Below are 121896 nucleotides of genomic sequence, written 5' to 3'. Positions count from 1 at the left end.
AGAAGAAGAAGAAGAAGAAGAAGAAGAAGAAGAAGAAGAAGAAGAAGAAGAAGAAGAAGAAGAAGAAGGAGTTGGATCTTAGATGCTGCTTTTCTCTACCCAAAGGAGACTCAAAGTGGCTTCCATTCGCCTTCCCTTTCCTCTCCCCACAACAGACACGTAAGGGAGGTGAGGCTGAGAGAGTCCTGATATTCAGTCAGAACAGCTTTCTCCATGCAGAGATGAGCCCAAGGTCACCCAGCCAGCTAACTGCCTATGGAGTGGGGAATCAAACCCAACTTGTCAGACTACTCCTAACCACAACACCAAGCTGGAAGAAAGCTCGCCCTCACAACCACAAGGAGAGCTTTCAGGAGGATCATATAATTTCATGGAGGGGGGTGGCCAAGGGCTGAAGTCAGTCAAAATAGCTACATGGAACTCCCTGGGACAGGGACTATGAGGGGATAGTCCTGGCTGTCAACCATGTGTGTGAGGTGGAGGCATCCTGAATGCTTGTATGTGGAAAGTGGGCAAGAAGGATCTTGGGACTGATCCAGCAAGGCACAGAAACAGAAAGAGCGGACCAATAGCTCCTCCAGACCAGCCTCCTGTCTCACCCAGTGGCCAGCCAGTACCTCTAGAGCAGGGGTAGTCAAACTGTGGCCCTCCAGATGTCCATGGACTTCAATTCCCATGAGCCCCTACCAGCATTCGACTACAATGGGAATTGTAGTCCATGGACATCTGGAGGGCCGTAGTTCGACTACCCTTGTGTCTAATCACTCCACCCTAACGAAGTTCGAGTCCAGCACCTCCTGCAAGAGGCCAACATGCATGTTGGGAGAGTTTAAATACGCAATGGAGCTGCTTATAAATGAATAAATTCAGAAGAGATGTTAGTATCTCATAGTTTTAATGGTGGTTTTAATTGGTTTTAATGGGGCTGAGATTATTGTTACCCCGCCTTGATCATATAGGGAGAGGCGGGAAATAAATATAAATATAAATATAGATATAGATATAGATATAGATATAGATATAGATATAGATATAGATATAGATATAGATATAGATATAGATATTGATAATGATAATGATAATGATAATGATAATGATAATGATAATGATAAACTTTGTAGACAAAGAAGGGGGCAGGGAGAGAGAGTGAGAGAGAGAGAGAGAGAGAGAGAGAGAGAGAGAGAGAGAGAGAGAGAGAGAGAGAGAGAGAGAGAGAGAGAGAGAGAGAGAGTCCTAAGTGTTGTTTTGCATTCATACTGAGGACCAGCTTGGTGCTCTGGTTAAGAGCAGCACCCTCTAATTTGGTCTGAAGAATCTGGTTCCCTGTAAGGTAGGTGGAGCTGATAGAGCTCTAAGAGAACTGCTTTGTGAGAACAGCCCTGAGAGAACTGTGACTGGCCGAGGTCCCCCAGCTGGCTGCATGGGAAGAAGGAGTGGGGAATCCATCTTGGCTCTCCAGGTTAGAGTCTGCTGCTCTTCACCACTACACGACACTGGCCCTGATGAACTAGGGTTTAAAACAACATTGGCTGACTGTGCTAATTTTGGGGATTGGACGAGGCTTTACGATACCATTCAAAGCCAGCTTGTTGTAGCGGGTAAGAGTGGCCTCTAATCTGGGTTCCATTCTCTACACCTCTTCCACCTGCAGCTAGCTGGGTGACCTTGGGCCAGTCACAGTTCTCTTAGGGCTCTCTCAGCCCCACCTACCTCACCGAGTGTCCACTGGGGAGAGAGGACGAGAAGGTGATTGGAAGCCGCTTTGAGCCTTCTTCAGGCTGTGAAAAGTGGGGTACAGTGTCATGGTTAAGAGTCGGGGCCTCTAATCTGGAGAACGTGTTGGATTCCCCATTCTTCCACATGCAGCCATCTGGGTGACCTTGGGCCAGTCCCAGTTCTTGCAGAGCAGTTCTCACAGAGCAGTTCTCTCAGAGCTCCCTCAACCACCTTCACATAGGATGTTTGTAAGCTGCTTTGGGATGCATTCAGCTAGTGAATAGCAGGGTACACAAAAGTCCTCCCTCCCTCCCTCCCTCCCCTCCCTCCCTCCCTCCCTCCTTCCTTCCTTCCTTCCTTCCTTCCTTCCTTCCTTCCTTCCTTCCTTCCTTCCTTCCTTCCTTCCTTCCTTCCTTCCTTCCTTCCTTCCTTCCTCTTCTTCTTCTCTGTCCAAGACAGGACGGCATGGCCCAGCAGAGACTCCCCCAGCCCTGCTTTTAGGCCTGCTCCTTCTGGCCTTCAGCCTCCAGCCCTCAGTGCAGAATGGCTCCCCTCCCCAGGAGCGCATGGGGGAGAACCCACCCCAGCCCTTTCCACGGCCAGCCAAGAGGCAGCCAAGCAACCCAGCCTACAGTTTCCTTCCTCCGCCGGCTGGGTCCGAAGGAAAGGAGAGAAAACTGGGTCAGGAGCAGCGCTGATGGTGCCATGCAGAGCCGTGTGCCACCTCCCCCCCCCCGCCCCAGCAATGCAGAGCTAATAGAAAAACCGGGGAGCATCGCCGTGGTGATCAAAGCTGTGTGGGCGGGGCCGGCCCCTGCGCTCCGTGGTGGCAGCCTGGCATCAGCTCTGCGGCTGTGGCAGCATCGGCTGGGAAGGCGCTTCAGGCGGAAAGGGAGAGGGAGAGAGGGGGAGAGACACAGAAAGAGCTGGATGACGAACCCGAGGACTGCAGAAACTGCCCAAGCGCTGCTGGAGCAGCAGAGAGAAAGCGCTTTGCAGGCAGGCTCCAAAAGTGCCGCTCTTGCAGGGCCCGGGGAAGCTGTCCCCCCCCCCCCCCTTCTCCTCTCTCATGGAAGAGTAAAACTCGGGGCCAGCCAGGGAAGCTAAGCGGCACTCGGTTCAGGAGAGACAACAGGGAGACCTGTTCTCATTTGGGAGGGGGCTGTGGCACAGCGGAAGAGCCTCTGCTTGGCAGGCGGAAGGTCCCCGGTTCAATTCCCATCATCTCCAGGTCAGGGGTGGGGAGACGGGAAAGGCCTCCCGCCCGGAAAGCTGCTGCCAGTTTGAGTAGACATCTCCAGTTCAAAGTGGGGTATAAAAAAAAAAACATCTTCTTCCTCCTCTTCCTCCTGCATCCTGGGGAGGGTGCCGAAGAACCTTAGGCCTGATCCAGCAACAGGTGTGCCTGCAATTATCCCCAAAGCCCTCATTCGGAAGAGTCCACAAACCCCAAGGCAGGATACTCATTAAATCCCGAAAGAAGAAGAGTTGGTTCTTACATGCCGCTTTTCTCTGCCAGAAGTCTCAAAGCGGCTTATACTCCCCAGTTTCTCTGCAGAGCTTTCCTCAATGGTCTCCCATCCAAGGACCGACGCTGCTTGGCTTCCCCCAGCTTTCCCTGCCTGGCCATTTTTCACACAGTACTACACCTCTGTTGAAGAGACAGGACGTGGTGGCGGCTAGAAGCTTTGACAGCTTCAGGAGGGGATGGGAGAAACCTCTGCAGCAGAGGTCCATCTGTGGCTCCTAGGCACAAGGTTCGCTCTCTGTCTGGGCCAGGGATCTTCTGCCTCCTTGGTGCTCAAGGGCAGTGGTCCCCAACCCCTGGTCCGGAGACCGGTACCGGTCCATAGATCAGTCAGTACCAGTCCACAGCTCCTCCTTGTCCTCCTCCCTGGGGGCTGCCCTGCCACTCTGCTACCGGCTCAAATTTGGTGCTCTCCAGTGGCCACCATGGCTGGGGCTCCCCCTCGGCATGGCACTGTGCAGCTGCTGCTGGCAGCACCCCCCAGTGGGGTGGCGAAGGGGCGGATCAGGGGCGCCAGCGGGAAAGCAGGGGGCTCAGGCAGCGGCGACGTCCTTCGGCAAAACACTACCCAGCCAGGCCTCAGTAAAATTGTCAAGCATTGACCTGTCCCTGATGATAAAAAGGTTGGGGACCAGTGCTCAAGGGGAAAGATTGGGAGGGCTTCTGGAGTTCTTGCCCCACTGGTGGACCTCCTGGTGGCATCCGGGTTTTGGCCATTGTGTGACACAGAATGTTGAACTAGATGGGCCATGGGCCTGATCCAACATGGCTTCTCTTGCGTTCTTATGTCTAGGGCAGTGATGCTCTGTCTTCTGGGTGCTTGGAAGGGGGCCACAGTGGGAGGGCTTCTGGAGTTCTGGCCCCACTGCTGATGGACCTCCTGAGGCCACATAGATTTGCCTAAGAAATGCAACAGTGCTGGTTCCCTTTTTTGGGAGCTAACCGAGGGGTTGAGCCAATGACCCCAAATTCAGCAGGGCAGAAGGTCACACTTGAATCTCTCAAGGTGGAATAACTTGTGAATAAGTGCTGAAGCAACCAAGGACCAAATGACTGGAAGATTTCATTAAAACAAACAAAAATAAAGCAACACACCACCGCTTTGAAAAAACCACCCCAGCCTCAAAAATGCCGGTGCTGATCCGAGGATTTCCGAGCCGGAGGATGGCCTCCTCTTCTTCACGGACATGTTAAAAACAGGGAAGCCGGAAGCGTCACAGATCACGAATCAGAGGGCCGAGGTTTCAATTGTCAGCGTGGAAAATCGGGACCGGCGCACCGCGCATCAAAGTGCGCTTATAATTGTAACACGCTAGGAACGAGAGGGGAGACGTGCGCGGATTATTCCGGAAGCCCCAGCCGGCCTTTCGGGAGGAGGTAACTCTTGATTAGGTTCTATGAAAAATCCACACTTCTAATGTGCAATTAAAGGCAGGTGCCCAAATCAATTAACTCTGTCAAGGCTGGTTTAAAGAGAGACAAGGAGGGCCAGAGATGGGAGGGGTTGCGAAGATGTGCTCCTGGCCTTTGCCTGCCTACATCATGTTTTATTAGGAACTATTTCGGTTACCAACATGCCTGAAAAGATTTTTGCTAGCTCTGTGGCGGCACGCATCGGGGCAGGGGGTGGGTGGGAGGGGGGGGGGAAAGAGCCATTATATCACACCAGAAGGAAAAATTCCATCTGGAAAAATTGAGGACGAAGGGGGTGGGGGAGAGAGGAGGGCATCTGGCGGTTTATAAGTGAGCATCGCGGTAGAGGCGAACAGGAGGACTCAGAAGAGAACTGGAACCCTGCCCTGTCTTTTCCTCGGCACTGGGCTTCCCAATTATTCGAGAGACAGAAATGGGATTAAAGCAATTTACTTGTGGCAGAGGATTAAAAAAGACTCTCTCTCTCTCTCTCTCTCTCTGCTACCCCCCCCCCAACCTGCTTTTGTGAGATCTTCATCAGAGAGCGAGAGAGACAAGGCGGACCTCCAGATCTCGCCCCACTTCTCCTCTGTCCAACGATGGATGGAGAGAATTAAAATGATTCAGTGGTTCTCTGGCAGTTTCATTAACAGCCACAAAGAGCGGAGAGGTTGGATGCCTTCCAGAATTGGCTGCCAGGGGCGGGTGGTTACCCAGAGAAGTTGGCTTTTATACCCCTTTTTGCTACCCGAAGGGATCTCAAAGCAGCTGACAATCGCCTTCCCTTCTTCTTCTCCCCACAACAGAAGCCTTGCTGCAGAGGTGGGGCGGAGAGGGCACTGAGAGAACTGCTCTGCAAAAACAGTTCTACAAGAATCGGGACTGGCCCAAGGTCAGCCAGCTGGCTGCATGTGGAGGCGGAGTGGGGACTCAAGCCCAGTTCTCCAGATTAGATGGGGAGGGGCCCTGGGTGGGCGTGTCCACAGCTGTGCTTCCCAACCATATTCTGCACGATCGTGCCACTTCTGGGGTTTCTTGAACAGTTTCAGGGGTTTCTGAACAGTAAAAAATTTGAGAGACTGCTCTAATCACTACACCACCATAACACCCCTCCCCTTTCCACTTGGTACTTTCCACAATGCTTTTATTCTTTTCATTTTCTCAGCCTAGCCTACCTTACAGGATCATTGTGAGGGTACAATGCGGCCTTTGGAAACCTTCTAACCGTGGATGTACCGCTGAATATTTTTCAGGCTTCGAGGTACTAGGAAGTGGTGTCAGCTGGCCATGCCGCCTTGCCACAATCCCTGGACAGCAAAGGTTTAAACCAGGGGTAGTCAAACTGCGGCCCTCCAGATGTCCATGGACTACAATTCCCAGGACCCCCCTGCCAGCATTCGCTGGCAGGGGCTCCTGGGAATTGTAGTCCATGGACATCTGGAGGGCCGCAGTTTGACTACCCCTGGTTTAAACGGTTGAGGCCCCTCCCCTTCTCACCCCCTCCAGGTCCCTTGTGGGGGGGGGGCAGGCCAACTTCCCCAAATAAGTGCAGGTTAAAAAACAAACCGACAAAACCTTTTGCTTTTTTCCTTGCTCAGAGCCGGAAATGAAAGGCACAGGTTTGGGAGGGCGCTTCCCAGCCGCCAATTTGGAAACTCTTAAATCGTAGTACCATTGAGGGGCCTTCATCCCACCGCTGGGAAACCCTGATATAATGACAAGACACCCTTGTGCACCGCGCTGAGCTCCTTGGCCTTGGAGTGGGGCAGAATGATCTTACAATAGGACTAACGTTTACTATGGTATAGTGCATATTATGTTTTTTTTTTAAGAAGAAGAGTTGGTTCTTATATGCCGCTTTTCCCTACCCGAAGGAAGCTCAAAGCGGCTTACAGTCTCCTTCCCTTTTCTCTCCCCACAACAGACACCCTGTGGGGTGGGTGAGGCTGAAAGAGCCCTGATATCACTGCCCGGTCAGAACAGTTTTATCAGTGCCGTGGCGAGCCCAAGGTCACCCAGCTGGCTGCATGTGGGGGAGCGCGGAATCGAACCCGGCATGCCAGATTAGAAGTCCGCACTCATGGGCTCTGTGTACATTTTATGATGTTTAAGTGGCACGCAATAAACGTTTACACAATTGTATTATTATTCTTTCTTCAATTTATTACCCGCTACTCCCGAGCCGGCTCGTGGCGGGTTACAGACGTCCAATAAAACCCCCAGTAAGAACCCCATTAAATCAGACAGCAAACACAACAAAACCCAAACAACCCGGCAGTAAAAGTCCAGAAAACTTCTCCACTCCTCCCCTTACCTCCATCTACGGGGAAATGGAAAGAGGGTCAGATTGTGAGAATATCTGCTGGCTGGCTGACCGGGGGAGGGGGAGGGCTATCTTCCGCACTACCCCGGCCTCAACCGTGGACCTATGGAACTGTATTGTACAGGCGTCCAACCGTTTTAGAGCTTTAACATTTTTTCAGTTTCCTTTTTTGCTCTTAATCTTCAAACACGCCCGATTGCTTCTGAGAGTATGGCAGGTATGATCCACCTGCCCACATGTTGTTAAGGGCTGGGCGCTTCCTTGTTAAAAAAACACGGAGGTTCTCGGAAAATACAGCACACAATTATTCCGCACTCACTCCTGCACAGACGCTGCACGCAAACTGTTCTGTTGTCGGGTTTTTTTTTTTGGCCGAGACTTTCCCTTCTCGCTTGAAACCTGAAAATACCACTCCCACAGATGGCGGGGATGGATTTACCCTAAATATGAAAATTACAGGGAGGAGGAGGGGTTGGCACTGCGTTTATTACAGTTCATCCCCCTTCCCAGCTGGTCCAGCCGAGGGGGGAAGCCAAGAAAGCCCGTCTCTTCCTCGTTAGAGATCCTGCCCTCCTTTCCAAGGGCTCCTGAAAAGATACAGTCCAGTATGGACCATTCCAGTATAACTGGTGGAGACCAAAAATGTTTTAAGGGATTATGGCACAGACAAAACATTCCAATGCCCTCACCCTATAGCCCTGGGAGGGCAGGAGAAACTTTAGAGGAAAACGGTCAATACAAAAGAAGAGTCCCCACCCGAGAATGTTTCCATCCCGCTCCATGGGGAAAATTGGCTCATGATGCCAAGGGAAGAGAAGGCACTAGACATTTTCAAAAAACCTCAAAATGTTTATTTTTCATATGGCATGTGTTTAGGATGGGCCAGATCCGAGGATTGTCCTGCAGCCGAGCAAGGGACAGGAGGTGGTTTCCCATCGCCTGCCTCTGCGCCGTGACCTCTGGTGTTCCCTGAAGGACCAACCACCCAGATTCTTGAAGGTCTCTCACCCAAATACCATCCAGGAATCTTGGGAGGTAGTTGGCCATTTCCTGCCTCCATGCCATGAGTGTCCCTTGGAATACCTAGCACCCAAACTCAACATTAGTGTCCCTTGGAATACCTAGCACCCAAACTCTTGAAGGTCTCCCGTGCGAATACTAGCTAGGATCTGGCCTGCTTAGTTTCCGAGATCCGACAAGACTGTGCTCCCTCTCCCTCTCCATATATATACGGGATATGCATGGGGGTGCAGGAAGGGACCATTCAGAATGACCCAGGCAAATTCTGGCTCTGGTAGTCCAACAGAAGCACCCTGGCCCATGGCCACACGAGTCCTTTTTACTTGGCAAGAGGCCGAGTCCTTCCCTCCTGGGGGTTCACAGTTCGATGGTGGAGAGAAAGTCTTCCCCTTCCTTGTCCTGGAGTGGGCACGTGGCGGTCGGCGACTCCGGGGGCAAGTGCAGGCTCTGCCCCAGGGCCACGTCAGACGGGGAGAGGGCCTCGCCCTTCCGCATGACGTACAGGAAGTAGTGGAAGCTGCTGCCGTATGCGACGTGGTGCGTGGACCAGCCGTAGGCAGGCTGGGCATAGTGGCGCTTGCGGAAGTGCGGCTGGGCAAACGTGATGGAGATGAAGCGCCCCCGGGGCCGCAGGACTCGGCTGACCTGGAAGGGAAAACAAAAGGGGCAAAGTCAAGAGACAACCTTGTAGGGGCGGGTGGGCGTCTGGGGCTCTCAGGAGAGGAGAGGGCATCTCGCCTGCGCCCCTCGCTAAAAACAGCACCGGGAAGGCACGAGAATGGTATTCCTAGTCCTCGTGGTGAGAGAGCAGCCCACACACCTTCTGCTTTCACCCACTGCCTGCAGACATGCCTTTGGGGAAGGGCATCAGGGTTAGGGCTCTTGCGGGAAGGGCCCCGAAGCTCTTGTGATCCCCTTCTGAGGATGGCCTCTCCAGCTGCACCCTCTTGACATCCCAGAAAAGCAGCTGAGGCTTTTTTCTTCCTCATCTTATTCCAAATAAATTTCTGGTAAAGCTCTGCACATATTTTTTGATTCCAATGAATCCACAATCAGATCGTAGGTTCTGTGAGGTTAAGGGGGGCACCCTAATCCCGAAGTCAGCGTTGTGTCGAGGTCCTTGTGGAATCGTTGGAATGAAATGCACATGGAGAGCTTTTACGAGAAATTTATTTATTTGAAATAAGATGACCGCTACTGAGGAAAATGGCTGAAAACGGGTGTAAATCGAGACCTCGTTCTAGTTCCTTGGCTTTTACAACTGAATAATAAAGATTTGTGTTACATGTTCCACTATTTAAAGGTAAAGGTAAAGGTATCCCCTGTGCAAGCACCGGGTCATGTCTGACCCTTGGGGTGATGCCCTCCAGCGTTTTCTTGGCAGACTCAATACGGGGTGGTTTGCCAGTGCCTTCCCCAGTCATTACCGTTCACCCCCCAGCAAGCTGGGTTCCACTATTTACGTCAGCCTATTTTTTTTTTGGGGGGGGGGGTTGCCACTTTCTGAGATTGACAGGTCTTCATCAGGGCACGTTTTGCTCTGCTCTCTAAATGCAAGGAAATTTGGCCGTGTATTTATCCCATCAATATGCGCTGGTTGTCTTCCATGCTTCCGGATCTGGGACCCACTCAACTGCCTTCTGTTGAGTCAGACCACTTTTCTCCACATGTAGCCAGCTGGGTGACCTCGGGCTAGTCATAGCCCTGATAGTGCTGTTCTCACAGAGCAGGCCTGTCGGGGCTCTCTCAGCCTCACATCCCTCACAGGGTGTTTGTTGTGGGGAGAGGAAGAGAAGGCGACTGGAAGCCGCCTTGAGACTTCTTCGGGTGGTGAAAAGGTAGGGCAAAAAACCAACCCTTCTTCTTTTTCTTCTTCTTCTCCTTGGGGTCACACCTCTCAGAGGTCATTTCCTGGCACTGGCACCCAAAACCATCTCTGTCTGGGATGGCACCAAATTTGGAACATGGGCTGTCCAGTGAGCAAAGCATGTGTTCAGCCACAGAGCTGGAGTCCCTCGCTAAATGTTATTTTAAGAAATCATCTCTGTTTGTTTCGAGGGGGGACATACACCCCCCCCAGGCCCCTGGAGAGCAGAAGGCCATTCCCCACATCTCCCTGGCTTGCATGGCGGCCTAACGTCTAGCGCTGCTTCCTGTCCTCTGCCCGGCAGGCCGTTCCCGAGCCAAGATCTCAAAGAGACGCTGTGTCCAAGGTACGGCTTGTTTGAAGACAAGAGGACTTGACCCTTTTAATCATCATTTTCTCCTCTCTGGAACTAAGCTGCCGCTAATAGGATGGAAAAGAACATCAATTTTCTTGCTTGGTTTTATCCAAAGTCAAAGGCATTTACGGCCAGGGCTGGGCGTGCTTGGCATGCTAACCCGGCTTGCCAGGGCCGGCGGCCAGCACCTGGCGGGCTCGGATCTCCCCCCCCCCTCCGCACCTCTACCCTCGGCTGCACCGTGGTGTGTGTGGCCCGCCCAGGAGAGCTGGGAAACACCCCCGCATTCGGAGCCCCCCCCCACCGGTGACAGGTGGGGATTGAACGCCCTTCCTTTCTTGTGACTCATCGGTTCACCAGAATAGTCTGTAGCAGCGGAAGGCTGGAACAGGCCTCTTTGAATGGGGGCTCAGGGAAGAAAGGAGTCTGCGGATGCCTACCGCTGGGGAACAGGAATTGGGGGTGGAGGGAGGTGCGCCAGCCAAGCAGAAGGACCAGCCCTTCCAGCACCCAAGTGCTTGGGCCACGCCATCTCTTAAGGGTCGTAAAATCAGGGTTAGGGGTCCCTTCCGGACCAAACCCCGGGGAACCCTACGAAACATATTCCGTCATGCTGCAACGCATCCTACTGCATTCTCTTAGGGGCATCTTACGGTTGAGGGGGAAAGGAGGAGTGGTCCTCTGAGCCTGGGGGCACCTTTGGAATTTTGACACAGTGTGGTGAGCACAGCTGCAAAATGGCTACCACAGGATGCAGAGCCAGCTACAAAATGGCTACCGCAGGAGGTGGAGCCAGTCACAAAATGGCTACCACAAGAGGCGGAGCCAGCCTTAAAATGGCTACTGCAGGAGGTGGAGCCAGTCACAAAATGGCTACCACAGGTGGCAGAGCCAGCCTCAAAATGGCTACCACAGGAGGTGGAGCTAACCTCCAAATGGTTGCTGCAGCTTATTTTACTTTACACAGTGAAGGTCCCTTGGCTATGGAGGCAGCTGTTGCCAAAGCAACGTTTGCTTTAAAATCTGCACCAACAATCAAATGTCCGGTGGCCAATCAGAAGCCTTCTCGTGTCAAAGCCCACCAGCTTCCTAAAAAGACTTGGTGGTCGCGGGGAAAGGTGTTGGTGGACCCATCCTGGACAGAGTAGATTAGACAGGAAACAATGTCAAATCCCTGCCAATTTATGGCATTTTGCCATTGTCTGCTTCTCCCTACCAACCTAGAACTCTCTCAGTGGCCTTTGGGCCAGCCAGTCCCTCATATGCAGTCTAACCTACCTTGCAGGGTTGTTGTGAGGGTAAAAAGGAGCAAAGGAAAACTGTTTTGGGCCCCCCCTGAGGAGGAAGGAAGGGCATAAACAAAGTCATTTACAAAATTGGCATCCCACTGTCCTGCCCTTACAGGGTCCACCAAGGCAGCTACCAGTCTAAAACGTGTATGAACTAAACATGTATGTAAAGGCAGGACAGGGGGATGCCATTGCATGAAATAAACAAAGAGTTTGGCATTCTGTTTTGAGCATCCAGGCAGATGATGCGGAGCAGGGGTGGCCAAGCTTTTCGATCCTGCGGGTCCATTTGGAATTCTGGCACAGCATGGAGGGCGCTGCAGCAAAATGGCCGCCCTGGGAGGCGGAGCCAGCCACAAACTGCTTTCCGCAGCCAGCTTTTTGTACTGAGAGGCGTCTTGCTCCTGGACATGGAGGCTCGTTTAGCCTTCCAAACACCCGTCTTCAGTTTACTTCCCAGCACCTCAAAGAGAAACTACTCCCTGGGATCAAGTGAGGATAAGAGGCCATAAAAGCCAAAAACAGGGGGAGGGAGCATGTCAAGCTTCGCCAGTGGCCAGGCAATCTTGCCGCCAAGTTAGGTTTCCCTAATCCACACATCTGGGAGAAGCCAAATGACATCTTTTGCTCCACAGCAACTACCGAAATGAGCCCCAGCAGGAGACAGAAGACAAAGGTCGGGAGGGAGTGGGGAGAAGGGTTGGGAGACGAGCAAAAGGCGAACCGGGAACCTGGTGGCGTTCAGCCCGCAGGGTGATGGGGACCAGCAGAGGTGGGAATAAGATCAGAGCTGGCCCGTGGTGGAGGGGACGCGGTGGGAGGTGGGGAAAGCATGATGGCACAGAACGGAGGCGAGAAACCCATATCTGCATTTGACCTTTAAGCTCTGCCCCTCCTTCCTGCCTGAGTGACAGCTTGTGGGGGATGGAGTGATGGACGGTGTCCTTGGCTCCTTCCTCTCTTAATTACCTTTCCCAGAAACAAAAGCTTGCTAGAAAGGTTCCGTGAAACAGAGAGAAGGGGACAGGCAAATGCCCCCCACCCCCCATGTCCAGAACAGAAGAGACCAGCGGGAACATCCTGAGAAAATCCACTGCTGTTTTAGCAAGGGCTCTGGGGGTTTATCTAGGAAATGGCCCCGAAACCAGTTTCAATGCAGGAAGGCAGCACAGGAGTGGCAGCATAGTGTTAGTGAGCAGTGGGCTCTAATCTGCCAAACTGGGTCTGATTCCCGCTCCTCCCCCTGCAGCCATCTCTTGGTTCTTTTAGAGCTGTTCTCACAGAACAGTTCACTCAGAGCTCTCTCAGCCCCACCGACCTCACAGGGTGTCTGTCTGCTGTGGGGAGAGGAAGGGAAAGGATTTTGTAAGCCACTATGTGACTCTTTGGGGCAGTGAAGAGGGGGTTATAAAAAACCAGCTCTTCTTCCATGGAACATTAAAAAGAGAAATCAGAGGGCCTTGATCAAATCAAAGCTGAATTCTCCCTAGAAATATAAAGCTGCCTCAACGATCATCCAGTCCAATCCCCAGCCAATGCAGGAAATTCACATCTCCCCCGCCCTCACTCCCCCTATGATCCCTGATCTATGTCCAGAGGAAGGTAAAAAACATACAACATTTTAAAACAGAGGCTGGATTGCCATGTGACGGAGAGGCTGATTCTGTGAAGGCTCAAGGGGGTGGCAGGTGACAGTGGATGAGCGATAGGGTTGTGAGTGTCTTTCATAGTGCAGTGGGTTGGACTAGATGACCCATGAGGTCCCTTCCAACTCTATGGTCCTATGATTAAATGAAAAGAGTAATGGGTATAAACTTGTGTGTGCATGCACTGGCCTCAAATTTTGTGACCAGATGAGCAACGATCCGATGCGCCAAATCAAAAAACTGCATCCTCATATTCCTGAGACGGTCGTCCTTTCTTTAGAATCCTGATCTTAAAATAGTTTTATTGTGTGGAGTATTTTGAGTCCCCCAATGCTCTCTTCTAGCAGCATGGAGCTTGGATCGCTTGTTCCAGTCACTGTGAGTTCCACTGTCCCCAGCAGCTCTCTAACCAAGGCCTCATATGGGTCAGATATTTGTGGTTCCCCTTTTCCTTGGGAGCTCAAGGAAAAGCAGAAGGGATGGTCATGGCTCCTCGATCTTCTCTGCAGCAGGGGTCAGCCTGAGACTGATTGATTTACTTCCTTTACATCCTGTGTTTCTCCCAAAGTGACCTAGCACGGCAAAATGGGGATCTGAACCCGGGTCTCCCAGATTTGAGTCTATCACCTGACCTACTGCCCTGCAGCAGGCATAGGACAGGAACTCCTTCTTTGTGACAGAGGCACATCCAAGGATTCCCCCAGGCGAGGCAGCAGGGAATCTGTGTGTGTTGGGGGGGGGATCCATGTAAACCTGCCGAAAGCAAGCAAGCAAGCAGGGAAACTCCAGGGCAGACGTCTCCCTGAGGGTGGCCAGACCCAGATTGAGGATGGAGCCTGGAGCGGACAAAGGCCTCAGGAGAGTATATTGCTATGGAGTCCCCCCTCCAAGGCAGCCATTTTCTCCAGGGGAACTGATCTCTGTATCCTGGAGAGGAGCTCTAATGCCTGGAGATCCCCAGGCCCCACCTGGAGGCTGGCATCCCCAGTCCCTTTGTGCAAGGATCCCATTTCTCCAAGCAGCTGAAACCACTGGAGTGTCAGCCAAACCCTGTATCCCCTCCAAAATAAAGAGGGACAAGGGACACACACCCAGGGAGCAAGGCAGAATAGCAGTGGGGAGGCAGAGAGGCCCCTCCTCCGACTGACACCATGAAGCTCAATACGGATCCTGCTGGGATGGGCATCTCACACCAATTAATAGCTGCCTAGAGGCATTACCTGTCCCTATGGCAACGCCTGGGCCTGGTCGGGCCTAGTCGATTCGGATGAGCGTTGCCACGGAAACTGGGAGGACTAGCTGGTCAAATCCGGGAGGAGGGGTGCATGTGGGCAGGGGGGATCACCGGCTAATAAGATGGAACGGGGGGGGGGGGGGCTGGAGATGCCCAAAAAAGGGGGGGGGGTTCCATGCGGTATAGCCCTTCCCGGGAAAGCTCTCCGGAGTCCTGCCCTTAACCGGGCTGTGTCAAAGGGGATCTTCCTAGCCTAGATGCTCGGATGCTTCACGGATGGCAATTTTGGGCAGGGAGGCGTCGCCATGGCAACCAGGGGTGAGATTCAGGATTGGGGTTTTTTTTTGGCCAACGGGAGGAGGAAAGAGAGGAATTTCAGCACTTAAAAGCGCAGGCTGCTCCAAATAGCTTCTTCATAGGGAGGGGAGGGGAGCGGGGGGTGGGGGTGGGCATGCTCCGCCAGTTCCTCCTGCATCCTTTCTGTGCTCAGTGCTTTATTTTCGTGAGTATGCGCCAAAGGGAGGCTGCAGGGGTGAGGCTGCACCCCAAGGCCCGGCCCCTTCCTCTCTCCCAACATCTTCATTGCCTGGGCATCTTCCCCACGCCTCTCCAGCTGCTAACTTCTGGCCGCAGAGGCCCTGGCCCTGTCCAAAGCGCTGCGGAAGAACTCCCACCTCCACTGGGGAGGGAACGGATTTGCACCCAGCCGTGACTGCCAGGGATTCAACCTGGCGGAGATCACAGCCCCCTGCAGAGGGGCATGGAATTCAGCCTGGCACTGATTAAAACCAGCAGGGTCTGTGAAGCAAGAGGGTTTCTGAGCACACACAGAGAGCCATTAGTCACCCGCTGAGGGACTAGGGGAGAGAGAGAGGGAGGGAGAGAGGGGGAAAGAGAGAGCGGGAGAGGAAGGGAGAAAGAGGAAGGGAGACAGAGGGAGGGAGGGAGAGAGAAAAGAGAGAGAGGAAGGGAGGGACAGAAAAAGGAAGACAAAGGGAGAGAAAGGGAGGGAGAGAGAGAGAAAGGGAGACAGAGGGAGAGAGGGGGAAAGAGAGAGCGGGAGAGAAAAGGAGACAAAGGGAGGGAGGGAGGGAGAGAGAAAAGAGAGAGAGGAAGGGAGGGACAGAAAAAGGAAGACAAAGGGAGAGAAAGGGAGAGAGAGAGAGAGAAAGGGAGACAGAGGGAGAGAGGGGGAAAGAGAGAGCGGGAGAGAAAGGGAGAAAGAAGGAGGGAGACAGAGGGAGAGAGGGGAAGAGAGAGGGAGAGGGAGGGAAGGAGGGAGAGCACACTATCCCAATCTCCAAAGGTCTTGGAAACGAAGCCAAATCAGCCCCGGTTAACACTTATATGGGAGACCCCCAAGGAAGCCGGGGGCCGCTACGCAGGGGCAGGAAGGGCAATTAAGTTGAGAAAAGCACCTTTTAAAAAGCTTCAGTTTTCCAGACAGATAGTGCAGCTCAGCATCAATTCTAATGTGAAAGGGGGAGGAAAAACAACACCAGCTGTGCAATGGAGGAAACCACCCGAGATTTGGGGAGCCACACGCAGCCACGGTCGGTGACCCCCTCCTCCGATCTACCTAACCCCCGCCAGCCTCTTGCCACTTACCTCCGCCAACACCTGGTCCAGGAGGGTCCTGGCCTCCCGAGACACGCACCACGGGTCCGTTTCTTCCACCATCATGGAATCCAGCGTGCCCTTCTCCAAGACGACGTCGAAGCTCCCGTCCCGGAAGGCCAACGCCCGGGCGTCCATGACTACCCACCGAAGTCCTGGGCAGTGGGCGTAATAATCCCCCATGCTGGCGATGCATGCTGATGAGTAGTCAATGCTGGTGATGTCCGTGTAGCCCAACTGGTAGAGGTTGCAACTCAAAGCGCTGTTCCCACAGCCTGCAAAGAGACTCGGCGTCAGGCGATGCCGGCAACCCAAAGAGCCATATAACGCAGACGTGGGGAGGGAAGACACACGTGAAGCGGTCTTGCACGAAGCAGACTCCTGGTCTGGCAAGGTCAGTATTGTCTACTCAGGCCGGCAGCCGCTCTCCAGGGTTTCAAGCTGCTGTCTTTCACATCACCCAGGTCTTTTGAACTAGAGATGCCGGGGATTGAACCGGGGACCTTCTGCGTGCCTAGCAGATGCTCTGCCGCTGAGCACATGTCCACAGGAAGCTGCCTTACACCGAATCAGACCCTTGGTCCGTCAAGGTCAGTGTTGCCTGCTCAGAGGGGCAGCCGCCCTCCAGAGTCTCAGGCCGAGGTCTTTCACATCGCCTCCCACCTAAACCCTATGCCAGCACCAACGCCTAGGAGCCACCTGGCTAAGGCAGGCACTGTTTCTGAGACCCAGAGTGAACCAGATGAGGATCTGAGAGAAGCAGGTTCAAATCCCCTTCTGCCCTGAGCCAGATCTCCAAACCACTGAAAAGTCCTTTATCCTATTCCAATGTAGCCAGTGTGCGCTCGTGGTTAAGAGTGTCAGACGAGGCTCTGAGAGAACCAGGTTCGAATCTTCACAATGCCCTGGAAGCTCGCTGGGTGACTTTGGGCTAGTCACTCCTTCAAGCTCGCCTACCTTTCTGGGCTGTTGTGAAGATTACATGCAGGAGAGAAGAAGGATGGACACTGCTTTGTGTTCCTACTGGAGAGAGAGGTGGGGCATGAAGAAGAGCTGGTTTTTATACCCTGCTTTTTACTACCCGAAGCCTCAAAGCGACTTACAATTGCCTTCTCTTCCTCTCCCTGCAACCGACACCCTGAGAAGGGTGGTGGGGCTGTGGGCTTGGAGAGAACTGGGGAAACATCCCCAAGAGGACAGCCCAAGATCACCCAGGAGGCTGCATGTGGAGGAACGGGGAATCCAACCACTACGCCATGTTGGCTCTCAAGGTGTGGGAAAATGCGAGATCTAACGTGCGTATGATACAACAACATAGGAAGAATATCTTACATGTGGGCATTGGGAGATATGTGTATTTAGATTAGGAACTTCCTGAGGTTTTCAAATAATTCCCTCCTGATTGGCTCAACGGGAGACTTCCTGCTCCTATGAGGACCTCTTTCTGCCCGATTCCCTTCACAGCCGTTAGTCAGTTAGATTGTTAGGACTATCTCTCTCCCCTCGTCTCTACCGAGTCGTTTCACTTCTCAAGATAACTATTTTATTCTTTAAGCAGCTGGTTCTGCCGCACCTCCGTTGCCAAGAAAGAGAAATAAAATATAATAAGGCAGTACTGCTACTCTCATCGATTTTTGAAATCTGAATGCAGAGGCAACGGCCTCTGATATTATAAGAAGCACTGGCTGGGTTTCTGCTGCGGTACACAGTGCCTCTGAGCATGCACAGTGTGGTTTTCTTTTGCCATGTAAAGATGGGGGGGGGGGCTAGCAGGTCTTTTCCAAACAAGCAGAGACACAGCCTCTTCCCTATGCAAGGACTGGGCAGTCCCAGGCACCTGAGAGCAAAGAGGGTAGAAATATTACATGGAACAGAAAATAAAAAACCTCACTGGATTGAACATCTGTACAACTTAGACAATAAGTTATAAAATTGTATAAATATTTATCGTGCAGTTGTTTCCGTTTTAAATTAATCCCTATTAGGGTTTGTCTTTGTTTTGTTTTGTGCTCCGTTCCAGGAACCTGCCTTCCACATCTGCTCTGTAGTTTTCTGAATCCGGAAGATCGAGGCCGAGGGAAGGGAGCAAAAGGGGCCGAGAGAGTGCTGCGGATCCCAATTAAGTTAATTAAAAGTTGTAGCAGCACTTAATGAGCGGGTTGCAAAAGGCACGTTAATTACTTCCACATCAGGCGTGGCGTTTTGTGTGCCTGGCAGCGGAACGGAGGCTCTACGGAGCCTCCAGAACAGGACGTCTTGGTGGGATACAACCTCCCTCCCTGGAATTTTAAGCCAACTCCTCCCCCCACCCCAGCACCCTAAACCAGGGGTAGTCAACCTGTGGTCCTCCAGATGTCCATGGACTACAATTCCCACGAGCCCCTGCCAGCATTTGCTGGCAGGGGCTCGTGGGAATTGTAGTCCATGGACATCTGGAGGACCACAGGTTGACTACCCCTGCCCTAAACCACAGCATGAAATTGCTTGCAGGGAGATCAGTTAATAATACCCCGTCTTCAGATGGGATGAAAGAACTTCTCATCCCAAGCAGCCATCTCTAACCACTTTGCAAGTTTCTAGCCCTCATGAAGGCAAGGGTCACAACACCGAGGCAGAAAGCAGCAAATCTTTCTCTCTTGCCTTGAAAACTTCACAGCTCTTCCCACCATGAGAAGATAGGGCTGAGTGGGGAAGCCCGGGCATATGTGGGAAAAGAGCCACGGACCACGAACACATGGGCCTTTCTATGATACAGCAGATGGGGATCCTGTCATCCCTGTCCCTCCAGGAGGCAAGTTTTGAATCTTTCCTCCCATAAGGGACCCATTAAGCGGCTATATACTGAATCAGACCCTGGAACCACCAAAGTCAGAATTGCCTACTCAGACTGGCAGCAGCTCTCCAGGGTCTCAGGCATCATCTCCTGCCTGGCTCTTTTTAACTGGGGATGCCGGGGATTGAACCCAGGACTTTCTGCGTACCAAGCCTCTGAGACACGGTTTCTCCCCTCTTGGGGTGGCCTTGAGATCCACGGAAACCCCAGCCTCTCCCCTTCCCGCTGGCCGGCAAAGCAGGAAGATGGCCGCCGTTAATCACATCCCAGGCAGACGGATCCCTCTAACAGGATCAGGCGATTAAAGCCGGTTAATCCCAACCTGCTGGGGGACGCTGAGGCCCTCCCCCCCCCCCATCAGATTAAGGAGCTACCGGGTTAAAAGCTACCCCGGCGGCCAGAGCTGGAGTGGCAGGTGGGATTAACGCTGCCTTAGAGGTCCTCTTTTCTCCTGGCCGGCGAATCCCCCAGCCTGCGAACCATGGAAGCTTGCTGGCCAACCTTGGGCCGGTGACCTTGCTGAGCCTAGGTGACCTCACATGCAGCCATCCTGAGGAACGTAGAGGAAGGGGAGACCAGAACGCATATAGCTCTCAATGGCTTTTACGGGGATTTGTGGAGGAGGAATCGATCCAAGAGCCAGCAAGGCTGAGCGGTTAAAGAACGCCAGCCTCTAATCTGGAGAATCGGGTTTGATTCTCCACACTTCTGCACGCAGCCAGCCGGGTGACCTTGGGCCAGTCACAGTTCTCTCAGAGCTCACCCAGCCCCACCTGCCTCACAGGTTGTCTGTTTGCTGTGGGGAGAGGAAGGGAAGGAGATGGTAAGCCCCACTGAGACTCCTTTGTTTAGTAAAAAAAATAAACAACAAAAAAACACAGGGTATAGAACCAAACTCTTTTCTTTAATGGGCTACCAGCCATGGTGACTAAAGGGAATAGCGGGGTAAGGCCTCAGCCTCTCTGCTGTGTTGCTGACCCCGAGTCCGGAGCAAGTGGCTGGCTGTTGTGTGAGGCAGGGGGTTGGATCAGACGGATCCCTAGTCTGATCCAGCAAGGCTCTTCTGAGGTTCTTATTATGCAAACGCTCCAGCCTCTATGGCTTGTTGGCTGGAGGAACTGGCTGGCCACTGTGTGAGACTACTTGGTCTCTCACTGGTCTGACTCAGCAGGGTTCTTCCGATGTCCTTATGAAGGCCTCGGCCTCTCTGCCCTGTTCCTGGCCCTCCAGAGGAACTGGTTGGCCATCATGTGAGAGGGGCCCTGGACTAGATGGACCCCTGGTCTGATCCAGCAGGGCTCTTTGGATGTTCTTAGGAAAGCCTTGGCCTCTTTGCCCTGCTGTTGCTCCTCCAGAGGAACTGGCTGACCACTGGGTGAGACAGGAGGCTGGACGACATGGACTGCTGGTCAGATCCAGCACGGACCTTCTCATTTTCTTATGACAGTCTGGGCTTCTCAGGTCTACTGCTGGCCCTCCAGAGGAACAGGTTGGGCATCTACAATAGACGGGGCCTTGTCGGTGGTGGCACCTGTACTACGGAACTTCCTTTCCCCAAGGGAGGTTTGTGTGGCTCCCTCCTATCATCAGGCACTGGACAGCCAGTCATGTGATCAGCTGATGTCCCGGATGCTTCCGCCTGCTTTCAACGGGGCCTTTTGCAGCTCGGTGTTTTCAGCGGCTTTTACGGCACGGTCTATTCAGTACGGATTTTCCACTGCTTGTCTCTGCGCTGCTGGAAGCCGCCCTGCAAATTCCCGAACGCAGGCTAGAAGCGGTTTAAGTAAGTCCCTGGCCCTGCTGCAAGAAAGCTTCCCCCCCCCCGCCCCAACCTCCCCTCTCCCCCAACAGATTCTCTGTTTTTAATTTTTTTGCCGTCAAGTCCCAGCAGATTTACAGCGAACCAGTGGGGGTTTCAAGGGAAGAGACGTTGTTCAGGGTCGCCTGCCGTGCCCAGCGTCTCCCTAGCCACCTCGGGCTTCCTTGGTGGTGTCCCATGTCAGCGTTAACCAGGGCCCTCCTGACTGAGCTTCCAATATCTGCCGAGACTGGGCTGGCCTGCTTTATCCAGGTCAGGGCTCAAACAGATTGGCCGGCGCTAATCCTGACCGCCGCACGCCCAAAACGGAGAGGCAATGATGGGCAGTTAGCTCCAGACGGTGTGGAATTATCGAGCCTGGTGCCGTTTCTGGACTCGTCCAGGGAAGCTGGAGGGTGGCCAGGAGAAAGAGCGGGGCAGCCCCCAACAGCTTAAAAATTCACGCTGCCAGGCCTGGGGCGGCTCGTGCCTGCAGAGGCGTTTTGCTCTGCCAGCTTCCCCGATGCTCCAGATCATCCTTTGTGGACGTCCGAAACCCAGAGAACTAGAAACCTGGTTTTATTTTTTTGCAAAAGGACACTGAGATCCCGTGCAAAGAATCCATTCTTACAAGAAACAGTCTGCGAATGCTCTCCCCCATCCTGCACCCAGACGCCATGGAAATGCCTCCCCCAATCTGGCAAACGCTGAGCTTCCCGCCCAGGAGAGAAGAAAGCAACACAGTAGTGCTCTTCGGCTACCTGGGACAGGTGGGCAAGCCCAGGTTTGCAGTAATACAATGTGCCAAAATCCAGACACCCACTGCTGCCGTTCAAAGTCAGCTTTGCACAATGCGAAGGCAGCCTAAAATGGCAACCACTTTCCCAAATTTCAAGAGCTCCCCCCCCCCCCCGGTACGGAGACCACGGGAGGGGAAAGGGCACTCACTGGACAGTAATTCTGTTGTAAAGCCATTTTCCAAGAAGGAAGGGCTTGGCTTTGCCCGTTTATGGTTCGGCCGTCAGGGAAGATGCAAGCTGGCAGATACTGTAGATGCCCCCCCTCCCCCCAGAAAAGAAACCAGGGGGTGCTACATCAAATTAAGCCCGAACTCTCCCTAGGTGCCCCCAAGAACTATACCGAGGCTATCGCAGAAGGCCCAACTCCCTGGAAAAGACAATAACGCTAGGATAAGTTGAAAGCCGCAGGAAAAGAGGAAGAGCCCAGATGCGATGGATCGGCTCAACGGCCCTGCAGTTGACTGGACTGAAGCAGGGCTGTTATTGATGGGACATTTTGAAGGACGTGAATTCAGAGGGGCGCCAGACACCAGAAGCAACTTGATGGCACTAAACACACATGCATAAGCCAGGCGGGGGGAGGGGAGAGGAGAAATAAGTAAATATTGAAACAGGGGCTCATTTGGAGACGTGAATTAAGAGAGATATAAAAATATACCTGAGCCAGACGCAGCCCAAGCAAACTTGCATATTTAAGGCACAGGCAATTAACAATCTGCATATCATTTCCACGGCAGACGCCAAATCAAGAGTTGGCGGACAAGTCTCTTTTGAGCTCCCGAAATTCTTACTGCGAAACGCCAACGGAGAATGCCTGAGTCAGCCTTGGAAAAATCCTCAACAGATGGGGGTCTGATCACAAGAGATGAAAAGCAATGACAACTGGGAGCTTCTTGGCTCCGCCCACCTCGCGTCTGCCCAGGGTTATGTTTTCGGCTTCAAACCCTTGGAATGGTAAAGAGACAGAAACTTTAGGGCATTTTTCACATGTGCTGAACAATGCACTTTCTGTTCCCTTCCTGGGCACAAAGGCATTGGATTTTACTGCCCAAAGCTGTAAAAGTCACGAGCAAACAATCCTTAAAGTGCGTTGGAAATGGACTGAAAGTGCATTTATTCAGCATGTGGGAAAGTGCTTTCACTGCTGAAAGGCAACTGATTATGACACTCAAGACAATGCATCCTCCTGGACTGAATCGAGACCTAGGTTTCCTGGCACATTACCAATGCTGGTTTCTCCACACCTGCTCTCTCTCCGCACATCACGCCAAATCCAACCATTCCTGCTATTGCCATTAGCCTGCTAGTGTCATTTGACCTCTCAAATCACTCTGCTCTCCAAGATGTAAGGACAGATGGACTCGCAGTCCCATTGTATCTGAAGAAGTGAGCAGAGACTCACAAAAGCTCTCCCCCCACCAGAAATTTTAGAAAACAGCACTGTAAACATCAAAAGGAGCATTTGTGAGTCACTGCTCACTTCTGTAGACACGGCGAGAATGTGAATCCACCTGTCCATATACGGTCATATCACTTGATAAATGTTTAACAAACGATTAAAAAATCTATTAAAAATTAATTAACTCCCACCCATTTTTGTTCACGAAACCCTGGTGGAGAAAGGCGGGGCTAGGGTGTCAAACTAGGTCAGCAGTCCCCAAACATTTCGAGTGAGTGGGCACCCTTGGAATTCTGGCGTGGCAAGATGGAAGCTGCCACCAAATTGTCTATCGCAAAATGGCTTCCAAAGGAGGTGGAGCCAGTCACAAAATGGCGGTCACCGCCTACCATCATTCAGGCAGTGAAGGGCCTTCCGCAGTTGCTGCCAAAGCAGTTTTCAAACGTTTGTGCCGCTCATCAAACAATGTCCAGTAAGAAGCAAATGCTTTATCGTGCCCCAATCGCTTAACATTCGGTGGGCACCAGGAAAGGCGTTGGTAGACACCGTGGTGCCCACAGGCAGAATGTTGGGGATCCCTGAAGAAGGATCTAGGAAAAGGGGGTTCAAATTGTCACTCAGCCATGTTAACTTGCTGGGTGACCTCGGGCTAGTCACCCACTCTTGGCCGCACCTACCCCGCAGGGTTGTTGTGGTGAGAATCAGGCAAGCTACCTTGGGTCCCCGTAGGGGTACAAAGGAAGCAAACAGGTGGCTCAAATAGGTCCTAGGCCTATTCTCAGGCTCGTAAAATAGAGATTCCAACAGCTGCGCCAGGAAAACGGGACTCTCTAGACATCCCAGATGTATGCTGAAGACTTATAAGGACAAGCTCACTGGCAGGTCGGCTCGATAATTCGGCATTTACAAGAGATGTGCCTCTGTCGGGGGCAGCTCTCAAAAGGGGGTGAATCACAGACCTGTTTTCAATAATTGAAACCAATAAACCAGGTGGCCATTTTGAGGGGGTGCCACACTGCCCTCTGGTGGCCGCCCAAAGGAATCCTGTCCTGCGTGATTACAAAATGTCACCCGAGCGGCAGGAAAAAATGCTCTCTGTCCCCCGTCCCCCCCGCAATGGGCATCCCCTGGGCATTGCAGGAAAGGAAGCGATCCAAGATGGCCCCTCCTCTCTGCATAGAGGCAAAAACAGGGAGCGGAAGGAGACAGGAGTCATTCCTCTGGAAAGCAATCAGGTAGACCAGGACTCTCCCCAGAGCCTGTTCTGGTGGTCGCCAAGGGTTTTTAGGTGGGCGAGGCCAGGTGGGCCTTTTGGTCAAGCAAGGCTTCTGATTGGCTGTACAGACATCTACCCCCCCACCCCCGTTGCTTTGACAACCACAGCACAAAGATCTGATCCTGCTTTGAGCAGGGGGTTGGACTAGATGGCCTGTATGGCCCCTTCCCACTCTATGATTCTATGATCGTTTTGTGGCTGGCTCCGCCTCCTGTGGCAGCCATCTTGTTTGTGCTGTATCAAATTCTGAAAGCTCCAAAAAGTTGGGCGGCTCTGCTGTGGGCTAAGAGATCTGCATTTCCCAGGCAAGCTTCTTCCCCTGTTTCTAGTCCTCACTAGAACTTCTGTGCATGCATGAGCCAGCCTGGTGTCATGTTTAAGAGCGGCAGCCTCTAATCTGAGGAACTGGGTTGGACTCCCTATTCCTCCACAGGCAGCCAACTGGACGGCCCGGGGCTCATCCCAGTTCTCTCAGAGCTCTCTCAGCCCCCCTCCCTCACAGGGTGTCTGTGGTGGGGAGAGGAAGGGAAGGTGATTGTAAGTTGCTTTGAGATCTCTTTGGCAGTGAAAAGCAGGGTACAAAAACCCAGCTTTTCTTCTTCTTCAGAGCTGTGAAGAAAGCATGGCACCGGCTTCATATTTTCTCCCCCCCCCCCCCAAATAATAAGTCAGCTCACAGAAGGCAACATGATGAACAGGTAATAAGGTGTGTTCCCTGCATGCGCTCCCTCCTGTTTGTGCCATTCTTCCATATGGAAGGAGATGTGTTTTATAGCCACAGATCACATGTGGTGCGCCTCTGAGCCACCTGCCTTTGCAAGGCGAAGAGATAGCCACCTGCCAAAGCTCAGCTGCCCAACTGGTCCAGGATCTCACCAGAACATCTGCCTCTCGGGACAGTGACTCTACCCTCCCATACTTCCCCCTTTTACCCTGCAGCTGCCTTAACAGCACTGACTATTTAGCCCCCTGTTCTGACTGAGCAGTAATCTCAGGGCTCTCTCAGCCTCCCCTCCCTCACAGGGTGTCTGTTGTGGGGAGAGGAAAGGGAAGGTGACTGTCAGCCGCTCGGAGATTCCTTCGGATAGAGAAAAGTGACATCTAAGAACCAACTCTTCTTCTTCTTCTTATCCCCCTAAACACCCTTCCCATTTGCTGAGAAAGCATGCCAAGACATGAACGATTGCAACCAAGCTCACAACTGGCATTAGAGCAAGAAAGAAAACAGCAGCAAATTGGGATTCAAACCATGGAGATCTGTCTGTTGGCAGAAAGAGAATTCCCCCTCCCAGACGGTCTCCCTTGTAGCACAAGCCTCACTTGCCCCATTAGGACTGGCATCCCTGGGCAGGGATGCTCTCCCTCCCCAGTAACCAGAGAGGTCAACCCCCCCCTCCCCTGTCTTCAAACTGACAGCCGTGTGCCGCTCCTGCCCCCTAGTGGCTGAAAGCCGCAGCACAGTATTTGTAGGATGAAGGCATGCCATTCCACCGACCTTTGCAGGTCTCAAGATCTTGCTGAGGCTACTCAGGAGGGCTTACTCCCAGGGAAGCATGGTTAGGATTGCACAGTTTGTCTGGCTCCAAGCATGCAGATCAGACTGGTTTGATAACACAGGAAGGGCTCTAAGAGATTTCTGACTAGGGCAAGGTCACTCTATTGGCTGCATGTGGATGCTACAATAAAATTCTAAACACCACAGTGACCCAGCACCTGGGATTTCGGAAGAAATGGTTTAGATAAGCCCTTCAAAACATTTGACTTCCGGACACCCTGTGGCAAGAAGTTCCGTAGGTTGTTCAAGTACTGTGCAAGACACCTCTGGCCCATTATATATTGCTCTCCACAGCCACCAGTCCAACGGGCCAGTTCACACCCACTCGTCCCCTTTCCCATGTAGAAGGGTTATTCACTTGGGACAGCCGCTGACCCCTCTCCATTTCTTCCGGACTTGCGTGCAATTCTGAAGTCCTGCCTGCAGACAGCTGGGTGGGGATCCTCAACACAAATTGGCAGTTCACAGCACTGGCAGGGCCTCATGGGAACTGTAGTCCATGGACCTCTGGAGAACCACAGTTTGGCCACCCCTGCTCTAAAGTTATTCACAGACAGGCAAGGGAGAGCAATGTTTGAGTGCAATGGCACCCCAAAAATATACAATCCTGGGCATAAGCTTGTTATTGTGCTAAAAACGTATCTGAAGAAGGGGGCACACAATTGGAAACTTATCACCAGCATTAAACTTCGCCGGTCCTATTTATTTATTTAGATTATAGATTTTTATACCACCCATCCATATGGCTCTGGGTGGTTTAAATTAAATTTAAAAGATAATGCCAGACTCAAGACCAACACCGCGACCCACGTGCAGAAAAAAGGCAGCAACGAATAAGTCTTGTTGTCTTACATCTTCTTTGCTGAGAGACTCACTTACATGTCAGCAAGAGTCTCTGTGTTGTTTTATTTATATCCCACTTTCCCCCTCCCTGACAAGGACTTCCCTTCACAACCACCGCCTGCCCTGTAAAGTCCAGGGGAAGGGATCGCTGTAGTCTGGAGATGAGCTGTCATCTCGGGGGATCTCCAGGTCCCTCCTGGAGGCTGGCATGCAAGGGGGATGGGGGAGTAGTGGGTGCCAGATCCAGGCTGGGAAACTCCTGGGGATTTGGGGGTGGTGCCTGGGGAGGATGGAGACCTCAATGGGGTGCAACGACACAGGGTCCCCCTTCCAAAGCATCCACTTTCTCCAAGGGGAGTGATCTCTGTAATCTATCATTCCTGGCGATCCCCGGGCCCCACCTGGAGGTTGGCACGGCTAGCCTCGTCCTTATCCCCCACCCCACCCTGGCGGAGGCGGCCCGGCGGGGCGCCCACTCACCCAGCACCAGGTTGCGGTCTGTCGGGCTCAGCTCGGCCTCCAGCTGTCCGCGGAAAGCCTCCAAGCCCCCGAACCACTCGGCCGGGGCGGCCCCTTCCTCCCGGTAGCGCGCCTCCCAGAAGCCGCGCTCCCCGTAGCCGGAATTACGCTCCGGCAGCGCCCGTCGCCGCGGCTCCCCCATGTGCGCCGCCAGACCACGTGGAGCTTCCGGCCCGGAGGCTGGTGCCGCGCGAAAGCCGCTCCCCCCGGCCACAAAAACCCGCGTCCTCCGTTCCGCCCGCGCCGGCTGAGCGGAGGGCCGTGGCGGTGACTGTCCTGGGCTCGCCTTCCAGGGCCCGCGCGGGGATGGGACTCGGCCGCGGCAGACCAGCAGGGGGCGCGCTTTGCGACCCCCCTTCTCAATCCCGCTTCTCCATTGCCCTGCATCCTATGCCGACACCCTCGTCAATGGAGCGCCCGGGTGGGCAACCGGCGGCCCCCCAGATGTCCATGGACTACAATCCCCATGAGCCCCTGCCAACAGTCCAAGGACATCTGCTGGCAAGGGCACATGGGAATTGTAGTCCAGGGACATCTGGAGGGCCGCCGGTGGGTCATCAAGCCGCCCGCCGTTCCCGGGCGCCCGGTGGGCGGTGGGGGCGTGGCGGGCGCCGGAAGGGGCGGGGCGGGGCGTGGCGAGCGGCGGCCGGGCGCGATGGCCGCGGGGCAGGCGGGGCCGCGTCGTCGGGGCGGCTCGGGGCCGGGGGGGTCGCCGTCGGGGCGGCCGAGCCTGCGGCGGGCGTGGCAGGAGAAGCGGCAGGTGCTGCTGGAGCCGCGCTACACGCCGCTGGTGGCCGCCTGCCTGTGCCTGGCCGAGGCGGGGGTCAGCCAGTGGGTCATCCAGCGGGTGGCCTGTGAGTGGGGCGCGGCGGTGCCACCTCCCGCCGGGGGAGGGGCGGGGGGCAGCCGGGGGGCGGCCGCACCAGCCCGGGATGGGAGCCGGAGGTGGGGTCCTCTCCCTAGATGCGTGGGGGTGGCCATGGACTACATTTCCCATGAGCCCCTGCCTAGGGGTTGCCCGTCGCCTGATCGCCCCGATGGCCCAAGAGAGCCTCCCCGAGCAGAAGCAGACCCAAAGCATGGCTCTGTCAAGTATCAGGAAGCCTCTGTTGCCTTAAGCTGCCTTCGTTCTTGCTCAGATTCATAGAATAAGCGGAGAATCCTAGAGTTGGAAGGGACCTCCTGGGTCATCTAGTCCAACCCCCTGCACTCGGCAGGACACTCACCACCGTGATTGAAACCACAACAGATGTGAATGTTCCTTGCTTTCTGACAGCCGGCTTGCTGTGGCGGCCTCTAGTTTGGAAAATTGGTTTGGGTTCCCCACTCCTCCTCCCAACAGGCAGCCAGCTGGGTGACCTTGGGCCCGGCCCAGTTCTCTCAGAGCTCTCTCAGCGTCACCTCTTTCACAGGGTGTCTATTGCAGGGAGAGGAAGGAAAGGTGACTGTAAGCCACATTGAGACTCTTTCTGGTAGTGAATAGCAGGGTACAAAACCTCAGTGCTGCTTCTTGCTTAGCCTCAAGGTGGATTGCAAAATGTTTTTAAAATTGCAATGGGTTGGCAAGGGCACCTGGGAATTGTAGTCCATGGGCCTCTGGAAAGCTGCAGTTTGGCTCCCCCCTCCCATAGGGGCACAGCAAGGTACACAATAAAGTGAGGCAATACGATTGTAGTAAGGAAATTAGAAAATAACGCAGCAAGAACAAGATAATGCAGGGGTCCCCAAACTTTATGAGCCTGCAGGCACCTTTGGGATCCAGACGCAGGGTGGTGGGTACAGACACCAAGGGGCAGCAGGAGGGGGCACCAGATACACAGAGGGAGTTCACGGGCAGGGCAGAAGAGGGGCAATTAAAATAATAATAAACTGGGAGAGAGAACACCCAGCCAGAATCAAACATAAGTGATCGTGGCAGCTGCTGCTGAATGTCTTTATTAGACTGTCTGGGTGGCAGCAAGACTGGGGAGGAGCTGTATCCGTGACCGAGGGGAGAACTTGGCACGGGAAGAGGGGTGCTCAGGTGGGGACCCCGCAGTTTGTTTAATTGCTTTTCTTTTAGGACAGAACCTTCCCGGAAGTGGAGTCTGTGTGACGTCTCCTGTGCTCTCCCTCTAGATACGGAGATCGACTGGAAAGCTTACATGGATGAGGTGGAGGGAGTCGTCAATGGGACCCTGGATTACACCCAGCTGAAGGGGGACACTGGCCCTCTTGTGTGAGTACCAGGCCTTCCTGAGGCTGGAGACTGAACCTGCAAAGCTGCCTTATTTTGAATCAGGCCCTCGGTCCTCCGGAGTCAGTATCGTCTACTCAGGCTGGCAGCGGTTCTCCAGGGTCACAGGCGTAGATCTTCCCCATCACCTCCTGCCTGGTCCTTTTAGCTGCAGATGTCAGGGATTGAACCTGGGACCTTCTGCGTGCCAAGCAGGTGCTCTGCCTCGGAGCCACAGCCCCTCCCCTGAGTACTGCCTAGTCAAAGTGGCTTCCAGGGTCTCAGGCAGAGGTCTTTCCCGTCTCCTGCTGCCTGATCTTTTTAACTGACGATGCCGAGGCTGAATGTGGGACCTTCTGCGATCCTAGGAGATGCTCTGCCTCAGAGCTCCACCTCCTTCTCCTGGGTGGGCCTGGGACGGGAGTATCTCCTCCAGCACCTTCTGCAGGGTGTGAGGAGAAGCAGCTTTCCCCGTCCTCTTGAGCACTCCCATTTTCTCTCTCTTTGCAGTTACCCAGCAGGCTTCGTTTACATCTTCCTGGGCTTGTACTACGCCACCAGCGGCGGCACCAACATCCGCCTGGCCCAGTACCTCTTTGCCGGCCTGTACCTCACCACGCTGCTACTTGTGTTCCGCATCTACAGCCGAACCAATAAGGTCAGTAGGCGAGCGAGATGTCGGAAGGAGCGTGAAGGACAATTCCTTCTCTGGTCTCAGGTGGGGGGTCCCAGTGAAGCACGTCCTGAAGGGGAAGGCTAAAGCCGAGAGAGAGCAAGGGGAGGTGGGAGGGCGAGGGTGGAGGGGTAGAGATTCTGGGAGCGTTCATGGCGGAGGTTTCGATTTCTCGTTTTCACCCGGTCTGTTGATGCAGAAGGCTTCTTGCAAGGTAACTTTAGAAAGAAGAAATGAAAACCAAAACTCAATCTGAAAAAGAAGCCGGGAACCCAAGTGTTGAGCAAATAAAAAAATTAAATCAAACACGCTTATTTGTTGTCCAGCGCGCATGAGGATTAAAAACTACATTCAAAGATACCATGAAAAATATGTTTATAGCAACCTACGAAATGTTGCATGTAATAGCCCCAAGAATATGTACAATATTTTATGAAGGCCCAGGAGGTGGTGTATGACTCCTGAAATGGGTAAAAAATATTGATGTAAGAACATCCAAAACATACTGAATTTTCTCAAGTAGTGCTGTTGGTAAGGAAGTTACTAGTAGTTGCTAGTAATAAGAGATTGCGTGTTGGGATAGGTTACGTATGTGTAACAATAACTAGACCACTGAAGTCGGCCCTCTGACTTGGAATACATTTGGTCTTAGCACTTGTCATCGTAAATGTTATTCTTGGGGGTTTGTAGGTACGGCGTTTCATAGGTTACTGCAAATGTGGATTTGTGTTTTTAATAATACCTTCGTATGTCGTTTTTCATCCTAATTCTGCACGCACGACATAACAAATTGTATTTGTATAACAAATTGTATTTGTTTCTCATTTTACCTGCTAACCTCAAAATCGGAGTCAGGGTTAAGCCCAAAGGAGCTTCCAGTTGTAACGGATGCTGAAATTGTGTTTCAGGAGATTTCACTGTGTTGATGGCGGTAGTAATAATAATAAACAACTTTATTTTTGTCGCCTGCTCTTCCTGGGAAGCTCAAGGCGGGTAACGACATAGAATCAGAGAGTTGGGAGGGGACTCCAGGGTCATCTAGTCCAACCCTTGCAGAATGCAGGAAATTCACAACTACCTGCCTACCCACAGTGACCCCAATTCTATGCCCAGATGATGCCTCTCCCCAAAATCCAGAATTGCTGGCCAGTGTGGCCTGGAGGAAATTTGCTTCCTGATCCTGAAGTGGTGATTGGCATTTCCCTGGGCAAGCAAGAAAGGGCCACAAGAGCGAAGCTCAGACACAATCTCCTCTGCCCAGCCACTCACCATCTGCCTAAGTTCCCAGAATCAGCATTTCTGTCAGATGGCTCTCTAGCCTCTGCTTAAAAACTTCCAAAGAAGGAGAACCCACCACCTCCCGAGGAAGCCTGTTCTACTGAGGAACCGCTCTTACTGTCGAGAACTTTTTCCGGATATTTAGCCGAAAATTCTTTTGAATTAATTTCATCCCATTGGTGCACCTGTAAGACAGGTATCAAGTCACTATGGTAGGTGGCGTTTCCCTGGAGACGGGTCTGGGGACTCAACGGCGCCCTCTTCCCACAGGTGCCTCCTTATGTGTTCTTCTTCATGTGCTGCGCCTCCTACCGGATCCACTCTATCTTCGTCCTGCGCCTCTTCAACGACCCCGTTGCCATGGCGATCCTCTTTCTGGCAGTCAACCTTTTCCTGGAGGACCGGTGGTCTTGGGGATGCTTCTGCTACAGGTGAGACCCCTGGGTGGGTTGGGAGCTGGTTGATCCATTGAAGGCAAATGCATGAAGCTGCTTCATACTGAGTCAGGCCTTCAGTCCATCAAAGTCAGCATTGTCTACTCAGGCCGGCAGCCTGATTTTAATTGATGCCATTGTAATAATATTAATAACAATAAAAATTATTTCTACCCCCCTTCCCTGAAGGCTCTCAGGATGGGTAACAATACATACAAAATAATAGCAATTGATGTTTTAAAACCTTGGATATCCAAAGTAGTGAAAGCTGCCTCTGATTTTCCAGTGGGAGCAGGGCTGATGTCAAATGGTGACTATTTGACTGGTGTCACAGGCAGGGAAGCCAGGATTTTGATGAAAATCAAGATAACAAAATGGAAATGCAAGCTGGGAGAAAAACCGCACTGCTCAATAAATCTTGCAGTTAACAGAAAGATTCCTACTAGATTCCTACTAGAGGTTCCTACTAGAGGTTAACATTAAACACAGGGAGACATTCTTGTCTTCAGCGACTTTAAATATCCTCAGACCAACACTAGACTCCTCGGTAACGTCTAGTTTCACTGTGAGACTTCTTCAGCTTTGTTATAATAACAGCATACGGCCTGTATTCTGTTCCCAAGAGCCCTTGTGCCCTGCTTGAATATTGGGGGTGCGGGCCAGTCCCAGAGCTTCCAGGATCCCAGTTCAATCCCCGGCATCTCCAGTCCAAAAAGGCCTGGGCAGCAGCTGATGTGGAAGACCTCTGGGTCTTCCGCTGCCAGTCTGAGTCGGCCATACTGAATCCGATGGCCCCGATTCAGAAGACGGCAGCCTCACGCGTTGACGTGTCTCTCCTCCTCCAGCCTGGCTGTGTCTGTGAAAATGAACATCCTGCTCTTCGCACCGGGCCTCCTCTTCCTCCTGCTGCTGCGCTTCGGCCTTCCGGGCACCCTTCGCAAGCTTGCCATATGCGCCCTCCTGCAGGTAAGAGGGGGGGCGGGGCGCAGGGCTCTACGTAGGAGCCGGTCAGAAGGGCCGAGCAGGCTGCAGCCCCCGCCTGGCCTGGTCCAAAGGGATTCACGCGGCTTGATTAGAAGAGGACTCTCGTTGTGGTTCTGAAGGCCCCGTCCAGTCGGCGTGTATAGTGGCACACTAGGGTGGGGTCTGCAACGTGGCGCTCATGGGTGCTGTATTACCTGCCAGCGCCTTTTTTGGTGCTGTTGATTTTGGGGAGTGGGTGGAGCCAGGTAGGGACTCTTGGTTGGCTGTGAAGATTTTGTTTAAATGTTGTTTTGGCAAAGGCTGCCTCCACAATCCAAGGATCCGCACTGCATTACGTAAGTGAAGCGGCGGCAGCCAGCTGGCTCCGCCCCCTGTGGCAGCCATTTTGTGGCAGCTGTTTTGGGAGCTGTGTCCGAATTCAAAGGCTGGCTCAAAAAGGTTGCCCTTTATAGATCGGGGCCATAGCGTAACGTAGACAGGGGGACTCAGGTGGTCAGACTCTGTTGTGGGGCTGAGGGCGAGGCTCCAAGGGACCGGTTCTTGCACGTGGGGGTGGTTGCTAGTCAGGGGGTTGAGCCCTGTCCATGCCAGGAGCAGGTCAGGCGTCAATGACACCTTCCCCGGATCAGAGAGGTGCACAGCCTAAACTTAACCCACCTCACAGGGTTGTTGTGAGGGTAAAGTAGAGGAGAGAATGACACAAGCTGTTCAGGTCAGTTTGGTGTAGTAGTTAGGAGTGTGGACTTCTAATCTGGCAAGCCGGGTTCGATTCTGCACTCCCCCACATGCAGCCAGCTGGGTGACCTTGGGCTAGTCACAGCACTGATGAAACTGCTCTGACTGGGCAGTGATTTCAGGGCTCTCTCAGCCTCACCCACCCCACAGGGTGTCTCTTGTGGGGAGAGGAAAGGGAAGGCATATGTAAGCCCCTTTGAGACTCCTTCAGGTAGAGAAAAGTGGCATATAAGAACCAACTCTTCTTCTCTTCTTCTTCTTCTTCTCTTCTTCTCCTTCTTCTTCTTCTTTTTCTTCTTTTTCTTTTTCTTCTTCTTCCTCTTCCTCTTCCTCTTCCTCTTCTTCTTCTCTTCTTCTCTTCTTCTTCTTCTTCTCTTCTTCTTCTTCTTCTTCCTCTTCTTCCTCTTCTTCTTCTTCTTCTTCTTCTTCTTCTTCCTCTTCTTCCTCTTCTTCCTCTTCTTCTTCTTCTTCTTCTTCTTCCAGAGGCAGCTCTGAAAGCGAATTCTCGTAGGTTTCCGAGGCATTTCTTTACAGTAGGCATTGCCCTGGACTGCAGTTCCCTTGAGCAATTCCCTTGAACCAGTTCTCCTGCTCTGCTGTGTTTCTAGTTCAGAGGTGGCCATGGACTACAATTCCCATGAGCCCCTGCCAGCCCCTGCCCCTTTTTACGGAATAAGATTTGCCTTTTGCTAAAACAGAAATGAAGGGATCAGGGACGTGACACCGATGAAAAAACACAGGGCTTTCCCGCTTACAACTCTGCCCACAACTCCCAGGATCTCAAGAGTTCATGCTTACAAAGTTCTTATTTAGTATAATATTTATATGCCGTCTTTCCTGCCGATCCCTTCCTAACGTGGAAGCCTCAAAGCGCCCGTGTCTTCCTTGCAGGTGGGCCTGGGGCTGCCATTCCTGCTGGCCAACCCGGTGGGGTACCTGACCCGTTCCTTCGACCTGGGCCGCCAGTTCCTCTTCCAGTGGACGGTCAATTGGCGGTTCTTGCCGGAAGAGGTTTTCCAGCACCGAGCATTCCACACGGGGCTGCTGGTCGCTCACCTGACCGTCCTGGGGCTCTTTGCACTAAACAGGTGGCACAGGTAAGGAGGAAGCAAGCCGCTTGCGTTCAAGGGAGGGGAAGAAAGCTACGGAGGGGACAGGAATCTCAAAGGGGGCCTTTAAGCCTTCTTCTAACACAATCCGATAAAAAGAGAGGTTTCTTGGATCAGGCAGGTGAGTCCAGTCTTAGCTCCCCGGGATCCAGAAGGTGGAACTGCCCAGCATGGAAAATAAGTTGAATATGAATCCTTGACAGGGGCCAGTTTATTTTCCACACACCCCAATGAGTTTTTAAAATCTTAAAGTTCTACCATGTCTCATTTTTATATCCTGGTCTGTGACCGTCCAAATCAATAGATGAAATGAGTTGATTATGAGTTGGGGCAGGGAGCCGTCTTTCTCAGCAATACCGAAAGAGGACAACAGTCGTTCTTCTGTCTCCCCCTCCTGGCAGATCAGGGGAAAGCGTCTGGTCACTCTTGAAGGACCCAGCCAAGAGGAAAAGCCCTCCTCAGCCTCTCTCAGCCAACCATATCCTTTTCCCACGACGTGAGGGCCGGGCCCCGTGGGGTGGGTTTGGTTTGGCGGGGGAAGGAGGAAGAGCTGACGGGCCATACTGAGGTTGGGTCTGGGCCCACCGTCCTGCCCAAGACGTGGCCCTACAAGTGCCGTGTGGTGTGGTCTCCCCTTAACCGAAGGCCACAGATAGTTTATGCTCTCTTCACGTCCAACTTCATCGGAGTCTGCTTCAGCCGTTCCCTGCACTACCAGTTCTACGTCTGGTACTTCCACACGCTGCCCTACCTGCTGTGGTGCATGCCAGCCCAGAAACCGGCTCACCTGCTCAAGTAAGCACCGGTGGGGGGTCCTGGAGGGAGGGCTGTGTCTCTGTGCTGGAGCATCTGCTTGGTGTGCAAAAGGTCCCAGGTTCAGTCCTCCCCATGGCCAGGGAGCAGGTGGGGTGGAAAAATCTCTGTCCGAGACCTTGGAGAGCTGCTGCCGGCCTGAGTAGACAATACTGACCTTGATGGGCCAGGGGAGTATAAAGTGGCGTACATCTCATACAGTTTAGTATAAAGCGGCGTACATCTCATACAGCCTCCTGTCTCACAGAGTGGCCAACCAGTTCCTCTAGAGCAGGGGTAGTCAACCTGTGGTCCTCCAGATGTTCATGGACTACAATTTCCATGAGCCCCTGCCAGCGAATGCTGGCAGGGGCTCATGGGAATTGTAGTCCATGAACATCTGGAGGACCACAGGTTGACTACCCCTGCTCTAGAAGTCTAGAAACAGGGCAGAAAGGCTGAGGCCTTCATAAGAACACCAGAAGAGCCCTGCTGGATCAGAACAGCGGTCAGTTTAGCCCAGGATCCTGCCTCACACAGTGGCCAACCAATTCAACCACTGGGCATATTAGGCCAAGGCCTTCCTCTGATGTTGGCTCCTGGCTCTGGGATTCAGAGGATTAGAGCCTCTGAATGCAGAGTCCAGGAGCACCCTTAGGACCAGAAAGCTTTGGAGAATCAAAGCTCTGAAGATTCTCAGGGCATAAGCTTTCAAGAACCAAAGCCCCCTTGAGCCTGCCTGTCCACATGGGTGGTGATGTCACTTGCTGTGACGTGCCACTTCCGGGGACATGGCTGGGATGTGGGGCCAGCTGATCACATACGGTCCAGTTCCTGGCCTCCTTGAAGCCTGAAAAATTGTTTCAGGAGCTCCTCTACAGTCAAAAGGTTAAAAGGTCTACTCTAGAGGAAAGGGCAGTTGGCTCCTGAATAAGGAAATGAAGAAGGCCCCTGCAGCCCTTCAAGGAAAAAGCTCAGCAATTGTTTGAATTGTTTTAATGACTATTGGAACGGTTTAAAGGTTTTCCTTTTCTACGTAATTATTACTGCATTGCTGAGCTCCCTGAGCCAGCTTGCTGGGAGTGGTGGCATATAAATCTTCTAATTCATTATTTAATTAATAAGCCTGCCTCTGGCCTCCGCTCCCTCCTCTTCTGCAGGGTCCTGCTCCTAGGCCTGATTGAGCTTTCCTGGAACACTTACCCTTCGACAGTCTACAGTTCCGTCTCCCTCCACCTGTGCCACGGCGTCATCCTTGCACAGCTCTGGTACGGCACGGCGTCCTCTCCGGAGGAAGGAAGGCGGCCTTCGAAAAAGGTGGAATAAGGACCGGACAGGAACAGCCTGGCCGCCTGCAGAGGCCGGCCTCGGGTTGGACGTGGCTGTGGAAGAGACGCTTCCAGTCGGGTTCCCGTCCCTCTCGGAGTCTCTGGCTCAGAGCTGCCGTGGCCTTCTGGCCCCGGTGTCTGGCTGGAAGGGTGGTGGTGAGAAGGATGCAAAAATGCACACCTGCTAGTATTCCGGTGGTGTACAATAAAAAGCTGCTGGCCCCCGGTCCGAGGCCTCTTGATGGTATTTTGGATGATGAACCGCCGCTGAATCACAACTTTGAAAGGAACTTGTCCTGTTCCAGATGCCCTGCCTTAGATGGGGCAGACTGGCCAGATTTTGTCAGCTCTGGGGAGCTGAGCAGGGCTGGCCCTGGCTAGTCCTTAGTTGGGAGACTTCTAAGGAAGCCCAGAGTTGCTACCAGAGGCAGGCGAGGGCCAACCTCCTCTGCTTGTTTTTTGCCTGGAAAAACTTACGTGATTGCCATAAGTTGTCCGTAACCCGATAGGGGGAAAGTTACATAAATCTTAAATGTAAGCACGTGACTTATCAGGTTGGGGGGTGAGCTTTTGAGAGTGGAAACTCCCTTTGTTAGATGTGACTCCCGACAGCCCAGATCTTTGCCTGAACTCTCTAGAAGCAACAATTGCTAGCTTGAGGCTTTTCCAGCAAATATTTCCTATCCTCAGTCTCAGCGTATACCTTTAACTGTTGACTATAGCAGGGGTAGTCAACCTGTGGTCCTCCAGATGTCCATGGACTACAATTCCCATGAGCCCCTGCCAGCATTTGCTGGCAGGGGCTCATGGGAATTGTAGTCCATGGACATCTGGAGGACCACAGGTTGACTACCCTTGGACTATAGGATCTCTCCCCACAACCTTTCTTCTGTAACCTTTGAAAACATAAGCCTCTGAAACTGATTTTATGCCAGTGAATGGCCCCCAGCCAGATTTGATTAATTCATGTAAGGCCCACGCTAACACCTTTTTCTGAAGAATTGTTTTTTATACCCTGCTTTTGACTATCCGAAAGCTTACAGAGTGGCTTACAATTGGCTTCCCTTCTCCCAACAGCAGGTAGGCGAGGCTGAGAGAGCTGCTTGGTGAGAAAGGCACTACCAGGACTGTGCAGAGCCCAAGGTCACCCAGCTGACTGCAAGTGGAGGAGGAGCGGGGAATCAAACCTGGGTCGCCAGATTAGAAGCCGCTGCCGCTCTTAGCCACTACACCACGCTTGCTCGCTGGCGCCTGGCAAGTGTTTATACAGATGTGGGCAGGGTCATCTGGGTCATTTGCCCAGCAAGGCTTCTGATTGGCCGCGGGAGATGTGACTGGCTGTGCAGATTTTAAAGAACAAACGAGAGAGTGCAGGGTTGCTATGCAGAGGCCGACCACCCCTGTCAAGCTAAGTTGGCCCTGTTTAGTCCTCGGATGGGAAACCACCTAGGAAGCTCCAGGCTTGAGACTTGGAGAGGCAGGCCGTGGCCAATAACCTCTAAACATCATCTGCGAACCCAACAAGGCACTTTCAACATCATAGTCCTGCAGGCGCAACCCCAAAGCCAGGCTAGGAAAGAATATGGCCGAGACGCTGCCAGCTCTGAATCGATCCTTTTTATTGTCACCCGCCTGGTCGAAGCCCCGCCCCCTGCCCTCACACGTTATTTGGGTCGTAGCACAGCACGTTCAGCTGGATGTTCTCATCCCAGTGGCGGAGCAGCAGGAAGAGCTGCCGCGCGGCCCCCTTCAGGGCAGCGACATCCACGCCTTCCGGCAGCTGCTGGCTCCGCAGCCAGGCGTCGGCCTTGGCGGCCAGCAGCTCCCACTCCACGAAGAAGCCGGCGCAGCGGTGCTCCAGCCACGCCAACGCCACTGCCGTAGCCCAGCTAACGCTCTCCAGGTCGCCCTCCTCTGCCTCCAGCCCCGCTTCCTGCAGGCTGAGGCTGGCCTCTGAGGCGTCGGGCGAGTGGTCGCAGGCATCGGTCTCGGAGCCCCGCCCGCTGTCCGCCTGGGCCCACACGGCGGCGCTCAGCACCTCCGAGCAGGTGCTCTGGGAGTGTGGCGAGCCCGGCTCCGTGGCCCCCTCTTTGCTTGTGCCCAAGACGGCTTCCTCGCCGCCGTCCGGGAAAGGCGGGTTTGCCATCGCCTTGGGGCTTCTCTTGGCGATCAACGCCCAGGGGGATGTGCTGGAGGCGGGGCTGAGGCTGGCGCGGTGGGAGGCGTAGGGGGAGGCCCGGCGCAAGCGGTCCAGGGGGATCTGAACGACCTCCGAGAAGCTCTCGCTCAGCTGGAACATGCCTGGGGCCTGCTGTAGGTGCACCTGTCGCGGGGGAAAAGCAGGTGTGAGTTCACTGGATTTCAGGGCTCCAGGGGGAGCCTGTGCTCACAGAGTCTCCAGGGGCAGACTAAGCCCGTTCAGAAGGAGGGCATGAGTCCAGGTGCGCTGGCCCACTTTGTGCATTACCATCATCGAGCTAGATCCGGCTTTCTCAACCAGGGTTTTGTGAAACCCTGGGGTTTCTCAATGGCCCTGGAAGGGTTTCCTGCATGGGCGGGAATGAATTAATTCTTATTATATTTTAAGAATTTGGCAAACTGTTATTGGGTGATATGACCATATATGGTCTTGTTGGCCACCTCCCCATCCAAAATGGCCAATGATAGAGTGGGAGGGGCCCCAGGTAGGCGTGTCCACAGCTCTGCTTCCCAACCATATTCTGCACAATTGCGCCACTTCTGGGGTTTCTCAAAGCCCGAAGAAGGTTTTCCGTGTTTTCTCAACAGTAAACAAATTAAGAAAGGCTGAGCTAGCTCAAGATGGGTCGCCGTGTGAGTCTGTCCAGCAGTAGAATAGAGCAAGAGTCCATCAGCATGTCGTCATGAGGGGCGGTATATAAATCAAATGAATAAAGAATAACCAAATTTATAGCAGTGGTGGAGCTTTCATGAGTCACTGCTGATACAGGGAGAATGTGAGAGGGGTAAATTCAGATGCCAAATGACAACAGCAGTCGTTATTGGATGAAGTATGTTATACAGAACTGCAACTAATAAAGCTCAGGCCAATGCATCCTCCTGGACTGAATCAAGACCTAGGTTTCCTGTCTCATTACCAATGCAGCTATTGCCATTCAGCGTCTGTTCACCCTGCTCTCCACGATACGAGAACACACAGGCTCATGTGCTTGCTGTATCTGCAGAAGTGAGCTGTGACGGAGGCTCTTCCCCTGCCACAAATTCTGTCAGTCACAGAGATCAAGTGGGTTGTGATACAGCGAATGTGCACCAGTGGAGTTTACAACGGTGCTGTTGTTATTGAGGCCCTTGGGGGTCCTTACCAACGGAAGGTAGTCGTGAATGGCACTGTCAGGTGAGGACAGTTCGCTTGGGGGAGTCAGGCATTGTGGTCGGAGCGCCAAGCCTTGCCCCCGTCTCTGGCTGATGCTGAACCTGCGGAAAGGAAAACTGTTAAATGCCATTAACACGAACTGCTTTGCTGGATCGGACAGGCAAGGTTCAAAACAAGCCAGTTGGATGCCCAACCAAGACACAAAAGCCATTAAATTGATGCATCCTCTGCTGGCAAAGGCAGGGTTTTTTGTGTCCTGCTTTTTACTACCTGAAGGAGTCTCAAAGCAGTTTACAATCACCTTCCTTTCCTCTCCCCCAACAGACACCCTGCGTGGTAAGTGGGACTGCCCAGTTGTTGGTTCTTCAGAAGAACGGGTTTGCCACTGAGGCAGGAGGCTGGATTAGAGGGATCACTGGTCTGATCCTGCAGGGCCCTTCTGATGTTCTTAGGAAGGCCTCGGCCTCTCTGCCCTGTTGCTGGCCCTCCAGAGGAACTGGTTGGCTGCTGTGTGAGACAGGAGGCTGGAGTAGGTGGACCCCTGGTCTGAGCCAGCAGGGCTCTTCTGATGTTCTTAAGCTGAGCATGCTGAAACCCCTAGTGCCAATATTCTCTAAGAACAACTTTCCCACGTATCATTCCCAGCTTCCCAGTGAGCTTTGAAAGATTTACCTGGAGCTTACAAAGTTCTCCACTGACTTCTGGGATCCCACAGAGACAGGAGAGGGGCTGGGATCAATACCTACAACAGCACAAAAGAGACACATTAGGACAGTACTATCTTTCCTCAGGGCTTTTTACAATTCTGGCTCAATCACAGGGCCATGGTTTGATTCAAAGGAACTCCCCCAAACAGGGTTGCTAGCTCCTGGTTGGGAAATTTCTCGAGATTTGGGGATGGAGGGAACTTAGAACAAGAGTTGTTCTTATGCCCTGCTTTTCACTGCCCAGAGTAGTATCAAAGTAGCTCCCCACAACAGACACCCTGTGAAGTAGGTGAGGCAGAAAGAGCTCTGAGAGAACTGTATAAACAGCTCTAACAGGACTGTGACTAGCCCAAGGTTACCTAGCAGGCTGCATCTGGAGGTGCGGCTCATTGAACCCGCTCTTAACCATCATACCACTTTGTGGGGCATAATGCTGTAAGGCCATTTTGGCCAGGGGAATTGATCTGTTGTCTGGAAGAGATCTCCAGGCCCCACCTGGAGATTGGCAGCCTCACCCCTAAAGGAAGTGTTTTGTCTAGCACTGCTCCCTTCCAAAGTTTGGTAAAAGAACAAAAATATACACAATGTAAACAAAAGCATTCTGTTCTCACATTTAACAACGTTTCATTAAGTTCAAGGGAAGACCCAGCCCTAAATATTCCTATCTGGATCCTCTGACAACATGGCCTTACCCTCGGAGCAGTTTTGCTTTTCACGGGACACAGGACGGACGTTAAGAGGAGAAGGAGGGATGTCTTCTGGGGAAGAAAGGGGGGAAAACACAGTAGTTCAAAAAGCTGACCATTTGGGGAGCACCATTTTGTCAGCAGGCTACCTAACAAGTATAAAATTGGCAAAGCTCCAGCAGGCTCACAGTATGCAAAGCGGGAATGACATTGAAATCAGGAGGTACTGTGGAGCAGTATTCTAGATCAGGGGTAGTCAACCTGTGGTCCTCCAGATGTTCATGGACTACAATTCCCATGAGCCTCTGCCAGCAAATGCTGGCAGGGGCTCATGGGAATTGTAGCCCATGAGCATCTGGAGGACCACAGGTTGACTACCCCTGTTCTAGATGGTTAATTCTTGAGCTAGGAGGCAACATCAGGGGAAGGCCTCTGCCTCAGGGGCTAAGGACAGGGCATAGAGGCTGAGGCCTTCCCATGATATTCCCTTCTAGGTTTGAGGATTCAGGGGATTAGTGCTTCTGAATCTGGATGTTCCCCCTCATCACCATGGCTAGTAGCCATTCATAGACCGATCCTCCCCGAATTTATCTAATTCCTGTTTAAACACTGTTTAAAGGCAGCCATCCTGTCCCCTCTCAACCTCCTCCAGGCGGACCTCAGCCTTTCCTAACAGGGCTTGGTCCCCAGGCCCTGGATCATACTTGTCTTTCTCCTCTGCACCCTCTCCATTTTCTCCACATCCTTTTTGATGTGAGGCCTCTGGAATTGTACACAGGACTCTAGGTGCGATCTGGCCAATACGGTATATAGCAGGACTATGAGATCTTGTGATTTTGATGTTGTGCCTCTGTTGATAGAGCCCAAGATTGCATTTGGCTTCTTTACCGCCCAGCACACGGTATGCTTATATTTAGCTCACTGTTGCAGGGTGGTAAGGCAGCCGACATGCTGTCTGAAGCTCTGACCGTGAGGCTGGGAGTTCGATCCCAGCAGCCGGCTCAAAGTTGACTTCCATCCTTCTGAGGTCAGTAAAATGAGTACCCAGCTTGCTGGGGGGTAAACGGTAATGACTGGGGAAGGCACTGGCAAACCACCCCGTATTGAGTCTGCCATGAAAACGCTGGAGGGCGTCACCCCAAGGGTCAGACATGACTCGGTGCTTGCACAGGGGATACCTTTACCTTTAGACAACAACAAACCAAAAGTACCCCAAGATCTCATTCGCATACACTGCTACTCCAAAGTGTCTCTCCCATTCAGTATGCATGCTTCTCATTTTTGTGATCCAGATGTAGAACTGTGTACTTCTCATTGAATTCTGTGGGACTGCACAACAATTTATACTGCACTGCTCAGAAAAGCTCACCAAGCAGCCCGTTCTGTGGGGAAAATTCTCCCCATGGGCTCAGCTGGAGCTCTGCTCTTCTTATTTAGAAACTTATAAGGCCAAAGCTTTTGCAGGTGCCGAGGACTCTTTCATCCAAAGCCCTGGAGCAGGGGTAGTCAAACTGCGGCCCTCCAGATGTCCATGGACTACAATTCCCAGGAGCCCCCTGCCAGCAAATGCTGGCAGGGGGCTCCTGGGAATTGTAGTCCATGGACATCTGGAGGGCCGCAGTTTGACTACCCCTGCCCTGGACCTTTTAACCGCCCAGCTGTGTGTAACTGTATGTTGGAACAAAAGGCCCTTGACTTGGTGATGCCTTTGCATGCATGGCGGGTGCTGCAAAGCTCCTTAGAGAAGTAAAGCAAGACTGCAGACGGACCTGTAGAAATAGGAGCATCGTCCAGGTCCTCTGAGTCCTGCCTCCGTCCCAGACCGGCTGAGTAGCTACGCTGGCGCCGACTGCCCGACCGAGATGTTTGCTGGTGGCTGTACAAGCCCTCTAAGAAGAAGAACATTTTATCAGAACAGTCAGAGATCTGATTCTTTATCACAGTGGGGGTAACATGAGGGCCAGACTAAATGTTGCGGTGTCCATTTTAGAGAAGATTAAATTTGGCCATTTAGCTGAAGAAAAGAGTCAAAGTCCAGTAGCAGGACTAACCTGATCTGTGGCAAGGTAGGAGGATTTGTAAGTCGCTGCTCACTACTTTGAATACAGCTAGAATGTAAGTCCATCAGTCCTTCTGTCTTGGAGTGTGGAATGATTTCCTGACAATGCAGCCTCCTGGACTGAATGGTGACCTAGGTTTCCTGTCTCATTACCAATGCTGATTTCTCCAGGCCGACGACCCCTCTGCAGATCACGCCTGATTCAATCTTGCCTGTTATTGTTATTTACCTACTATGGTCATTTGGCATCTGAAATGACTTTTCTTTCCAAGACAGAAGGACAGACAGACTCACATACTAGCTTGATCTGAAGGAGTGAGCAGTGACTCACAAAAGTTCCTCCCCTACCGCAAATCTTGTTAGTCTCTAAGGACTCTTGTTCTTTTCTACTGCTGCTGCTACTGGACTCTTGCTTTACTGCTACATACAGACTAATACGGCTACCTATCTTGATTTGTCTTTGTTCATTTGGAAAACGCTATGAGAAGAAAAACTGGAAGAGACAACCAGTTTTGTTGTGGACTTATCTGATTTGGGAACAATTTGGAAAACTGTGTGGCCTGCTTCTAGTCCTCTTTAGCCTGTGACTGTTTGAACAGGTGAGGCATCTAGCATTCTCTTCTCCCGGGATAAATGAACCCAGCAAATGCTGCTCCAGAATTTCTGGGGAATTTCTGGGGAGGAAAAACAAAATGTCGTGACTGCAATCTGTTGCTCTCTCAAAATCGTGGGCGTCACTGAAAACAGTTTCTAGGATTCCCGATAGGCTCCTGCCAAAGGGGAATCAAAGCCAAGGAATTCCAGTTCTGCCCTACGTCAAATTGTGCATGTTTATTTTATCTCCGTTTAGAAAAGAGACAACTGGGGGGTGGGGGCATATTGGAGGTTTATAAAATTATGAATGGGATGGAGACAGCTGACAAAGAGAACTTCTTCTCCCTGTAATCAAATACTAGAACCCAAGGGCATCCAAGGAAGCTGGTGGACAGTAGGCTCAGGGCAGACAAAAGGAAAGACTGCTTTACACAGAGAGTGATGAAAATGTGGGATAGCCCCTGTATGATACAGGATGTGGGACTGGATGGACCACTGGTCTGATTCAGCAGGGCTCTTCTGGTGTCCTCACCCTGCTATTGCCTCTCCAGAGGAACTGGCTGGCCCCTGTGCAAGACCCCTGGTCTGACCCAGCAGGGCTCTTCTGATGTTCTTAGGAAGGCCTCAGCCTCTCTGCCCCGTTGCTGGCCCTCCAGAGGAACTGGCTGGCCCCTGTGTGAGACAGGATGCTGGACTAGATAGACCACTGTTCTGATCCAGCAGGGCTCTTCTGATGTCCTTGTGATGGCCTTGGCCTACATGCCCTGTTGTTGGCCCTCCAAAGGAACTGGGTGACCATTGAGACAGGATGCTGTACTAGAGGGACCCCATGGTCTAGTCCAGCAGGGCTCTTCTGATGTTCTTATGAAGGCATCAGCCTCTCTGCCCTGTTGCTGGTTGTCCATATGAACTGGTTGAGACAGGAGGCTGGACTGGAGGGACCCCTGGTCTGATCCAGCAGGGCCATTCTGGTGTTATGTTCCAAGGATCCTTACCTATGCTGCGAACCTCAAGGGCCGAGGGAAAGGTTTCCTGAGTGGAAGAATCCACAGGCATCATGGAGGTATAAACAGAGGCTGTGTTACAAGCCTTGCTGGACTGAATAGCCTTAAGGCGGAATCTCCGTGAGAAACCTGGAAGAGAAAGAATAAGGGGACATATTAAATCGTTTATACCCTCTCTCTCCTCAAGGTTCAAACCAGCTTTCCAGAACTGTTAGAAACATTTCCAAATCAACCAGAATGAAATAACAAACTCCAAACTCTTTCCTCCTCCTTGAAGAAGCATTCAAAGACACCCGAGTAAGCTTCACAGTCATAAGGAAAGAGGTCCCAGTGTAGATGAACAACTGGAAGCAGAATGCAGGAATAAAAGGACTTATGGAAGGCAGCGGGGACTGGTATTAGAACCACTGCTTTTAATTTGTAAACGATCTGAAATTGCGGGTATTAAATATACTAGATAGGCTGATTCTGTGAAGGTTCAAGGGGGTGGCAGGTGACAGTGGATGAGCGAAAGGGTTGTGAGTGTCCTGCACAGTGCAGGGGGTTGGACTAGATGACCCAGGAGGTCCCTTCCAAATCTAGGATTCTAGGATTCTATGAAAGTTGTGACCTTTTTATATAACTGCATCACAGAGGCATGGAAAACTAGGTATGTTGCCCCAAATCCAGCATCAATAGCCTACCATCTTCTGTGGTTGTGATTTTCCATTTAAAAATGACAACAGGTGTCTAGCTCCTCTGGCTTCAGACCTATGCCTGAATATCTCTGAGCAGAACAGAAAAGGGTTGTCAGGTGGAGAACTCAACGCTCTGAACAGCCGCTCTGTCCTCTCCCTATGGGAAACCAAACTAAAATGACATTTAAAAAAAAGACACCCATATGTACCAATTAGATTTGCTTGCAGAAGTTGGCCTTTCTTGTTATGCAAGTTGGACTATCCCCCCCCCCTCCCAGTACAGCATATACACTGCAAGGATGGCCAAACTCTGGTTCTGGACTACAATTCCCATAAGTCCCTGGGAATTGTAGTCCATGGACATCTGGAGAGCCACAGTTTGGCCACCTCTGCACTAGGGTGCAGCAACTGAAGGGCTTAGATCCCAATTCAGCCATTAGAGCAGGGGTAGTCAACCTGTGGCCCTCCAGATGTTCATGGACTACAATTCCCATGAGCCCCTGCCAGCAAATGCTGGCAGGGGATCATGGGAATTGTAGTCCATGGACATCTGGAGGACCACAGGTTGACTACCCCTGCATTAGAGGAATACCAGTTGACCCTCCAGAATGCCGACCCAGAGGCTAGAAAGACAAAACAGGACCTTGTTGGTTGTGACTCTATGACCTGTTTGCAGTCAGCTTTGCAGGACATGTAGGAGGGTCCCTCCAGCTCTTCCTGACTTTGCCCCCACCCCGTGAAACAAGCCACTGACCAGAGCTACACGCAGACCCCAGGGTGAAAGGCAGATTGTCTGGCAAAAGATTTTTGTAAAGGTTATTGCATGCTGTGGGGGGTGCCTTCAGCCTGCAGAGATCTGTCATTCGAGCCTGTTTGTGGCTAGTCCCGTTATCATCCAAGGCCATCTTTATTCCCTTGTTATGGAAAAAAACCCTGTGTGTTTGTGTTGAAAAAGAAGAGTTGGTTCATATATGCTGCTTTTCTCTACCCAAAGGAGTCTCAAAGCGGCTTACAGTCGCCTTCCCTTTCCTCTCCCCACAACAGACTCCCTGTGAGGTGGGTGAGGCTGAGAGAGCCCTGATATTCTTGCTCGGTCAAAACAGCTTTATCAGTGCTGTGGGGAGCCCAAGATCACCCAGCTGGCTGCATGTGGGGGAGTGCAGATTCAAACCCGGTGTGCCAGATTAGAAGTCCACACTCCTAACCACTACACCAAACTGGCTTCCAGATTCCACTGAGAATAGCACCTGACAGAGTACTTAGATCTAGTGATCAGAATTTGCTCAGGATCCCTGGTATAAGAGCCATCTCTTTTTCTCGTGAGTCCTGTGTTGTATTGAATAAAATTCGCATTTGACCTTTTTATAAACTTCTACAATAAACCTAAATTATTTTTTAGTAAAATGTCTTGTTTATTTGCATGCTTTGCCCTGGAAATCCCCAAGCTCCACTGGTTCTGAACCATGACACTCACCATTTTCTAGCTCCGCTTCTCTCTGGGCGACATTCTCATTATCTCGGATGACAGAGCTCGCCGTCAAGTGATGAAGCAGCTTGTCCCAAGCCTTGCTTGGCTGGCACTGTTTGGACGGCTCCTCTTTGGACTGGGTCTCTCGGGGAAGGAGCAGGGAGTCCAAGCTGGCAGTCAGCTCCCAGGAGACGGGCTTCCCCGCGCTCAGCGCGTGGATCACAATCTGGCACCGGAGGGATGGCGGAGCGCTTCCCTCACTCCCCCCTTGCTCGCCGGGTGAGGGGCTGAAAAAGTACGGAGGCTCCAAGAGAGTGTCCCAGTCTAGGTGAGCTGGGGACAGTAAGTTACCTAGGAGACAGGAAGGCATGGGGAGGTGGGGAAAAGGACAGAGAACATTATAAAGACATTGGCGGGCCATACATGCTTGGCATGTGAAAGTGCTGGAAGAAAGGGACTATCAACGTTGCACAGACTTTGGTGTCTTGAAGAGGGTGGTAGAGAGTTAGCATAGGGGTAGACACGGACCTGCTTTAGGAGGCCTAGGACTGATCCTGCGTTGAGCAGGGGGGTGGACTAGATGGCCTGTATGGCCCTTTCCAACTCTATGGTTCTATGATTCTATGGCCTGTATGGCCCCTTCCAACTCTATGATTCTATGACCTTTCCTTTGTCCACTCCTGCTGCTGTATCTGAATTACGCAGAATCTCTCAGGGGTTCCTTCCTTCCGGGCACTTCCCTTCTCTCTCTGTTTCGTCAGTCCTTGCTCACTTCTTCAGGTATCTTCAGGTATCTGAAGAAGTGAGCAGCGACTCCTGAAAGCTCCTCCTTCATGGAGGAGACATCTATCAATGGCTATTAGCCATGGTGACTGAGGGGGAACCTCCATATTCAGAGGCAGTCCGCCTCTACATCCCAGAGCCGGGATGCAATATCAGGGGAAGACCTCAAACTCTCTGCCCTGTGGTTGGCCCTCCAGAGGAAATGGTTGGCCACTGAGTGAGACGGGATTTTGGACTAGAGGGACTACTGGGCTGATCCAACAGAGCTTTTCTAATGTTCTTATGAAGGGCTTGGTCTCTCTGCCCTGTTGTTGGCCCTCCAGAGGAACAGGTTGGCCATTGAGATGAGATGCTGGACTAGAGGGACTACTAGGCTGATCCAGCAGGGCTCTTCTGATGTTCTTATGAAAGCCTTGGCCCTGTTGATGGCCCTCCAGAGGAACAGGTTGGCCATTGAGTGAGATGAGGTACTGGACTAGAGGGACCCTTGGTCTGACCCAGCAGGGCTATTCTGATGTTCTTATGAAGGCCTTGGCCCTGTTGTTGGCCCTCCGGAGGAACTGGTTGGCCACTGGCTGAGACAGGATGCTGGACTAGAGGGACCCCTGGGCTGCTCCAGTGCAGTTTTTCTCATGTTCTTCTGCACCCCCAACATTCTACTTTCTCCATCACTCACTGGAATCAGCAATGCTCTTTCGCATCTTCTGCAGTTCAGGCCCAATTTCATCTAGTTTCCCTTCCAGGGACCGGTTCCGCTTCTGGGAGACTTTCTCCAGGGCCCGGCGCAGCCGATGGGCATCCAGTTCGCCATGTGGGGATGAGAAGCTGCGTCCAGACAGGGCAGCTCGGGCCAGAACTTTGTTCCTTCGAACCAACTCTTCTGAACTCAGGGCCACTGATACCTGCAGGAGAGCACAGGCCACGCTGTGGAAATACTTGGAAACCACTCCTAAGACCATTGCATGCAATAAGAGGACCTTCTTTTACAAAAATGCAGTGCTAGTTCTATTGTATTCATTCACCTAGGAACTGCCTGCAAGTACTCTCTCAGGTGTGCCCCACCTTATCTTCTGTAATGTATTTTTCTGAAGGGCCTTTTTAGTGGTAGCCCCATGGCTAGGGAACAGCCTCCCCAGAACGAAGAAGAGTTGGTTCTTATATGCCGCTTTTCTCTACTTGAAGGAGTCTCAAAGCGGCTTACATTCCCCTTCCCTTTCCTCTCCCCACAAAAGACACTCTGTCCCTCACTCTCAATCTAGAGACAGCTGGGGTGAATCTGCACTGGGCTTTTTATCCCCAGTGAACCCAAATTAAAGAAAGTAATCTACATGTTATTCGATTTCCATTTTGATATTTAGCGCTTTACATTTTCCCTTTGCAATGTCTATGATTGATCTGCGGCGACACCACCTTTCCCCCGCGATATCCAGGAGCAGATAGAACTTGCTACATTTGAGGAAACCGCTCCAAGAACACCAGTATTAAGTATTGATCATTGCATTTAGCTGGATTAACTTCCTATCCTGTGCCTCTAACGCTGTTGACCCTCCAGAGGAACTAGTTGGCCATTGTGCGAGACAGGATGCTGGACTAGAGGGAATGCACAGAGAATGAAGGGAAGTGACCCTGGAAGCTTTTAGGAAATTGTCAAGGGGTGGAGTCAGAACAGAGGGAGGGGATATAAGGAAAACTTGGAGAGAAGGTAGCAGTGGATGAAAACCCAAAGAGCTATAGCTAGGCTGTTTATTAGGTGGAGGTCCCAAGGGAGTGTCCAGGACCTTACCCATTAGGAAAACCCCTCCTGCAAGGGAAGGACAGACAGCAACAGCAACCCACCCCATCACAGAGGGCAGCTTCCATTCGCCTCACCTTAGTCCCAGCTCCTTGCTGAGTCTGTGGAATGGGAGCAGACTTGGTGGAAGAATTGCAGAGAGATACACTCTTCTGGCCTTGCTGAGAGCAGCCTTCAAGGGCCTGGGAGCCTCCCTCTGGGGGTATGTCTCTGGAGCCAGTGGACTCGCTGCTGGTGGAGCTGTGGGAGAGCAGGCCTTGGCTGCGGTCAGTGCTGACGGAGCAGTGGGTGAGCACATACTGTTCCTGGATGTAGGAGGGCTGGTAAATGCGCTTCCAGATGTCTCCACCTGAAATGAGAGCACCCCCCCTCCCCCGGTTAAGGAGAAGTCTGGGCCACAGGAAAGGCAAGAGAAGAAAAGGGAGCTTCCAGGATTTACGGCATACCACACAGCTTTCCCACATCCCTATGTTCACCACAAATGGCAGGGACTGAACCAAGGGCCTCCAGTGGGGTTTCCATTCACTCACTGTTGGTGGGAGACCTCCAGGCAATTGCAGCCCTTGCCCCACTGATGCTCAGCTGATTGCTGGGTGGGAAGTGGGGTGTAAGGGGGGAGTGTGTCCTGGGGTGAAATATTTAAATGAAAAATAAGCCCTTGACTACTTGATGGAAGTTCTGACCATAAGAGAGTCGGATGACTCCTAGAGCTACCCAGAAGTGACAAGAGTAGCTCTAGCAATTGCCAGAAACTCTATGGCAGTGGTCCCCAACCTTTTTATCACCAGGGACCACTCAACACTGGGGACCACTCACTGGGGACCACTCAACGCCTTTTACTAAGGCCCGGTGGGGGGGGGTTAGTTTACTCCTCTACTCTCAACCACTGCCCTAACGCTCTCTGGTCGCTATGGTAATGTTTAAACATCCCTTCAAAATAAGATACAGACACGCCACAACAATGAAGTGCGTTGTAAAGGGCTGTGGGGGATGAAGTAAAGGTCCGGGGGGGGGGGGAGAAGGCGTCCTTCGGGGCCCACCTCCAATTAGTCGAAGGACCACATGTGGTCCGTGGCCCACAGGTTGGGGATCGCTACTCTATGGCACTCTTACCATAGAGTTTCTGGAGATTACTAGAGCTACCTTTGTCACTTCCAGGTAGCTCTAGAAATCACTAGGAACTCTATGGTCAGAACTTCTAGGAAGCTGACATGAACCTATTTAGCTTTTTAAATTTTCTCCTGGGACACTGCCCCCCACCCCTGCCACAACCCTTCCACTGTTTACCTAGCCTCCACCCCGCCAAGGACTAGCTAAGACTCCTCATCATGGAATTCACTTTTATCGTTTCTTGGTAGTGAATCAGAAGCAACATTTGCACAGTCTTGGTCTATCACTAACAAGCCCCAAAGCAGAGGTTCCTAACAGGGTGCCCGAGGGTGGCACGGCACTCACTGATACCTTTCCTGGCATCCACCCCAGTGTTTTTAGAAAGTGGGCATGGCCAGGTGAGATTTCCACCCAGCAGGACTTCTGTTTGGCCACTGGAGATATGATTGGTTGTGCAGATTAATAGTGGCTGGACAGATACTTATCAGGGATCCTTTGGGCCAGGGGTAGTCAACCTGTGGTCCTCCAGATGTTCATGGACTACAATTCCCATGAGCCCCTGCCAGCAAATGCTGGCAGGAGCTCATGGGAATTGTAGTCCATGAACATCTGGAGGACCACAGGTTGACTACCCCTGCTTTAGGCTGATCCTGCATTGAGCAGGGGGTTGGCCTAGATGGCCAAGATGGCCATCTCTGTGTGTGTGTGGTTGGCTCTGCCCCATAGTGGCCATTTCAGGGTAGCACCCACCTTTCTGTTTCAGAATCCAAAAAGCCTGGAAACCCCAGCCCCAATCAGTCACATCCTGCTCTAAACTGAACAGTTTATCAGGGGTGCACTTACTCTTTGTGGACTCTTCTGTGCCCCCAGCAGAGAACTCCAAGGATATCTCTCGGGAGATTTCATGAAGGGCTTTATAAATGTCTTGGCTCTCTCCAGGCGGTTGCAAATGGGCCGCTTCTTGACCTATGACCTCCTCCTGGGACTGGAACACTGACCCTGTAGAGCCCTTGGACAGACTCCGGCAGAGCTGCTCCCTGCCCTGGGAGAGAAAAAGGACAAAAATATCTTATGGCTGGCATTAGGTGCTCATACGTGAGTGTTCTACAGAGGAGGAAAAAAGCAGCATTAGGGTACCTGCCTCACCTCGTTGCTAACTAACTGATGCTCCTTGTAAATGGCCACAGAAGTTCCATCACAGTATTCACCTGCCTCGGGGTGGGGGAAGTCCCACTTACACTGCAGCCAACTTATGGTGACCCCGTAGGGTTTTCACGGCAGGAGACTTTCAGAGGTGGTTGGTCATTGCCTGCCTCTGCACACAGACGTCCTTGGTGGGTCTCCCATCCAAGGTCTACCCGAGGGGGACCCGCTTAACTTCCAAAATCAGACAAGATAGAGCTAGCTTGGACTGTCAAGGTCAGGAGAGACAGTCACAGCTGATTTATTGAAAAATAAAATAAATAAATAAAAGTCACAACTCTAAACTGGACAGCTACCCCATAATGCAGGCTTTTGCAACCAGGGTTTTGTGAAACCCCGGGGTTTCTTGACAGTCCTGGAAGGGTTTCCAAAATGGGAGGGAGTTAATTAATTTTATATATTCATTATTTATGAATTGGAGTTATACGTCACCACTCCCAAAACCAGCCACCCAGTTTTATATATATATATATATATATATATATATATATATATATATATATATATATATATATATATATATATATATATATATATATATATATATATATATATATATATATATATATATATATATATATATATATATATATATATATATATATATATATATATATATATATATATATATATATATATATATATATATATATATATATATATATATATATATATATATATATATATATATATATATATATATATATATATATATATATATATATATATATATATATATATATATATATATATATATATGGTTGGGAAGCATAGCTGGGTCTACGCCCATCTCTCTCTCTCTCTCTCTCTCTCTTTATATATATATAATATTTAACAATTCTCTCTCTCTCTCTCTCTCTCTCTCTATATATATATATATAATATTTAACAATTCTCTCTCTCTCTCTCTCTCTCTCTCTCTCTCTTTATATATATATAATATTTAACAATTCTCTCTCTCTCTCTCTCTCTCTCTCTCTCTCTCTCTTTATATATATATAATATTTAACAATTCTCTCTCTCTATATATATATATATAAATAATATTTAACAATTCTCTCTCTCTCTCTCTCTCTCTCTCTGTGTGTGTATATATATATATATATATATATATATATATAAAGAGAGAGAGAGAGAGAGAGAATTGTTAAATATTTATCAGATGATATGACCATATATGGTCATGTTGATCCACCTCCCAAAATAGCTAATGATGGGCCTGGAGGGGATGGGAAGGGGAGGGGCCCCAGATGGGCGTAGACCCAGCTATGCTTCCCAACCATATTCTACATGATCGCACCACCCTACAGAAAGGTTTTCAAAAGTCAAGGCTATTCAGGTGTCTTGCCATTGCCTACCTCTGTGTAGCAACTCTGAACTTCCCTGGTGATCTCCCATCCAAGAGCTACCCAGGGAGGACCCTACTTAACTTCCAGAATCTGACAAGGGTGGGCTACTCTGGGCCATGTGGGTTATGGCATGGGGAAAGTAGCAGCAAGTAAGGAGTAAATCCTTTTATATGTGGCAGGGGCTCATGGGAATTGTAGTCTATGAACCTCTGGAGGACCACAGGTTGACTACCCCTGCTTTAAGGGGTACGGCCTGCAGACTATACCAACATGTGTAGTTTATAAGGAGCCTGTCCTGCTGGATAGCCAACACTAGCCCACTGGCGTCAGATCTCAGAAGCTAAGCTGGGTCTGCCCTGCTTAATATTTGGATGGGAAACCGCCAAGGAAGTGCAGGGTCATTGCGCAGAGGCAGGCAATGGCAAACCACCCCTGTGCTTCTCTTGCCTTGAAAACCTTAAAGGGTCACCATAAATCAGTTGCAAATTGTTGCCACTTTTCACCACCCATTAAAGGGGGAGGACATTATTTGTCTGGCCAGGTGGTGACTCTACCGAGGAGGGTGGTACATCTGTGTCAGGACTATACCACTCCGGACTGCATGCAGGGAATCATATGGGTTAGGGCATGGGTAGACAACCTGTGGTCCTGCAGATGTCCATGGACTACAATTCCCATGAGCCCCTGCCAGCAAACTCTGGCAGGGGCTTATGGGAATTGTAGTCCATGCACATCTGGAGGACCACAGGTTGACTACCCCTGGATTAGGGCATCCTCGTGAGAAACTATTCCCTGCGCGTAATAAACCAAGTCTGTCCAAGAGAAGTCTAGGCTAGAATACTTCGGCCCGATGGCTCATTTAATAAGGTCACCCCTGAATGGATGCTCAGTTATTGCCTTCTTGTCCCGGAAGCTGGCAATATGGTAGAGCGTGCAGTAGCTGATGAGCCGGTCTCCAGGATACAAGGCCGCAATCTCGTTGGGCGACAGCAGGGCTTCCATGGTGTCAGGCACATACCAGTCGATTGTGATGTCACTCACAGCCGGCTCAATGGCTTTCTTCAAAGACTTCATCAGCTGGGGGGAGGAAATGGGAGTCTTTATTGTTGGGATCTAGTTTCTCACCACTGTACTGTTATTGAGAACGGGGTTCTGAGACCGTTCTGAGACCGGGAGCGCACAGACTGAAGAATGCTTTTTCCCGATTCAAACGTGAGAATACAGCAATAAGAGTGGTGGGTCTTGGAATACTATTCCAAAAATGTGGGCTCCATATTATTCATATATAGAAAACACATGTTAGTTGGAGCATCACTTACAGGATTTTGTTTTACCACCTAGCAAGCCCTAATGTTGTATTTTTTTACTGGATAAGTGCCTTTTGACTTACTTGACCACTGAGGAAGACCTTTAGGTCTGGTCTTTGTTCCTCATATGTTTCATGTGGATAGATTCCAATGGGTAGCCGTGTTGGTCAGAAGTAGCACAATAAAATCAGAGTCCAGTAGCACCTTTGAGACCAAAAAAGAATTATTCAGGGCATGAGCTTTTGAGTGCAAGCACTCGAAAGCTCATGCCTTGAATAAATCTTGGTTGGTCATAAAGGTGCTACTGGACTCTGATTTTATGTTTCATGTGTTATTGTTGATTGTTTTTCCCAATATATATAACTGAGATGTTATCAGTGCTTTTAACTTTTATTATTTGCACGCAACCAAAATAAAGATTCGTATTTTAAACAAAAACACTTTTTCTTGGCTACTTCACCTTTTAGTTTCCTAACTTGTCAGGTTGGGTTTTTGTTTCCCTTTTATAGCTATTTATTATCTAATTTCTCATCACGGATTGTTGTTGAGAGCTAGAACTGAGTCCAGGGTGTAAACTGCACGGAGCTTTTATTCCAACCCCAGATCGATTCAGTCCCTGCCCTCTACACAGAATTCGATTTCAGTTTGGATTTTGGGTGATTTAAATTTTCCTTCTGCAGCAAGAAGGATTGATCTGGAGTGACCCTACTTTTATTGTGCGATAACTCAGACTGCTTTTAAGCCTGAATATCCAGCTTGGGAAAGAAAGCTCCGGATTGGGAAAGCAAGCTCCGTGGTAGAGAACCTCTGATAGGCTACACCTGGTCATGTGTCATGCTTGCCTTAAAGGAGAAGCCCCTAATTTCTCTCAACTTCTGTCGGTCCTGGATTTTTCCTCCCTCCTCTGCCTTTTTCCATCCTCTTCCCCTCCCCTCCAAGAAAAGAAAGAGGCTCCCTGCTTGGCTCCTCTCCCCCCCTTCAAGAAAAGAAAGAAAGAGGCTTGGCTCCCCCCACACCTTCTGAGCCTCCCTAACCACGTGCAGAAGACTTTCCTGTTTCAATGGGGGGGGGGGGGGAGAGGAAGAATCGAGTTCAAAGCGATCTGAATTCAACAGGATTGACAATGGAATAAAGAAAGTAAGTGCAGACTCTGCCCTTGAGCACACTTACTGAATAATATTACACTTTCAAAGAGTAATGAGAGACCAACAAGGGCCAGTGTGGTGGTTAAGATTTGCAGCTTCTAATCTGGCGAGCCGGGTTTGATTCCCTACTCCTCCACATGCAGGCAGCTGGCTGACCTTGGGCTCATCACAGTTCTCTTAGGGCTGTTTTCACAGAGCGGTCCTGTCAGAGCTCTCTCCGCCTCACCTCCCTCACAGGGTGTCTGTTGCGGGGAGAGGAAGGGAAGGTGATTCTAAGCCGCTTTGAGACACCTTCGAGCCGTGAAAAGCACAATATAAAAGCCAACTCTTCTTACTCTTCTATGGGGTATAAGGTTTTGAGATTCCTTCATCAGAAATAGGTATAAATGGAACTCCCTGAGTCCTTATATCCCAGTCCCTGTATCTTTGCATCCAGACTCCCTTCTTTGTAGCATCCCTCCTGCCTTCTGAATGGGATATAAGGACTCCAGGATTCCATTCCTACTTATATCTGATGAAGGGAGCTTTGACACTTGAAAGCTCATACCCCAAGAAATCTTGTTGGTTTCTTAGATGTGATTGGACTCAAATCTAGTTCTTCTACTGCAGACTGACAGAGCTACCCTCCAGAAGCAACACTGCTTTTCTAGAGAATTTTTGAATGCTGCATTCTCTGAGGTCAGACTTGAGATCAAACTGTCAGAATCAAATGGCCAGTATTTGAAATGCAGCCATAGAAGTGTTTGTACAAGTCCAGAGATAAAAGGAAAACTGGCCCAATCTTCAAACTTCATATTTGTGTATGCAACCAAGGGAATTCGCAAAACACCGGAAGGACAAGGAGAGATGGATTAAAATGCAAGTGCAGTCAAAATAAAAATAGCACAGTGTGCTCATGTCATGCCTAGTCCCCTTCCCGATTCTGTAAGAAACACTTTGGGATTTTCTGCATTCTCCATTTACTCACTGTTAAGTTTAAAACGACAGGGCAGTACACTGGAAATAAAGCTGTTGTTACTGAATTGACCAGTAGAGTGAGCAAAACACCTGCAGAACAAGGAAGAGCCTCTCAAAAGAAAAGAAAAAACGTAGAGAATAAAATGAGAATGAAGTAAAACTGTTTCTACATTAGGTTTTCCCCCTTCAAGGATCGCTGCCTTGTTGTGGCAAGGGGGCTTGCGTAGTTCAGTGAAGCTATGAGCTATGCCGTGCAGGGCCACCCAAGACGGACAGGTCATAGCTGAGAGCTCTGACAAAAGGTGATCCACTGGAGAAGGCAATGGCAAACCACTCCAGTATCTTTGCCATGAAAACTCTATGGACAGTTCCAATAGGCATAACGATATGACGCTGGAAGATGAGCCCCTCAGGTCGGAAGGTGTCCAATATGCTACTGGGGATGAGCAGACGGCTAGTACGAGTAGCGCCAGAATGAATGAAGCGGCTGGGCCAAAGCCGAAAGGACGCTCAGTTGTGGAAGTAACTGGTGGCGAAAAGACAGTCCGATGCTGTAAAGATTTTTATTCCATAGGAACCTGGAACGTCAGATCCATGAATCAAGGCAAGCTGGACGTGGTTAAACAAGAAATGAGAAGACTGAACATCGACATTTTAGGAATCAGTGAACTAAAATGGACAGGAATGGGTGAATTTAATTCAGATGACCATCAGGTATACTACTGTGGACAAAAATCTCGCAGAAGAAATGGAGTAGCATTCATAATCAATAAGAGAGTAGGAAAAGCAGTCTTGGGATACAATCCCCAAAATGACAGAATGATCTCAGTTCGAATCCAAGGCAAACCATTCAACATCACAGTGATCCAGGTCTACGCCCCAACCACTGCTGCTGAAGAGGATGAAGTTGATCAGTTCTATGAAGCCCTACAACACCTTCTAGAAGCAACGCCCAAAAATGATGTGCTTATCATCATGGGGGATTGGAATGCTAAAGTAGGAAGCCAAAAGATAACCGGGATAACAGGCAAGTTTGGCCTTGGAGTACAAAATGAAGCAGGGCACAGGCTGGTAGAATTTTGTCAAGAGAATACAATGGTCATAGCAAACACTCTTTTCCAGCAACCCAAGAGACGACTCTACACATGGACATCACCAGACGGTCAACACAGAAATCAGATTGACTATGTGCTCTGCAGCCAAAGATGGAAAAGTTCTATCCAGTCAATAAAAACAAGACCAGGAGCTGATTGTGGTTCAGATTATGAGCTTCTTGTTGCAAAATTTAGGCTTAAATTGAAGAAAGTAGGGAAAAGCACTAGGCCACTCAGGTATGAACTAAATCATATCCCTGACGAATACACAGTGGAGGTGACAAATAGATTTAAGGAATTAGATCTGATAGACAGAGTGCCTGAAGAACTATGGACGGAGGTTCGCAACATTGTACAAGAGGTAGCAACTAAAACCATCCCAAAGAAAAAGAAATGCAAGAAATCAAAATGGCTGTCTGAGGAAGCTTTACAAGTAGCTAAGGAGAGAAGGGAAGTGAAAGGCAAGGGAGAAAGAGAAAGATACACCCAATTGAATGCAGAATTCCAGAGAAAAGCTAGAAGAGATAAGAATGCCTTCTTAAATGAACAGTGCAAACAAATAGAAGAAAACAATAGAATGGGGAGGACCAGAGATCTTTTCAAGAAAATTGGAGATATGAAGAGAACGTTTCATGCAAAGATGGGTATGATAAGGGACCAAAATGGTAGGGATCTCACAGAAGCAGAAGAGATCAAACAAAGGTGGCAAAATTATACAGAAGAACTATACAAGAGCGAGCTTAACATCCCTGATGACCACAATGGGGTAGTTACTGACCTGGAGCCAGACATCCTGGAATGTGAAGTCAAATGGGCCTTAGGAAGTCTGAACAACAATAAAGCTAGTGGTAGTGACAGCATTCCAGTTGAACTATTCAAAATCTTAAAGGACGATGCAGTAAAAGTGCTACACTCAATATGCCAGCAAATTTGGAAAACTCAACAATGGCCACAGGATTGGAAAAGGTCAGTTTACATTCCAATCCCAAAGAAGGGCAATGCCAAAGAATGTTCAAACTACCGCACCATCGCACTAATTTCTCATGCTAGCAAAGTTATGCTCAAAATCCTACAAGCTAGGCTCCAGCAATATGTGGACCGAGAACTTCCAGAAGTACAGGCAGGATTTAGAAGAGGCAGAGGAACTAGAGATCAAATTGCCAACATACGCTGGATCATGGAGAAAGCTAGGGAGTACCAGAAGAACGTCTACTTCTGCTTCATTGACTATGCTAAAGCCTTTGATTGTGTGGAGCACAACAAATTGTGGCAAGTTCTTAAAGAGCTGGGAATACCAGAGCATCTTATTTGTCTCTTGAGAAATTTATATGCAGGTCAAGAAGCAACAGTGAAAACTGAACATGGAATCACTGACTGGTTCAAAATTGAGAAAGGAGTTCGGCAAGGCTGTATACTGTCGCCTTGCCTATTTAACTTGTATGCAGAGCACATCATGAGAAATGCGGGATTAGAGGAGTCACAAATTGGGATCAAGATTGCAGGGAGAAATATCAACAACCTCAGATATGCAGATGATACCACTCTAATGGCAGAAAGTGAAGAGGAACTAAAGAGCTTGTTGATGCGGGTGAAGGAGGAGAGTGCCAAAGTTGGCTTGAAACTCAACATCAAGAAAACAAAGATCATGGCATCAGGCCCTCTCAATTCCTGGCAAATAGAAGGGGAAGAAATGGAGACAGTGACAGATTTTATTTTCCTGGGCTCCAAGATCACTGCAGATGGGGACTGCAGCAAAGAAATTAAAAGACGCTTGCTCCTGGGGAGGAAAGCTATGGCAAATCTAGACAGCATCCTAAAAAGCAGAGACATCACCCTGCCAACAAAAGTGCGTTTAGTCAAGGCTATGGTCTTCCCAGTTGCAATGTATGGCTGCGAAAGTTGGACCATAAGGAAGGCCGAGCGTCAAAGAATTGAGGCTTTTGAACTGTGGTGCTGGAGAAGGCTCTTGCGAGTCCCTTGGACTGCAAGGCGAACAAACCGGTCAGTCCTAGAGGAGATCAGCCCTGCCTGCTCCTTAGAAGGCCAGATCCTGAAGATGAAACTCAAATATTTTGGCCACCTCATGAGAAGGAAGGACTCCCTGGAGAAGAGCCTAATGCTGGGAGAGATCGAGGGCAAAAGAAAAAGGGGACGACAGAGAATGAGGTGGATGGATGGAGTCACTGAAACAGTAGGTGCAAACTTAAATGGACTCCGGGGAATGGTAGAGGACAGGAAGGCCTGGAGGATCATTGTCCATGGGGTCGCGATGGGTCGGACACGACTTCGCACATAACAACAACAACACATTAGGTTTGGTTGAGAGCCAGTTTGGTGTAGTGGTTAGGAGTGCGGACTTCTAATCTGGCATGCCAGGTTCGATTCTGCGCTCCCTCACATGCAGTCAGCTGGGTGACCTTGGGCTCGCCACGGCACTGATAAAACTGTTCTGATCGAGCAGGAATATCAGGGCTCTCTCAGCCTCACCCACCCCACAGGGCATCTGTTGTGGGGAGAGAAGAAGAAGAGTTGGTTCTTATATGCCGCTTTTCCCTACCCGAAGGAGGCTCAAAGCGGCTTACAGTCACCTTCCCTTTCCTCTCCCCACAACAGACACCCTGTGGGGTGGGTGAGGCTGAGAGAGCGCTGATATCGCTGCCCGGTCAGAACAGTTTTATCAGTGCCGTGGCGAGCCCAAGGTCACCCAGCTGGTAGCATGTGGGGGCTCAAAGGAATGGGAAGGCGACTGTAAGCCGCTTTGAGCCTCCTTCGGGTAGGGAAAAGCGGCATATAAAAACCAACTCTTCTTCTTCTTCTTTATTCTTTAAAGTAGGGCCACTGTCTTAAATGTATCAACTACTGCAGGGGTGGCAATTTTATTGAGATTAATTTTTAGAGAGCATTATTCTCTGTTTACTGTACTGGACTATGTCGTGAATCATCATGAGCTGCAAGGGTGGGCAATAAAACAATAATAAATAATTTAATAAATAATTTTAAAGACTTATATGCTGCCTTTCCATCCTAATAAAGTCCCCCACTTCTTTCCCAGTGGAGACTTCAACACAGCGTATATAATTCCCCCCTCCCACATTTTATCTTCCCAAGAAATGTGTGACTTTGTATGCATTTCTGTTTTTTCTCCTGTTTATATCAGCAGCAGTCTTGAGTTTTGTAAGGTAGAAAGGCAGCTAATGAATGTTTTAAATAAATAAGTAAACAACCCTAAGAGGTAGATTAGATCAACAGGGTGTAGCGAGCACAAGATTGCCAAACACGTTTCCAGGGCAGATGGAAATCTGGGTCTCCCAGACCATAGACCAAAGCTTTGACCATTAGACTGCACTGGCTCTCTACAGTGCAAAGGCTCACATTCGGCAGAAATGGGCACAAACCCAAAAAGTGCAGTACAAACCGAATTGAACCAGGAGGTTCAATGGGGTTTGCAGAAAGCCTGAAAAACAGCTGAGTGGCAGGGAGCAGCCTGTTTTAAATGCTTGTGGAAGTTCAAGATGGCAGACCCGTCATGAACTTTGGTTCGCAAAACACAAAAAGGGCAAAATTCATTATGAATTTTGCTTCGTGGTTTAGTTCATGCTCATCTCTAACATTAATCAAGAATATGTCTCTGAGCATAGGCAGAGTAATTATGAGATAAAGATGTAGTGGTGGGCTCTGCTCCTCAAATTAAATACTAATGTGGAGGATGGTTTGGCAAATACAATTAGGAGCTTTGCTCCTCTTAAACAAATGCTCCTATAATATTCCTGACATCCAGCCTCGCTCTAATAAAATACAGTTCTACATCCAGGCAGCTGCCTGCTCAAACAGTTGAAGTTCTGACATTCCATGACCCACTCCTCAAAGGTCAAGTCCAGCTTTACACCATAAGTATGAAAAGCTTGATGGTCCCTCAAAGCCATTAGGAACAATTGTATCCATCCCAAACAAAACATTGGCACTCAAAAGGAATAGCTCCAGAAGTGGTAAAGAAGATGGGAGTTTTATATCCCACTTTTCTCTACCTGGGGTCTCAAAGCAGTTTACAACCACATGCTCTTCCCTGCCCCACACCTTAAGAGATAGGTGGAGTTGAGAGAGCTCTAACAGAACTGTGACAGGCCCAAGGTCACCCAACAGGCTCCATGTGGAGGAGGAGTTGGAAATCAAATCTGGTTCTCCAGATTACAGTCCTCTTAACTACTACACCGTGATGGTTCCTTGTTTAGAACAGATAAAAGGACGCACCTTCTTCACCCAAAGAGTAATTAACGCATGGGATTCACTGCTGCAAGAAGTGGTGCTGGCTATAAACATCAACACCTTCAAGATGGGACTGGAGAAACATCTGGATTAGAGGACTATCCGTGGCTCTTAGCCACAAGGTGTAGATGGAACACTCTGTCTGCGATTGGCTGAAACTTTCAATGGCTAATCTAGATCCTTCATAGGCATCAAACATCTCGCGATAAACTGACCAATTGGTTCACACCCACATGGACTGCACTAGAGTAGCCAAGATGTCAGCTATTCACCATCTCAGAAATATTGACAACCAAAAACAGCACATACCTTAGGCTGTAGCCTTTCACCTGGGCTCAGGAATTCAGCTTGACCTCTGCTCACCTTAGCCATTCCCCGTAGGAGCCTACGGCAGGCACCAGTCCCCAGACCGAAGGTGAAGCACCTGTAGGAAAGGAATACGGTGGCTTCAATCTGAGACGGCTTTCAGAGTGGACTTCCATTCTATTCCAAAGTTCTGTTGGGAACTGTACAGTCAAGACACTGTGCAGCGCTCTGAGTGGACATGTTTTGAATCTTATTGATGTGGAACATCTACTGGCGCGCTCCCTCATACTGAAATGTTGACGGATGTGACGTCCGTCATCCCGCCTTAGGGGGCACACCACTAGATGGATCACAGCTAATAAAAATGATGGAGCTGGCAGAATTGGCCAAACTTACTTAGTTAATTAGAGAAAAGAATCATAGAATCATAGAGTTGGAAGGGGCCATACAGGCCATCTAGTCCAACCCCCTGCTCAACGCAGGATCAGCCCAAAGCATCCTAAAGCATCCAAGGAAAGTGTGTCTCCAACCTTTGCTTGAAGATATCCGTATCGGTTGCTAACTAGAAACCTCGTCTAGACTTTATGTATGATAGGAACAAAAATGAAATGATGGTGTATGGTTTTAAAAATTAAGGGGGAAAATGTGTGCTAATGGAAAAAAGAGGGGGTTTATTCCTTTTTCAATAATCATAGTGTAACTCATAAGTGATTTGATGTATATTTTCAAATGAAGCAGCAGAACAAATTTATTTTGAATAAAACTTTGTTGGTCTTAAAGGTGCCACTGGACTCTAAATTTGTTTGGATGTATATTTGTCATAGATAAAATCAGAAGTCTTTTCTTGTTGCTTTTCTTTATGTATCTTTTATTTTTCTTCCTTCTCTCTTTCTCTTAAGTTAAGCAATTTGATTTATATTCGTCACAGGTAAAATCTGAAGTCTCTTCCTTCTCCTTTTTAATGTATCTTTTCTTTTTCTTCTTTCTCTCTAATATCTATTACGTTATTTTCTAAAATCTTTAATAAAAGTTATTTTTTTAAAGACTAAGAACAACACGCCTATGAATAGGATCTCTTACACAGAAAGATAGAATTGTACCTCTTCAACATAAAAAAGCCCTCTGCTATTCCCTGTCAACTGTTCATGCTGTTCTAGAATCATAGAACCATTGAGGTCATCTAGTTCAACCCCTTGTTCAACCCAGAATCAGCCTATAGCATCCATTAGATGTATCTATGAGGCCACTGCTTGAAGACTGCCAATGAGGGGGAGCTTACCACCTCCCCAGGCAGCCGATTCCTCTACTGCTCTGAAACGCCCCCCCCCCCCCAGTTTAAAGTCATTACTACAGGTCCTCTCCTCTGCTGCTAACAGGAACCTTTCCCTGCCCTCTTCTAAGTGGCAACCTTTCAGATCCTTCAAGAGAGCCACCCTGTCCCCTCTCAGCCTCCTCTCCTCCTGGCTGATCACTCCCAAGTCCCTTGGCCCTTCCTCAGAGGGCTTGGTCCCCAGGCTCTGGATCTTTGATACCTGACGGTGCTTGCTTGCCTCCTGACCAGCTCGATGACTTTGCCCGTGTTGCTCACGCTGGCATCGGTGAAGACGAAGAGCTGGCGTGGATACCCGCGGTGAAGAGGCTGCCCCAAAATCCAAGAGAGGGCACCAAGGAAATTGGTCCCCCCCATGTCTGCCCGTAGCTTCTGAATGTGTTCGCAGGCCAAGCGGAGGGTCTCCTAAAGACGTGAGAAGTTAATGGGTTACAAGGAGCAGTGCCAGGAAAACAGTCTGTCACTATAAAAGATTTCTCTTGCTGCTGGGGTTTCTGGCTCTGGATTCTGAAAAACTTGACCTTTCCGTGCCTTATAGGGTTGCCAACTCTGGACAGGAGAATTCCTGGAGATTTAAGAATGGACCCCGGGGAGGCGAGGGTTAAGAAATAACCTCATCAGGGTATAATGCTGTATAGGCAAACCACCAAAGCAGCTTTTCTCTCCTAGGGAACTGATCTCTTGACTCCGGAGCTTCCTAGGCCACACTTGGAGGTTGCCCCCCCCACCCATATTTGGGAGGGAACAATACTTCTTGCTTGCATATAGAAGAAGAAGAAGAGTTGGTTCTTATATGCCACTTTTCTTTACCCGAAGGAGGCTCAAAGCGGCTTACAGTTGCCTTCCCTTTCCTCTCCCCACAACAGACACCCTGTGGGGTGGGTGAGGCTGAGAGAGCCCTGATATCACTGCCCGGTCAGAACAGCTTTATCAGTGCCGTGGGGAGCCCAAGGTCACCCAGCTGGTTGCATGTGGGGGAGTGCAGAATCGAACCCGGCTCAACAGATTAGAAGTCCTCACTCCTAACCACTACACCAAACTGGCTCTCTATAGAGGTCCCCAGGCTCAATCCCAATGTGGATCAATGCAAATGTACTTAATTTGCATAAAGTTTAGAAGCTACAGAATCCAGCTTGTCCGGGCACACGATTTGGATCCTGAGAACCGATGATGTAACATTTTCCTGCCCCAAACTTACATTCTAGCCCAGCTGCACCCAACTGACCTGTGAATACTCAACTAGCTAATTCCACTTAATATTATCACGATTTTTATCATTAACAACGTTTTTACTCCAACTTTCTGTTCTCAGAGAGCTGCCAACCAATTAAAAAACCAATAAAACCAGGCCACAATTTTAAACCAGAGTGTAATTTAAGTACAAAACATAAAAACAAACACTGCCGGATCAGACCAGTGAGGGTCCCTCTAGTCCAGCATCCTGTCTCAAATTCCTTTGGAGGGCCAACCACAAGGCCTAAAGGATGAGTTTTCCCCCTGATGCTGCCTCCTGCTTTGGGATTCAGAGGCTTAATCCCTCTAAATGTGGAGATTCCCCTCAGTTACCTTGTGGCCCTTGACAGATTTCTCCTCCATGAATCTATCTAATCCCCTTTTAAATCTGCTTCTTCCTGTGACCATCACTACACCCTATGGCAGCGAATTCCATGTTTTAATCACTCTCTCGGTGATGTAGGATTTCCCTTTGCCCACCCTGAACCTACTGCCCATCAGCTTCATTGGATGCATTTGAGGTCAGGTCTTTTGGGAGAAGGAGAAAAAACTGGGGAGGGACGAGACATCACAGGGAGACATCACGACTGGTGGAAGAAGGCAACACCAGGGGACGGATACATCTCCCTGTGGAGAGCTCCAGAGCTTTGGTGTCATGATGGAGAAGGTCCTCTGCTGGCTTCCGCCCTCCAGAATTCAGAAGATAGGGATGCCGGAAGCAGGACTTCTGCAGGTTACCACAGTGGTTGGACAGGTTCATATGGGAGTAGGCCATCCTTCGGCTAGAACTTTCAGTAGGCAGTAGGAGGTCCTACAGTTATAACCTGTCCCACCCAGGTTGGCTGTAGCAGGTTGGCTGTGAAACTACAATGCAGAGCTTACTCACACTGTTGCAGGGCTTGCTGTTTCTGAAGAGAGGCTTGATGCTGGAGCCAAAGCCAGCAATATTCAGCAAGGTGTTGGAAGGAAGGCTCTTTACGGCCACCAACAAAGCATCCTGCACAGGAAGAAGGAGGGGGGTCACTACTAGAGACTACAAAGTAGAAAAGGTTTATCATAAGAACATAAGAGAAGCCATGTTGGATCGGGCCAATGGCCCATCCAGTCCAACACTGTCACACAGTGGCCAAAACCCAAGTGCCATCAGGAGGTCCACCAGCAGGGCCAGAACTTCAGAACCCTTCCCATCCTTGTCTCTCTCAAGCAAGCACCAAGAATGTAGTGCATCACTGCCCCAGACAGAGTTTTCCACCTATACCTTGTGGTTAATAGCCACTGAAGGACCTCTGTTCTATATTTTTATCCAGACCGCTCTTGAAGCCATTGGCTACCTCTGTGTGGCAAATTCTGGACTTCCTTGGTGATCTTCCATCTCAGTACTAATCAGGGCTGACCCTGCTTAGCTTCTGAGATCAGGCTATCCAGGGCAAGGTGTAATTAATAATTAAGTGCCATCAAATTGCATCCAACTTATGGCAACTGGTTTTCAAGAGCAGAAGTGGATTTTCATTGCTTCTTTGATGGCCTACAATCCAAGAACTAACTACAGCTGATCCTAGTTAATTACCCTTTAGCTGCCGTATATTGAATCAGACCCTTGGGCCATCAAAGCTAGTCCTGCCCAATCAGACTGGCAGTAGCTTTCCAGGGTCGCAGTCAAATATCTTCCACATCACCTACTACTTATTCCTTTCCACTGGAGATGCTGAGGATCAAACCTGGAACCTTCTGCTTGCCAAGCAGATGCTCTGCCCCTGAGCCACGGCCACCTCTTCTATCTGTTCAACTCTTGCAATATTATTTTTGGGTCAGGTTTCCCTAGATGCCCACCCTCCTGTGTTTGTTACCTTGATCCCATCAATGCTTGAGCCACACATGCTTCCACTTCGGTCTATGAGGAAAAGCATTTCCCGCGTCACAGTCTGGAAGTCAGTGGCGATACTGCCCACCTCAGGGCAGAAGTTCAGCATCAGGACGGGATTGTGGAAGATGTCTTTGTGGAACCTCTTCTGAATAAAGGCCACCTGGAAGCAAGGGAGAGGCGGAAAGTCAACCTGTTCTTCCACTTATCCTTTGATGCCCTCGTTTTTTTTGGCAGCTCAATTACGCTGCTCATTCAATATGAAACAATTATGAATTTATTGTCCTTACTGCTTTTACTGCTTTTTATTGTTCTATGGGTCCATAACCATATACCATACTGTGAATTTTAAAAAATGCTTCCTTGCTTCAAAACTCCTTGATCATGAAATGCTAATATCTTAGGGAGAACATTTCTGGAGCTGTCGGCCTGGTCATTTCCCGGCAATGCAGGGCCTGTAAGATGGAGCTTTTCCACCAAGCTGGTTGGGGCCAGTGATTCCCAATGACATGAAATGGGCCTCCTCTGAACAACCCCCCCTGGAGAATGCTGCTTGGTGGTACTGGGATGCTGAGATTATAGCGCTATGATTTATTATTGTTTGAAGTTATTTAAGATCCATGTTTTATTGATATGAACGTATGTTGTACACCGCCCTGAATTGCATGGGAGGGCGGTATATAAATTTAACAACAGCAACCACCGAGAGAAAATTCCTCTTCCCAGCTGATTACCTGTCTCTCTCCATTGCTGTCTTTTTTGGCAATCTGCGCATAGTCCCGGCGGTTCCTGATGTGAGCCTCGTACTCCTGGTAGGTCATGGCACCCTCTTCAATGATGAGGTGTGGGTGATGAGGCTCTTGAAGGGACAAAATTGAAAAGATGCACAAGAGAATCACGAAGGGCTGGCCTGTGGGAAGCTGGAGGCTCAGACCCAGCTTGTCTCTGTGGGAATTGCAATCGGCAACTAATTTGGTGATGTCAGCCTTGAAGGGCTGTTGTGCTGTTTAAGCAACTGAGCTGTACCTACCTATGAGTTCACTAGTGACGTCTAGTGGTCACACTGAGGTTGCAGTTGAAAAAAACCCAAGCATGTGCTCTGGGGCTTCCTTTATTTGAGGTGGGCTCCCTCCCATTTCCTTCTTCTTCCAGAAGAGAAAGAGCTGATCAGTGTGTGCTTTTGAAGCAAGGAGCAGCAGCTGTTAAAGCTCTCTGCTGATGTGTAGACATGTAGTCTGCTTGAGCCAGCCACAGGGGCTTGCAATGTAACTATCTTTTAAGCATTCTAAGGCATCTTCCGGTGTTCATGTGTCACTTGGCAGAAGAGAATTGTGGGATCCAACCCAAACTTAGAGTACTCCCTCTACTATAGATCTGGGGCAGTCAATTAATTTAAGACCATGGGGTTGCTTTCCCTAAGGGTTTCTTCCATCTCTTAGGTGGACCATGGAGTTCCGGGCTAATGTAAATAAATCACACCATTTTCCAGCTCGGAAAGACTTGTCTTACCACAAGGATATAGGATAATTTCCAGGTTCTGGTCACACTTGTGCTTCTCTGCCAAGGTAATGCATATAGTTGAGGCAGAGTTGGCATGTGGGTTGGCATCAGCTTGAAGCGCATGGGATGGGCTTTCCAATCCTGCAGAAGAAGAAGAAGAAGAAGAAGAAGAAGAAGAAGAAGAAGAAGAAGAAGAAGAAGAAGAAGAAGAAGAAGAAGAAGAAGAAGAAGACACTTTGTCAGTTCATAGTATACTTGAGTGGGGTCTGGGATCACCAACCTTCAGATGGGGCCTGAAGCAATCTCATAACTACACCATATCTTCAGTAGGACATGGCAAAGCTGGAAAAAGTAAACTAACATGATTAGTGGGTTGAGTACCTTCCATAGGAGGAAAGGCAGAGGAATCCGGGACTTTTCATTTTAGAAAAGAGACACTTACAGGGGGACATGAGAGAGGTTGATAAAAATTATGCATGGAGTAGAGAGAGTTGACAAAGAGAATTTTTTCTCCATCTCCCAAAATACCCGTAGAACTTGATGCCATCCAGTCGAGCTAATGGGCAGTGGGTTCAGGACAAACAAAATAAAATACTACTTTAGGTAGAGAGTGATTAAAATGTAGAATTCGCTGCCATATAGTGATGGCCACAGGAATGAACAGCTTGAAAGGGGATTACTGGAGATTAATGGAGATTAATGGAGGATAAGTCTAACAATGGCTATTGGTGACTATGGGGAAGCTCCACATTCAGTGGCAATCAGCCCCTGAATCCCAAAGCCAGGAGGTAACATCAGGGGCAGGCCTCAGCCTCTGGGTCACTGTGTGAGACACGATGCTGGACTAGATGGACCACTGGCCAGATCCAGCAGGGCTCTTCTTATGTTCATAAATGCTTAAAATGATAATTCACGGCAAACCTCAGTAGCCAAGAAGCTTTACGCAAAATGCAGATGTTGGACCTTTTGTTGAGGGAGATAATATTAATCATCCAGTTTTTATTTCCGGCACAAAAGCCATTCTTCAGCACAGAAGACACTTTTACTAGACCGAGGTCTGCAGCAGCCTGGAGCGCAGCCTCTTAAGAAAGGAAGGGACGGCAGCCAAGTCCTAATGGGATTAATTCCTGTGCTTGTCTCAAGCACTTGCTTCAGGTTCTACAAAGCTTCTTCCGCCTCCCTCCCTCCAGGCCCCTCCATCTCTCCCACATCCATCTGTCATTAGAGAAAATATTCGGCTCAGCAAAAAAAAAAGGCTTTTAATAAAAGGTAGATAGGTATACAAGGATACTTTAAAATGATGTTGGTTCTTCCTTTACCCTGTTCTAAAACAATCTGCCCTCTTCCAATGAGCTTCTATAAATCCTTCACCCACGGCTGTGAATCGTGCAAAGCAATTCCGAAACGGTTTCATTCACCACGACTTCCTTTGGACCCACTTAGTGCAAAAAAACTGTCACCCACTGTCCTAGCATCACGATTTCTGGCATCAGGGAGGGGGCAAAGGTGGGGGGCAGGCAAAGTCCAGCTCTTCTTGGCTTTTGTGGATAAAGGTTGTGAGAAGAGACCTGGGCCTATTCTGCACACATAGGATAATGCACTTTAGAAGTGGATTTTCCTGGTCCGCACATGAAAATCCAGCTGCCAAAGCACATTGAAAGTGCGTTATCCTATGTGTGCAGAATGCTAGCTGGTGTATTAATTAGCCAGCTGCTGGATTAGGTGAACAGAAAGGTGACAGGTCCCGGACAGCTGCAAACCCTGTCCGATTCTGAAGGAGAGGCAGATCTGAGAGTCTTTATTAGGACCCCAGCATGACGTCACAAGAGCCTCTTGTGGCGCAAAGTGGTAAGGCAGCCGCCTGAAAGCTTTGCCCATGAGGTTGGGAGTTCAATCCCAGCAGCCGGCTCAAGGTTGACTCAGCCTTCCATCCTTCCGAGGTCGGTAAAATGAGTACCCAGCTTGCTGGGGGGTAAACGGTAATGACTGGGGAAGGCACTGGCAAACCACCCCGTATTGAGTCTGCGTCACCCCAAGGGTCAGACATGACTCGGTGCTTGCACAGGGGATACCTTTACCTTTTATGACATCACAAGAGGTTAACGGAGCCATGGACTGAACCAACAACCCTCCAGAAAACCCCAATTTATATACACAAGCAAACAATCTCCTAATCCCGTGCTTCTCGGGCTCCACCCCTAACATTTTCAGATATTTTCCAACCTGGAGCTGGATACCCTGCAATGGAAACAGGTATTTCCCCAGTTTTTGGATCACATTTCAGCAGGTAGCATTTGGACCTGTGGCTCAGCAAACCATGCTAGTACCATAACATGACCAGTTCCCTTTTTGGTGGTGCAGGTTGCTGGGAATAGAAGGGGTATCTGTGCAGAAAGGAGATTGCTATGCACACATACTAGTGTGTCACCGTGTTATAGATTTTGGCCTCACATGCCTGGACATTGGGGGGTCTGTGTGTTACATCACTCTAAGTGTGCATAGGTGTTATCTGCTTTAACGGGGTGCCTGGGAGCTTCTCTGTGAACCCTCCCTCCCGCTTCCCCCTCTCCCTTCCTTCACATGGCCTTCCCTAGAGACATATGTCACTGCAGGTCCCTTCTGTAAAAACAATGCTCTTATACTCCCACACACATGATGCCAGAGGAGCTGGCCATTTGCAACAGGGAAAGTCTTCTTCTGTTGGGCTTCTTCCTCTTCCTTCAGCTGCAACCTAAACGTGAACTGGATCTACCTGAATAAGCGTACGTTTACCTTTTGGGCAATCTACTTCTTGGGAGATGCATTGGCTGCACTGAGTCTTATGCTTCTATGACTAGGCAAAACTCTACTAACCAAATATCCCAACAAATAGATACTATAAGCAAATACCTGCGAGCAAGCAGGGTCCTTTAACCAGCATTTCAAAACTGAACTCGTAAGGGAAGGGATTGTGGACGTCCCCCTTGAAGATGTCGGTGTCTTTGGGGGGAAGGAGGAAAGACTGCTCACTCTTCAGCCCGCTGGATCGAAAACAACTGGTGGAACTGAGGCAGAACAGGGAAAAATCACATATTAGACCCGCCTGGCCTGAGAAGGTTAGAGATATATATGGCCTTTATCTTGACAGATCTGAAAATGATCCATTAGAAGACGAAGAGTTGGTTCTTATACCCGAAGGAGTCTCAAAGCGGCTTACCTTCCCTTTCTTCTCCCCAAAATAGACACCCTGTGAAGGAGGGGAGGCTGAGAGAGCCCTTAGATTACTGAAGAAGAAGAAGAGTTGGTTCTTATATGCCACTTTTCTCTGCCCGAAGGAGTCTCAAAGTGGCTTCCAGTCTCCTTCCCTTTCCTTTCCCCACAACAGACACCCTGTGAGGGAGGTGAGGCTGACAGAGCCCTGATATTATTGCTTGGTCAGAACAGCTTTCTCAGTGCTGGTTGGATGTGGGGACCGGGGATTCAAACCCAGCTCGCCAGATTAGAAATCTGCACTCCTAACCACTACACCAAACTGGCTCTCTTATGCAGCACAGGATATATTGGCCAGGAACTTATTCCATGGATTTTACTTCCAGGCTTAGCTTGGAAAATGCAAATGCAATCCTGGACTGAGATGTTTTTAAATAAAGAGGGGAAATCTCACTAAGAGCTTGAAGTAAGCTCTATTGTTCCCATGAGCAATAGCAGCATGGAATGGCCATCATTTTTTGACAGAGAAATTCTGTTTTTACATCTCTTTCCCACTGGGATACTTTTGAAAGAATAAAGAGCAAGGAAATTGCAAGGGAACCACGTTAAAGGGCTTGTTTTCAACAGCTTTGCAAAACCACATTATGTGGGAACTGAGTCATGAGTCTAGGGCATTTTTGTGGTATTTTTGCAAGGGTTTTCCTGCATACCTAACTCTGCCCAGTCCCTTTCAGTCCAACATTCTCAGCATACCACTTTGGGGTGATGTAAATTGCTTTTCAAGAGAATGAGAATTAGTAAAGGGGAAGGCCTTATGAGATATATATAGAGAGAGAGAGAGAGCCAGTGCGGTTAGTGTGTCAGACTAGTATCTGGGAGACCTGGGTTCGAATCTCCATTCGTATCTGGGAAGCTCACTGGGAGACCTCGAGCCAGTGACATATGTAGGGCCAAACCCAACTCACAAGGTTGTTGTGAAGATAAAATGGAGAGTACAATATAGCCTGCTTTGAGTCCCCATTGGGGAGAAAGGCGGGGGTACTAATCTGCAGGTTTACAAGATGAATTCTTGCTTCCACTGACTGATTTTGTTTACTGCAGGGGTAGTCAACCTGTGGTCCTCCAGATGTCCGTGGACTACAATTCCCATGAGCCCCTGCCAGCAAATGCTGGCAGGGGCTCATGGGAATTGTAGTCCATGGACATCTGGAGGACCACAGGTTGACTACCCCTGGTTTACTGGATATGTAAAACTGCCCCTCTCAGCAAAACCATCACTGTGGCAAAGAGACACAAGATTAGCAATACCAAAACAGCCAATCCAGCACCAAACCCTCATAGACTGAGTAACTCACGGGAAGCCAGATGCTGAGAAGAAGAGCCGGGCCCATTCCACACACATTGGATAATACAATTTCAATGTCCTTTTGTAGCTGGATTTTCCTGTGCAGAACGGGAAAATCTACTTCTAAAGTGCATTGAAAGTGGATTATCTAGTGTGTGCGGTTTACACCCTATTTATTATCCGAAGGAGTCTCAAAGCAGCTCACAAAGGCTTTTCCCTTTCTCTCCTCATAACAGACAACCTGTGAGGTAGGGGGGCCTGAGAGAACTCTAACAGAACTGCTCTGTGAGAACAGCTCTAAGAGAATTGGGACTAGACCAAGGTCACCTAGTTGGCTGCACCTGGAGGAGATGTGGGAAATCAAAACTGGTTCTCCAGATTAGAGACTGCTGGTCTTAACCATTACCCCATGCTGCTTAACCAATACACCACCCTGCCTGAACATCTGCTCCAGATTCTTAGCAAAAACTGTGGCAACTTTTCTTTGGCTCTTCAGCCCACTGGCCACAATTTTTAAAAGACAATTAAAAAAGGAGAAACTCCACCCTAAACACGTCACAGACATATTCCCAAACTTGTGTCATCTTTGTTCTCCTCCCCAATCCTTTCTGGTTCTGAAGGGCCTGGAAAACAGAGTGCTTCTGCCAGGTTTTTGGCTGGAGCCAGTAAATGGCTCATGACATCATCAAAAGGGCCTTCCCTGAGATTAACCCACCCCTAGAGAAGGAGGATACAGAAACTAAGGCTTCTAGCTGATGCAGGTTGATGTAATTTTGCTTGTTTTTAATGGTATTGCTGGCTTTTAATGATGCAAACTGCCCCAACCAGGTATACACCAGAAGGGGTGGTATAGACAATTAAATAAGACCAACAAGATTTTTGGGGAATGAGCTCTTGAGGGACAAAGCTCCCTTAGTCAGACCCAAGCAGGGATGGGGAACCTTGGGCCCTTTGAGAATGACCTCCGTTTCTACTTGTTCCTACTGAACAAGATTTTGGTGGCACGAGCTTTGACTCTTCCGAGCTCCTTGTTCATCTCCAAAGACTCAAATCTAGTTGTTCAACTGTAGCCCAATATGGCTGCCCTCTCAAGCTATCCTTGAGGGAAGAATCCTCCAAAAACCTTTTTTGCCGTTCTCCGTTTATCCTGCCAGCAGCAGTGTCCCTAGATTTCAGCCTGGCGGTGTCAGACAGGGAGGCCAATTAATTTAGATGATACTTCAGACCTCAACCGTATGCCCATTCAGCTTGCCCATCCTGCACCCCAGAGCCGATCTGCCTCCTTCTTGAAACTGCTGGGGCAGTGATGGGAGACATCACTAATGCTGTCTTCCAAGACCTGCAGAGTTGTTGAAAGTCCCGCAGGGCTCTGATCTCATTCATCAGAGCATTCCGCAAGGCTGGGCCAGGGTCATAAAAGCCCTGTCTTCGGTTGAGGTCAGTTTGGTCTCTATGTCGGAATGCCAAAGGTGCCTGCAGGCTGAAAAAAGTTGGGGACCCCTGGATCCGGCGATATTGGACTGCTAACAGCCTGCCAGAGTAAGCATCATCTTCTGCGGCCTTCTCAGCCCACTTGCCCTGCCACAGGGCATAAACTCCAAGGAAGCCATGAAAATCACCATAGGGCCAACCTGTCGTCACACAAGCCTCCCGGCTCACTTTCACTTTCGGGGACAGATAAGACGACGGGCGTGAGCACGGAGGGGAAGAGGACACGAAGGGCGCCGTTCGGCAGGGTTGCCAACTCCTGGCTGCTGGTGAAGACCACCGTCAAGGTTTCCGAGGGCCCGACGGGGCCAGTGCTCATGATGAACATGGAACGTGCCAAGTCTTCGTCGAGGATCAAGTGACCTGGATAAAAAGAAGACGGAGAGTTGAGAAGAGTCTTTTGTACTCAAGGCATGCTCTCAAAAACTATTTCAATGTGCCATGGTTTACACCAGGGGTAATCAAACTGCGGCCCTCCAGATGTCCATGGACTACAATTCCCAGGAGCCCCTGCCAGCATTTGCTGGCAGGGGCTCCTGGGAATTATTATTATTATTATTATTATTATTAGATTTATAGCCCGCCACTCCCTTGCGGCTCGTGGCGGGTAACAATATCGCAGTCCAATATCGCAGTCCAATATCGCAGTCCATCGCATTGTAGTCCATGGACATCTGGAGGGCCGCAGTTTGACTACCCCTGGTTTACACATTGGGGAGGCTCCTAAATCTCTGTGCCACTGGTGTCTTTCTCAATCTCATTTGCTTCGCATGTGCATGCATGCGCGGGGAGGGGGGTCCCCCTTTTCTGTAAGCATTTTGTGCTCTCTAGTGGTCCATTTGATATTACCTCTTCAGACATACAGCAATGTAATATCAAATGGACCACTAGAGAGCACAAAATGCTTACAGAAAAGGTAGTGAAAAACATGCAATAAAGCAAACAACAACAACAGTCCAGAAGCCATAGGAACAGAAAGTGTCACCCAGCTGGCTGCATGTGGGGGAGCGCGAAATCAAATCTGGATCACCAGATTAGAACTCCGAACTCCTAACCACGACACCAAGCACGGCGGTTTACTTAATCTCACAGTTTATCCCAACCCTCCCCCCCCCACACACAAAAGCTCCAAGCCTGTTTGAATTGAGTCTCAGCTTTGATCTGAACCTTCTATGGCAAGAGTCCCCAGCATAAGGTGACCAGATTGTCCCACTTTTGGAGGGACATCTGGGGGTACCTGGCAAATTGTACTTACGTTGAAATTTAAAAATATATATATTACAATACTATTTTTGCATTCTATGTATTCTATGAAACTTTTTGTGGCTCCATAGAGACCACATTTTTAATCAAGAACCTCCCCGGTCAATGTTGTCCTGCTTTACCAATGTTAAAATCTGGTCACCTTACCCCAACATGACCCTGTTGATTGATATCTTTCCTGATGCTTACTAAAGGGTTTTTAGTAAGTGGGCGGGGCTAGGTGAGGCTTTTGTCCAGCAAGGCTTCTGATTGGTCACTGGAAATTGGATTGGCTGAGCAGATTTTTTTAAAAAAAGTATTAGTTCAGCAGCAGCTTTCACCACAGCCCAAGGATCTTCATGATGTGACTAAAGGTAAATTGCGGCAGCCATTTTGTAACTGGTCCCACCTCCTGTGGTGGCCATTTTGCTTTGGAAGCAGCTCTATAGGGCTAAAGTATGCTGTGGCAGCCATTTTGGGATTGACTCCACCTCCCATGGCAGCCATTTTATGGCAACCATTTTGCGGATGTGCCCATCTTGCTGTGTCAGTATTCCAGGACTGCTTGTGGGCTCCAGTAGGCTGGAGGTCTATTACTGTCGCCAGTACTGGGGTCAGAACCCTGCAGAAGAGGAGCAACCCCCCACTTACCACTGGTGCAGCGAAGAGGCTGGTTCAAAGTGGAGCTACAGTCAAGGCAGCAGTCCTCCGTCCGGTGCCGGTTTTGGATCTGGAAGGTGAGGTTTCTGCTTCCTGTCACAGCTTCAAAGCCAGCCACCACTTCTGACTCCTCCAGCGGATAAACAAATACTCCTGTACAATGGAAACCGCCTCAATTCCCTGCCCGTCCGGTAGTCGCCATCTTGGAGAGCCTGGCACCGCCTTAATCCCCCACAGATAGTTCACCCTCGTGTTCAGGCTTGCCCGTCCTCCACCCCAGAGCTGGTCTGCCTCCTTCTTCTAACTGCTGCAGCAGTGGTGGGCCTCACGCTAGCCCCGCCCACCAGCCCATCCTCCATCTTAATCTACAACATTATATTCATGCAACTCATCCAAGTGTAAAGCGTGTAAAGTGTTGTCGAGTGGTGGCCGAGTTATGGCAGCCCCAGCAAGGGTCTTCCAAATGAGAAGCGGAGGTGGTTGGCCAAGGCCATCTGGAGTCTTTTCCTTGGGGGTTCTCCCATTCAAGGGCTGACCCTGCTTAGCTTCTGAGACCTATTTGGCTGGGCTATACCTTTCCACATCCCCCCTTTTAATGACACCGTTGAGCGTTTGCTTTCAGGTGGTTTATTGAGTGAGGAAGACTCTCCAAAAAAGAACGGAGGGTGACAGCTGTTCTATTGGAATAAAATAACGAAACTTTTGTTCTTACAGATTATGCTTACAAGAGCCAGGGACCTGAAACAGCAGAAGGAAAGGATCAAGGTTCATTGCAGGACTTCTAACACCATCATTGCATGGGACTCTGAGATGTTCTTACCTTCTACAGCTTCATGCTCCAAGTTGATGTAAGTAAGGTAGGCGGTGAATCCCAGTGAATAGCCATTGGCACAGGCCTTCACGCACGAGCTCTTCAAAGGAAGGGCGGCCCATGTTGGCAGGCAGTACAAACCTGGCATGGTCTTCAAGAACAACTCCTCAGGCCCACCAGCTACGGGGAGGAGAAGAAGCAAGAAAGACAGAAGGGAAGACAGAAGGTTCAGATCAAAGCTTTGGAGGAAGAAGAAGAAGAGTTGGTTCTTATATGCCGCTTTTCTCTACCTGAAGGAGTCTCAAAGTGGCTTACAGTCGCCTTCCCTTTCCTCTCCCCACAACAGACACCCTGTGAGGAAGGTGAGGATGAAAGAGTCAGATTACTGAAGAAGAAGAGTTGGTTCTTATATGCCGCTTTTCCCTACCCGAAGGAGTCTCAAAGTGGCTTACAGTCGCCTTCCCTTTCCTCTCCCCACAGCAAACACCCTGTGAGGTGGGTGTGGCTTGGTCAGAACAGCTCTATCAGGGCTGTGACTAGCCCAAGGTCATCCAGCTGGCTGGATGTGGAGGAGCAGGGAATCAAACCCGGCTTACCAGATTAGAAGCCGCTGCTCTTAACCACTACACCACACTGGCTGGAGGAAGTCATCCGCTGACTTTTGGAGACAGGAGGAGTCCCGAGATCTAGGGTGGATTTAAATGTTTCCAACTTGCTTGTGAAAAGTGGGCTAATTTGCCCCACCACATGCGAGCATTCTGCACACTTTAGATAATGTGCTTTCAATGCACTTTAGAAGCAGATGTACTTCCTGTTCTGCACAGGAAAATCCAGCTGCAAAAGCATATTGAAAATGCATTATCCAATGTCCTGGATTCCCTATCTGGTCAAGTAGCTGTTTCATGATTTGTTTTGTTGGCTCGTAAGCCTGAGATGAGGTTTTCTTGGAAATGAGAAGCTTTGTGGTTTAGCCCAGGGAAAAATAAGCAGCTATGAATGAACGATACCTTTGACCTGTAACAGGGGTAAACTGGGGAGGTTAAACAGTGCAGAAACAAGCCAAACCAAATGGCCTGTGGGATACTGCAAGTTAGCACTGCAGGGGAATTTCTGCTTAGACTCACTCAGCTTCACCAGTTATGGATAAAGGTTAATTCCATTGCCTCTTGTCACTGGTTGTACCTGTTTCTAGCTATCAGGACCCCATCAGGGCAACTGTGGGCCACCCACCACCCCTTTGTAATCAGCATGAACCAGACTTGTGAAAACACACCCCTGTTTCTCTCTCTCAAGAGTTATGCAAATGCTCTAGGACTCTAACGGTGTGTGGCTCTTTTCTGCTATGGACTCAAAGATTGTGGCTTGTTCTGGAAATCAAAAAGCCCAAAGGAAAGTACTCAGAGCCCCATGAATGTGCGAGATTGCAACTCTGGGGTCCATTCCGCACAGCGTTAATGTAGCCAAAGTGTTGCCATTGTGTAATGCTATAGATTTCTCGTTATTCACGACGTCGTACACAATCAGCAACACTCCTGCAACACTCCTGCAACACTCCCGCAAAAATCACTTCGTTGTAGTGCTTTTCGGTTAGACTCTTGAGAAAAACTGCTAGACTCTTGAGAACAACCCGCAACACATCCGGAAAAGACATGTGCGTTCACAATGTAGCGGTAGAAACAATGTCCCTCCCTAATTTCTCGCACCGCACTTCCGGTGTCGCGATTGCCATTTTTCCCCTTAAACCAGCAAAAGCAACGAATAAGCCTTGCTTCTTTGGCTGAAATCACTCCACAAGCAAGTGTCTGTAAAGTTTCCAAACACAATACAGCCCCCCCCCATCCCCCTTCGACACTGCCCATAATTTCAGCCAGGAATAGCGGGGGGGGGGGGTTCTTTAAGAGCATGCAAGCGATTAAGTGCCAGCTCCTACGCCAGCGGAAAAGGTCTCTCTGATACATGGAAGTAACGAATATGCGTTGCTACTGGTGTTTTGGAGTTTTTAAAAAAGAGTTCTTAAAGGTAAATATGAACACAACAGTTAATTGGCTGTTCTGGTTGATTGACAGCCAGGGGTGGGAGGAAGCACAAAAAAAATATCGCCTCCTGTGTTGCGATTTCGGCGAGACCGGAAACTTGTGCGTTAGGAGAACAGAGCTAGTGGGAGAGCCTTTTTTTCGATAGAAACGGCTGTGTGCGTTACCATGACCTGCTGCTTTTGCCTGCAGCGCTTTTCAATAGCAACTTAGCGACATTGCCCTTTGTGCGGAATTGCCCTGGCTGTTTCTCCTGAAGTTCCATCCATATATATCTTGGAGGTGTTGCACAACAGACTCACATTGCAGCGACCCGCTTAGAGCACTCTTAAAGATTTGCTTATCCAGCAACACTAACTGAAAACCTGAATGCCAAAGGTGTCACCTGTTATCACAGGGGGATGCTGAGCTTTAGTGCATAATTGTTGTGTATCTGTTTGGCCAGCGCATTTGGACGAGAAACAAATCGATTAGCATGTGTATCGGCACCTTACTGTCTGGGTTTGTGGATGTGCTGAGCCAGAAACATTCTGATGCCACGCAAGGGGGAACAGGGCGGGATACCCTTTGGGAATTGCTCTTAGAAGCATTTCTTTTCTTTCCAAAGTGTCTTTACAAGTTCTAAGAATGGAGACCCAGATGCCAGAGTACTGAACAAGTAAGCAATTTTTGAATTAGTAACAATCGACAATGAAATCTATCGGGACTCATCTGAAACACAGGTCAGACGTGATTTGTTTACATTGTGACATATGTAGTGTAACTTTGGGTCCTTTGCAGGTACTGAACACCTGAAGCTGCCTTATTCTGACCCAGACTCTTGGTCCATCAAGGTCAGTACTGTCGATTCAGATTGTCAGCAGCTCTCCCAGATCTCAGGCTGGGGGTCTTTCCCCAGCACCTACAACCTGATCCTCACTGGAGATTGAACGTGGGGTCTTCTGCATACCAAGCAGATGTTCTACCACAGAGCCATGGCTCCTCCCCTTGGGTTCGTGTTGCACCAAAGATCTAGGCCATCGGGGAGGAACCCACAAAGCATCTGCCCAGTTCCTAGGCAGCCCTGCTCCAGGTTCGTTCCATGTGGCATTAGTATTCCAGTCTTACTAAATTAGTGCAGGTGGAGTGCAGACTGCAAGCAGTCTTGTACCCCGAATGCAATATCAACAAGGGCCCTTGATCACAGGAGGCCAGACCATACTTCAAGCAGTGGCAGCTGGGGTTGCCAGCCAGGTCCCTCACTGGCCACTGTAACCTCACTGGTTTGCCAAATTCAGGTCAGGAAACTCCTGAAAAAATTAGGAGCAGAACTGAGGAAGGTTAATGGGGCGCAATGCCACAGAACCAATCCCCCTAACTGGAGATGAAGGATTGCCAACCTCCAGGTGGTAACTGGAGAGCTCCTGGGATAACAACTCGTATCCAGGTGACAGAGATCAGCTCTGCTGGAGAAAGCAGCTGCTTTGGAACATGGCATCATACCCTTCTGAAATCCCTCCCCTCCAGAAACCACACCCTCCCCAGACTCTGCCTCTCCAACCAATCTCCAGGAATTTCCAAACCTGGAGCTGGCAACTTTACTGGAGAGAGTGATGGTGTCACCTGACTTTTGGCCACTGTGTGACACCAAGTGTTGGACTGGATGGGCCGTTGGACTGGTTCAATATGGCTTCTCTGAGGTCCTTACGTTGCCTGGATTTTGCACTTGATGCTTCCCCCCCCCTCCTCAGATTTATTGCTGTTAATAAATAATCCGCAGGCAAATAGTCTAGTCTCTTTTCTCATCTTGGTTGCTCTGTACCTTTTGCCCATCTGTGTGCGTGGATAAGTCACCCTGGTAACCTCCGTGGGTGGCTGGGGAGGGGAGGGGCAGGAGAGGCCACCCTCTAGAAGCCAGCCAGCCAGCCAGCCAGCCAGCCTCTTGGTGTTTTAGAAAGCCTGGGTTTGGCTGGCAACTGGAAAGGACAGCAGGGTAATCCATGTTTCCAGGTGACCTTGCGTGATAGATGAATGGCTACATTGGCAGAGTTCTGGCCAGCTGCTCCTCCTGTGAAAGATGGCATGGAAAAGCAAACAGAGATACTGGGCAAAGCAGAAACCACTCAGGCCTGAATACACTTAGAGGCCGTGTTTGTGCTTCTGTCTGTAACACAAATGGTGACTTGTTGAAACAGTGGGGTGGCGTTTTTGTTAAGTTCACTGCAATGGTAAAAAAAAAAAAAGAATCCCAGTGCTGTCAAGAACATTAATAATCCAGCAAGGAACTAGATTCCAGACCTGGAGCACCTTAGAGACCCACAAGACAGTCAAGCTGTACACTTTGACTCTGGAAAGCTTCTGCTTGAAATTTTTTTGCTGGTCCCTAAGACACTACTGGAATCTCACTCTTCTGCACACAAATCTGCCAGCCTAGAGCAGAGTTCCGCAACCTTTTTGGGGATTGCGGACCGGTGGGGGGAGGAGGGCGATCCGGGCGCAGCGTATGCGCGGCAGCCCACGTGCGGCAGCCCACGTGCAAACACGCATGCACGGCACATCTGTGCATGCAGGGTTGCGCCCTGCGGCAGTTTCACGCATGTGCGGACCTGCCACGCATGCACGTTAGCGGCCCCACGGACTCAAATGCGCATGTGTGGATGTGCTGCACATGTGCGTTTGCACCGCTGGCAGCCGCGCTTCCCTCTCCCCCCACTCCCACAGAAAGAAGCTTGCCGGGTCGCAAGCTGATCAGCCGCTTTGGCGGCCGATTTGCTCGTGGCCTGGCGAGTTTCTCGGTGGGGGGGGGAGAGGGAGCCGTGGCCCGGTGCCGAGGGCTTTGCGGCCCAGTACTGGGTTGTGGCCCGGTGGACTGTGGACTGTGGACCACTGGCCTAGAGAACTGGGATGGATCCCGTATTCCTCCTCCACATGCAGCCAGCTGGGTGACCTTGGTCCAGTCTCAGCTCTCTCAGAGCTATCCCAGCCCCACCTCCCTCACAGGGTGTCTGTTGTGGGAAAAGGAAGGGTAGGCGGTTGTAAGCTGCTTGGAGACTCCTTTGGGTAGTGAAAAGCAGGGTCCCAAAAAAGAGATCTTCTTCCTATACTGAATCCGACCAGGGCCAGTTTATACATGTAGTATGTGCTATGGGGCCTGTGCTTCCAGGGGCCCCACACAGTGCCTTCCCCACCATGGATCAGGGTCATAGCTTCTCCCCCCTCTTTGACACTTGGGGTGACACCCCTTTCCACTGTGGTGGATGGGGGGGGTAGGGTTACGAGGTTGGAGATTTGGGGATGGCACCTGGGAAGGACAAGGGCTTCAGTTGCCTTAAAGTCCCGCCTGCAAAGCGTCCACTTCCTCCAGAGGAACTTATCTTTGTGGTCTGGAGATGGGCTGCAGATCCAGGGGATCTCCAGGTTCCACCTGGAAGCTGGCATCCCTATTCTGAGACCAGATTCAGGTGGGTAATTGTGTTGGTCCGAAGCAGCGGAAGAAAGTTTGAATCCAGTGGCACCTTTAAGGCCAACAAATTTCTATTCAAGGTATAGGCTTCTGTGGCATATCTGTTGAAGTGTGCGTGCGCACAGGAGCTTATACCTTGAATAAAACTTTGTTGGTCTTAAAGGTGCGCCTGGACTGTCTGTCCGAGGATTGTGAAATGTGCCTTTTTTGCTTGCAACCTAGCATTTCAGTTCTCTCAGAATCTGGAATTTTGACTGTACAAAGGAAGGAAGGAAGGAAGGAAGGAAGGAAGGAAGGAAGGAAGGAAGGAAGGAAGGAAGGAAGGAAGGAAGGAAGGAAGGAAGGAAGGAAGGAAGGAGGAAGGAAGGAAGGAAGGAAGGAAGGAAGGAGCATTTGAAGGAAGGAAGGAAGGAAGGAAGGCCTACTCAACATCACCTTCCACAAGGGCTGCCAACTTCCAGGTGAGATCTGGAGATCTCCCAGCATTTCTTGAGGGACCGTCTGATGTCCTATGCCTCCCGCAGGGCCTTACGCACCGCGAGGACTAACATGTTGGTGGTTCCTGGCCCCCGGGAGGCGCGTCTGGCCTCGACCAGGTCCAGGGCCTTTTTGGTGCTGGCCCCTACCTGGTGGAATGAGTTCCCGGAAGAGCTGCGGGCTCTGCGGGATTTACCAGCTTTCCGCAGGGCCTGCAAAACGAAGCTCTTCCACCAGGCTTATGGCTGAGGCCGGCGCCACCCGGTGTGATCCGGTCCCCCTCTTCTGCAGTCCTTCAGGCTCAGGCTATCCCTGGTCTCCTCCCTGGGTACTGTCGCCATGTAGGGTTGGTTGATGTGTATGTATTAGGATCGTTTGTATGTATTAGGGGTTTTTATCGGGGGGTTTTAGATGCTGTTACCCCCCACGAGCCTTAGGGGAGCAGCGGGCTATAAATCTAAATAATAATAATAATAATAATAATAATAATAATAATAATAATAATAATAATAATAATAAACTGATATCCAAATGGCAGACGTCAGTTTCCCTGAAGAAAATTGCTGCTTTGGAGGCTGCTGAGATGCCCTCCCCCCTTCTGCAATCAATGTCCTCTCCAAAATCTCTGGGTATTTCCCAGGCCAAAGCTGGCAATACCACCTCCTGCCCCTCTCAGGCACTAAATGGTCAGATTTGGCAGCCATTCTGGGGTTTTCTTTCTACAGGGTTTTCCAGCCAAAACAACTTGCCCCATATGCAGCTTACTAGCAACTCCTTTCTCAGAGCACTTCAGAGACTCATGAATATTTCAAAACTGTTCGGAAAGAAACAGCCATCGCAGTTGTTCAGCCAATGGCTACGACGTGCAGCTGACTGGCACCATTCCAATGTCCTTCTGCATGTCTTTCCTTTCCCACTGAAACAGGGCTCTTCCTTTCCCCTAGACTCACAGTATCCTTTATAGATAGATGCAGGGGGGCTTGCTGTGTTGGTTTGTAGTGTTGAGTGCTTCGGCATGGTTCGGCCGCCTTGGCAATCACCGAAGCGCAGAGGGGAGGAGGGGCAGCACGCTAACCAGCGGCTGCATACAGGCACAGAGCTCTGCGCCTTCATGTGGCCACTGGCTGGCGCACGGCCGCCCCTCCTCTCCATGTCACGGTGCTGGCCTCCTACATGCCGCCATGGGCTCCCGTAATCGCCCAGGTGGCCGAACCGAGCCGAAGTGCTCAACCGAGTCAGTGGCACCCTGAAGACCAAAAAAATTTACTTCTGGGTCGAAGCTTCCCTGTGCAGGCACACTTCTTTAGATGCTTTGAAACTGAAGGAATAACTTGAATCAAATTCTGTTGGTCTTACGAGTGCCATTGGACCTGAATTTGGTTCAGCTACTTTCCCTGTGGATAGATTCTGGTGGGTTGCCATGTTGCTCTGAAGCAACAGAACAAAGTCCGAGTCCAGTGACGGATATGAAGGATCCCCGACAGAGGTGATTAGGTAGCCTATTTGGACTGGGAATTTCCTGGTATTTTTCAAATAATCTCCTATTGACTCCCGATTGGCTCAACTGGAGACTTCCTGATCTTTTGAGCCCACTTCCTCCCTGACTGCCTCCAGAAGAACAATGGTCCGTCAGACAGTTAGGACTGTCTCTCTCCTCCCTTCCTTACAAAGTTGTTTCTCTCCTTAATGAAAGCAGCGGGTGCTGCGTCACATTGCATATTTAAACTGCTAACAAGATGAAGGTTGTTGGAAGCGGGTGAAAGGAGATTCTCAGCTGCTGTTTGATCTTATCTTGGAAACTGCTGCGTTCAGAAGTCCTACCAAATAGAGGCTGGCCCACAATGGGCATAATCACAGTTTGCGGCTATGCTTGTCTGCTCCCCTCCGTTGTCTCATCAGGCAAGAGGAAGAAGAGTTGATTTTTATCCCCCGCTTTTCTCTTCCAGAAGGAGTCTCAAAACGGCTTACAGTTCTTCTCCCTAAAACAGACACCCCCGTCAGGCTGAGCCTTGATATTACCACTCGCTCTCAACAGCATTATCAAGACTGTGACTGGCCCAAGGTCACCCAGCTGGCTGCATGTGGAGGAGGAGCAGGGAACCAAACCAGGGTCACCAGATTAGAAGCTGCTGCTCTTAACCACGGCTCACACTGGAGTTAGAACCCCTTCCCAGGCACAAGCAATTGGTCTCTAGGATGCGATGTTCAAATCGGGATGTATTGCTTCAACACTTTTTAGAGCAGGGTTAGTCAACCCGTGATCCTCCAGATGTTCATGGACTACAATTCCCATGAGCCCCTGCCAGCAAACGCTGGCAGGGGCTCATGGGAATTGTAGTCCAGGAACATCTGGAGGACCACAGGTTGACTACCCCTGTTTTAGAGGATCTGCGGTTAGGGATCTCAAGGATGGCTTTAAAAGCTTTCCCTCCCACCCTCAGAGCCTTAGGATACCCTGCAGGGGGGCACTGAAGAAGCATCTTCCCTCTTCACAACTTCTCAAGACCCCGGTGCTTACCCCCACGCTGACGGCGTCGCTGCAGTTTGCCCTGACGCTGACTGGCTACTGCTCGACCGAACTGTTTACTAAGGGCTTATCACAGAAGCTCTGGCGGCTTTTTATTTTTAATCAACGGTACCCTTTACATTTATCCTACCAAAGTAAACAGGCCCCATCTGGTCTTTACATATTCTATGCAGGCAGCTGCAAGGCAGTCAGTAATGAATAAACACCTTCAGGGGTTTTCGCCTTGCGATTCTCATCTCCCTCCAGGCCTGGGGAACACAGGAGCCATTAATATATTGATTATAGGCTCCAGGACTTGTACTTTTTTCATCCTAGCAAGAGATCGTATTTCACTTACCTAAGAAGCGGGGAGGGGGGGGGACGGGACGACAACAACGACAAGTGCACAATCTTTTAAAATAGAGTGCGAGACCCCTCCCCCCACACTGTTTGACTCTACAAGTATACATTCACACAATATCCTGCTTTTCACTACTTGAAGGAGTCCCAGAGCGGCTTACAAACAGCTCATCCTCTCCCCACAACAAACAGTCCGTGAGGTAGGTGAGGTAGGTGGAGCTGAGAGAGCTCTAAGAGATCTGCTTGAGCCATAAGAAAACTGTGACTAGTCCAAGACAACCAGACTGGGAGACAATGAAGGATCTCTATACAGAGGCAGGCACTGGTAAACCACTCCTGTTCATCTCTTGCCTTGAATCATAGAGTTGGAAGGGATCTCCTGGGTCATCTAGTCCAACCCTCCGTGCAATGCAGGACACCAATACCCTCTTGCTCCTCCACTGTCATCTGCCAACCCCTTGAGCCTTCACAGAATCAGCCTCTCCGTCAGATGGCCATGTAGCCTCTGCTTAAAAATTTCCAAAGATGGAGAACGCATCATCTCCCAAGGAAGCCTGTTCCACTGAGAAACCGCTCTAACTGTCAGGAACTTCTTCCGAATGTTTAGACGGAATTTCTTTTGAATTAATTTCATCCCATTCATTCTGGTCTGTCCCTCCGGGGCAAGAGAGAACATCTCTGCTCCATCCTCTACATGGCAGCCTTTTAAGTACTTGAAGATGGTTATCAGATCCCCTCTCAGTCCTAAACAGACCAAGTTCCCCCAACCTTTCTTCATACGTCTTCGTCTCCAAACCCTTCACCATCTTTGAAAATAATAATGACAATAATTCTTGTAACCTGTCCTTCTCAATAGACTCAGGGTTGCATGGGGTTGCCATAATTCAGCTGTGACTTGACAGTCCTGCCCACCAGTTATCCCGGTGCTGTGATACATGATGGGAAAAGATTGTGTGTTTTCTTTTTTAGGTGATGTCTAGGGGGTTCCGAGGGCACATACAGCAGAAGGAGATATACAGCAGTGTGGGAGGCAGGGTCAGATGAGGGGCTGGGAGATCAGACCTGCTCTCCTTTTTGTTCTTAGAATCATAGAATTGGAAGGTACCTCCAGGGTCATCTAGTCCATCTAGCCCTGCACAATGCAACAAACTCACAATTACCTCCCTACCCACAGTGAATGTGATTCCATGCCCAGATGATGCCCACCCCTCCAAGCCAGCATCCCTGGCCAATCTGGCCTGGAGGAAATTCGCCTCTCAGCCCCAAAGTTGTGATTGGCATTTCCCTGGGCAAGCAAGAAAGGGTCACAAGAGCCAAGCTCAGACACAATCTCCTCTGCCCACCCACTCACCATCTGCCTAAGTTCCCAGAATCAGCATTTCTGTCAGATGGCTATCCAGCCGCTGCTTTAAAAGTTCCATAGAAGAACCCACCACCTCCTGAGGAAGCTTGTTCCACCGAGGAAACTCTCTCACTGTCAGGAACTTCTTCCGGATGTTTAGCTGAATATTCTTTTGAATTAATTGCAACCCATCGGTTCTGGTCCAACCCTCTGGGCCAACAGAAAACAACTGCTCCCGCCTTTATGTGGCAGCCCTTCAAGTATTTGAAGACAACCATCACATCTCCCTCTTAATCAACTTCTCTCCAGGCTAAACAGACCAGGCTCTTCTCTTTCTCTCTGGCAGCACAGCTATCACTAGCTTTCAAACCACCTGCCCTATCTGATCTAACATTACTGTTAATTGTTGGGTGGGTAAAGTGGAAATCTATCATCCAGGATGAGCAGACTCAGATAGCCTGGATTATGGAGATTTGAGTGGGAGAGGAGAATATTTTTCCCAATTAGGTCCACCTGGATTTTCAGTTCAGTAGCAGCCAAGCCAGGTGGGTGGAAAGGCGAGGTCAATGTAATCTAGAGCAAGGATCCTCAACCTGTGGCCCTCCAGATGTTGATGGACTACAATTCCCATGACCCCTGCCAGCAAATGCTGGCAGGGGCTCATGGGAATTGTAGTCCATCAACATCTGGAGGGCCACAGGTTGACTACCCCTGATTTAGAGTAATTAGACCCCCTTTCTGGGCACAGGAAGCTATTCCAGCAGCCTGCACATTATCTGTTAGGGGTGTGGGTCTGTTTTTAGGTTCCAGGGACAAATTAGAGATTGTTTCCAGCTCTGCTCAAATTATATATGGTTTAATTGGGAATTTCTGCTCTGGACTGGATGAATAATAAATAGGGGGAAATTCTATAGTTCCTGTGTTATGGACACATCATTTCCTGCTAAGCTGCTATTCTATGCAAGAGGTAGGGGACCTGTTATGACGATCTTTACTCAAACCATTTCCACATGCGGAATCTGCCTCTGGACAGCCTCTGGTTGCTGGCAGGTTTTAGATGATGTCGCCTGCATCCTGAGGCTGTCCAGGAGCTGGCTTGCATTTTGCCTAGATTTGCCTTGGGAAGAGGGAAATTGCAGAAAGTGGATTTGCCACTTTTTATCTTGCGTCTTATCAGTGAGCAACCAGGGGCAAGCCTGTATAGAGGGGGAAGGCGCGACAGTATCTACAATGTTGTCCGGCCCTCGTACCTCCCCTCCCCTCTCCATTACCTGCTCTGAGTAATTTCTTCTTTTAAATGGCGCAGTCCACATTGCAACGCAACCGCCAAGCTACGTTGTCAAAGGTAAAATAAAATCTTGGCATTGTCCAAACTGATCAATTGCAGGTTTTGTGAATGGGTGGGAGTTAATTTTTTATATATTTCAAAAATTTTGTTAGACATTTATCGAATGATAAATATACGGTCATGTCGACCCACCCTCCCACAATGGCCAACGATAGACCTAAAGGGGGTGGGAAGGAGAGGGGCCCTGGATGGGCGTGTCCGCAGCTATTCTTCTCAACCATCTTCTGCACGATCAGGCTTCTCAAAGGCTGAAGAATATTTCAGGGGGTCCTCAAAAGTAAAAAAGTTGAGAAAGGCTGCTCTAAGGAGCTGGCCCTTGAGAAGAATGGGCCAAACAGAGGTGCCAAGAGATTGCCGTTGGGGGTGGGGGTGCCTGAATATTATAAATGAAGTAAATATATTTCCTATAATACTTTAGTACCTATGTGAAGTTGCTGGAGATGGTCATCTGATATTGCCGCAGTGTCACCAGTATGCAGGTGACATTCTGCTCTATCACTTTGTTCTCAGGCTTTGCGCAGGTTGTGGATTTGCTTGTTGTTATGTGCGAAGTCGTGTCCGACCCATCGCGACCCCATGGACAAAGATCCTCCAGGCCTTCCTGTCCTCTACCATTCCCCGGAGTCCATTTAAGTTTGCACCTACTGCTTCAGTGACTCCATTTAGCCACCTCATTCTCTGTCGTCCCCTTCTTCTTTTGCCCTCGATCGCTCCCAGCATTAGGCTCTTCTCCAGGGAGTCCTTCCTTCTCATGAGGTGGCCAAAATATTTGAGTTTCATCTTCAGGATCTGGCCTTCTAAAGAGCAGTCAGGGCTGATCTCCTCTAGGAGTGGATTTGCTTAACTAGTGCCTAATGCAGTGGTGGGTGAGCAAATTAAAGCTTAGCTCTGTCAAGCTAGACACGGACTTAGTGAGAGTGTGGCTAATCTTGGAGGTGGGGGTCAACCTGTCTGGAAAAGTCCAGGTTGATAGTTTGGGGATTCTTCACTGATCCTGAATGCTCAAGAATGTCTTTTACCAACTTAGGCTGGTATACCAGGGCAACCCTTCCTGAAGAATTCTGACCTGCTGCAGTTATGCCTCTTGTTGCCTTCCAGATAGGATTATTGCAATGCACCGCATGTGGAGGTTGCCTTTGAACAGTTCCCAGCAACCACAATTGATCTAGAGCGTAGCTATCTGCAGGCAGGAAAAAAATCTATTCAAATCGCATTACATCAGCCTAATTCTAAGCGCTCATTTTTAACCTTTGAAACTCTAAAGCAGGGGTAGTCAAACTGCGGCCCTCCAGTTGTCCATGGACTACAATTCCCAGGAGCCCCTGCCAGCATTCGCTGGCAGGGGGCTCCTGGGAATTGTAGTCCATGGACATCTGGAGGGCCGCAGTTTGACTACCCCTGCTCTAAAGGGTTTGGGACCAGAGAATTTCAAGAATCAGCAGCGAGATGGGAATTCAGGGCAGGGATTCTCTGCCCTGACTGGGGGGTGGTCAGTAAATAATGGGGACAAAAGCAGTCAAGAACATAAGACCCGCCATATTGGTTGAGACCAATGTTCTGTCTAGCCCAGCATCCTATTTCACACAGCAGTCTGGTAGAAGCTGCTGGGAGGCCTACAGGCAAGTTATAGGGACCAAAACCTCCCTTTGATGCTTCCTCCAAATAGTCTAAACTAGCGATCCCCAACCTGTGGGCCGTGGACCACATGTGGTCCATGGACTAATTGGAGGTGGGCCCCGAAGGACGCCTTCTCCCCCTCCCCGGCCCTTTACTTCATCCCCCCCGGCCCTTTACAACACACTTCGGGTGGCATTGTCTCCCATCACTCCCCGATGGGACTCTCTCGTTGCAGAGAAACAAGCTCAGGGTTCCCATTGATTTGTCATTGTCATGAGTTAAAATTTCCATGAAAATAAAATGTTCCTTATGTTCATTGTTGTGGGGTGTCTGTATCTTATTTTGAAGGGATGTTTAAACATTACCATAGCGATCAGAGAGCGTCAGGGCAGTGGTTGAGAGCAGAGGAGTAAACTACCCCCCCCACCGGGCCTCAGTAAAATTGTCAAGCATTGAGTGGTCCCAAGTGATAAAAAGGTTGGGGACCACTGGTCTAAACCCCTTCTGAATCTCATAAAACAGTGGCCGTCACTGTATCCTGTGGCAGTCAGTTCCACAAGGTAATGCCCTGTGAATCTGTCCTTGTTGCCTGTAGTGAGACTATTGTCCCCATGAGTTTTGTTGCACATTCTAGGATGATGGGACAAAGTCCTCTGGGTTCACTTTTTCCGCCTCATACATAATTAAATAAACTTTCGTTGTTCTCTGCTTACGAGGGCCGAGAGGCATCTAGCCGGCCATTGCTGGAAGCAGAATGTTGAAACAAGACAGTGCTCTCCCTTATCTGTTTTAATGTTGCAAAAGATAAACCTGTTTCCTGGTTTGTTCCATTTCCACTGCTCCTTTCTGCAAGCTAAAAATAGAAAAATTGCGGGTAGAATAGCCCAGGACTTCACATCTGTTGTTGGCATAGAGGTCAAGATATAAAAGCGTTACAATTGCTTGAAACAGTCACTGACCCACAACCAAAGAAATAATTATAAGGTTGGTTCTTAGATGCCGCTTTCCTCTACCCAAAGGAGTCTCAAAGTGGCTTACAGTCGCCTTCCCTTTCCTCTCCCCACAACAGACACCCTGTGAGGGAGATGAGGCTGAGAGAGCCCTGATATTACTGAAGAAGAAGAAGAAGAGTTGGTTCTTATATCCTGCTTTTCTGTACCTGAAGGCGTCTCAAAGCAGCTTACATTCGCCTTCCCTTTCCTCTCCCCACAACAGACACCCTGTGAGGGAGGTGAGGCTGAGAGAGCCCTGAGATTACTGAAGAAGAAGAAGAAGAGTTGGTTCTTATATGCCGCTTTTCTCTCCCCAAAGAGTCTCAAAGTGGCTTACAATCGCCTTCCCTTTCCTCTCCCCACAACAGACACCCTAAGCACATATATGCCCTTTGCCAGGGTTCTAGGAGGGTCGCTGGCTCAGTGGAAGAGCCCCTTCATGTGTTCTGCATCTGCTGCTTTATCGTGACATCTCTGAGCAAGTATGAAATTCAGAGTCTGGTCAAGGATTTATCTTTCTGTATTCATTCAACCCTTTCCCTAGTCCCCATGGCTGGAGAGATGCACATGGGCAGCAGTGCCTGGTGAAATCTTGTAGCCTAGGCCAGGGCTATGTGCTCAGTGAATGAGTGTTCAGTTTTCATCTGACTAGTGCCTGGGAGACCCGGGTTTGAATCCCCACCCCCTTGTGCCACAGAGGATCACTGGCTGCCTTGGGTCCCATTGGGGAGCCAGGTGGGGTACAGGTGGTGTAAATAATAGATTGCTGTCCTGGGGAAGGTCCCAGTGTGCTGCTGACCCGGAGGGCTTCTGGTGGTTGGGAGCAAGTAGAGCCAGGCCTCTGTCGCTCTGCCTGTGCAATCGGGGCCACTCAGCTGAGAGCCTTCAGCGATGATATTGTTGCCTGTTCAACTGCTGCCACTGATGGATGATTGTTGAGCTGAAGTCTGCAGCGGGTGCTGCTAGTTGAGCCCAAGCTGAACAGTTAGGGTTGCCAGCTCTGGGTTGGCAAATTCGTAGGGATTTTGGGAATAGAGCCCAGGGAAAGAGAAGGGAAGGACCTCACTGGGATATAATGGCAGAATCTACCCTTCCTTCAGAGCAGCCATTTTCTCCAGGGATGCTAATCCCTGTCACCGGAGGGATCTCCAGATCCCATCAAGAGTTTGGCAAGCTTAATGAACAGGGTCTGCAATGCCGTATGTCAATCAAGCCAGGCAACCAATCCCCTTCCTCCATTCCCGCCTTTCCCAGGGGCCTGGGGGGGGGGTTGGGGTTTGGAGTAGCGCCTTCAAACTTTCAGGGTAGCTCCAGGAGGCTCTTCTCTGACTCCCCTCCAAATTTCAGAATGATTGGTCCAAGGGGTCCACTTCTTGGGCCTTCCAAAGAGGGTGCCCCCATCCCTCCATTATATCCTATGGAATGGGCTCTCTATTGATCCGGCAGTGCCTTCTCCTGAAAGAAGGCTGCTGTCTTCAATCTCATTTGTGGTGACTATTTGTTCCTTTATATTAGTTTCAGATTGTTCATTTATTCTACCCCCAGCCTGGTAGCTCAAGGGAGCCCAATTCCATTCAATGTTTTGACCTAAGCAGGGTCAGCCCTGGCTGGAATGGGAGACCTCCAAGAAACACTAGGGCCATAGTGCAGAGGCAGGTATGGGCAAACCACCTCCAAATTTCTCTTGCTTGGCAGCCAGACGGCCTTTAGGATCTCCTGGCTACATTACACTCCTGCCCCATGATAAATACATTCTATGAATGATTTTACTGCACCCTTTATGAACAGAAATAGTAGCCTGCAGGAGAGAGTTGGACCAGGATCGGGGGCACCCAGGTTCAAACCCCTATTTCGTCATGGGAGTCTGTGGAGTGAGCGTGGCTCAGTGGTAGAGCCTCTGCTGGGCGTGCAGAAAAGTCCCCAGGGAGGAAAAAGTGGGGGCATAAAAGAAGTAGAATAAATTAATATATCCATGTAAACTGTCCTACCACCTGACTCTCACCTTCAAAGCCCTAAATCAGGGGTAGTCCAACTGCGGCCCTCCAGATGTCCATGGACTACAATTCCCATGAGCCCCTGCCAGCGAATGCTGGCAGGAGCTCATGGGAATTGTAGTCCATGGACATCTGGAGGGCCGCAGTTGGACTACCCCTGCCCTATATGGTCTGGGACCCTTGTATCTACAGGACTGCCTCTTCTGCTGTGTCTGCTAGAGGGTCAAGCAACTGAAATCTCCTTAGGGTCCCCAGCCCCAAAGAGGTATAACTGGCCCCATCCAGGGTCAGGGCTTTTTCGATCCTGTTACCAGACTGGTGGACCTCTGTACCTCATGAGATCATGGTCCTGCAGGACTTAAAACAGCTCCGCAGGGCCCGTAAGACTGAGCTATTCTGCCAGGCCTATGATGGAGGGCAGGAAAACAACACTGACAATATTGGGATCCCTACCTGAGAATCCATCCAGTCTCCTAAACTCTCTCAGTACTGGTTAGCCCCCCTCTGTAATGGTATATTTTGAAAAAAAAAAAGAGGTGGCTTTTAAATTGCTTTTAATACTTAATTTGTGTGGTTAATAATTTATCATAGATGTAATTTACGATTGGACTGTTTTCGAATCCTAGAGTGGGAAGGCCCCATAGAGGCCATCTAGTCCACCCCCTGCTCAGTGCAGGATCAGCCTCAAGCATCCAGGATAAGTCTCTGTCCAGCTGCTGCTTGAAGACTGCCAGTGAGGGGGAGCTCACCACCTCCTTAGGCAGCTGACTCCAATGCTGAACTACTCTGGGGATTTTTGGTTTCTGATATGTATCTGGTACAGTTCTACACATAGTTTAAAACCATTACTGTGGGTCCTATCCTCTGCTGCCAACAGGAGCCATTGCATTTGTTGTGAGCGGCCCTGAGGCAGTCAGGGAAAGGGCGGCACACCAAATTAATTATTATTAGGCTTTGACTAGGTCCATTCTAAGAGCCTCTTGTGGCGCAGAGTGATAAGGAAGCAGACATGCAGTCTGAAAGCTCTGCCCATGAGGCTGGGAGTTTGATCCCAGCAGCCGGCTCAAGGTTGACTCTGCCTTCCATCCTTCCGAGGTCGGTAAAATGAGTACCCAGCTTGCTTGCTGGGGGGTAAATGGTAATGACTGGGGAAGGCACTGGCAAACCACCCCGTATTGAGTCTGCCATGAAAACGCTAGAGGGCGTTACCCCAAGGGTCAGACATGACCCGGTGCTTGCACAGGGGAGACCTTTACCTTTACCTTTAGGTCCATTCTGGTTTAGTTTCACTCAACACTTCCCCACGATTTCCTGAGCTCCAGACAAGATGCCCCCAAGATAAACCATCACCCACACTGTGCTATGAACACAGGCAGTCTCATTAGTACAGATGGAAAACCCATTCCCACGAACAGCCCCGCAGAAACGACCGAGTAAGCGCAGCAACAAGTGAAGAAAGATACGGGAAGAGTCTAGCTTACCTTCTCAGCAGCCGGAAGATGGAGCAGAGACGGGAACAGCAGGTCGCCAACACAAACTGATGAAATAGTTCTTTCCACGGCTGTGAGATAAGGACATTAGGCTGAACAGGGATTATCCAAGGCACCCCGCAGGCCGCCTGGAGTCTGCCCTTACAACACTAAGCACACCTGGACATATACACCTTCCCCCCCAAAGAATTCCGTCTCCTTCCTACAACATGAGGCCACTCAGAATCCCAAGCACATCATTGTACATCTATTCATGGAACCCTTTCCCAACTGGCTAACAGGAGGTCTAAAATAGGTAAACTTTTGGACACGCTGACACCAACAGTCACAACACGCACGTCAGGCTCTGGCTGAGATCCACCATCTGCTCTCAGCTCTACCACTCAGCCGGAGCAGGAGAGAAAAATATCTTTTAAAAGAAAGGACGCAAGAGCCACAAATCAAAGGAAACCCCTGCCAGCGTTGCTCTGGACTGGTGCCCTTCCGTCATGTCAAAAGCTGCACAGAGCCAGGAGTTTGACCTGGGAGACTTCCTTCCCCAAGAAGATGGGTGAACACCTTGATCGTTCTTACTAGAACTACTAAATGTCTGATCGTATCTGCAGTGCATACAATTTGGCCTCGTGTGTCAGCTTCCAGGAAAATGAAGAGAATCTGTCTGGGGAACCTCCAACCCAGCAGCTGGTATCCAAAAGGCTGCTGATCAGAAGGACCACTTTAGAGTCCTACCTGCCTCTGGTTAAAGACGTAACAGAAGGGCCGGGGATGTTTATGAATATAGCATGATGGGTTAGGGTAAATTATTAATACGGCCCATGTTCAATCCATAAAGTGTGGGTCTGTCTATAATGCAGCAGTGGGAGCGACTGCCTGCACAGCTGAACGGCTGATGGGCCATGTTTCATTGGCTGCCTTTCCCACTGGCAAAATGTGGGTCACGTCAGCTATATGGGTCTCTTGGTCATTGGGACAAAAAGGAGATATCCTCTTTGCGAAGCCATTTTTTTAAAGCAACGGGATGGGAAACGGTGGGAAGATGAAGTTATTCTGTTCTCAGGGGCAGGCCAGGCACATCTGGCGCACCAGAGGTTCCCCCCACCCCCCAAAATAAATCAGGGTCCCAGCTAGCTGCTGGTCTCCCAATACTAGTGAGCTCCACCCACTCTTTTGCTTGCCCTGCAAAGTTACCCGACAGAACTGGATGTCAGAGCTTACCTGGAGAACGGGACGCGTCTGCAATGCAAGCGGAACCTGGTTGACGAGGGGTTCATGGGGATGAAATCAGCACATTTCTCTATGGGCTCCTGGCCATCTGGACAGAGACCTTCGCCTCTGCCGTTCTATCTGCAAGAAGATAATTGGCAGGTCTCTCCCTCCTTGAATGTCTTGCTTACATACATACTCCTCTTCTCTCTCTCTCCCTCCCTCCCTCTGCAGACTCTCTCTAGCACAGCCTTCCTCAGTGCAGTAGCAGCTCTCTCTCTCTCTCCCCCTCTGGTTCCTCAGAGCCAGAAGTAAGGCAACTGAGCGGCTCCAAGCTCAGCCTAGTTAAAGGGCCAGCTATCCACCCAATCCGGCAGCCCGGAAAAGGGAACAGAGAGCTCAGAGCGAGTGCTGTCTTGCTTCTGCTCAGGCCTGCCTGGCGTCCAGCCAGCGGTAGTTGAGGAACAGGGTGAAAATCTCAAAAAGGATCTACCGGGGACAAAACACCGGGTGTTGTCCGGAGCAGTAACATAAGCCTCAACTCAACAACTGCACACTGGCCCAAGAGCCTCCAGAATCTGCAGCCTGGGATAGGATTTTAAAAATGCAGCTTTTAAAAACAGAGCATGCTGGGGGGTTTTTAATCAGCATATGTGCGGCTTTTTGCAGAATTTGGAATATTTTGAGAGCCAGTTTGGTGTAGTGGTTAGCAGTGTGGACTTCTAATCTGGCATGCCGGGTTCGATTCTGCGCTCCCCCACATGCAGCCAGCTGGGTGACCTTGGGCTTGCCACGGCACTGATAAAACTGTTCTGACCGGGCAGGAATATCAGGGCTCTCTCAGCCTCACCTCCCTCACAGGATGTCTGTTGTGGGGAGAGGAATGGGAAGGTGAATGTAAGCCACTTTGAGCCTCCTTCGGGTAGGGAAAAGCGGCATATAAGAACCAACTCTTCTTCTTCTTCCTCTTCTTTGAAAAGGACGGGGAAGCAAAGAGCAGAGAAAAAGCACCACTGCAGGTGCTGGAAGGAAACCAAATCAGCTTCAGAGCTTTCAACTTGCTTTGGGAAACTTGTCCATAGCTCAACAGTTCAAAATTGTGCTCCAAGAAACCAAAGCTGAGAGTTGCCTGGAAGGCGTCTTTCCTGCGAGGGAGGCCAGGCTCCAGGTGGAAACTGGAAATTTTGGGAATCCCCAAAATTATAGCTTATCTCCAGACTACATCTATCAGTTTTACTGGAGAAAGTGGATGCCTTGGAGTAGGGGTGGTCAAACTGCAGCCCTCCAGATGTCCATGGACAGGGGCGCATGGGAATTGTAGTCCATGGACATCTGGAGGACCGCAGTTTGACTAGCCCTGCCTTGGAGGGTGGACTCATATGCCATTGTACCCAGCCTGGGATACCCATCCTTCCAAATCTCCAGGAGTTTCTTATCAGGGATCCGGCAGTCCTTTTCCCCTGCCACTGGCCACCCTATTTCCTGACTAATCATACCCTCTGGGGTGCCAGTTTTGGACTGGGAGATACCTGGAGATGTTTGATGGTTGAGCCTGACGAAGACCGGATTTGGGAAGGGGAGGGACTTCATCAAGGGGTTATAATGCCAGAGTCCACCTTCCAAAGTGGCAATTTGCACCAGATCTCAGATCAGAGCAGCTGGGATCCAAGTGTTAGCAGGGTAAATAAGTCACAGATATGCACACGCTGTATTTTAGGATAAAGGAGATAAAAGGATTTATTTATGGAACGGCATACTGTGATAGTGCAGGGAGAGATAGGGACAGGCGTCTGCTCTACATGGCTACCTAAGGAGAGGGAGAGAAAGAGGAGAAGCTTCCGAGAAGAAGGAGGAAATTGCCCTAAGAGTAGCAATCTTGGGACAGACAAGAAAGCACACTTAATAGGTAGAAAGGTCCTGAACTCTCTGACCTAACTTACAGTCTTCTTGCTGCCCCCTTCAGGGCCTTCTTCTGTTCTTCTCTTTGTACACCAGACATTGTCTGTTCCAACACCCAGGAGATCTCCGGCCACCACATGGAGGCTAACAACCTACACAGCATATACTTTGGGGCATGGATATAAACTGTGGGACAAAGCCAGAGCTGCTTTTACGATATCCACTGGTGAAAGTGGCTTTAAAAAGAGGTTCAAATGAGTAGCCGTGTTGGTCTGAAGTAGCACAATAAAATCAGAGTCCAGTAGCATCTTTAAGACCAACAATAAAATCAGAGTCCAGTAGCACCTTTAAGACCAACAAAGATTTATTTATGCAAGCACTCGAAAGCTCACGCCTTGAATAAATGTTTGTTGGTCTTAAAGGTGCTACTGGACTCTGATTTTATTTAAAAAGAGGGTTAGACACACACATTCAAGGCACTCATTCCGTGACCCCTGGTTTGGGAAATGGAATCTCAGTGCTCAAAGACATAAAGAACGTGGAACAGCTTTCACCTTCATACCCTGTGTGCAAAGACTGCCAGGCTAATCGACCTAACCTCTTGAGACAGATGGAACTTTGGTAAAATCCCGGAAGACAATCCTTACATTCTGATTATCCCTTTGACGCCCCCAGAGCGTGAGAATCATGCAATATCCAGAAGGCTCAGAACTGCTGAAATTGGAGTGCACACTGGAGGACCTATCAAATTCCATGATGGTGCATATTTTGAGTATTTGGAGAACACACGGCAACTATGTTTTAAAGAAAAAGCAACAATGCTTGTTATCAACATAGGAACCCAGAAAAGTTCACTGAGGAATGTTCATTTGGGGGACAAGCTGTGACTCAGTGGCAGAACATGTACTTTACATGCAGAGGGTCCCAGGTTCAATCCCCGGCATCTCCCTATATAATCAGATGGGGTGGCTGGTTGAGGTGGAAGACCTCTGGCTGAGACTGCCAATCAGAGTGGAGAATATTGACTTGGATGGACCAGAGGTCTGATTCAATTTAAGGCAGTTTCATGTGTTTATGTGTCTTTGACAAATGCTGGGCTAGAATGAAAAACAAAACATATATATGCATAAGTCAAAATTTCATTCAAAACCCAGTGGGGGGACATTTTAACCTTCCAAGATATTCAGTTGCTGACCTAAGAATAACAGTTCTCTTAGAAAGGAATTTCACAAGGGAGATTAGAAAGAAATACTGCTGAACTGCAACTGATAATGAAGTGCAAGACAATGTATCCTCCTGGACTGAATCAAGACCTGGGTTTTCTGTCTTATTACCAGTGATGATTTCTGCACACCTACTACTCCCCTGCACCTAAATCAGTCGCGCCTGCTATTGTCATTATCCTGCTAATGGCATTTGGCATCTGAAATCACTCCCCTTCCTAATATATAGGACAGATGGACTCACATTCTAGCTAATCTGAAGAAGCGAGAATACAAAAAGTCCTAGAGGAGATCAGCCCTGACTGCTCCTTAGAAGGCCAGATCCTGAAGATGAAACTCAAATACTTTGGCCACCTCGTGAGAAGGAAGGACTCCCTGGAGAAGAGCCTAATGCTGGGAGCAATTGAGGGCAAAAGAAGAAGGGGACGACAGAGAATGAGGTGGCTGGATGGAGTCACTGAAGCAGTAGGTGCAAACTTAAGTGGACTCCGGGGAATGGTAGAAGACAGGGAGGCCTGGAGGATCATTGTCCATGGGGTCGCGATGGGTCGGACACGACTTTGCACCTAACAACAACAACAAAGGTGCTCTGGGACTCTTGCTCTTTTCTAACATTTTGTTGTGCATGTTACATGCCATCACTTCCAGTTTATGGCGCCTCTGTAAATTAACCATCCTATGCTTGACAGCCTTGCTCAGATCTCGCAAAGTGAAAGCTGTGGCTTCACTTCTTGAGCCCATCCATCTGAAGAATTTCAGTAGTCCCTGGGTAATGACTCAAATGGGAGTGGCTGGAACACCCTTGACACTCCTGTTTGTCGCAAAGAGGTTGTTATTTCAAGCCAGCCCAGTTGTACTAACACAACATACATGCGCTTGTTTCAGATGCTTCCACGTTGTCTGCTGTGAGATATTGACAGCGGTTTCTGAACCATGGCTGCAGCTGTTACTCTAATGCAGGGGTAGTCAACCTGCGGCCCTCCAGATGTCTAGGGACTACAATTTCCATGAGCCCCTGCCAGTTCTAGCCCCAAATTTCCACGAGTTCCCCAACCAGGATTTGGCAATCCTACCCTTTGCTGATGGTCCAGGGAGGAGTGTTGTCAAATCTGAGGCACTTCCATGTTTGAAGACACAGAAGTGCTACCATCCAAGCTAGTTGTCCCTTTTCTGTTTTGTTGAGACCAACATGGCTTTTTACTGGACCCCTGCATTATCATCTTGTCTATTTAACAACAAGGAGGTTTCCCCCAAAAGCAGAGGTATTCTCAGACTCCACTACTCTAGGAAAAAACGCACACACACAGCAGGAAGAACACAACACAAGTTGACTTGTTGCTGACCTGTTATGCTGCTCCATGTGGCCACACAATTCATACTACTGGGTCTGAGAGGAGAAATATTCTGCTGACTCCAGCACAAGAAGCCATTTTTCCTAGGCTGCCAGCCTCCCCGGTGAACACACATTTCCTTGAGAATGCCACTCAGCAGCCGGCACGCCAAGCTCATTAGAAAAGCCCACATTAGCAGACCAGTTAATCTCGAGACTCCCCGTTAACCTCTCTAAAGGGTGCAGCACACACTAAAGAGGGAATTCTCTCTGGGGTGCTCTGCATATCACACTACACAGATTTCTCACCTCCACTACAGAGATTTCTCACCTCCACCCTTTTTCAGCAACTAGAAGAAGAAGAAGAAGAAGAAGAAGAAGCCTACCAACATACATTATGGCTTTCTTTTCCCCTGGATGTCCTGGTATGGGCGCTATTGCTTTCCTTTCTTCTTCCCAAACTCGTGTGTTATAATATCTCAGCTGTAATAATCCTTCCACAACATTTTAAGTGCAGAGACCTATGGGACCGCCTACCTCCTTATGCCCCCCTCAGGGCACTTCATTCTGCGGGTCTCAATCTGCTGACGGCCCTGGGGCCCTGGGAGATGTGCCTAGCCTTGACCAGGGCCAGGGCCTTTTCGGTCCTGGGCCCTACCTGGTGGAATGAGCTCCTGGACGAACTGTGGGCCCCGTCAGGACTGTCTGAGTTCTGCAGGGCCTGCAGAATGGAACTCTTCTGCCAGGCGTTTGGTTGAGGCCAGGTAGGAGCCCCGCGGTATATGATTGGGTTCCCCCTCCCCCCTGGCTCCTGTGCTAGACGGTGCTAGACGGTGCCGGGAGACTTATGTCACTCTTGTCAGCCAACCCAATATCATCTACACCAAGGCGATGCCAGGAACGTGGGAAGGGACTTTTTAAAGGTCATATAGGAACCCACCATCTTGTGTGTTGTAGGGCAGGGGCTTGAAGACTGCCAGTGAGGGGGAGCTCACCACCTCCTTAGGCAGCCTATTCCACTGCTGAACTACTCTGACTGTGAAATTTTTTCCCCTGATATCTAGCCTATATCATTGTACTTGTAGTTTAAACCCATTACTGCGTGTCCTTTCCACTGGTCGAATAGGGGCACAGCCTCTAATGAGGCTGGCCAGGGATCTACTTCATAGACCTTTAATCAAGGGGAAAGTTAATCCTATGCAGATGGGCTCGTGCAGCTGTTGTGAGGTTTCCCTAGCAACTGTAACCTTGAATTTGGATATTAAGCAGCAGAAGGTGCAAAATGGCAGAGATCTGTTAATCCCCAACCTATCCAAAATGGAATAAGGTGTTCTACAAGGGCCATGTGACTTCCTGGGCGGAAAGAGCTAGGGACATTGTGCTTAAAACAAAGTGACCCGGTTGTGTGTGTGAAGGCTAGCAAACAATCGTTGCCTCCAAAACTCCGGACTAAAAGCTCACACACTTTAAGATTATCAGGCAGATAGGCTTTATTACAGGAACTGAAAAGGACATCAAGGAAATCAGCTAGCATGTTTCAAAGCACAGCTGTCCTGTGTACGGAATTTATAAATGGGGCTGTAATGGCTGGGAGATATTTTGAAGGCCTTGACCTAGAATGTCTTTCTTCATGTCTTTCTTTTTGTGTTTTATTCAGCACAAACTGAGCAAAGAGGGGCTCTGTGTCTTAGGATAAAAGTTACTAACTTGGAACACTCCAAGGTTTGTTTCTCGATTGTGGAAGCACATTAGAACTTCTTAATTTTGGTTCGACCATATTTGTAAGTGTCCCATAGCTTGCTAGCTGTGGCTGTCCAGTACGTTGGCAGGGGCTCATGGTAATTGTAGTCCATGAGCATCCGGAGAGCCACAGTTTGGCCACTTCTGCCTTATAGGGTTGCCATAAATCGGCTGCGACTTGAAGATTTCCGCCACCAGCAGTAACATAGTCATTAACACCAATAATCTAAAAACACTGTGATTAGGAGTCTGGCACTTGCTTACCACACAAAATTTAACCAGTGATGTTTACTGGCACTGGAAATATTTTATCTTGCAAATGGCTGGCTGCTGTAAAAGGCACACGAATGGGCACACTAAAAAAGGTGACAGCCCTCATCGTAACGCGCTATTAGGAATGTTCTCAGCAAATAATAATAAAAAAAGGTTTGGGTAATAAGAACAAGTTTTATGTTTTAGTTGGAATGTACAGTTATGCCTCAAGGGCTCAGACAATTATAACACAGACGGTCACCCTCAGAGAATTCCTTCAACCGTCTTACTAAAAACCCTCAGGAGTTCTTTCAGAAATAACCCTCAAACAGCAATGCAGTTGTGCATAAACACAATTTCGGAACGAATGCATTTAAACCAATTTCAGAATAATTTAAGGACAGTTAAGGCAGCAGTTCCCAACCCCTGGTCCGGGGACCGGTACCAGTCCATGGATCAGTCGGTACCGGGTCGCGGCTCCTCGTCATCCTCCTCCCTGGCTGCTTCCTCGGGGGCTGCCCTGCCACTCTGCAGCCGGTTCACCTTTGGTGCTTCCCAGCAGCCGCCATGGCTGGGGCTCCCCCTCGGTGTGGCACTGCGCAGCTACTGCTGGCAGCACCCCCCAGTGGGCGGCGGGAAGTCAGGGGCGCCGGTGAGAAAGCAAGTGGAGCAGGGGCTCAGGCAGTGGCTGCGACATCCCTCAGCAAAAGACTACCCCTCCCAGGCCTCAATAAAATTGTCAAGCATTGATCGGTCCGTAGTGATAAAAAGGTTGGGGACCACTAAGTTAAGGGACTGCGGTAGCTAGCATCTCTAACAAAGAATCCCCAGTAGCCTTGATAGAAAGGCATGACAGTTACACCACTTCTAAGTAGGTTAAAATTTGGAGTGCCAAAACCCCCAGCTACCAGCAGGGGTGTGTGTGGGGTAGGGGTGCCAGATCTAGATTGGGAATCTCCTGGAGATTGGGGGATACAGAACCTCAGTGGGGTACAACACCACAAAGTCCACCTGTTTTCTCCAGGGGAACTGATCTCTGTAGTTTCAAATCGGTCTTGGAACCCAGCTGCCTTTGACCGCTCCATTCTGCCCAGCTGTAGAATTTGGTCAGCCAATTCTGCAAATTGAACATGGCAAGCATTTCCTTACCTTAAACACAAGTGAAAGTCAGAAAGATTATACTCAAAGATCTACAGTTATAGCTGCTATGTTATTATTCTGCGATAAGCTACACCGTAAATCAGTTACACAAACCTTGAGTCTAAGTAATGGAGCAGTAATGAACCCAAAACAGGTCAGTCTAGATTTCAGTGTAAACAATGGATCCAGGCTGGCCTAGATCACTACTGTGATTTAATTTATGATAACAGAATGTTGTCCTTTGAAGTTATATGTCACTGTAGCAATAACAGCCTCTCTCCATATCAATCTTTGCAAATAGGAAACTTTATCGTTCAACTGGCCAGGCTAGTCTGATACTGTCAGATCTCAAGAGCTAACCAGAATCAGCTCTGCTTAGTATTTGGATCGGAGACCACCAGGTAAGTCCGGGTTTATTATGCACAGGCAGGCAATGGAAAACCACCCCTGAATGTCTCTTCCCTTGAAAACCATTAGTTGCCTGTGACCTGACTGCACTTTCTATTAGAAAAAGATCATAAAGAGACTCCAAGATAGTAAAAAAGTGAAGCAAGTTCCTGATTTATGTTGTTGTTGTTGTTGTTGTTGTTGTTGTTGTTAGACATTGTCCGCCACTCTCATGCCTGACGTGGCGAATTGCATCTTGTCCAAATTAAAACCACATTAAAACTCCATTTAAAACCATACCAAACATATCAATGTACACAACAGACTCCAAACCATTAAAACCATAATGGACTATAGCAGTGGTCCCCAACGTTTTGGTCACAGGGGACCGGTCAACGATTGACAATTTTACTGAGGCCCGGGGGGGTAGTCTTTTGCCGAGGGACGTCGCCACCACCACCTGAGCCCCTGCTCCACTTGCTTTCCCGCCGGCGCCCATGACTTCCCGCCGCCCACTGGGGGGCGCTGCCAGCAGCAGCTGCACAGTGCCATGCCGAGGGGGAGCCTCAGCCATGGTGGCCACTGGAGAGCATCAAAGGTGAACCGGCGGCAGAGTGGCAGGGCAGCCCCCGAGGCAGCAGCTGGAGAGGAGGACGAGGAGGAGCCGCAGCCCGGTACCGACTGATCCACGGACCAGGGGTTGGGGACAGCTGGACTATAGCATTCTAGCCCTCAAGGAAAAAACTAATATAGGAGCAGGAGGAGGGAGTACAGATCAGCAAGTGAGTACAAGCTCTTAACACTGGGGGGGGGGGGAGCCCATCAGCTCTTCCTTGTCACGCTGGCCTCAACCATATAAACCCAACATTTTCTTGATATTGTTTTTCCAGGTGCTTACTACTTTTCTGTGTCCTCTTTTAAGAAAAAGCATGTGTAAAAATTTACCTTAATAGTCTCAAAAGGGTAGCCATCTTGGTCTGAAGCCGCAGAACAGATTTGGAGTCCAGGGGCCCCTTTAAGACCAACACATTTTTATTCAAGGTATGAGCTTTCATGGGCACACCCACTTCATCAGATACATTAATACAGACACAATAATATAATTGATGCTTTACATCAGGGATAGTCAAACTGCGGCCCTCCAGATGTCCATGGACTACAATTCCCAGGAGCCAGTGCCAGCGAATGCCAGGCATTTGGTTGAGGTCAGCGATAACATCTATTGGACCCCTGAACTCCCACTCAGACAGGCCCAGTCTGCAACTTTGTGGGCATAATGTTAACTATTTATTTGCTATTGCCAGCGTTATGGTTACTGTTTTCTTGATGATATTTCATGGTTAATATATAGCTACAAAATTTATATTGTACTGTTACACAATTCATGTTCCCTGTGAATCGCTCTGAGCTGCAAGGGAGGGCAGTATATAAATGCAAAAATCAATCAGTCGATCTCCGTGACTGACTCCATGGGATGCTTCTCCGTCTTAACCTGGGAGCAGCTCTCTGATCCCTCTTCCCTCCCTCTTTGTCCTCTCTACTGTGTAAAGGAGAGGAATGGGAAGGCGGCTGTAAGCCGCTTTGAGCCTCCTTCGGGTAGGGAAAAGCAGCATATAAGAACCAACTCTTCTTCTTCTTCTTCTTCTTCCATGGAGACAGTTCTCCTGTAGAGACAATGCCCGAATATTCCCACAAACATGATGCTGGACAAGCTGGCCATTTGTGACAGGGAAAGAGCTCTTTAGATTAGGGTTCTTTCTCTTCTTGTGGTTGCAACCAAGCTGTGAATTGGATCTAAATGCAAGTTTACCTTTCTGTTTTTTTCTTGGTAGTTTCATCTACTGCACTCAGCATCCTTCTTTTATGACTGGGCAAAACTCCTATAAGCCAATTAACCCCAAAAGATCATGTCTCTTCCCTGTTCACACTTGCCTCCAGCTCTAATATATTTCTGGAGTTTTTCTCCAGCCAGAATTTAGGGTTATATTGTTGTTAGGTGCAAAGTCGTGTTGGACTCATTGCGACCCCATGGACAATGATCCTCCAGGCCTTCCTGTCCTCTACCATTCCCCGGAGTCCATTCCCCGGAGAATTTAGGGTACAAACCCTCTAAGACAACTCTTCACCAGTCACTGTGAAACTGTGGATTAAAGGAGTTTAGCCAGCCAAAAAGGAAACCAGTAATAACCCTTCAAGAGTATTTGACAGTTTAGCCAAAAGATGTAATTAAAGCTGGAATTCAGTTTCCTTTCACAGTTCAATCGATCATCATATACATGTCCCTCTCTTCCTGGAATGTAATTAGGGATCTAGTTTCCCCATTTTAACTGATTATACTGATATAAGTCTGTCACTCTAAAAATATATTTTTTCTTAACAGATGTCTCCTTGAATTTCACAGAGTTATAAAAACCACAGACTTCACATGTACTGTACTGTATTGATATCACTGTACTGATCTTCACATGTCTTGTCATTTAAATCCATATAGCATGATTTGCATGCAAAGAATTTCATAAAATTAGTTGCGTAGACGAATGACTTGTCCACGGTTTTCACAGACAGACTAGATTGGTTGTTGTGGTTTTTTTTTTGACTGTGTGGCTGTGGTCTGATAGTTTTAGTCCCTGCCATTTCACCAAAAACTGTGGCTGTTATCTTCAGGGGTAGGACCCAGCAAGATAGGAATCTTTCCATGCCAAAGCATGGAGTGTGTGAGCAGTTACTGGGCATTTTATTTACTTCTGGATGTGTGTGTGGTATTCCTCTCTTTTCTGGGAGTACCTGTCACCTCTGTGGGAGTTTACAGCATACTGGGCAGCTGTGGACAAGTATACATTAAGACTACAAAATGCAGCATTCAGATAAGAATAAAAGAAGGCTCTATCGACTAAAAGAACCTGAAAAATCAGCAGTAGCGGAACATGCTCTAAACCAAACTGGACATTGATCCTATTTCAAGACACAGAAATACTAGACAATACCAACCGCTATTGCGTTAGGCTATAGAGGGAAACTATTGAAATTCGCGACCAATGATGCAGTTTCAACAAAAAAGAAGAGTCTGAAAATCAATAAAACCTGGGTACCAGCCCTAAAAACACTAGAATAAAAAAAAAACGTGGGACTCTAAAAACACCTTGCAACAGTTTATCAGATAAGACAAGCAAGACCTTGGCTAATGGATTTGTAAATGAACTCTACCTAGATACAGGAAAAGTGCTTCCTAGTTCCAGTCCATCCCCTGGGACACTCCCAGATAAGATAGGAATGTGATGTGTTCCCCCACAAACACACACATACTTTGGAATGGAGAGGTTCCCATCCTATTGTGACCTTCCTCTGAAGATGCCAGCCACAGTTATTGGTGAAATGGCAGGGGCTAAAACTACCAAACCACAGCCACCCACCCCTGAAAACCCACAACAGTCAGTACATTGACAATTGTTTAGCAGGATTTGTATTCATTCATTCCAGAGAGGAAGTGTCATACGTTAAGTTGCAGCATGCTCAACAAACAGTCCTGTGTTATCCTGACGACTAACAATTAATTACTAGCAATTTATTTATTTAAAACATTTCCATGCCACCTCTTTATCCAATTCAGGATCCCCGATGTAGCAAACATTATAACATTTCTACAATTAAAACAAGAGCCACTTGTGGCGCAGAGTGGTAAGGCAGCCGTCTGAAAGCTTTGCCCATGAGGCTGGGAGTTCAATCCCAGCAGCCGGCTCAAGGTTGACTCAGCCTTCCATCCTTCCGAGGTCGGTAAAATGAGTACCCAGCTTGCTGCTGGGGGATAAACGGTAATGACTGGGGAAGGCACTGGCAAACCACCCCGTATTGAGTCTGCCATGAAAACGCTAGAGGCCGTCACCCCAAGAGTCAGACATGACTCGGTGCTTGCACAGGGGATACCTTTACCTTTACAATTAAAACAAGCAAAGAAGCATTTACAAGCCAAATAGAGGGCGAACAAACAGGGCACAGAACAGGAAATGAAGCTTTCCTCTGATGTCGCTTCCTGGTGCTGAGATTCAAAGGTTTATGGCCCTCTGAATCTGGAGGTTCCCTTTAGACACCGTGTAGCTAGTAACTCCTGACAGATCTATTCTCCATGAATCTGTCTAATCCCATCTGTAATTGTGTCCATCAATATACCCCTTTTGCATGCCAACTCACTTCCACTTTGCAGGTGGTTCAGAGTTTCCTTTTCCTTCTGCATGGATTTCACCCCCTTCAGCACTCTGCTTTCTGTTCATTGTTTCTCAGTGATTTTTTAAAAGTGCTATTGCTGCAGTTCTAAAGTCGTTTTTGCATTTTTCTAGGGAAATCTGAGTGAACAGCGCCATCTCCTGGTGAAAGTCTTTCCTGGTTTGGAGCCAAGGAAAAAGTGAAGTTTCGTTAGTATTCTAAGTGGAAAAATAAAACAAAATCAGAGTCCGGTGGCACCTTTAAGACCGACAAAGATTTATTCAAGGCGTGAGCTTTCGAGTGCAAGCACTCTTCCTCAGGATTGCACTCAAAAGCTCACGCCGTGAATAAATCTTTGTTGGTCTTAAATATATTAACATTAATTAACTCCCACACATTTGGGAAATCCTTCCAGAACTGTTAAGAAACGGAATCTTGGTTCAGAAAGCAGGTGTTTGACCGATTCCATCACCATTGGGTGTCATTGAACAAAACATCCAGAAAGGACTGAGATTAAATTTTAGGAAGGGGTGTGGAGGAGCATTAGTAGGACAAAGACATCCTTTAATCTTTGTGACAACACAAATACCCAGTTGTTCCTGGAATATACAGCAATATCCAAGGCACAATCCATTGGCAAAGGAAAGGAGCAGCCGTCCTCAAAACAAGAAGGACAAGAAATAAAAAGAGAAAGGATTTCAATTAAAAAAAATAGGAAAGGCTACAACACTCACCTGAATGCACCTGAAGCTGCCTTCAACTGCATCAGCAATTAGTTCATCAGGGTCTGTGTTGTCAACAGCATTTCTCCAGAGTCTCAGGCAGAGCTCTTTCCCGTCACCTGCTGGTTGGTGTTAGGCAGCTCAAGGTTCAGCTGCAATTTTTTTTTTAAGTTTAAAATCCAAATATTATAATTACTGAGCCTCTTGTGGTGCAGGGTGGTAAGGCAGCCAGCATGCTGTCTGAAGCTCTGACCATGAGGCTGGGAGTTCGATCCCGGCAGCCAGCTCACGATCGACTCAGCCTTCCATCCTTCCGAGGTCGGTAAAATGAGTACCCAGCTTGCTGGGGGGTAAATGGTAATGACTGGGGAAGGCACTGGCAAACCACCCCGTACTGAGTCTGCCATGAAAACGCTAGAGGGTGTCACCCCCAAGGGTCAGACATGACTCGGTGCTTGCACAGGAGATACCTTTACCTTTACCTTTATTATAATTACATGCACATAATAAAAGTTAAAAATATTGATAAAACCTCAGTTGTAGATACTGTGTAGTACGGTAAGTAGATTCAACATTAACACATGGAACATATACCCAACATCTTAAATCTGTGAGTTCAGAGGAACATGGACACTGGAAGTTATTTAAGCTCTTTCTTAGGACCCCAGCATGGTACAAGAATAGAGCAGAACTGAACCAAGAAACCCACAACCAATTCCAATCTATAGATGAGGGATTCCCAACCAGGGGTCTGTGGACCCTTGGGGGCTTGTGGGAGCTGTGGAAGTTGTCCGTGGCATTTCCCTTCCTGAGTTAACTGACCTGGCCACCAGCTAGGGCAGGGTAGTCAACCTGTGGTCCTCCAGATGTCCATGGACTACAATTCCCAGGAGCCCCTGCCAGCAAATGCTGGCAGGGGCTCCTGGGAATTGTAGTCCATGGACATCTGGAGGACCACAGGTTGACTACCCCTGAGCTAGGGAACCGGCCCCTTCCCTCACTCCCTCTCCCCTCTCCAGAGTGTGCGTGAGTTCTCTCATGGTTTCTGTGCCTGGAAGGGGGCAGAGCCTGCATGCATGCCTACTCCCACCTTAAACCGCCTCCTATCTCTCCCCCTCTTAGTCCTCCTCAAGACTGCCTGTTAACATGGGTGGTGATGTCACTTCTGGTGGCATGCAACTTATGGGGGTGTGGCAGGGAGGCGTGGCCAGCTGACATCACTTCCGGTGCTCCTTAGAGTATGAAAAATTATTTTAGGGCCTCATCTATGGTCAGGAGGTTGAAAAAAGGCTGGTAAAGACAAAAGCCCCACAATAGATCTTCCAGCCATGCATGCTATTGGTCCGTTACAGTGCAGGCTTACAATCCTCAATCGGACCTCAAGCTTGGTCCCTGGCAGAACTACAGGCACAACACACAAAAAAAAAACCAGATACATTCCAACCCCCATGGGTTCCTCCTCATTTAAATGCACTTACGTAATATAGAAATATAGAATATTAAGGCTTGCTAGGTGGTAAAAAATCTTGAAAGTGACGCTCCAACTAATATGCATTGTATATAAGAATGTCTAATATGGAGCCCATATTATGAAATAGCCACCTCTCTCAGTGTTCTCCGGTTCTTATCCAAAGTGCATTCTCACGTGTTAAGCAGAAGATGAGTGTTGTGTGACTGGCCAAATGCTCACAAAGCTCTCTGCTTAGAATTAAATGGGCTTTCTCTCTGTGTGATGCTTTATTAATAGTGCAAAGCTAATACCCTTACCAGTTCCAGAAATTACTGGAAATTCGGGGATGGGGCCTGGGGAGAGGGAGCAGATCACAGCAGGGTTTCATGCTACAGGAGGAGTAATTTTCTCCTGGGGAACTGATCTTTCTTGACTGGAAGCCAGTTATAAGACTGGGAAATCTCTAGGTCCCACCTGGAGCCTGGCAACCAGCTCCACCAAACACTTTGAAATAGGATTTAGAGCAGACCTCTTAATGACTGCTCTGGCTAATCCCCAAACTCCCCCGGGTTGAGCTTTTGAACTAGGCTGCTTCCAGAATTACCTCCTACAGTTGCCAACATCCAGGTGGAGGCTGGGGGGGGGGCTGGAATTACAGCTGATCTGCAGGCTTTGTAAATTAAAGGTAAAGGTAAAGGGTCATGTCTGACCCTTGGGGTGACGCCCTCCAGCGTTTTCATGGCAGACTCAATACGGGGTGGTTTGCCAGTGCCTTCCCCAGTCATTACCATTTACCCCCCAGCAAGCTGGGTACTCATTTTACCGACCTCGGAAGGATGGAAGGCTGAGTCAACCTTGAGCCGGCTGCTGGGATCGAACTCCCAGCCTCATGGGCAAAGCTTTCAGACGGCTGCCTTACCACTCTGCGCCACAAGAGGCTCTTAAATTTCTTATTTCTTATTCATTTATTTGAAGCATTTATTTTCCTCCTGGAAATGGCTTTACAGCAGGGGTAGTCAAACTGCGGCCCTCCAGATGTCCATGGACTACAATTCCCAGGAGCCCCTGCCAGCAAATGCTGGCAGGGGCTCCTGGGAATTGTAGTCCATGGACATCTGGAGGGCCGCAGTTTGACTACCCCTGCTTTACAGCATTATGCCCCACAAAGTGGCCTAATGGTTAAGAGCAGGTTCGATGAGCCGCTCCTCCACACGCAGCCAACTGGGTAACCTTGGGCTAGTCACAGATTTTGTTTTGCTGTACATATTTGTTGTTGGATTAGTGCTCGCTTCACCCGCACACCTCCAGGTCTTGGCAGGCCCGGAGATGGCAACCCCGCCATCTCCTCTTCCTCCTTCGCCTCACAGGACTTCAATTTTCCCGCCTAAAAAGCCGTCGACGTTCCAACCCCCGCGGAGGCGAGGCTAAGTTGCTGCGCACGCGCGGCCTCCCAGGCCCGCGCCCTTCGGGTGGGCGGAGCTAGCGACCCGGAGGCTCACATTTGGCGCGCGCTGAGCCGCTCTCATTGTCCCGGGATCGCCAGCGGCGTTTGCAAGCAGGCTCGGCAGCAGAGCGCCGCGCGCAGGTGCGTTTTGGGGTTTTGCACAAGGGGGGAAGGGAGGAGGAAGGCGTTGCCCCTGGCTCCTACAGCTGCTTGCGAGTAGGGATTTTGACTTTTTTAAGGTAGTTTCTTGGGAGGAGGGGGGGGAGTCCAGGGCTAAGCCGTTTCAGGGGGTGTTTTTTGCTCGGCGTTTTGCTTGCAGTGCAAATGCTCGAAAGCGAAGAGCAGAGGAGAGCAGCCGAAGTGAGCAGAGGGGCGAGCGCTCCTCCGACGAGTTAAGCCCCCAAGGCGACGAATAGCAGGAGGGGGCTAGGAAAGGGGTTGACCTATTACTCTTACGTGGGCTTTTAGTACTCTTTTTGTATTGCTTTTAAATGTTTTTAGCCGGCCCAAGCTAGCAGGAATGGCGTGGTGTGTGTGTATACACACACACATACATACACACACGCTTTGGGTTGGGTGGAGGTGGGGGCTTAAGGCATAATTATAAGGAAGCAAAAGAAGAGTTGGTTTTTATGCCCCACTTTTCACTACTTGAAGGAGTCTCCAAGTGGCTTACAATCACCTACACTTCCTCTCCCCACAATGGACACCCTGTGAGGCTGGGTGAGCTCTAACAGAACTGTGACTATCCTAAGGTGACCAGATTTTAACATTAGTAAAGCGGGACACCATTGAGTGGGGGTTTCTTGATTAAAAATTTGGTCTATATGGAGCAACAAAAAGTTTAATAGAATGCAAAAATGGTGATATATATATTTTTTATTTCAACATAAGTACAATTTGCCAGGTACCCCCAGTTGTCTCTCCAAAAGTAGGACAATCTGGTCACCTTAAACTATCCCAAGGTCACCCAGCTGGCTGCATGTGGTGGAGCGGGGAATCCACCCTGGCTCTCCAAATTAGAAGCCACTGGTTCTCAAGTAGCTACCAAGCTGGTCTAGAGATAAAGGGCATGAGGAAAAGGGTGTGAAGCCATGTACCTAAACTGATTCGGGATCTGTAAATGGAAATTCTATTTATTAACCATGCTTATGATCGTGTACCCAGTGAGACACGCAGTTCAATCTGCTTTCTCCCTGGGGAGATTCCAGATAGATACCTTTTGAAAAATGGGCCTAGCGTACAACAAGAATAGCAGATTGCAGACCCAGGAAATGTAAGGGCATTCTACTTAAGTAAGGATTTTTACCCCCTGGTTGAAAAAAAGTTTAATGCTTGTATATGTAACTGTGTTTATTTAGAGTCCAGTAGCACCTTTAAGACCAACAAAAATTTATTCAAGGCGCGAGCTTTTGAGAGCTTATTTAGTGTGTTTATTTATTTATTGTATTTATATACTGCCCTCCCCGAAGGTTCAGGGCGGTTTACATAGAACAAGAAAACAATACAGGTAACATCTCCTGTTATTGTATTAGCCTCTGGTGAAGAACACACGTTTTTTGTACTTATGGTGTACACGCTTGGGTGAATCGTGTGTGACCTATAGGGAAGTGTTCCCTTTTTACGTTTTTTAAAATAATTAATAATTTAATTACCTTGAGCCCTATTTAATATATTTATTTATACTTTTGGGTCTCTCAATCTTTTTGGTTCACACTTGCTTTTCAGGCTGGGCTTCTGTTTCCCCATTTTCTGTTGTTTGGTAAAAGGAGACTGCCTTGACCTGGATGGGCTGGGACTGCCCCATCTTGTCAGATCTAAGAAGCTGACTAGGGTCAGTCCTGGTCAGTATTTAGATGGGAAAACTTCAAAGAACCCCAGGGGGCTGTGATGCCGAGGCAGGCAACGGCCAACCACCTCTGAACTCCTGTCTTGAAAAATCCTCAGGTTGCTGTAAATCAAACTGGAGAGTCAGTTTGGTGTAGTGGTTAGGAGTGTGAACTTCTAATCTGGCATGCCAGGTTCGATTCTGCGCTCCCCCACATGCAGCCAGCTGGGTGAGGCTAGTCACAGCACTGATAAAGATGTTCTGACCAAGCAGTGATATCAGGGCTCTCTCAGCCTCACCCACCTCACAGGGTGTCTGTTGTGGGGAGAGGAATGGGAAGGCGACTGTAAGCCGCTTTGAGCCTCCTTCGGGTAGGGAACAGCGGCATATAAGAACCAGTTCTTCTAATGTGAGGGTCTCATGGAACTTCTATGTTCAGAGGCAGTATATCTGTATGCCTGAAACTTGGGGAAAGCAAGCATCAAGGGAGTCCAGTGGTTTTACTAGCCTGCTTGTAGGCTGGTTGCTGTTGGATGCTTCGGAAAACAGATCTCTAGTCCGTGCTCCTTGATCCGAGGACCAAATCCCTAAATACTTATTTATTTGATTTATATCCGGTCCCATGTTTACGGTCTTGGAGTGGCTAACAACGCAGCTAAAAATACAACTTAAGTATGTTAAAAAACATAATTGGATCTAATAATAAAACTTATCAATAAAACCTGATTTGTCTTCTGTCTTCCCCATTCCTTTGGCTAATATTTGCTCGGAGATGCTCTTTTGGGGATTTTTGCCTTGGACAAATCTCTCCCACTGTAGTTAGCTGGATCTTTGCAGGAGGAAGGGGTGGTGATATGCCCCGGCATGCCTCAACCCGGTGATTCACTCTGTTCTGTGAGTGGCATTTCGGTTTCGATCTGTTCAGCTGTGGGGTTTCCTTTTTTAGCACGATGGGTGGTAACAGATGAGCGAAGAGGAAAAAGTTGTGAAAAACAGTGCAATGCCATTTGCTAGGCCCAGCCAGATTGCCCGAAAACTTTGTACGAGGGTAAAAAGATCCCCAAATGTCAAAACGGCGACCAGCAATGGGAAAGCAGAGTTTTCAGGCTATGTTTTTTTTTGCCCTGATTTTACAAACATCCTCTGTGACATGCAAGTGAGCATGGGTGGTGTCCGGTTACAGCACATACATTCTCTGGGAAGAAGTGTTTTTGTTGCCTGCTGCTCTTTGTCCTCTCAGGATTCATGGGGGAGAGGGAAAAGACCACGGTGCAGGGAGAAACGAAACTTTATTTCACTTGAGGATCCCTGTGCATTTTGCATGCAGCTTCATCAGTGAACCTATAACAGCTGCTACAAAACCTTGACGGCTGTGGGAAGGTTTCCCAAAGGGGTGGGAGTTAATTGATTTTGAATATTTTTGAAAATTAGTAAAGCATTGATCTGGTGATATGACCATAGATGTTCCTGTTGGCTGCTTCCTTAAGGCAGCTAACAATGGGCCTAGATGGGGAGGGGAGGGGCCCCAGATGGGAGTGGGCACTGCTGTGCTTTCCACCTGTATTCTACGTTAGCGGTCCCCAACCTTTCTCAGGTCAGGGACCGCCTCCGGGGTGAAGGGAGAGCCGATGGCCCGGGGGCTGTGCACATGCACGTTTGCGTCACCGGCGGGGGGAGGCAGGCGCGGCTGCCAGTGGCCCGGCACCGGGCCGCGGACCAGGGGTTGATGACCCCTGTTCTACGTGATTGTGCCGCCTCTGGGGTTTCTCGAAGTGTGAAGGATGTTTTAGGGGCCTCTCAATGGCAAAAAAGTTGAGAAAGGCCGTGTTAGAGGTTCTTGCTACAGATGTCTTAACACATCCAGAATTCTCTTGCTTCATGGCCAAATCCTGGTTATTGTATCTGTATATCCGTTCAGTAGAACGAACAAAGGCCTCAGCCACTTAAAAGACTCACTGGTCTGATCTAGAAGGTGTCCTTTCTGGTTGTGGTCAGCTATTTACCTTTTTCATTGTTGTGTCCTTGCAGAAAAAGAACCCCCCCCCAAACTAAACAATGGGCAGGCCCAGAAAAAACGCAGATGTGTCCTCGCCCCAGCCTGCTGCCGCAGCGCCAAAAGCAGCCCCAGCGGCCCCTCGATCTTCAGCCTCGTCCAAGGCAACCCCGGCTAGTGCTCCAGCGGCAAAGAGCGAAGGTGGCCGACGTGGACAGGGGGAGAAGCCAGCCTCTGTCCCAAGCACTGCTGCGAGAGGGAAAAGTGGCCAGGCCAGGCCCGCACCTGCAGCCGCCAGCGGTCAAGGAGACGTGAAGAGCAGCCGTGGCGCCAGAGCCAAGACCGCCACTCCCGGAAGCGGAAAATCGCATGCTGCCAGCGACTCTGGAGATAGCCACGCAAGCCCCTTGCAGTCTGCTATCAAAAAGCAAAGCAAGGCCAGTGAGTTTTCCCCTCCGCTGAATGTGGAGGAAATAGAGAGCAAGACGCGAGGTCAGCGGACGAACCCCGAGTGGCACAAAATGCGGGAGAACCGCATCACCGCTTCGATCGCCCCTAAGATTGCCAACAGTAAGTTTGTTAACGGGCGGAGCTGCGAGGTGCCCCAGTCCTACCTTAAAGCTGTTGTGAACTCGGGGTCTGGCGGTATGACCCCAGCCATGTCCTGGGGCGTCCAGAACGAGAAGAAAGCCGTAGAAGCCTACGAAGCCATCAAGTCCAGCGAGAGCAGGAAGCCGGTGAAGGTTGACGATTGCGGGCTCTTTGTTGACAAGGGGAAGAAGTGGCTCGCTGCCAGCCCCGACGGGATTGTCCGGGAAGCCGGCACCGGGAAAAAACTAGCCATCTTGGAAGTCAAGTGTCCGTATAAACACAGGAACAAGACGGTGACAGATGCCTGCAAGGATAAAACCTTCTGCCTGGAGAAGGAGGGCGAGGCCTACACGCTGAAGAAAGAGCACCCATACTACACCCAGGTGCAGTGCCAGATGGGGGTGACGGGCCTCAAGAAAGCCGACTTGGTTGTTCACACGAACAAAGAGACAGCCATTGCCCCCGTGGAGTTTGATCCCATTTTCTGGAACAACACTGTGCCCAAGCTGGAGAAGTTCTACACGGATGCCGTCGTCCCATACCTGGAGCAGAAGGAACAGGCTGCGGCTTGGGCGAAAGAGGAATGAAGCGTCGGGGAAGTCCGAGCTTCTGGACTCTCTGAAAGACGTGCCTTCTGCCAGTAACCCTTCACTCTCTCTTCTGGTTTTCCCCACCTGGGGTTCGAGAAATGGTTCCTTGCATCCCTGTGCCTAGAAACAGGCTTGCAAATGGTGCTTTTGGGTCCTGCCACACCTGTCTTCCGTGTCTCCTTGCAGACTACCAGCTGGGTGAAAGAGCAATGTCCATCTTTTCTCCAGGCATCTAGGGAAAAAAAGGCTAGATCAGGTCAGAGGACTTGAAGCTGCCGGTGTTTTCTTGCTATGAAGGATGCTGCTGCCCCAGTCAGGCATCCTGACCTCTGAAAACACAGATGTCCATGGACTACAGTTCCCTTGAGCCCGTTAGCAGGGATTTGTAGTCCATGGATATCTGGAGAGCCACAGTTTGGCTACCTCTGCATCTAGAAGCAAGTTATCATTGTGCTTTCAGGCCCTCAGAAGAATCAATGGACGCTCCCTGTTGGCACAGGAATAACAAATTGCAGCTTTCCAAGTAGGGCCTTTCTGATCTCCTTTCCTCCTTTTTTTAAAAAAGGTCAGAGTCCACGCAGTCTGAAAACACCAGAACCTCACCGGGCCTGTGGAAGTCTTTTGGTATTCCATAAAAAGCCCACGCTTGATTTCTTGTGATCAGAACAGGATGGCTGGCTGGGAGGTTGAAGAGCTGGCGTATGGAGAAGATCCAAGGCAAAGCTGCAGTTTGTATACAGGGGAGCAACCCTGAAGTCTGATGACCTCACGCCTAAATCAATTTGCAGCGGAGTAGGCTGCTCCAGTTGCTGGGACCGCTCTAAGCTTTGGAGTAATTTTTTGTGTGGCGCTTTATGTTCTTGCACATTTCAACATTTATTTTTTGCACAGTTGTCCCATTTAAGAGTTACTTTTTTCCCCCCCAGTGCCCTGGAATAGGTAACTCAGCCCCTGATTTGGTTTGCCACTGGGGAAAACAAAAAGATTTTGTTTAGCTTTAGAAAAAAATCAGCTTTTTTGTTTTGAGAATTGCTACTTTGTTTAGGAAAAAAAAACACTTTAAGTTTACTATGTTTGTTCAGAGGGCAAAACCAGCTGGCCAGGTAGTATGCTGTGATTGTTTTGGTTTGGCTGTGACTTCTGTAGAGCAAAGGAGAAAAATACACAAAAAAGTAAAATTAAATTTTTGCTGAAGTGTGTGTCGTCTGTGGTTCATTGGAGCAGAAAAGAGGATGGGAACAGGCTAGCAGAGGCAAGTGGTCCAAGTTGGAATGAAGTGGACGGGGAAGTCAAGGGATGGAAATGGTTAAATCCAGGGTCCCCAATGTGGTGCCCGTGGGCACAGCTTACACCTTCGCTGTGCTTGCCACACGCTTTTAGAAAGTAGAAAATTTGCCCGGCAGGGTTTCTGATTGACTGCAGATTCAAAGGCATCCTGTTCTTAGAGTTTGTGGGTGATCTATCGAAGAGAGACTCTTACAACTTAATCTTTACCCTGGCTGCATGATGTTTTGATGTTGGCTCCGCCTCCTGTGGCAGCCATTTTGTGATTGTGCCCACGGTCCCGTGTTAGAATGCCAAAGAGGCTAGCGGGTTCAAAATGGTATGGGGACCCCCCCGACTTAAATGGCAAGAATGCATTTGCAATGTTCAAGTGTTTGCAGAAAGGGTTCCCGTTGCTAACAGTGTCTGCAGAAGTTATGGTACCTGCCGTAGGAGCCAAAAAAGCGGGCAAAGCCATTGCCCGGCAGATGGATTGGGTTGGCATCTTTTGGGTGGGAGTTGCAAGTGTCACTGGAGAATCTTCAAGGTGGGCTAACAGGCTGCCCCCCACTCCGTGCCCTGTGACCACACTTAGTCCTGGCATAGGGCACCCACACCAGCTCTGCCAGCAGCCAGCCAGGGCATGAAGACTGCCAGCAAAGAGCAAGACATCGGAGGTGGGGGGAAGGTGCACCCCTCCATGCTTAAACCACCAAGTTAAACATTTCATAGAAACATAGGAAGGGGCCATCCAGGCCATCTAGTCCCACCCCTTGCTCAACGCAGGATCAGCCCTAAAGCATCCAGGAGAAGGATCTGTCCAGCCACTACTTGAAGATGGCTGTGAGTGGGAGCTCTTCACCTTTAGGCAGCCCATTCCTCTTGAACTCATAGACTCCTAGAGTGGAAGGGACCCTGAAGGCCATCTAGTCCTACCCCCTGCTGAATGCAGGATCTGCCTCAAGCATCCAGGAGGATCTTTTCTGCTGCTTGAAGACCACTAATGAGGGGGAGATCGCCACCTCCTTTGGCAGCCCCTTTCACTGCTGAACTCAATCCTAGAGTGGGAAGGAACCCTGAAGGCCATCTAGTCCCACCCTGTGCTCAATGCAGGATCAGCCTAAGCATCCAGGAAAAGATCTGTCCAGCCACTGCTTGAAGACCACCAGTGAGAGGGAGCTCCCCACCTCCTTGGTCAGCTGATTCCACTGCTGAACTATGAACATTCCCCTATGGATACCTATCAGATATTAAATTAGTGCTAGACCACCCCTACCACATATACCAACAGCAAGGCTACTCATTTTATTTTTAAAAAATCCTTATGCTGCTGCTTCATTCGGTTGGAATCCCATTTGCTTGGCACCCAGGGCCAAATCTCTGCCCAAGCCACGAGACTAGATAACCCCACCAGCTATGCCTGAGTAGATAACCCCACCCCCGGATCTGCACTACCCCTGGCTAAGCTGAAGGTCCAGTTTGCTCCAAGCACATCTGCCCAAGTACCAACCATGCCCCTGCTCCATTTTCTTTGCCAGCACCTTCACAAGTACATACTGTATTTTGTTGACTCTTGGGGCCAAAACGATCGCTAAACTTCTAAATGGTTGCTAGCTTTAACTATTAAAAGCCCTAAACCAGGGGTAGTAAACCTGTGGTGCTCCAGATGTCCATGGACTACAATTCCCATGAGCCCCCGCCAGCAATTGTTAGGTGCGAAGTCATGTCCGACCCATCGTGACCCCATGGACAATGATCCTCATTGTGCAATACTAAATTACTATTTAACGCAACCTAAGGCAGTTATAGTCAATGGGGGAGTCTTGCCAAAGGCCACGATTTAATTACAAATGCAATCCAAGAAAGCTACGAATTAGAAGCGACAGGAGGTTTACTGTCACCAAAAATTCCTTCCTTCTAATGAATTATTTAATGCCGGTCCACGTTGGTCGTGAAATAAAGAACAGTGACTAAAAAGGTGATAATTAAAAGCAGTTTTTGTTCTATACATATAATTCCAGACACTCAACAGACAAACACCGGAATATACTACTATACATCTTTAATAGAAAGTGACTATAAAAGTGTAAACATTTGGGAAGGAGAGAAGGGCACTGACTGAACCATGGGGTAAGTCCCTAGAGCCTTCCTGCAGCATGACGACGAGTCCCTCTTTAAGTAGAAGGGTAATTGTGAGACTGTTGTCACTGGCACAGCCATTGTGTGAAATGCATAGATAGAAGGCACATGGGTCGAAGAAGAGGCGCGGCAGGCAGAGAAGAGCAATCGTTAGCTGGCACATTTTCCTAAGAACAAGGAGCACTGTTTGCATAGCCGATTTCTCTTTTACTATCTTCCCTATCTCTACCTGCCCAAGGTTGAAGACCCTGAGCTGGGAGAGAATGCTTTAAAAAAAAAAAAGCAGGACCCAATCTGCTTTTTCAGTGCAGCTCGTTGCCATGGAGACTGGCACCTACCCCGCCCCTCTTTGCAGTTAGCAAAGTCACCCCACTCCTCTGCCCCTGAAATAAGTTTTGGTCTTCCCACGCTGCCTGTTTTCCTTTTCAGATAAGACACTAGTGCAACAGGTGGTCTAGAACGGGAGGTGGATACACGTAGAAATTTATCTATCCGTTTTCTAAGTATCTGTGTACAAAGTATTTACAAGCGAGCAGATACTGGCCTCACCTCTCTTCTCTCTCTCTCTCTCTTTCCACCACACTCAGTCAGTTACTAGCCTGCCTCAGGTCCTGTCGGCTTGTTAACACGGCAAGCTTTTGAAAAAATAAACCCAGAAGCTACCACCCCCATCTGCAAGGAGAATAGCTGTTGGCCAAGGCTGCCGCTCAAGGAGCAGAAACACAAGAACTGCGGTTTCTGATACCTGGTCTAACTTCAGAAAGAAATGGCCTTATGATGGAGACATGTGTTTTTCCCCCTCTAAGAAAGCAAGTTCTGGAGATGAGCTGACTTCTTATAAAGGAGTGGTTTAGGCTTTCTCAGAGAACTGAAAACAAACAAACAAAAAAGACCAGGGAAGCACAACCGCACAAACCCAGGTAGCTATCGTACCACGCTAGCACTTAAATTTGGGCTAACCTGCACCCCAACGAAGAAAGGCACCGAGCTGTATCTGCGGAAGGGCAAAAAAGGCATCTGGCTGACGTAGTGCATAGTGCACTGGCAATCTGCTGAGCCAGTCACTGGTGTCTGCCAGCCGCCTTCGCCTCTCCTACTCTGGTGTAACCCTGAGATCAACAGCATCCCTTACAGGCTCTGCCAAGGAGAGAACCGTGACCGCCAGCCCTGAAGATACCTTTCACTGTCCTAGAATCTGAAATCACAGGGGAGGGGGCCACTTCCATTATAGGAGCATGCCCCTCCCCCAGGGAGCAGTTCCTGCCTTTTGATTGTCATGCTTCTCCGGGAATCTGGTCTGCCGTTAAAGCCACCCCTCAAACCAGAGTCAGTCGCAAAAGCGCTTGCGTGGCACGGTGCGGGCACGGTTGGAGCGGCGGATCTCTTGCTTCGCGTCGCGGCACCGCTGGCAGATGAAGATGTCGGGCACGTTGGACTTGCGGATCTTGGCGCACGAGAGGTGGATCCAGGTGGTGCATTCGTTGCACTCTATCATGGGCCTCCCGGCGAAAGGCTTTAAGCAGAAGCAAGTGATCAGGTCCCACGCGTCGTCTTCTGCAAGGAACGCAGCGGTATTAATAGCTTTGAAAAACAAAACTGGAATTCTTCCTGAGACTTAGAGACTTAGAAGACTTCCTGAGACTTAGAATCATAGAATCGTAGTTGGAAAGGGCCATACAGGCCATCTAGTCCAACCCCCTGCTCAACGCAGGATCAGCCCAAAGCATCCTAAAGCAAAGACTTGGGAAAATAACCTCTGTAGATAAGAGAGATGGAGCAATAGCACTTAGATTGTTTTTCACACTAAAGG

At 49.5% G+C, this 121896-nt stretch overlaps 5 protein-coding genes across 10 annotated transcripts in view; 2 read left to right on the top strand and 3 right to left on the bottom strand.

Annotated features, from left to right (window-relative positions):
* Positions 1–6781: 6781 nt before the first annotated feature.
* Positions 6782–27517, bottom strand: EEF1AKMT4 (EEF1A lysine methyltransferase 4). Its single transcript, XM_077348216.1, has 3 exons — positions 26993–27517; positions 16000–16283; positions 6782–8645 (listed from the first exon to the last, which is right to left on the bottom strand). Exons 1-3 carry the CDS (start codon positions 27171–27173, stop codon positions 8358–8360), a joined length of 753 nt encoding a protein of 250 aa, XP_077204331.1. The 5' UTR covers positions 27174–27517; the 3' UTR covers positions 6782–8357.
* Positions 27518–27682: 165 nt separating this feature from the next.
* Positions 27683–36806, top strand: ALG3 (ALG3 alpha-1,3- mannosyltransferase). 2 transcript variants are annotated; one of them, XM_077348214.1, is made up of 9 exons: positions 27683–27885; positions 29150–29249; positions 29757–29904; positions 31468–31628; positions 32477–32597; positions 34242–34447; positions 34861–34938; positions 35111–35254; positions 36412–36806. In XM_077348214.1, the coding sequence occupies exons 1-9, from the start codon at positions 27687–27689 to the stop codon at positions 36575–36577; spliced, it is 1323 nt and encodes a 440-aa protein (XP_077204329.1). In that variant the 5' UTR covers positions 27683–27686; the 3' UTR covers positions 36578–36806. The 2 variants fall into 2 exon arrangements, with proteins under 2 accessions (XP_077204329.1, XP_077204330.1); XM_077348215.1 differs by having other exon boundaries at positions 27772–27885; positions 29099–29249.
* Positions 36807–38187: 1381 nt separating this feature from the next.
* On the bottom strand, positions 38188–100491 carry VWA5B2 (von Willebrand factor A domain containing 5B2). 4 transcript variants are annotated; one of them, XM_077348210.1, is made up of 24 exons: positions 100364–100491; positions 95911–96039; positions 94687–94766; positions 77104–77274; positions 76275–76436; positions 74513–74744; positions 71249–71403; positions 68369–68500; positions 67594–67718; positions 66846–67022; positions 65885–65995; positions 63968–64170; positions 62439–62553; positions 54261–54440; positions 51655–51853; positions 49779–50050; positions 48586–48811; positions 47133–47477; positions 44973–45110; positions 43094–43213; positions 41331–41396; positions 40604–40673; positions 39921–40032; positions 38188–38902 (listed from the first exon to the last, which is right to left on the bottom strand). In XM_077348210.1, exons 4-24 carry the CDS (start codon positions 77240–77242, stop codon positions 38237–38239), a joined length of 3945 nt encoding a protein of 1314 aa, XP_077204325.1. In that variant the 5' UTR covers positions 77243–77274; positions 94687–94766; positions 95911–96039; positions 100364–100491; the 3' UTR covers positions 38188–38236. The 4 variants fall into 4 exon arrangements, with proteins under 4 accessions (XP_077204325.1, XP_077204324.1, XP_077204326.1 ...); XM_077348209.1 differs by lacking the exon at positions 100364–100491 and having other exon boundaries at positions 95911–96256; XM_077348211.1 differs by lacking the exon at positions 100364–100491 and having other exon boundaries at positions 74525–74744; positions 95911–96255.
* An 11176-nt stretch (positions 100492–111667) lies between these two features.
* LOC143842901 (uncharacterized) lies at positions 111668–117878 on the top strand. The gene is made up of 2 exons (XM_077348208.1): positions 111668–111823; positions 115539–117878. The coding sequence occupies exon 2, from the start codon at positions 115566–115568 to the stop codon at positions 116679–116681; it is 1116 nt and encodes a 371-aa protein (XP_077204323.1). The 5' UTR covers positions 111668–111823; positions 115539–115565; the 3' UTR covers positions 116682–117878.
* Positions 117879–119926: 2048 nt separating this feature from the next.
* Positions 119927–121896, bottom strand: part of LOC143842900 (PHD finger protein 13-like) — a 6605-nt gene continuing 4635 nt past the window's right edge. For both annotated transcript variants that reach the window (XM_077348206.1, XM_077348207.1), the window contains exon 6: positions 119927–121640. In XM_077348206.1, the coding sequence (XP_077204321.1) occupies positions 121414–121640 (227 nt within the window). In that variant the 3' untranslated portion in view covers positions 119927–121413. The remainder of the gene's footprint in view (positions 121641–121896) is intronic.

The sequence above is a fragment of the Paroedura picta genome, chromosome 8 (genome assembly GCF_049243985.1).
Source record: "Paroedura picta isolate Pp20150507F chromosome 8, Ppicta_v3.0, whole genome shotgun sequence".
Taxonomy (NCBI): Eukaryota; Metazoa; Chordata; class Lepidosauria; order Squamata; family Gekkonidae; genus Paroedura; species Paroedura picta.
Note: the sequence above shows the minus strand (reverse complement) of the source record. Positions and strands in the feature narration are given on the sequence as shown.

Coding starts and splice junctions, on each gene's coding strand:
- LOC143842901 (XM_077348208.1), top strand. CDS start 115,566: ATGGGCAGGCCCAGAAAAAACGCAGATGTGTCCTCGCCCCAGCCTGCT.
- ALG3 (XM_077348214.1), top strand. CDS start 27,687: ATGGCCGCGGGGCAGGCGGGGCCGCGTCGTCGGGGCGGCTCGGGGCCG. Junction 27,886..29,149: donor GGTCATCCAGCGGGTGGCCT/GTGAGTGGGGCG, acceptor CTCTCCCTCTAG/ATACGGAGATCGACTGGAAA. Junction 34,939..35,110: donor CAGCCTCTCTCAGCCAACCA/TATCCTTTTCCC, acceptor CCGAAGGCCACA/GATAGTTTATGCTCTCTTCA.
- EEF1AKMT4 (XM_077348216.1), bottom strand. CDS start 27,173: ATGGGGGAGCCGCGGCGACGGGCGCTGCCGGAGCGTAATTCCGGCTAC. Junction 16,284..26,992: donor AGACCGCAACCTGGTGCTGG/GTGAGTGGGCGC, acceptor GTCTCTTTGCAG/GCTGTGGGAACAGCGCTTTG. Junction 8,646..15,999: donor TGGACCAGGTGTTGGCGGAG/GTAAGTGGCAAG, acceptor TTTCCCTTCCAG/GTCAGCCGAGTCCTGCGGCC.
- VWA5B2 (XM_077348210.1), bottom strand. CDS start 77,242: ATGCCAGGTTTGTACTGCCTGCCAACATGGGCCGCCCTTCCTTTGAAG. Junction 51,854..54,260: donor CCAGCTTCCGGGACAAGAAG/GCAATAACTGAG, acceptor TTTCTCTCCCAG/GGCAGGGAGCAGCTCTGCCG. Junction 41,397..43,093: donor CGATGCTCCTATTTCTACAG/GTCCGTCTGCAG, acceptor TTTCTTCCCCAG/AAGACATCCCTCCTTCTCCT.